The 121,896-nt window shown below is 43.6% G+C and overlaps 5 protein-coding genes across 5 annotated transcripts in view; 3 read left to right on the top strand and 2 right to left on the bottom strand.

The window, feature by feature from the left end:
• Positions 1–1,949: 1,949 nt before the first annotated feature.
• On the bottom strand, positions 1,950–62,073 carry LOC120022665 (ubiquitin-conjugating enzyme E2 E2-like). The gene is made up of 6 exons (XM_038966649.1): positions 61,927–62,073; positions 60,245–60,448; positions 56,591–56,641; positions 17,061–17,193; positions 7,016–7,163; positions 1,950–3,081 (listed from the first exon to the last, which is right to left on the bottom strand). Exons 2-6 carry the CDS (start codon positions 60,439–60,441, stop codon positions 2,984–2,986), a joined length of 627 nt encoding a protein of 208 aa, XP_038822577.1. The 5' UTR covers positions 60,442–60,448; positions 61,927–62,073; the 3' UTR covers positions 1,950–2,983.
• A 6,859-nt stretch (positions 62,074–68,932) lies between these two features.
• On the top strand, positions 68,933–74,184 carry LOC120022680 (splicing factor 3A subunit 3). Its single transcript, XM_038966663.1, has 15 exons — positions 68,933–69,137; positions 69,428–69,475; positions 69,632–69,684; positions 69,794–69,899; positions 71,033–71,105; positions 71,188–71,279; positions 71,371–71,453; positions 71,627–71,765; positions 71,851–71,987; positions 72,182–72,289; positions 72,387–72,456; positions 72,802–72,966; positions 73,130–73,240; positions 73,488–73,578; positions 73,844–74,184. Exons 1-15 carry the CDS (start codon positions 69,042–69,044, stop codon positions 73,975–73,977), a joined length of 1,506 nt encoding a protein of 501 aa, XP_038822591.1. The 5' UTR covers positions 68,933–69,041; the 3' UTR covers positions 73,978–74,184.
• Positions 74,185–77,708: 3,524 nt separating this feature from the next.
• LOC120022846 (metal regulatory transcription factor 1-like) lies at positions 77,709–95,095 on the top strand. Its single transcript, XM_038966884.1, has 11 exons — positions 77,709–77,864; positions 78,163–78,650; positions 82,837–83,075; positions 83,463–83,594; positions 84,682–84,761; positions 89,144–89,277; positions 89,503–89,577; positions 90,689–90,746; positions 90,855–91,504; positions 91,967–92,036; positions 92,295–95,095. The coding sequence occupies exons 2-11, from the start codon at positions 78,189–78,191 to the stop codon at positions 92,567–92,569; spliced, it is 2,175 nt and encodes a 724-aa protein (XP_038822812.1). The 5' UTR covers positions 77,709–77,864; positions 78,163–78,188; the 3' UTR covers positions 92,570–95,095.
• A 668-nt stretch (positions 95,096–95,763) lies between these two features.
• Positions 95,764–103,491, bottom strand: LOC120022609 (glycoprotein endo-alpha-1,2-mannosidase-like protein). Its single transcript, XM_038966582.1, has 4 exons — positions 102,984–103,491; positions 102,632–102,741; positions 98,418–98,494; positions 95,764–96,720 (listed from the first exon to the last, which is right to left on the bottom strand). Exons 1-4 carry the CDS (start codon positions 103,489–103,491, stop codon positions 96,084–96,086), a joined length of 1,332 nt encoding a protein of 443 aa, XP_038822510.1. The 3' UTR covers positions 95,764–96,083.
• A 9,170-nt stretch (positions 103,492–112,661) lies between these two features.
• Positions 112,662–121,896, top strand: part of LOC120022296 (protein lin-28 homolog A-like) — an 11,631-nt gene continuing 2,396 nt past the window's right edge. The window contains exons 1-3 of the mRNA XM_038966197.1: positions 112,662–112,671; positions 114,137–114,312; positions 119,837–120,015. Coding sequence (XP_038822125.1) covers positions 112,662–112,671; positions 114,137–114,312; positions 119,837–120,015 — 365 coding nt within the window. The remainder of the gene's footprint in view (positions 112,672–114,136; positions 114,313–119,836; positions 120,016–121,896) is intronic.

The following is a 121,896-nucleotide window of genomic DNA, read 5'->3' as shown; positions in this document are numbered from 1 at the left end:
GAAGGCAGTGGATAGATCTAGGACGATGAGAACAGAGGAGAGAGTGTCATCTTTGTCAGTGTGAAGAGCCTCCGTGACACAAAGAAAAGCAGTCTCGGTAGAGTGACCCGTCTTGAAGCCTGACTGGTTAGAGTCAAGAAGATTGTTCTGAGAGAGATAACGAGAGAGTTGATCAGAGAAGGCACGCTAAAGTGTTTTGAAAATAAAAGAAAGAAGGGATACAGGTCTATAGTTTTTGACGTCAGATGAGTCGAGTGTTGGTTTCTTGAGGAGGTGAGCGACTCGGCCATATACATTTTAGATGGGACGTAGCCAGTGGTCAGGGATGAGTTGATGAGGGAAGTGAGGAATATGAGAAGGTCTTCAGAGTCTGGAGTAGGGGATGGGGTCAAGCGGGCAGGTTGTCGGCTGGCCAGACCTCACTAGTCGCAGTATTTCATCTGGAGAGAGAGGGGAGAAAGAGGTCAAGGCGTAGGGTAGTTCTGTGTGAGTGGGAACAGAGGACTCAATAGCGAATGAGGAGCGGATGTCGTCAACCTTCTTTTCAAAGTGATTGACAAAGTGGTGGTTAGAGTTGGAGGAAAGGGAGACAGTGATCAGAGACCTGGAAGGGGGTTGCAGTGAGATTAGTAGGCGAGCAGCCTCTAGTAAAGATGAGGTCAAGCATACTGCCTGCCTTGTGAGTTGGAGGGGACTGGGAAAGGATGAGGTCAAACGAGGAAAGGAGGGGAAAGCGAGAGTTGTAAATAAATTAATCAAAGTTGGAAATAAATTACGAAGAGCGTTGAGCCATCGCCAGGAAATTAACTTATCAAGGTGTCAAGCTCATTGAGGAACTCTCCAAGGGCACCTGGTGGGCGATAGAGGACAACAATGTTAAGCTTGAGTGGACTAGTGACAGTGACAGCATGGAATTCAAATGAGGAGATGGACAGGTGATAGAGGGAGAAAAGAGAATCTCCAGTTAGGAGAAATGAGTAGACCTGTGCCACCACCGTGACGACCAGAGAGAAAACATAGTCAGATGAAGAAAGAGCAGCCTGAGTAGCAGTGTTCTCTGTGGTGATCCACAGGGCCAAAAAGTCAAGGGACTGAAGGGCAGCATAGACTGAGATGAACTCTGCGTTCTACACTGCAGATCGGCAGTTCCAAACGTTGCCAGAGACCCAGAATTCCACATGGGTTGTGCGTTCCCAGAAGGCATGGATTATTGAGTCATTGTTAGTTTTACATTAAAATTTGTGAATTTTGTCCCCTGTATAGAATTTATTACGCAAGTCTTGGTTAAAATCATTGAAACATTTTTCTAAGTGTCAGTTGGATAGGCTTTCTGCAAGGTTTTGAATATCTTACCAATCATATGATCATCCTTTTCTGGCTCAAATAGGATTCCCTCAAGATTGCTGTGAAATACAAAAGATTTCAAATAGAAATTTCCTGATATTGAACTTAAGGTGCACGTATTTGAACATATTTACATTGGTCAGTCCAAAATTGCTTTTAAATTCTGTAATGGGAAATACTGTATATGTATTTTCTGATTACCAATTAATTTACGCTTTCTATGCCTTTAGTTTTCCATGTGGATCAATTTAAAAATCGGTAAGTTCTGAAAAGCTATCCAAGGATTGTTCCATAGCGTTGTGATATTGGTTCTTGTAGAATACGTTTCATTTTCTTCCATATTGTTATAATGTTCTTAACTAGAAAGTTGTTAATGTTCTTAGCTTTATCCTTTGAAAATAAAGATGTACAAATATTATGGGGAGGAGCATGCGCATCTTCAATATGTACCCATTGTTCCTCTTTAGTGCATTTACTAATATTCATATTTGAATGACCATTGAACAGCAGTAAATATTATCGATTGTGCATTGAAATCCACCATGGTTTACCCAGTGAAGAGGACCCCCAGTGAGCACATTAGCAACAGATTAGCCGAGCTAGAATTAACATTACAACCAGTGTTTAATTGAGTATTCAATAAGTATGTATTCTCACAAGGCAAATGTACAGCAAACAACTGCCAGCTGGCTAGCACCACAGGAGGTGAGCAGCAAGACCAGCTACACACAGATCCAGACAGACTTACTTTCTGCCCCAAGAAGTTATGTCAATAACTTCTTGGGGCAGAAAAATAACATCAAATGATTAATCATAGAATAAAGTCTATTCTGCATTTGTAGACACTAATTCTGCAGACAGGCTTAAATTGAAAATGGCCTTTTAAACAACAACACTTAATAGAATGCATGGACTAGAATGCTCTAGAATAGAATACATTTTTCATCAATCACATAAAGGGTCTAGTATTAAAAAAACAAATGATAATGCATATAAAAAAAGCAATAAACAATGTAATAATACCAACAACAACAAGAATAACAGTATTAAAGCTTTTCATGACCATATCAACATTCGGTGTATTGGAAAGAAATTCCCAATATACTCTTTGTATAAAAAAAAGAAGTGATCAAGTGTCTGCATGGGACAAATAACAGTTCATGTTGTCAGAGGAGGGTTGGGTGTGCCATGTGTTCGATACCATTCACTCAGTTCCAGCCATTACTATGAGCCCGTACTCCCCAATGAAGGTGCCATCTGTGATGAGGAAGGTGGGGGTGGGGGGGATCAGGTCAGGTGGGCGTGCTTCCACAGATTTGGGGCTGAGAGTGGGGGGCAAAGTAGCTTGGTCCCAAATCTGTTTGTGCTGTATAGCCAAATACTATTGGTCTAACTTGTAAGTCGCTCTGGATAAGAGCGTCTGCTAAATGACTTAAATGTCAATGTAATTCATCATTGTCATACCAAACATACCAATAATTCATTGTTTGACATGTGATGACTATAGGAGTTGGCTATACAACACAACCAGATCTGGGGCCAGGCTAGGGGCGGAGGGGTGAGGGATCGGTGTCCTCCACAGATTTTGGGTGGTGGTGGTGGGTCTGGGAGGGGGACAGTGGAGGTCCTTGCTGTCAGACTATGTGGCGTATCTCTTGGTCCACTGTTTGGCTATCCTGTCGTGCTCTGGTCTGTTGGTTGTGTACTGGGTGGCGATGCTTCCTACCAGAGGGTCAGCTGTGAGGAGGGAGAACAACATGGATGACATTATTTTAACCACCATTAAATGACATCCCATCACATCCATTGGTTGTTTGTCTACAGTCAGAAACTGTCACCCCAACTATTCAGGTAAACGATTTGCTTCCATTAACTGTGATTTTTAAAGACTACCTTGATACCTTTAACATCCTAAATGGAAAAACCCATGAATAATTTTCCATGTCGTGAAGCCCTGTTCATCTCAAGTAGGACACTCTATAACTATATGACATACAAAGTAGCAGACACTTTTACAGACATCATGTGAATCAAGTGTTCACAGCAGGCTTGACTAGTACTACAGGAAAGGAGGGTGAAGCAAAATGACAGAGACATATTCCCTTTACAGCACATCACAGTGACACACTCTGACCAGGGGTGTATTCAGGGATGTGCAACCATAGAAATAGAATGAATATAATGGGCGTGGAAGCTCTAACCCTGGCAATCTGACTGGTAAACTCACAGGTACACTCGCAATGCCTGCCTGGTATTGTGATGCAATCGTTTCCATGGTATTATGGAATGTTCTATCAACTGATTCTAACTGATGTGGCTCATGCAATGGAATATATTTTTTGTAGTCAGTTGAGTTGACTCAACAAATCACAGCACAGATTGAAGGGTACACTTCCTGCTTTTACTTCCTGTTATGGGTACACTCCGAATGGCTGCCAGTCCACCCATTATACCATCATTGACTTGAATGGAGATGCCCTTTCCATTCATTTTACTTCTATGGGTGCTAAATTCAAAATCATTCAAATGGCAGCCCCCCTGCCGAGCTCCAGGTGCTGGTTGGGTGAGCAGCAGTGGGGCCAGGGCCCCAGCGCAGCTAGGCTGAGGTCGGGGGTGAAAATACTAGAGCTACAGAGCACCGTACAGAGTCTCCTTGTGGCACCCCAACCTAGACAGCCAGGATTTATACAATTACTGTGCCTGCAAGGGTTCATTAACTGTCATTCTGCCCTCTCCTTCTTTAATTAGCTATATCCCATAATATTCCATCGATACTCTATACCCCTACTACTGCATGAATAAGGACAGGGGAGGGGAGGAGGGGGAGTTGTGGGGGAGTGGGTGGACTTGGGGCCCACAGCGACAGCTCCAAACCCACTATGCAATGTGGGAGAGGGCCCCCCGAGGGGGGGGAGGGGAAGTAATGACCAGACTGATTATGAGAACCCCCTGTGTATACCCTCGTTATTGTTATTTTATTGTGTTACTTTTTATTAGTCTCAATTTGGTGATTTTCCCCCATTTTGTGAATTCTTGGTTGGTGAGCGGACCCCAGACCTCACAACCATAAAGGGCAATGGGTTCTATAACTGATTTAAGTATTTTTTTGCCAGATCCTAATTGGTATGTCAAAGTTTATGTTCCCTTTGATGGCATAGAAGGCCCTTCTTGCCTTGTCTCTCAGATTGTTCACCTTTTTTGGAACACCATTATTTTTTGTCTTACTGAGATTTACTGTCAGGGCCCAGGTTTGACAGTATCTGTGCAGAATATCTAGGTGCTGCTGTATGCCCTGCTTGGTTGGAGACAGAAGCACCAGATCATCAGCAAACAGTAGACATTTGACTTCAGATTCTAGTAGGGTGAGGCCGGGTGCTGCATACTGTTCTAGTGCCCTTGCCAATTCGTTGATATATATGTTGAAGAGGGTGGGGCTTAAGCTGCATCCCTGTCTCACCCCACGGCCTTGTGGAAAGAAATGTTTGTTTTTTGGCCATTTTAACTGCACACTTGTTTGTGTACATGGATTTTATAATGTCGTATGTTTTTCCCCCAACATCTCTTTCCATCAATTTGTATAGCAGATCCTCAAGCCAAATTGAGTGAAACACTTTTTTGAAGTCAACAAAGCATGAGAAGACTTTGCCTTTGTTTTGGTTTGTTTGTCAATTAGGGTGTGCAGTGTGAATACTTGGTCTGTCGTACGGTAACTTGGAAAAAAGTCAATTTGACATTTGCTCAGTACATCGTTTTCACTGAGAAAATGTACAAGTCTGCTGTTAATGATAATGCATTTTCCCCAAGGATTTTCCCAAGGTTGCTGTTGACGCATTTCCCACATTAGTTATTGGGGTCAAATTTGTCTCCACTTTTGTGGATTGGTGTTATCAGTCCTTGGTTCCAAATATTGGGGAAGATGCCAGAGCTAAGGATGATGTTAAAAGAGTTTAAGTATAGCCAATTGGAATTTGTTGTCTGTATATTTTATAATTTCATGTAGGATATCATCAACACCACATGCATTTTTGGGTTGGAGGGTTTGTATTTTGTCCTGTAGTTCATTCAATGTAATTGGAGAATCCAGTGGGTTCTGGTAGTTTTTAATAGCTTATTCTAAGATTTCTAATTGATCATGTATATGTTTATGTTTGTTTTTTGTTATAGAGCCAAAAAGATTTGAGAAGTGGTTTATCCACACATCTCCGTTTTGGGAACTCTTCGTGTGGTTGTTTGTTTGTGTTCCAGAAATGGTTAGATTATATGGATTCTTCAATTACATTGAGATGATTTCTGACGTGCTGTTCCTTCTTTTTCCGTAGTGTATTTCTGTATTGTTTTAGGCATAGACTCAGCTTTTCTGGGTCTCTATGTTTTTGGTTGGATAGGTTTCTCAATTTCTTTCTTAGGTTTTTGTATTCTTCATCAAACCATTTGTCATTGTTCTTCATTTTCTTAGGTTGTCTGCTTGGAATTTTTTTATTTGATAGGGAATCTGAAAGGTCAAGTATACTGTTTAGGCTTTCTACTGCCAAGTTTACACCTTCACTATTACAGTGAAATGTTTTGTCCAGGAATTTGTCTAAAAGGGATTGAATTTGTTGTTGCCTAATTGTTTTTAGGTAGGTTTCCACACTACTTTCCTTCCATCTATAGCATTTCTTAATATTGTGCAGTTCCTTTGGCTTTGATGCCTCATGATTGAGTATTGGTCTGTTCAGGTAGACTGTGATTTTACGGTGATCTGATATGGTGTCAGTGGGCTGACCGAATGCTCTGAGAGACTCTGGATTCAGGTCAGTGATAAAGTAGTCTACAGTACTACAGTCAAGGGATGAGCTGTAGGTGTATCTACCATAGGAGTCCTCTTGCAGCCTACCATTGGCTATGTACAGACCCAGCATGCGACAAAGCTGCAGGAGTTGTGACCCATTTTTGTTGGTTGTTTTGTCATCGTTGTCTAGGGGGGCATATTTGGGAGGGCATACCGTCACCTCCAGGTAGGTATTTGTCCCCCTGTGTGCTGAGAGTGTCAGGTTCTGGCATTTAGGTCACCACAGTCTAGTACATGTCCCTGGGCATGGAAATTGTTGATCTCCCCCTCTAGGATGGAGAAGCTGTCATCGTTAAGGTATGGGGATTCTATTGGGGGGGATATAGGTAGCACACATGAAGCCCTTTTTCTCTGATGAGATAATTTCCTTATATATTTCTCGCCAGATAAAATGTTCCTGTTTTGACGAATTTAATAGAATGGGTTAGGTCTGCTCTATACCATATTAGCATACCCACTGAGTCTCTTCCCTGTTTCACACCTGGTAGTTTGGTGGATGGGACTACCAGCTCTCTGTAACCTAGAGGGCAACCAGTGTCTGTATTTCCAATTTCTTTGATGAAGTCTTGGTTCCTGCTCTTTAGGTTAAAGGCAGATTACCTCAGACCTTGTAAATTCCAGGATGAGATAGTACTTTCTCTCTCGTGTGTCGTCTCTCTCATGTGTCGTCTCTCTCATGTGTCGTCTCTCGCACGCGCTCTCTCTCAATTTCAATTCAAGGGCTTTATTGGCATGGGAAACTTATGTTTACATTGCCAAAGCAAGTGAAATAGATAATAAACAAAAGTGAGAGACACTTCGAGTCTCTCTGTCTGATTGGTTGACTGGGGTGTCACTCACCAGGGTTGCAGTCAGTGAGAAGGGAGCAGATGGACAGCAGCACCTTGGAGATGGTGAGGGCGGGGCTCCAGTTGTCCTTCAGGATGTCCAGACAGATCACACCCTGGCTGTTGATGTTACAGTGGTAGATCCTGGTACGGAATGTCACCTTGAAAACAACAAAGTACATATATATCAATACACTCTGGGGTTTGTGCTCTTTCCAGTACTTGGGGAGCTGAGCATCTCTTTGTGCCAGTAACACAGAAGAAGCAGAGCCAAAAATAACAGGAAGAGAAGAGACCACACATCCTTAAGGATCCACCTCCGACCTCTGGGGGGGTGGGATAAGAGCGGGATTGACATAGGAGATGCACCCTTTCACTGACTCACTCACTCACTCCCTAGCTGACTCACTCTCTCTCAATCACTTCATGAGTGACTAACCATGCTGGCCTGCTTGTGGAAACTGTGCTCCAAAAAAGCTGCATAATCTCCCAGGCTATCCCAAGGTGTGGAGGGGACCTGCTAGTCTAGTCTGTGGTATTTGTGTACCCTGTTCTCAGATAGAAAGCAGCCATAGAAGTGTCTGCCTGCCTGCCTGTCTGCCTGCCTGCCTGCCTGCGCACAGCCAGGCAGTAAAAGCAACCCAGCGGGAGGCCTGTCTCTCAGATCAGCAGATATGTTTCCTTTAATCCTCAGTCAGCAGAGGGCAGAGAGAGAGAAGAAGAACGGTAGAGACAGAGAGAGTGACTGAGGGAGAGAAAGTGAGAGAGAGAAGAAGAAAGGTTAGAGATGACGACAGACAGAGAGAAGCCCCACATCCTGAGGCAATCACTAAACTGTCTCAGGGCCGACCTCCAATCAACACACCTGCATAGAGTATTTTCTCAATAAACACTGAACAGAGCTCAGAGACGATATTCATCTGCACAGATTATTTTCTCAATAACACTGAACACATAACATACTGGCATAACGCAGTGTCTATACAGAGTATTGTCAAACCAGACAGTCTTTCCTGAGACATTGTGCATTATACTGTATGTTCATTGTGCTGCACACAATTTAAACTTAGTCTTGAGTGATTCATGCCAAGATATACCAGAGAGAAAGGACTGTTGATATTGCAACTACACAACTCAAAAGCCGGTTCACCAGTATGAAAGAAATCGCAAACGGCTTGTCTGCTAAAAATGACAATCTGTTTGGATCTGCCAATTCATCATCTGTCCAGTATCCAGACTACCTGTCCCCAGAGCTTCCTATACAGTTCATCTCTTTCCGTAACGTGTTGAGGTCGGCAATTAAGGAGAACGAGAGGCTCCATTAAAGACGTTACAGAACTGCTGTATTTAAAGCGCAACTCCCATCTGCCCAGTTTCCCTGATGTTGCTACGGCTGGTTTTACCATCCCTGTAACTGTCGTTTCTGTGGAGAGATCATTTTCTCAACTAAAACTCATAAAGAACTACCTAAGAAGCATTAGGCTCTCAGTCTGATATGTGCTTTTGAACACCTGAGGAAGCTCCACTCATGTTAAAAAAATAAAACCGAACACATGGGAAACATCCTTAAATATGCACTAAAAATAAAGATGTAAACTTCCGACTTCAACTGTACATACACTTAGGTTGGAGTCATTAAAACACGTTTTTCAACCACCACAAATTTCTCATTAACAAACTATAGTTTTGTCAAGTCGGTTAGGACATCTACTTTGTGCATGACACAAGTCATTTTTCCAACAATTGTTTACAGATAGATTATTTCACTTATAATTCACTGTATCACAATTCCAGTGGGTCAGAAGTTTACATGCACTAAGTTGACTGTGCCTTTAAACAGTGTCACGACTTCCGCCGAAGTCGGTCCCTCTCCTTGTTCGGGCGGCGTTCGGCGTCACCGGCCTTCTAGCCACCGCCGATCCACTTTTCATTTTCCATTTGTTCTGTCTTTGTCTTATCACACCTGGCTTCACTCACCAATTACTTGTTTATTATTGAACTCTCTGTTCCCCATGTTGTGTTCGTGAGTGATTGTTTTATTGACCGTTCATTTGCCCATAGTTTAAGGATTCCCCTTGTTCCTGTGGATATGCCCTTCCCTGTGCACGCCCTAGATAGTCGACCATTAGGGTCAGGGCTGATTAGGGAGGCCACCGCTCCACTTGACATGGTTACGCAGGAGGGTCATAAGGAGAGAATCAGTCTCTTCCTTATTGATTCTCCTGCGTTTCCCGTGGTGCTGGGCTTACCCTGGTTGGCCTGTCATGACCCCACGATTTCGTGGCAACAGAGGGCTCTCAAGGGGTGGTCACGAGAGTGCTCAGGGAGGTGTGTGGGGGTTTCCATCGGTGCGACTACAGTGGAAAGTCCAGACCAGTTCTCCACCGTGCGCATCCCCTCAGAATATGCCGATTTGACTCTCGCCTTCTGTAAGAAGAGGGCGACTAAATTACCACCTCATTGACGGGGGGATTGTGCGATAAATCTCCTGGTAGACACAGCACTTCCCAGGAGTCACGTATCCTCTGTCACAGGAGGAGATGGTGGCTATGGAAACATATGTCTCCGAATCCCTGGGGCAGGGATACATTCGGCCCTCCACTTCACCTGCCTCCGAGTTTCTTTTTTGTGAAGAAGAAGGATGGGGGTCTGCGCCCGTGCATTGACTATCGAGGGATCAATCAGATCACTGTGAGGTACAGCTACCCGCTGCCTCTCATCGCCAGTGTGATCGAGTCAATGCAAGGGGCGCACTTCTTCACAAAATTGGATCTCAGGAGCGCTTACAACCTGGTGCGTATCCGGGAGGGGGACGAGTGGAAGACGGCATTTAGTACCACCTCAGGGCACTATGAGTACCTCGTCATGCCGTACAGGTTGATGAATGCTCCATCAGTCTTCCAGGCCTGTGTTGACGAGATTTTCCGGGACCTGCACGGGCAGGGTGTAGTGTTGTATATCGACAGCATTCTGATATACTCCGCTACATGCGCCGAGCATGTGTCACTGGTGCGTAGGGTGCTTGGTCGACTGTTGGAGCATGACCTGTACGTCAAGGCTGAGAAATGTCTGTTCTTCCAACAGTCTGTCTCCTTCCTATGGTACCGCATTTCCACGTCAGGTGTGGAGATGGAGTGACCGCATTTCAGCCGTGCGCAATTGGCTGACTCCCACCACGGTAAAGGAAGTGCAGCGGTTTCTGGGGTTTGCCAACTACTACCAGAGGTTTATCCGGGGTATTGGTCAGGTAGCAGCTCCCATTACCTCACTGCTGAAGGGGGGACCGGTGTGGCTGCAGTGGTCGGCTGAGGCGGACAGGGCTTTTGGTCACCTGAAGGCTCTGTTTACCTCAGTTGCCATCCGGATCCCTCTTTGGCATTCATAGTGGAGTTGGACACGTCCGAGGCTGGGATAGGAACCGTGCTCTCTCAGCGCTCGGGCACGCCACCAAAGCTCTGCCCCTGTGCTTTCTTTTTGAAGAAGCTCAGCCCGGCGGAGCGAAGCTATGATGTGGGGGACCGGGAGCTGTTGGCTGTTGTCAAGGATCTGAAGGCGTGGAGACATTGGCTTGAGGGGGCTAAACACCCTTTTCTCATCTGGACTGACCACCGCAATCTGGAGTACATCCGGGCGGCGAGGAGACTGAACCCTCGCCAGGCAAGGTGGGCTATGTTCTTTACCCGTTTTGTTTTCACTCTATCCTACAGACCAGGTTCCCAGAACGCTAAGGCAGACGCACTGTCCCGGATGTATGACACAGAGGAGCGGTCCATGGATCACACTCCCATACTTCCGGCCTCTTGCCTGGTGGCACCGGTCGTGTGGGAGCTGGATGCGGACATCGAGCAGGCGTTACGCACAGAGCCCATTCCCCCCAGTGTCCAGCTGGGCGCCTGTACGTTCCGTCTGCTGTCCGCGACCGTTTGATCTATTGGGCCCATACGTCACCCTTCTCTGGTCATCCTGGCATCAGTCGGACGGTGCGTTGCCTTAGTGGGAAGTACTGGTGGCCCACCTTGGCCAAGAACGTGAGGGTTTATGTTTCCTCCTGCTCGGTGTGCGCCCAGTGCAATGCTCCCAGGCACCTGCCCAGAGGGAAATTACAACCCCTACCCGTTCCACAACGGCTGTGGTCGCACCTGTTGGTGGACTTCCTGACGGATCTTCCTCCCTCACAGGGCAACACCACGATCCTGGTCGTTATGGATCGATTTTCTAAGTCCTGCCGTCTCCTCCCTTTGCCCGGTCTCCCTACGGCTCTACAGACTGCGGAGGCCCTGTTCACTCACGTCTTCTGGCACTACGGGGTGCCTGAGGACAGTTTCTGATCGGGGTCCCAGGTTCACGTCCAGGGTCTGGAGAGCGTTCATGGAACGTCTGGGGGGTCTCGGTCAGCCTCACCTCAGGTTTTCACCCTGAGAGTAACGGGCAGGTGGAGCGAGTGAACCAGGATGTTTGTAGGTTTCTACGGTCATATTGCCAGGACCGGCCGGGGGAGTGGGCGGCGTTCATCCCCTGGACAGAGATGGCCCAAAACATACTCCGCCACTAACCTCTCTCCTTTCCAGTGCGTACTGGGGTATCAGCCGGTTCTGGCACCGTGGCATCAGAGCCAGATGGAAGCCCCTGCGGTGGACAAATGGTTCAAGCACTCGGAGGAGACCTGGGATACCGCCCATGTGCACATACAATGGGCCGTGAGGCAGCAAAAAGCGAGCGCCGACCGCCACCGCAGCGAGGCCCCGGTGTTCGCACCGGGGAACCGGGTCTGGCTCTCGACCCGAAACCTGCCCCTCCGCCTGCCCTGCCGGAAGCTGGGTCCGCGGTTTGTGGGGCCATTTAACCTTTCTGGGAAGGGTGTTCCCTGGCCAACAGCCAGTGAAATTGCAGGGCGCCAAATTCAAACAACAGAAATCTCATAATTAAAATTCCTCAAACATACAAGTATTATACACTATTTTAAACTTCTTGTTAATCCAACTACAGTGTCCGATTTCAGAAAGGCTTTACGGCGAAAGCACACCATGCGATTATGTTAGGACAGCGCCTAGCCACAAAAACCATACAGACATTTTCCAGCCAAGGAGAGGTGTCACAAAAGCCAGAAATAACGTTAAAATTAATCACTAACATTTGATGATCTTCATCTGGTGGCACTCCCAGAACTCCATGTTACACAATAAATGTTTGTTTTGTTCGATAAAGTTCATCTTGTTCGCACGTTTAGTTCAGTAATCCATATGCACAAAGCGCGGGCACAACATCCAGACGAAAAGTCAAAAAAGTTCCATTAAAACCTTTTCTCAATAGGGGGGCGCTGTTTTCACTTTGTAAAAAATCGTGCCCAAATTAAACTGCCTCGTACTCTATTCTAGATCGTACAATATGCATATTATTATTACTATTGGATAGAAAACACTCTCAAGTTTATAAAACCGTTTGAATTATATCTGTGAGTAAAACAGAACTCATTTTGCAGCAAACTTCCTGACAGGAAGTGAAAAATCTGAAATCGAGGCTCTGTTCCAGGGCCTTCCTATTAATTTGCATGAAATCTATGGATATACATGCACTTCATACGCCTTCCACTAGATGTCAACAGGCAGTGGGAGGTGGAATGGGGTGTGTAGCTTGATCTGAGGTCGAACAAGAGCTTTTGGAATGACGTGTCTGGAAATTTCATTGTCTTCGAAGGCGCGAGAAGGAACCCCAGATTGCCTTCTGAAAAGCTTTCGGTATACACGGTAGATATCTCCGGCTCTGATTTTATTTGATAGATGTGATAAAAACATCATAAAGTAGTTTTTTTTTCAACCGAGTTGTATCAGTTTATTGAACGTTAATTGCGAGTTTTGGAATTTTCTTTTCTTTGCGTGAGGTGAAGTTGGGCACGTTTGCGCCACATGGCTAGCTATGGTTGCTAATTCGACAGGCAAAGAGGACATTCTAAAACCAAACAACGATTATTCTGGACCAAGGACTCCTTGTACAAGATTCTGATGGAAGCTCAGCAAAAGTAGGAACCATTTATGATGTTATTTCGTATTTGTGGAAAATGTTTAGTTCTATTTTCCGCCCTTATTGCGGGCGCTGTCTCGCTATAACGTAAGCTGTTTGTTATGGTAAAGTTATTTTTAAAAATCTAACACGGCGATTGCATTAAGAACTAGTGTATCTTTCATTTGCTGTCCAACATGTATTTTTTAGTAAAGTTTATGATGAGTTATTTGGTCAGATTAGGTGAGTGTCAGAAATATATCTGGAGATTCTGGGAAAAAGTTGCTACATTTTCACAATGTATAACCACGGTTTTCAGCTCAAAATATGCACATTTTCGAACAAAACATAAGTGTATTGTATAACCTGATGTTATAGGACTGTCATCTGATGAAGTTGGTCAAGGTTAGTGAATCATTTATATCTTTTGCTGTTTTTTTTGCGATCGCTACCTTTGCGGTGAATGAATGCGGTTGTGTGTTTGGCTATTGTGGTAAGCTAATATAATGCTATATTGTGTTTTCGCTGTAAAACACTTAAAAAATCTGAAATATTGGCTGGATTCACAAGATGTTTATCTTTCATTTGCTGTACACCATGTATTTTTCATAAATGTTTTATGATGAGTATTTAGGTATTTCACATTGCTCTCTGTAATTATTATTGCTGCTTCGGTGCTATTGGTGATTGTAGCTGCAATGTAAAACTATGATTTTATACCTCAAATATGCACATTTTCGAACAAAACAGATTTATTGTATAACATGTTATAAGACTGTCATCTGATGAAGTTGTTTCTTGGTTAGTGACTAATTATATCTCTATTTGGTCGGTTTTGTGATAGCTACCTATGCGGTAAAAAAATGGTGAAAATATGCGGTTGAGTCTTTTGTATTTCTATTAGCTAACCACAATAGCATAGTGTTTTCGATGTAAAACATTTTTATTTTTTTTAATCGGAAATGATGGCTGGATTCACAAGATGTGTATCTTTCATTTGGTGTCTTGGACTTGTGATTTCATGATATTTATATGCTAGTATTTACTTGTGGCGCTATGCTAGGCTATGCTAGTCAGCTTTTTACTGATGAGGATGCTCCCGGATCCGGGATGAGTACCAAGTAGAAGTTAAAGTTCATAGAAACATGTCAAACGATGTCTATAATCAATCCTTAGGATCTTTTTATCATAAATATTATTTCAACCGGACAACAGCGTTGACAATAGAAAAGAAAGAACCAACGACGCGCTCATGGCCACGCGCGATAAACAACACATGGCTTTCAGCTGAGCCACTTACTCTGAAATGGTCTTATTCTCTTCCCTTTCACAATAGAAGCCTGAAACAACTTCTAAAGACTGTTGACTTCTACTGGAAGCCTTAGGAAGTGCAATCTGACTCCATAGACACTGGATATTGGATAGGCATTCACTTAAACTACAAACCTCAGAATTCCCACTTCTTGGTTGGATTTCTCTCAGGTTTTCGCCTGCCATATGAGTTCTGTTATACTCACAGACATTATTTTAACAGTTTTGTTAACTAGAGTGTTTTCTATCCAAATCTACTAATTATATGCATATCCTAGCTTCTGGGCCTGAGTAACAGGCAGTTTACTCTGGGCACGCTTTTCATCCAAACTTCCCAATGCTGCCCCCTATCCCAGACAGGTTAAAGTCCTGAGGAGACTGAACGAGGTATGCTACAGGTTACAGCTTCCTCCAGATTATTGTATTAATCCCTCGTTCCATGTGTCTCTCCTCAGGATGGTGGTGGCTGGTCCCCTCCAGGAAGCTGAGGTGCGGGAGGTTCCTCCGCCCCCTCTGGACATCAATGGGGCCCCGGCGTATGCTGTTCGAGCCATCCTGGACTCGAGGCGTTGGGCAAGGGGCCTTCAGTACCTCGTGGAGAGGGAGGGGTACGGTCCGGAGGAGAGATGCTGGTTGCCGGTGGAGAACGTCCTGGACCCTTCGTTGCTGCGGGATTTCCACCATCTCCATCCGGATCGCCCTGCGCCTTGTCCTCCGGGTCGTCCCCGAGGTCGGTGTTGGCGAGCTGCTGGAGCCGCGCGTCAAGGGGGGGGGGGTACTGTCACGACTTCCGCCGAAGTTGGTCCCTCTCCTTGTTTGGGCGGCGTTCGGCAGTCGACGTCACCGGCCTTCTAGCCACCGCCGATCCACTTTTCATTTTCCATTAGTTCTGTCTTATGACACCTGGCTTCACTCACCAATTACTTGTTTATTATTTAACCCTCTGTTCCCCATGTGTTCGTGAATGATTGTTTATTGTAATTCGGTCCGTGTTTGTGGGCTATCATTGTTGCCTTGTTTATTTGTATTTTTTGAGTAAAGTACTTTTATTACTCATATCTGCTGTCCTGCGCCTGACTCCCTAAACCAGCTACACATAGGACCGCTACAAACAGCTTGGAAAATTCCAGAAAATTATGTCATGGCTTTAGAAGCTTCTGATAGGCTAATTGACAAAATTTGAGTCCATTGTTCCAGGTGTACCTTCAAACTCAGTGCCTCTTTGCTTGACATCATGGGAAAATCAAAAGAAATCAGCCAAGACCTCAGAAAAAAATATGCAGACCTCCACAAGTCTGGTTCATCATTGGGAGCAATTTCCAAATGCCTGAAGGTACCACATTCATCTGTACAAACAATAGTACGCAAGTATAAACACCATGGGACAACGCAGCCATCATACCTCTCAGGAAGGAGACGTGTTCTGTCTCCTAGAGATGAACGTACTTTGGTGCGAAAAGTGCAAATCTATCCCAGAACAGCAGCAAAGGACCTTGTGAAGATGCTGGAGGAAACAGGTGCAAAAGTATCTATATCCACAGTAAAAAGAGTCCTATAGCAACATAACCTGAAAGGCCGCTCAGCAAGGAAGAAGCCACTGCTCCAAAACCGCCATTAAAAAAGCCAGACTACGGTTTGCAACTGCACATGGGGACAAAGATCATACTTTTTGGAGAAATGTCCTCTCGTCTGATGAAACAAAAATAGAACTGTTTGGCCATAATGACCATCATTATGTTTGGAGGAAAAAGGCAGAGGCTTGCAAGCCGAAGAACACCATCACAACCGTGAAGCACGGGGGTGGCAGCATCATGTTGTGGGGGTGCTTTGCTGCAGGAGGGACTTGTGCACTTCACAAAACAGATGGCATCATGAGGACGGAAAATGATGTGGATATATTGAAGCAACATCTCAAGACATCAGTCAGGAAGTTCAAGCTTGGTCACAAATGGGTTTTCCAAATGGACAATGACCCCAAGCATACTTCCAAAGTTGTGGCAAAATGGCTTAAGGGCAACAAAGTCAAGTTATTGGAGTGGCCATCACAAAGCCCTGACCTCAATCATATAGAAAATGTGTAGGCAGAACTGAAAAAGCATGTGCAAGCAAGGAGGCCTACAAACCTGACTCAGTTGCACCAGCTCTGTCAGGAGGAATTCACCCAACTTATTGTGGGAAGCTTGTGGAAGGCTACCCAAAACGTTTGACCCAAGTTAAACAATTTAAAGGCAATGCTACCAAATACTAATTGAGTGTATGTAAACTTCTGACCCACTGGGAATGTGATGAAAGAAATAAACGCTGAAATAAATCATTCTCTCTACTATTATTCTGACATTTTACATTCTTAAAATAAAGTAGTGATCCTAACTGACCTTAGACAGGGAATTTTTACTCTGATTAAATGTCAGGAATTGTGAAAAACAGTTTAAATGTATTTGGCTATGGTGTATGTAAACTTCCGACTTCAACTGTACTTATCTATTTGTGTTTCAGAGGAGCAATTGATGCACTGTTAATGTTTGTCTCTAAAGTAGCCGGTGTCGTGCAGATGTTTAGTATTTCACGCCCTCAAAGCCTAACCCAAGGCCCAAATCAAAAATAAAACAGAATCAGTCAACATGGGCTCCTGAGCAAGCACTAGTCTAGCATACATACCTTTGTGTGTGTGTGTGTGTGTGTGTGTGTGTGTGTGTGTGTGTGTGTGTGTGTGTGTGTGTGTGTGTGTGTGAGCATGCATATGTGTTTACCTTGGGTGGTTTGAAGGGGTAGTCTGGTGTAAAGGCGATATCTAGGAAGAAGACCCCTCCCTCGTACACAGAGCCTGGTGGTCCCAGGATGGTGGATCTCCACTCATAGATGTTGTCTCCTTTTGGACCCGCACTGCAAGGGCACAGAAGAAAGAAATTCAATATACAGAACGTATTTAGAAATCAGGACATTACATTTTAATTCTGTAACTCAATTCCTGATTCAGCAGTGTGTGTTGTGAAAGATAAAGAGAGAAGAAGCTTGAATGATCTCTCTCTTATTATCAACCAAACTATTCTGTATAACTCCTTATTACCAGATACATGCCCATGGCATCTCTATGCAGTTATCTATTCACACACACACACACACACACACACACGGCAGATTGCCCTCCCTGTAGTACATGAGAACTACAGTGTAGACTAGAGAGCAGCTGGCTGCTGCCGAGTCTCATTGTTACGTTGCCTCCTCCTACACATAGTGGAGAGGACAAATAATCAAATCCTATTTTAGAAAGAGAGCGATGGGGAGAGGGGGGCAAAGCAGTAGAAAGAGAGTGAGAGGGGAGGCATTAATGCAATGCGAGTGAGTGTATCACTAAAGCCATTCATTTGAAACTGTAGTCCGTAGTAAAGAGGTAGGCCTGTGTATTTTCTGTCTTGCTCATTTTGGACACGGTGAGGAATTATGGGAAACAAGCTGAAAGAGAGAGAGAGACGAATGAGCTGGAGAGAGAAGGTGTGCCTCCAGGAGACAAGACAGCTTGGCAGTAGTAAATAGTTCTAGTCGTGGTCACGCTCTAGGCTGTTGTTGCACAACATGACTTAGTGGTTAGGAGAGATCCATGTTTGTGGGTCAAATCAACCCATTGCTATAGGTGGTTGAGACAGACGTTCCACATGGCACTCTCTCCTAGTCCTCTTTTGGTTGGCTAAATAGTGATTTTCTCCCCTCTCTTCCCACAGTAAGTATCTAAGCTACAGACCGCATCTGGATATGTTAAGAGCACCACCAGCGACACCCATGTATAACCCAGGCTTGTGGAACCCCTGTTTCCCTATCTTATAACAAAGAAGTACTGTGCTCTATCAATGTTTATGACCTGTCCTCACTCTAGCACCATAGTGGGAAGTAAAAGCATAACACACCATAAAAGTATAAATGGTGTAGAAACAGGCCTGATGATGTAATATATTACTATCACAAAGACAGTCTTTTTTTTCTGCCAGGGCTTCCTTATCCCTCACTCCTCCCTACCTTCTCCCCCTGCCCCTCTCTCCCCCATCACAGCCCCTCTCTCCCCCATCACACAGCCCCTCGCTCCCCCATCACACAGCCCCTCGCTCCCCCATCACACAGCCCCTCGCTCCCCCATCACACAGCCCCTCGCTCCCCCATCACACAGCCCCTCTCTCCCCCATAACATCACACAGCCCCTCTCCCCCCCATAACATCACACAGCCCCTCTCCCCCCCATAACATCACACAGCCCCTCTCCCCCCACCCATCCTCCCTCATCTCCGACGGCAGTTCCTGATTTTTTTTTTACTCAGGCGGCAGCTGGGCATCACACGCAAAACAACAGGAACTATCACAGACGGCTGCAGGGATTTGACAGACGCTGGTAGCAATGTGGATAGACGAGATGTCCCAGACAGTCAGAGGGAAGTATTGTATGACAAGAAGATAGATACCCTGACACCACTACCTCTCTTGTTGCGCACACACACACAGAGAGAGAGAAAGCATAAGAGGGAGAGGGAGGGGAATGTAGAAAGATAAGAGTGTCAGCGAGCGAGAGAGTGAGTGTGAGGCAGAAGAAGGCATGGTGAGCTGTATGCCAGCTGTACTCCAGTTCTCACTAACCTAGCACTTAGAAGAGACGTGTGCTCATTGGATACATGCCCATATCTAAAAGTAGCTTCAGCTATATCTTACACTAGCACACTTCGTACTATCCAGAAGGCCTAAGGACTCATAAAAATGTACATACATTTCGATTTTAATTTCTATTTCATTTCATCTTTACAATCATTTGAATGATCTTCTGATTTAACTCTTTAGTTTGTGTTAAAAAGAGAAGGGTTAATACTAAAGAGAAACAAATATCCAATCAGGATTTTATTTTGTGGTCTCTGGGTATAAAAATCTAGCTAACTCAGCCAGCCATTGAATAGGCCTTCAGAAGCTGGATAGAAGGGCTCTGCCATTCAACTGTATTAAAGCAGAATTTGAGTGACAGTAGAATGAACCAATTACATTTTGACTTGCAACGGGTAGGACTGTTTTAAAAAAAGGGGAGGGAAAGAAAGAGGTGTATTGTCTAGGCCTTCTCAATCACATGATCATCATCTGGTGAGTGACACTGTTGTTGTTAGCTAGCTCTCTAAAAATAATGACTGAAACACTGTTGTTGTTACAGCTCCCTTGCTGTTAGCTAGCTCTCTAAAAAATAATGACTGAAACACTGTTGTTGTTACAGCTCCCTTGCCGCTAGCTAGCTCTCTAAAAATAATGACTGAAACACTGTTGTTGTTACAGCTCCCTTGCTGTTAGCTAGCTCTCTAAAAATAATGACTGAAACACTGTTGTTGTTGCAGCTCCCTTGCTGTTAGCTAGCTCTCTGAAAATAATGACTGAAACACTGTTGTTGTTACAGCTCCCTTGCTGTTAGCTAGCTCTCTAAAAATAATGACTGAAACACTGTTGTTGTTGCAGCTCCCTTGCTGTTAGCTAGCTCTCTGAAAATAATGACTGAAACACTGTTGTTGTTGTTGCAGCTCCCTTGCTGTTAGCGAGCTCTCTAAAAATAATGACTGAAACACTGTTGTTGTTGTTGTTACAGCTCCCTTGCTGTTAGCTAGCTCTCCGAAAATAATGACTGAAACACTGTTGTTGTTGTTACAGCTCCCTTGCTGTTAGCGAGCTCTCTAAAAATAATGACTGAAACACTGTTGTTGTTGTTACAGCTCCCTTGCTGTTAGCTAGCGCTCTGAAAATAATGACTGAAACACTGTTGTTGTTGTTGTTACAGCTCCCTTGCTGTTAGCGAGCTCTCTAAAAATAATGACTGAAACACTGTTGTTGTTGTTACAGCTCCCTTGCTGTTAGCGAGCTCTCTAAAAATAATGACTGAAACACTGTTGTTGTTGCAGCTCCCTTGCTGTTAGCTAGCTCTCTAAAAATAATGACTGAAACACTGTTGTTGTTGTTGTTACAGCTCCCTTGCTGTTAGCGAGCTCTCTAAAAATAATGACTGAAACACTGTTGTTGTTGCAGCTCCCTTGCTGTTAGCTAGCTCTCTAAAAATAATGACTGAAACACTGTTGTTGTTGTTGTTACAGCTCCCTTGCTGTTAGCGAGCTCTCTAAAAATAATGACTGAAACACTGTTGTTGTTGTTACAGCTCCCTTGCTGTTAGCTAGCTCTCTAAAAATAATGACTGAAACACTGTTGTTGTTGCAGCTCCCTTGCTGTTAGCTAGCGCTCTGAAAATAATGACTGAAACACTGTTGTTGTTGTTGCAGCTCCCTTGCTGTTAGCGAGCTCTCTAAAAATAATGACTGAAACACTGTTGTTGTTGTTACAGCTCCCTTGCTGTTAGCGAGCTCTCTAAAAATAATGACTGAAACACTGTTGTTGTTGTTGTTACAGCTCCCTTGCTGTTAGCGAGCTCTCTAAAAATAATGACTGAAACACTGTTGTTGTTACAGCTCCCTTGCTGTTAGCTAGCTCTCTAAAAATAATGACTGAAACACTGTTGTTGTTACAGCTCCCTTGCTGTTAGCTAGCTCTCTAAAAATAATGACTGAAACACTGTTGTTGTTACAGCTCCCTTGCTGTTAGCTAGCTCTCTAAAAATAATGACTGAAACACTGTTGTTGTTGCAGCTCCCTTGCCGTTAGCTAGCTCTCTGAAAATAATGACTGAAACACTGTTGTTGTTGTTACAGCTCCCTTGCTGTTAGCTAGCTCTCTAAAAATAATGACTGAAACACTGTTGTTGTTGTTACAGCTCCCTTGCTGTTAGCTAGCTCTCTAAAAATAATGACTGAAACACTGTTGTTGTTGCAGCTCCCTTGCTGTTAGCTAGCTCTCTAAAAATAATGACTGAAACACTGTTGTTGTTGCAGCTCCCTTGCTGTTAGCTAGCTCTCTAAAAATAATGACTGAAACACTGTTGTTGTTGTTACAGCTCCCTTGCTGTTAGCTAGCTCTCTAAAAATAATGACTGAAACACTGTTGTTGTTGCAGCTCCCTTGCTGTTAGCTAGCTCTCTGAAAATAATGACTGAAACACTTACATTTAAACTTTAGATCACTGGTTAGTGGGATGAACGTGATAAAAATCAGCTGTGTCTATGTGTTTTAACAAAACTGTCTCTCCTTCAGTGCCATGGAGAGCACAGATATTACGGTCGCAGTCCTTTCAGCACCATGAGCCTGTCACCTTTGATGTGACACGGTTGTTGTCGCTATTGGTGACAGTGTGATAGTGGTGTTAGCCAATCTTGGTTTGTGTAAACAGTGTGTTTTGTTTAGCTGGTCGCATTATTTTATACGGTGTGTCCATGCTGGTTGTGTGTGTGTGTGTGTGTGTGTGTGTGTGTGTGTGTGTGTGTGTGTGTGTGTGTGTGTGTGTGTGTGTGTGGCAGCCCGAAGCACAGCCAGGCCTGTTTGAATAATTTATCATGTCATCAAAAAGCATTGCTCTTCCTTCACTAGAAATAGAATGGCCCGACTACAGAAGATGTGATGTCGGGCACATTAAGTGATGCTACATTGTTATTTTCTTGATTCCTTACTTTTTTCATCCCTCTGAAGGCCTAGGTCCTATAGTCACGGTTCGCCACTGCTATTCATGGAGTGACTTATTATATAAGTGAAGTGTTGTGTGTTTTTAGGCTCAAGGGTACTGCATGGATGGCAACAAATCACAAGGGAACAACAACTCACTAAGGAGCATATCCTGAATGCTTACCCTGCATAACTCCATGAGAGAGGATGACACACCAGCAGACACACACACACACACACACACACACAGACACACAGACACACACAGACACAGACACACACACACACAGACCGTGGGAGTACAGCAGTATTACCATGTACTTATACTCCATGGAAAGCTAATCCCTCCCATTCCAGATTATGGGCTAACTGGATTATACCTGCCTACGGATATATGATATTGTACCAGCTAGCTACCTCAGCACAGAGACACATTGCAAACCCAATCCCTACACCTGTCAGTTATCACTCTCCTCTCCACCTACTCTCCTCTCCCTTGCTCTCACCTTGTTTCACTAACACATTGATTAACCTTAATATTAACCGTGACCTTACCAGTTTCATGCCGTCCCTAGGAGAGGTGCGTCACTTGAGTGGCTGGAGTCACTGACGTGATCTTCCTGTCTGGGTTGGAGCCCCCACTTGGGTTGTGCCGTGGCGGAGATCTTTGTGGGCTATACTCGGCCTTGTCTCAGGATGGTAAGTTGGTGGTTGAAGATATCCCTCTAGTGGTGTGGGGGCTGTGCTTTGGCAAAGTGGGTGGGGTGATATCCTTCCTGTTGGGCCCTGTCCGGGGGAATCATCGGATGGAGCCTCCAGTATTTATGCTGCAGTAGTTTGTGTCGGGGGGCTAGGGTCAGTTTGTTATATCTGGAGTACTTATCCTGTCTTATCCGGTGTCCTGTGTGAATTTAAGTATGCTCTCTCTAATTCTCTGTTTCTCTCTTTCTTTCTCTCGGAGGACCTGAGCCCTAGGACCATGCCTCAGGACTACCTGGCATGATGACTCCCAGTCCATCTGGCCGTGCTGCTGCTCCAGTTTCAACTGTTCTGCCTGCGGCTATGGAACCCTGACCTGTTCACCGGACGTGCTACCTGTCCCAGACCTGTTCACCGGACGTGCTACCTGTCCCAGACCTGCTGTTTTCAACTCTCTAGAGACCGCAGGAGCGGTAGAGATACTCTTAATGATCGGCTATGAAAAGCCAACTGACATTTACTCCTGAGGTGCTGACTTGCTGCACCCTCGACAACTACTGTGATTATTATTATTTGACTATGCTGGTCATTTATGAACATTTGAACATCTTGGCTATGTTCTGTTATAATCTCCACCCGGCACAGCCAGAAGAGGACTGGCCACCCCTCATAGCCTGGTTCCTCTCTAGGTTTCTTCCTAGGTTTTGGCCTTTCTAGGGAGTTTTTCCTAGCCACCGTGCTTCTACATCTGCATTGCTTGCTGTTTGGGGTTTTAGGCTGGGTTTCTGTACAGCACTTTGAGATATCAGCTGATGTACGAAGGGCTATATAAATAAATTTGATTTGATTTGTGATTGTGGTTCAATCATCCCTGTGATCGCTATGACCTTTGACCTGGTTTAACCTATTAAAATGTCCATTCAGATTGGAATGCCATTACTCAGATTCTACATCGATCTCTGTGATGTGAATCATCATCAAAAGAGGGAACCAACAAGGTGGTTATTATTGACTGGTCAACGTGAATTGGTTACATTGTCTTTTATTGGTGTCATAAACGCCTTGATGATGCTTCAGTTAGAGCAGGTCTAGCCTGAGGACCATAAGTAACCAATCATCAACGCACACACACACAAACACACACACACACACACACACACACACACACACACACACACAGGAGCGTTATAGTGAACAATCAGCAACACCGTCATTGAGTCTCCTTCATAATAAAGCATCAGCTTGAGGTCACTGTTAAAGGCTCAGAAGATTATAAAATACCCAAATCCCTCTGACAGAAAAGCTATTTTCAGTCTTTTGTTCCTTCCAGCTAAAAGGCCTGTGTCTGCTTGTTACTGGTCTTTATGTGTCCTCATTTGGCCAGCTAATTGCTCACAATGCATAGATCCTCAGGAGCAAAATGCAGGCTGGGAAGAGGGAGAAGGGGATAGGAGTCGGGAGAGAGAGAGAGCGAGACAAGGGAGAAAGAAAGAGATCTGATGCCCTCTGACCTTTCAATGAGCGGTAAACCAATTGTGTCCCCATTGTCTTGGGCCCCATTGCCTACCAACCCATCCCTGGAGAATGTGTGTGTGTGTGCGCGCGTTCCGTGATTGGAATAAATACTGAATTGCTAACAGTCATGCATCAATGGTTTGTAATTTGGTTCATAACTTCCACTTGTATGACATCCACCAATTTAATTATTGTAAACAGATCATGTGGAAATCAAGTGACAACTTTATTAGTTACATATTGCTGACAGTATCAGCCAGACACCATATGTGAATTGATTGCCCCCCATCTATCTTCAGAGCTCGTGCTGCTAGGTGACCTAAACTGGGACATGCTTAACACCCCAGCCATCCTACAATCTACGCTTGATGCCCTCAATCTCACACAAATTATCAATGAACCTACCAGGTACCACCCCAAATCCATAAACACGGGCACCCTCATAGATATCATCCTAACCAACTTGCCCTCTAAATACACCTCCGCTGTTTTCAACCGCGATCACTGCCTCATTGCCTGCATCCGTAATGGGTCAGCGGTCAAACGACCTCCACTCCTCACTGTCAAAACGCTCCCTGAAACACTTCAGCGAGCAGGCCTTTCTATTCGACCTGGCACAGGTATCCTGGAAGGATATTGATCTCATCCCGTCAGAGGATGCCTGGTTATTTAAAAAAAATGCCTTCCTCACCATCTTAAATAAGCATGCCCCATTCAAGAAATTTAGAACCAGGAACAGATATAGCCCTTGGTTCTCTCCAGACCTGACTGCCCTTAACCAACACAAAAACATCCTATGGCGTTCTGCATTAGCATCGAACAGCCCCCGTGATATGCATCTTTTCAAGGAAGTTAGAAACCAATATACACAGGCAGTTAGAAAAGCCAAGGATAGCTTTTTCAAGCAGAAATTTGCATCCTGCAACACAAACTCAAAAAAGTTCTGGGACAGTGTAAAGTCCATGGAGAATAAGAACACCTCCTCCCAGCTGCCCACTGCACTGAGGATAGGAAACTCTGTCACCATCGATAAATCCACTATAATTGAGAATTTCAATAAGCATTTTTCTACGGCTGGCCATGCTTTCCACCTGGCTACCCCTGCCCCAGTCAACAGCACTGCACCCCCCACAGCAACTCGCCCAAGCCTTCCCCATTTATCCTTCTCCCAAATCCAGTCAGCTGATGTTCTGAAAGAGCTGCAAAATCTGGACCCCTACAAATCAACCGGGCTAGATAATCTGGACCCTCTCTTTCTAAAATTATCTGCCGAATGCAAACACTTGTTGCAACCCCTATTACTAGCCTGTTCAACATCTTTCGTATCGTCTGAGATCCCCAAAGATTGTAAAGCTGCCGAGGTCATCCCCCTCTTCAAAGGGGAGACACTCTAGACCCAAACTGCTACAGACCTATATCTATCCTACCCTGCCTTTCTAAGGTCTTCAAAAGCCAAGTTAACAAACAGATTACCGACCATTTCGAATCCCACCGTACCTTCTCCGCTATGCAATCTGGTATCAGAGCTGGTCATGGGTGCACCTCAGCCACGCTCAAGGTCCTAAACGATATTTTAACCGCCATCGATAAACAATACTGTGCAGCCGTATTCATTGACCTGGCCAAGGCTTTCGACTCCGTCAATCACCACATCCTCATCGGCAGACTCGATAGCCTTGGTTTCTTAAATGATTGCCTCGCCTGGTTCACCAACTACTTCTCTGATAGAGTTCAGTGTGTCACATAGGAGGGCCTGTTGTCCGGGCCTCTGGCAGTCTCTATGGGAGTGCCACAGGGTTCAATTCTCAGGCCGACTCTCTTCTCTGTATACATCAATGATGTCGCTCTTGCTGCTGGTGATTCTCTGATCCAGCTTTATGCAGACGACACCATTCTGTATACTTCTGGCCCTTCTTTGGACTCTGTGTTAACTAACCTCCAGACGAGCTTCAATGCCATACAACTCTCCTTCCGTGGCCTCCAACTGCTCTTAAATACAAGTAACACTAAATGGATGCTCTTCAACCAATCGCTGCCTGCACCTGCCCGCCCGTCCAGCATCACTACTCTGGACGGTTCTGACTTAGAATATGTGGACAACTACAAATACCTAGGTGTCTGGTTAGACTGTAAACTCTCCTTCCAGACTCACATCAAACATCTCCAATCCAAAGTTAAATCTAGAATTGGCTTCCTATTTTGCAACAAAGCATCCTTCACTCATGCTGCCAAACGTACCCTCGTAAAACTGACCATCCTACCGATCCTCGACTTCGGCAATGTCATTTACAAAATAGCCTCCAAAACCCTACTCAATAAATTGGATGCAGTCTATCACAGTGCCATCCGTTTTGTCACCAAAGCCCCATATACTATCCACCACTGTGACCTGTATGCTCTCGTTGGCTGGCCCTCACTTCATACTCGTCGCCATACCCACTGGCTCCAGGTCATCTACAGGTTACCTGCTAGGTAAAGTCCCCCCTTATCTCAGCTCGCTGGTCACCATAGCAGCACCCACCTGTAGCACACGCTCAAGCAGGTATATTTCACTGGTCACCCCCAAAGCCAAGTCCTCCTTTGGCCGCCTCTCCTTCCAGTTCTCTGCTGTCAATGACTGGAACGAACTACAAAAATCTCTGAAACTGGAAACACTTATCTCCCTCACTAGCTTTAAGCACCAGCTGTCAGAGCAGCTCACAGCACCTGTACATAGCCCATCTATAATTTAGCCCAAACAACTACCTCTTCCCCTATTGTATTTATTTATTTAGCTCCTTTGCACCCCATTATTTCTGTTTCTACTTTGCACATTCTTCCACTGCAAATCTACCATTCCAGTGTTTAACTTGCTATATTGTATTTACTTCGCCACCATGGCCTTTTTTTGCCTTTACCTCCCTTATCTCACCTCATTTGCTCACATTGTATATAGACTTATTTTTCTACTGTATTATTGACTGTATGTTTGTTTTACTCCATGTGTAACTCTGTGTTGTTGTGTGTGTCGAACTGCTTTGCTTTATCTTGGCCAGGTCGCAATTGTAAATGAGAACTTGTTCTCAACTTGCCTACCTGGTTAAATAAAGGTGGAAAAAATTAATTTAAAAAAAGACAGCATGAAATGCATTAGGCCTACATGCCACCCACCCACGCTAACTCAACTTACCCCCATATAAAGAGAATTATCAACTTCAATCATCAGAAGGGAATAAAATCAACTATTTTGCTTTGTGAATTATTTGGTATGACAAGATCTAGACATTTAAAAAGGTAATTTCCCATTGAGCCGACATATGCAGGGATTACTATGAATGTGGTCTTTGGAAACGTGATAACATTGCGTTTTCCCCCGCTATGCACGTTTTAAAGGCAATCGGATTGAATCTGGCCCACTTTCGGGTAACTCTCTTAGTGCAGTCACAAGCTTCATAACCATCAACCTTCTCTTATTCTCCTCCTGCTCCTCCCCTGAACGACATCAAAAGAGAGTCTGTCTGTGTCTCTCCTTTTCTGTCTCTGTCGTCTGGGTTATGTTTAAAAACTCCCTAGCTACAGCAGCCCATTATTCCTCTGAATATTTTGCTGCTCTGTAAATAAATAGACAAGAAGCTCCCAGTCCAGGTTATTACCTGCACCCCAAGCTTCCCCAGTGATCACTTGAGTGATGATAACCTCTCATGTTGCCATTACTGCACAGAACAGGTAATTCATTAACATTAACGTGTAGGTGTTAAAACACTAACAGTGAGCAATAAAACAGACTGCAGAGAGAGGAGAGTGGGAGTCAGAGGAAGACCGAGAGAAAGATTGGAGAACAGGAGATGTCAACACACACAGGAAGAGAGATCAACTGGAGCACAGCTGTCTGACCGCCTACTTAACCATAGAGAGTGAAGATGAGTTCGAGGCAGACCGGGTGAACCAGGGCCCCTAGGGTTTAGAGCTGAGCGGACGTGTGGAGACAGACACAGTGATCTGAGGAAGACATCAAATCAAACAGCTTGAATGTAGAGTATTATACACTCTCTTTATTGGCTCCACAACTACCATTGTTCTGTAAGGAGACTCCATAGCAATCCCTATCCAGCAACACGCACACAAACGGTCTCCAAGCTCTCACACTCTTTCAAATCTCATACACACTTCAAAAACCAGTGTAGCCATTGTAAAAGCTATATAGAAGTGCTCCTTCCTACGTAGCGTAACATCCAGTGAGAGCAAAGCCAGAGCCATGATTCCTGCTATTTAATTTTGAATTTTAAAACATTGTTTGATAAAATATTGAATTGGGCCTTTACTACTGTAGCCCATAGAAATGCATTGAATAACACATTCATAAATGGCAAAACAGACATTCCTTATGATTTATTTTTTGGTTTTGAAGTGTCTGTCCTTTATCATATCACACTTTCATAGAAAAATGTAACCGGTATCGGGTTACCTTCAGAGGAGTCCCGCAACACTTGTGGGTGACATAGAGCAAAACGGAAAACGCCATCATGTTCGTGAGAGTCTCCCCGTTCCATAGTGGGATCATGTTAGTTTGTATCCCAAATGGTTCGGACACTACAGGCAGATGTTGGCGCATCGGCGAGTCAGACGTTCAGACGCCCGTTCGGACACTACAGACGCCCGCTCGGACACTACAAAACATTTTTGATTGATTTTCGGGTTGTCTCCTGGTCTAACAAACAGCGCTGGAGGCGGATGCGGTGGATTGAGCCGATACAAACAAACAGATCTCTATCTTAAAATAGATATTAGTGGATTTTTGTATTATGTCAATCGACTCTAGGGGTTTTAACTGCAACCCTCAAGTAATGATGCAGCCCTCAAGTAGTGATACAGTCAGGCAAGTCAAAAGAAATGAGTGCATGAAGCAAATTAAGAATATGCAAGAACTGGCCCCTCTGGTTGTTCACAGATCCCAAGGAGAAGGATAGGGAGAGAGGGTGGCGTTTCTCTCATCTCCACACTGTGCACACACAGCAGTGTGTGTGTGTGTGTGTGTGTGTCTGTTAGTTCATGTGCTGTGTGTGGAAGGGGGAGAGCTGGCGGCACTAGACCAGGCAGCCAGACCTGCAGACTCAGCGGTTGTGAGAATTTCCAGAGGAGCTTGTTACCTCTCACTAATTAGTCTACAAGGACTTAGCTTCTGATTACCGGCCCTGTTAAATAAAGGTTCAATAAAAAATACAAATTCTAGCCAAATAAATAAACAAATACATAATAATATATGCCATTTAGCAGACGCTTTTAACCAATGCGACTTAGTCATGCGTGCATACATTTTACATATGGATGGTCCCGGGAATCGAACCCACTACCCTGGCGTTCAAAGAGCCATGTTCTACCAACAAAGCTAATGTGAAATGGCTGTTGGTCCCTGAAGTGACAGGGTTGGAAGACCCTGATCACAGATATTCCCACCTTTCCTCTGTTCTCCTGTTCTCCCTCTCAGTGCCAGCTGTGAAAGAGCAGGAGAGGAGGACAGACACCTGAAATGAAATCAAAGCCCTAGCAGGAATCTGATATCCTGTCTTTGTGAGGGGAGCAAGGCCACAGGCGTGTGTCTGCACTGACTCCGTGCCAGAATTGTAATGGAATCCTACCCTGGCCAGTGTTTGCATTGGAAGCTATTTGTCCGGGTGCCAACAGTTCACTGTGTACAGTTTACACACTCATGAGCAGCAGAGCTAGTCTGAGACTCTCAGTGCCTGGAGGGCCCGGGCCACACACATGACTTACACATGCTTATAATGCATAATGCTTCAAAACGAATTACACCTGTCAGCTTTAAGTAAAGTATTACTACTTTTATTAACAATGCCTCGGAGAGGAGGATAGAAGGAGGAGGAGACAGAGAGGAGGATAGAACGAGGAGGATAGAAGGAGGAGGAGGATAGAAGGAGACGGAGAAGAGATAGAGAGGAGGTGAAGGAGAGGATGAGTGCTTTGAAGAGTAGCCCACCACTGATTTTCACCCATCCATTAGCTGCTCTTAAAACAGCATCCTCCTCCTGAAACGGCCAGAGATAAAAGGAGAGATAAACCCTAGTAACCCTGAATGGGCCTAAAGGGGAAGTGTAGCAGCATAAAGGGCACATTAAGAATTCAACAGCCCGGTTATTGAATCATTTAATCCTATCACAGCCACGTCAGCTGGAAAGCTAAACCTAGGCAGGCATGGAGACAATGAATCAGCCATTTACATTGTGGAGGAGGACGGTCTCATGAGAATGAGCTATTGACCAGAGACTAGAGAGAATCCTGGCAGTTTCCACTGTGTGTGTCCTGGTAGGAATGTATCCTATAGGGTCAATACAGCTGCAGCTGGTGGAAAAGTGACCTCTGCCCAGACACTCTACAGCAAAACTACAGCACTTTGACAAACACGGGGCAAAACCTTGAAACATTGCTCCCCATTGATATGAGTGGTTTTATTCATGTTAGAAAGCAAAGCAGCGTAAGAGGCTGAAGCTGCCAGTGGTATCTGGGAGGAAGAGATTGGATACTGTAGGTTGGAACACAGGCTCTGAACAATAAGAAGTACATCATCATTCCCAGACGGCTGACTGGAGCACATTACAAGGTGATCTGGAGAATGCTGTGAAGTCTATTTCTACAGTACGACTGAGTAACGCTGTGAAGTTTATCATTTCCACAGTACGACTGAGTAACGCTGTGAGGTTTATCATTTCTACAGTACAAGTACGCTGGGTGTATTCAGGCCCCCTGAGCACTATTGCTAAAACCACACATCAGTTTAAGAACTCGGTTCACTAAGAAAACAGACCTGGTACTCCTTTGTATATAGTTATGTTATTAAAAACATATTTGGGGTACTTTATACCCCCTTTTCCCTCCCTAATTTCATGATATCCAATTGGTAGTTAGTCTTGTCCGTACGGCAGTTGCAGCAATGGGATTCGGGAGAGGCGAAGGTCGAGAGCCATGTGTCGTCTGAAACACGACCCTGTCAAGCCACACTGCTTCTTGACACAATGCTCGCCTAACCCGGAAGCCAGGCCCACCAATGTGTCAGAGGAAACACCGTACAGCTGGCGACCAAAGTAAGCGTGCACGCGCCCAACCGCCACGAGTCGCTAGAGCGCGATGGGACAAGGACATCCCAGCCGGCCAAACCCTCCCCTAACCCAGACAACACTGGGTCAATTGTGCGCCACCTCATGGGTCTCCCGGTCGCGGCCGGCTGCGACACAGCCCGGGATCGAACTCGGATCTGTAGTGACGCCTCTAGCACTGCTGAGTCTTAGACCGCTGCACAACTCAGGAAGCCGTAGCCATGTTATTTTTACTCATTCTTTTTTATTATTCCTTGTGTCACTATTTCTATTTTATCTTTAGCATTGTTTGATAGGACCCCAGTAAGTAAGCATTTCACTGTTAGTCTACGCCTGTTTTTTACGAAGCATGTGACAATTAGAATTCTATTTGATTTGATCCGCAGCATACCACCCTGCATCCCACTGCTGGCTTCCTTCTGAAGCTAAGCAGGGTTGGTCCTGGATGGGAGACCAGATGCTGCTGGAAGTGGTGTTGGAGGACCAGTAGGAGGCACCCTTTTCTCTGGTCTAAAAAAATATCCCAATGGCCCCAGGGCAGTGATTGGGGACATTGCCCTGTGTAGGGTGCCGTCTTTCTGAAGGGAAGTTAAACGGGTGTCCTGACTCTCTGTGGTCACTAAAGATCCCATGACACTTATCATAAGAGTAGGGGTGTTAACCCTGGTGTCCTGGCTAAATTCCCAAGCTGTCCCTCATACCATCACGGTCACCTCATCATCCCCCCCCCCCCTGTAACTATTCCCCAAGTCGTTGCTGTAAATGAGAATAAGTTCTCAGTCAACGTAACAGGTAAAATAAGGGTTAAATAAATAAAAATCTGTCTGTACTGTGCATTCCCTCCAGCTTGCTCTCTGGCCCACGAGCCATATATTATGTCTATAACATTCTCAGGTATGTACACAGTACAGGGGCATTGCTCGGCCGGGAGGCAGCAAGCCTCTGTCCACCTCCTCTCACAACTGGTTAGTTGAGTACAGCTGTAACAACAACAGGAGGCAGATAGAGAGAGATGGCTAGCCAGGACAGCTTTAGTCATCTGGCTGTGTGTTTATCGCTGTGATGACAGAGGAGATATTGGCTGTTAAAGCCAGTGAAGAAGCCAAATAGTTGACACAACAAAAATGGCTCTATAATTTTAGACTACTATTATATTAAGTGTGCCATGTTAACTTTTCTCTACCCCTATCTGTTCTTGTTTCCTCAATACACACTTATACAAGAAGACAGTATAAGCCAAACATGACTCTGTCGGTAATAAAATGATGATGTGTGTGTCCAAGGACTACCAAAGGATACTGCAGGCAGCCTGTTAATGAGGAGCTATTACTCACCCAACACAGAGACATGAGCATCTCGCATAACAACACTGGTGACCTCAGTCACATAACTCTCCCTCATCAGAGCCAGGCTTAATCAGCTGTGTCTAATGTCAGAAGAGACAAAGACAAAAAGGCAAGCAAGGAGATTGGTGAATTGGAAATAATAATGGTGAAATGAGGCTCTGCAGTGTGTGAGTGTGGGGGAAGAGGCACAGAGGGGAATGAAGAGGGCGCGAGAGATAAGATAAAGACATGTAGAGTCTCTGTGAAAAGAGAAGAGCAAAGAAGAGAAAGGCCCTCCACCCAGCTTAGGTTGTTGTGACTCTCAGTTTTGAGATTGAGGATAATTAGATCCACAGTGTGAGCTCAATCCTAGGCCTCTCAGCTTCTGTGGACCAGATGGGAGTGTAATTAATGAATTCATTAATCTCTCCCTCCCTCCCATTCAATGGGCTTTATTAGCATGGGAAACATATGTTTACATTGCCAAAGCAAGTGAAATAGATAAACAAATGTTAAATAAAACAAAATGTTAAATAAACTAACATTTTTTACAGTAAACATTACCCTCACAACAGTTCCAAAGGAATAGAGACATTTCAAATGACATTATGGCTACATACAGTGTTGTAACAATGTAGAAAAGGGAAAATAAATAAACATACAGTGAAAAGGAGGAAATGCAGCATAAATATATACAGTGCATTTGGAAAGTATTCAGACCCCTTCCCTTTTTCCACATTTTGTTACGTTACAGCCTTATTCTAAGGCTTTGGCCTGAATGCCAAGCATCACGTCTGGAGGAAACCTGGCACTATCCCTACGGTGAAACATGGTGGTGGCAGCATCATGCTGTGGGGATGTTTTTCAGCAGCAGGGCCTGGGAGACTAGTCAGGACCAAGGCAAAGATGAACAGAGCAAAGTACAGAGAGATCCTTGATGCTCCAGAGTGCTCAGGACCTCAGACTGGGGCGAAGGTTCACCTTCCAACAGGACAATGACCCTAAGCACACAGCCAAGACAATGCAGGAGTGGTTTCGGGAAAAGTCTCTGAATGTCCTTGAGTGGCCCAGCCAGAGCCCGGACTTGAACCTGATCTAACATCTGGAGAGACCTGGAAATAGCTGTGCAGCGACGCTCCCCATCTAATCTGACAGAGCTTGAGAGGATCTGCAAAGAAGAATGGGAGAAACTCCCCAAATACAGGTGTGCCAAGCTTGTAGCATCATACCCAAGAAGACTCAAGGCTGTAATCGCTGCCAAAGGAGCTTCAAAGTACTGAGTCTGAATACTTAAGTAAATGTGATATTTCAAATAAACATTTTTAAGAAATTAAGAAAAAATAAAAAAAATGTATATGCTTTGTCATTATGGGGTATTGTGTTTAGATTGAAGAGGAACAAAATAAATGTAATACATTTTAGAATAAGGCTGTAACGTAACAAAATGTGGAAAAAGTCAAGGGGTCTGAATACTTTCCGAATGGGCTGTATGGTGTCTCTAATATGGTCATTTGGCAGGAAGTGTAGCTCAGTTTCCAACTCATTTTGTGGGCAGTGTGCACATAGCCGGTCTTCTCTTGAGAGCCAGGTCTGCCTACGGCAGCCTCTCTCGATAGCAAGGCTATGCTCACGGAGTCTGTACATAGTCAAAGGTTTCCTTAATTTTGGGTCAGTCACAGTAGTCAGGTTCTCCCTGTTCAGGGCCAAATAGCATAAATACACCTCTGCTGTTTTCAACCAGGATCTCAGCGATCACTGCCTCATTGCCTGCGTCCGTGTTTGTTCAACCCATGTGTAACTCTGTTGTTTTTGTCGCTCTGCTTTGCTTTATCTTGGCCAGGTCGCAGTTGTAAATGAGAACTTGTTCTCAACTGGCCTACCTGGTTAAATAATGGTGAAAAATAAATAATTCAGGTAACTACCTCATAAAGCATGTTCAGAGAATGCCAAGAGCGTGCAAAGCTGTCATCAAGGCAAAGGGTGGCTGCTTTGAAGAATCTGAAATATATCTTGATTTGTTTAACACTTTTTTGGTTACCACATGATTTCATATGTGTTATTTCATAGTTTAAGTCCTCACTATTATTCTACAATGTAGAATATGGTAAAAATAAAGAAAAACCCTGGAATGAGAAGGTGTGTCCAAACTTTTGACTCATACTGTATAATGTTTTTGCTGTTTGTTCATGTTAGAGCCAAAAAGATTGGAGAAGTGGTTTATCCATACATCTCCTTTTTCCATAGCGTATTTCTGCATTGTTTTAGTGATTCGCCATATTGAAGGCTCAGTGTTTTATGGGTCTCTATGTTTTTGGTTGGATAGGTTTCTCAATTTCTTTAGGTTTTTGCATTCTTTATCAAACCATTTGTCATTGTTGTTCATTTTCTTAGGTTATCTGCTTGGAATTTTTAGATTTGAAAGGGAAGCTGAGAGGTCAAATATACTGTTTAGGTGTTCTACTACCAAGTTTACACCTTCACTATTACAGGGAAACGTTTTGTCCAGGAAGTTGTCTAAAGGGGATTGAATTTGTTGTTGCCCAATTGTTTTTTAGTAGGTTTCCATACTACTTTCCTTCCATTTATAGCATTTTTTAATATTACTCATGATGAGTATTGCTCTGTTTAGGTAGACTGTGCTTTTACGGTGATCTGTTGGGGCGTCAGTGGGCTGACAGTGAACGCTCTGAGAGACTCTGGGTTGAGGTCAGTGATAGAGTACTACTGCCAAGAGATTTATTTATATTTTTTAAATTTAACCTTAATATAAAAAGGCAAGTCACTTAAGAACAAATTCTTATTTTTTACAATGACGGCATAGCCCGGACAAATCTGGACGACGCTGGGGCAATTGTGCGCTGCCCTATGGGACTCCCAATCACGGCTGCATGTGATGCAGCCTGGATTTGAACCAGGTACTGAAGTGACACCTCTTGCACTGAGATGCAGTGTCTTAGACCACTGCGCCACTCGGGAGATGAGCTATAGGTGTACCTACCGTCAGAGTCCCCTCGGCGCCTACCATTGACTATGTGCATACCCAGCATGCGACAGAGCTGTAGGGGTTGTGACCCGTTTTTGTTGGTTACGCTGTCGTAGTTCTATCTAGCGGACCATATGGGGGATGGAATGGTACGCCGTCACCCCCCCCCCCCCCCCAAAAGTAAAGGCTAGACGCAAAACATCCCCTTGAACTCTAGACATAAAGCACTGATGAGATTTTCCATGAAGAGTCATAAAAAGCATTTAAAACATGTTGCTGATTTGGGGTGACATATTGCTCCCTTCGATGGAATTCTGTTAGAATTCTCTAGCAATAACATCCTACCCTCCTGGCTGAGAGAGAGCCTAATGATGTGGAACGTGGAATGCTCAGCATACCATAACAAGAGTAGTTGCACTCCAATACTTCCAAATTGACTGTTTAATTAATCTCCCTTTCTCTCTCCCTCTCTGGGTGGCTGATGGAGTCATTTTTACAATGACGTTCTTGTCTTGTTAAAAACTCCTAAGAGCTTGAACTTTTAGTCTCCTGTGGTCTCTGGGATTGCCTGTTTGGCTTGCTGCTGGTTTGTTGTTTTAGCTGTAAAAACTCAAAAAATATGAAAAAGCTGACCGTCAGCAGTCCTGGGTAGTCAATAACAGACTCCACTCATTCACTATCTGCAAAGGACACGCTCTTCATATTCAATTCTAATACTGACAGTTTTTAATTAAAAAAAGTCACTGTAAGCAGCAGACACTTGATCATGTTGATACAGTATGTGAGGGTGTTCTATTTACACATTTAGACCACTTTCTACCTGAGAGAAATTGAAATACTGTTTGGTATGTATGATTAAGGTTATTATTATTTTTTTTTTTAAACAACTAATTGACCAACATTGGTTCAATTATTTGAATTACATTTCCTTCAGCGCTTTTTTCAGTGAGCTCAATGCGCTCATTGTGTAGTTTCTCTAGAGATACACCAGATCAAGCCCGAACTGTGCGATGTTGTAGGGAGTGGAAGTTTCCAACAGGGCAGAATTCTACATAGTTTAGCGCAGAAAACGTGATAGTTAACTACAACGACCATAATCCATTGCACGTCGGTGCGTTTCTTTAATGCTAACTATGCTTGGTTAGTGTCGTTCAAACCAAAAGAGAGCACAGACAGAAGAATTCTCTATCTAGAGTGGGATAGAAAGAAGTTGCTTCGGGAGGTATCTGTACCTGAAAATACATTGATAGTTGGTATTCAGCAATCATAAAAGTATGCCTTATTTAATTTGAAGAACTACTAAAATTGTGATTTTGTCAGACAGCAGCTCTATAGAGATGAGATGAAAACTTGTAATTAAATAATAAAGTCATCAAATAAAACAATGTTATATACACACAACAACTGAAATATTTTATTAAAGTGATGTGAATAAATTCCAGAGTTGAAGCTGGAAGTTTACATACACCTTAGCCAAATACATTTAAACTCAGTTTCACAATTCCTGACATTTAATCCTAGTAAAAATTCCCTATCTTAGGTCAGATAGGATCACCAATTTATTTTAAGAATGTGAAATGTCAGAATAACAGTAGAGAATGATTTATTTCAGCTTTTATTTCTTTCATCACATTCCCAGTGGGTCAGAAGTTTACATTCACTCAATTAGTATTTGGTAGCTTTGCCTTTAATTGTTTAACTTGGGTCAAACGTTTTGGGTAGCCTTCCACAAGCTTCCCACAATAAGTTGGGTGAATTCCTCCTGACAGAGCTGGTGTAACTGAGTCAGGTTTGTAGGCCTCCTTGCTCACACATGCTTTTTCAGTTCTACCTACACATTTTCTATAGGATTGAGGTCAGGGCTTTGTGATGGCCACTCCAATACCTTGACTTTGTTGTCCTTAAGCCATTTTGCCACAACTTTGGATGTATGCTTGGGGTCATTGTCCATTTGGAAGACCCATTTGCGACCAAGCTTGAACTTCCTGACTGATGTCTTGAGATGTTGCTTCAATATATCCACATAATTTTCCTCCCTCATGATGCCATCTATTTTGTGAAGTGCACCAGTCCCTCCTGCAGCAAAACGTCTCCACAACATGATGCTGCCACCCCCGTGCTTCACGGTTGGGATGGTGTTCTTCGGCTTGCAAGCTTCCCCCTTTTTCCTCCAAACATAACGATGGTCATTATGGCCAAACAGTTATATTTTTGTTTCATCAGACCAGAGGGCATTTCTCCAAAAAGTACGATCTTTTGGTTTTGGAGCAGTGGCTTCTTCCGTGCTGAGCGGCCTTTCAGGTTATGTCGATATAGGACTCGTTTTACTGTGGATATAGATTATTTTGTACCTGTTTCCTCCAGCATCTTCACAAGTTCCTTTGCTGTTGTTTTGGGATTGATTTGCACTTTTTGCACCAAAGCATGTTCATCTCTAGGAGACAGAACGCATCTCTTTCCTGAGCGGTATGACGGCTGCGTGGTCCCATGGTGTTTATACTTGCGTACTATATTTTGTACAGATGAACGTGGTACGTTCAGGCGATTGGAAATTGCTCCCAAGGATGAACCATACTTGTGGAGGTCTTGGCTGATTTCTTTTGATTTCCCCATGATGTCAAGCAAAGAGGCACTGAGTTTGAAGGTAGGCCTTGAAATACATCCACAGTTACACCTCCAATTGACTCAAATTTTTTCAAATAGCCTATCAGAAGCTTCTAAAGCCATGACATAATTCTCTGGAATTTTCCAAGCTGTTTAAAGGCACAGTCAACTTAGATAGTCTTCCAAGAAGGCGTAGCAGTCAGGCGTCTTTTGTCTTCATCTTGTCCCGTCTATATATCTTTTTTCTTCACATATTTTTTAAATATTTTTCTTAACCAACTTCAACATACTGTCCTGCCTCACCCAATGTGGTATGGATCCACTATTTTCTTTACTTTAGAACCGGAACCCCCAACAGAGGCTAGCCAGCTAACTAGCTAGTAGTCAGCTAGCCACTGCTAGTGGTCATCAGCTAACCTTTAGCCCGGACAACTCCTGCCAGTCTGCACAACGCGATTCAACCCAGAGCTTATTGGACTTCTTTTTCTCCAAAAGACCCGGATTCCTACCGCAAGCTCTGTACCTCTTCACCTGGATCATCGCAGCTAGCTAGCTGCTATCCGATTGGCTTCTCCTGGCTAACGTCTCTGTCCCGAAACAAGCACCAATTAGCCTGGAGCTAGCCTGTGCTAGGCCCATCTCCCGGCTAGCTGAAGAGGTCCATCAGCCACTCCTTGGAATACAATACCTATTTAACCGTACGAAGGGGCTACAACAGACTTCCTCCGTTGCGACGTCCCTCTAAGGCACTTCTGCTAACGTGCTATCCCCGGCCCGCTAGCTGTCTGAATCACCGTGTCTCCAGCCCACCCAGCTACTCACTGGACCCAATGATCACTCGGCTACGCATGCCTCTCCCTAATGTCAATATGCCTTGCCCATTGCTGTTTTGGTAAGTGATTGTCTTATTTCACTGTAGAGCCTCCAGCCCTGCTCAATATGCCTCAGCTAACCCTCTTGTCCCACCTCCCACACATGTGGTGACCTCACCTGGTTTAATTGATGTCTCTAGAGACAATATCGCTCTCATCATCACTCAATGCCTAGGTTTACCTCCACTGTACTCACATCCTATCATACATTTGTCTGTATATTATGCATTGAATCTATTCTACTGCGCCCAGAAACCTGCTCCTTTTACTCTCTTTTCCGAACGCACTAGACGACCAGTTCTTATAGCCTTTAGCCATACCCTTATCCTACTCCTCCTCTGCTCTTCTGGTGAAGTAGAGGTTAATCCAGGCCCTGCAGTGCCTAGCTCCACTCCCATTCCCCAGGCGCTCTCATTTGTTGACTTCTGTAGCTGTAAAAGCCTTGGTTTCATGCATGTTAACATTAGAAGCCTCCTCCCTAAGTTTCTTTTATTCACTGCTTTAGCACACTCTGCCAACCCGGATGTTCTAGTCCTGTCAGAATCCTGGCTTAAGAAGGCCACCAAAAACTCTGAAATTTCCAACCCTAACTATAACATTTTCCGACAAGATAGAACTGCCAAAGGGGGCGGAGTTGCAATCTACTGCAGAGTTAGCCTGCAGAGTTCTGTCTTACTATCCAGGTCTGTGCCCAAACAATTTGAGCTTCTACTTTTAAAAATCTACCTTTCCAGAAACAAGTTGCCGCTTGCTATAGACCACCTTCTACCCTCAGCTGTGCCCTGGACACCATATGTGAATAGATTGCCCCCCATCTATCTTCAGAGCTTGTGCTGTTAGGTGACCTAAACTGGGACATGCTTAACTTCTTCGGGCTAGGGGGCAGTATTCGGAAGTGTGAATGAATGAGGTGCCCAAAGTTAACTGCCTGTTACTCAGGCCCAGATGCTAGGATATGCATATAATTGGTAATATTGGATAGAAAACACCCTAGTTTCCAAAACTTAAAATAATGTCTGTGAGCGTAACAGAACTGATATGGCAGGCGAAAACCCGGGGACAATCCATCCAGAATTAATTTTTTTCAGCTCACCCTTGATTACTATGTCTGTCAATGGGAATATAAAAGGAATACCTCCCAGATTGCAGTTCCTAGGGCTTCCACTAGATGTCAACAGTCTTTAGAAAGAGTGTCAGGCTTGCTTTTTGAAAAATGAGCTAGAATTTGTAGTTTTAGTAAGTGGCTCCCATTTTGGCTGTAGTGGTGTTGCGCATTCGGGTGAGTGCGCGTACTTCGTTAAATGTAATTGTTTATTTACATATTAGGGTACCTGAGGATTGATTAGGAACGTTGTTTGATATGTTTGGAAGAAGTTTATTGGTAATTTACAGGATTCATTTGTATACATTTTGAACGAGGGAAACCGGTGGATTACTGAGTCTAGTGCACCAATGAAACAGACTTTTTTGGGGTATAAATAAGGACTTTATCGAACAAAAGGACCATTTGTTATGTAGCTGGGACCCTTGTGATTGCAACCAGATTAAGATCTTCAAAGGTAAAATATTAATTTTTTCGCTATTTTTGACTTTCGCGACACCTCTGCTTGGTTAGAAAATGTATGTAATGCTTTTGTGTGCGGGGCGCTGTCCTCAGATAATCGCATGATGTGCTTTCGCCGTAAAGCCTTTTTGAAATCTGACACCGCGGCTGGATTAACAAGAAGGTAAGCTTTTAAATTATGTATGACACTTGTATTTTCATGAATGTTTAATATGACGATTTCTGTAATTTGAATTTCCCACTCTGCAATTTCACCGGATGTTGTCGAGGTGAGACGCTGGCGTCCCAATGATCCGTAAGAAGGTAACACCCCGGCCATCCTACAATCTAAACTTGATGCCCTCAATCTCACACAAATTATCAATGAACCTACCAGGTACAACCCCAAATCGTAAACACAGGCACCCTCATAGATATCATCCTAACCAAACTGCCCTCCAAATACACATCTGCTGTCTTCAACCAGGATCTCAGCGATCACTGCCTCATTGTTTGTGCCTGTAATGGGTCTGTGGTCAAACGACCACCCCTCAATACTGTCAAACGCTCCCTAAAACACTTCAGCGAGCAGGCCTTTCTAATCGACCTGGCCCAGGTATCCTGGAAGGATATTGACCTCATTCCGTCAGTATAAGATGCCTGGTTATTCTTTAAAAGTGCTTTCCTCACCATCTTAAATAAGCATGCCCCATTCAAAAGATGTAGAACCAGAAACAGATATAGCCCTTGGTTCACTCCAGACCTGACTGCTCCTGACCAGCACAAAAACATCCTGTGGCGTACTGCATTAGAATCGAATAGCCCCCGCGATATGCAACATTTTAGGGAAGTTAGGAACCAATATACAAAGGCATTTAGGAAAGCAAAGGCTAGCTTTTTCAAACAGAAATTTACATCCTGCAGCACAAACTTCAAAACGTTCTGGGACACTGTAAAGTCCATGGAGAATAAGAGAATAAGAATAAGAGCACCTCCTCCCAGCTGCTCACTGCACTGAGGATAGGAAACTCTGTCACCACCGATAAATCCACGATAATTGAGAAATACAATAAGCATTTTTCTACGGTTAGCCATGCTTTTCACCTGGCCACCCCTACCCTGGTCAACAGCCCTGCACCCCCCCACAGCAACTTGCCCAAGCCTCCCCCATTTCTCCTTCACCCAAATCCAGATAGCTGATGTTCTGAAATCGCTGCAAAATCTGGACCCCTACAAATCAGCCGGGCTAGACAATCTGGACCCTCTCTTTCTAAAATTATCAGCCGAAATTGTTGCAGCCCCTATGACTAGCCTGTTCGACATCTTTCGTATCGTCTGAGATCCCCAAAGATTGTAAAGGTGCCGAGGTCATCCCTCCTCTTCAAAGTGGAGACACTCTAGACCCAAACTGCTACAGACCTATATCTATCCTACCCTGCCTTTTAAGGTCTTTGAAAGCCAAGTTAACAAACAGATCACTGACCATTTCGAATCCCACCGTACCTTCTCCGCTATGCAATCTGGTTTCCGAGCTGGTCATGGGTGCACCTCAGCCATGCTCAAGGTCCTAAATGATATCATAACCGCCATCAATAAGAGACATTACTGTGCAGCTGTATTCATCGACCTGGCTAAGGCTTTTGACTGTCAATCACCACATTCTTATCGGCAGACTCAACAGCCTTGGTTTCTCAAATGACTGCCTCGCCTGGCTCACCAACTACTTCTCTGATAGAGTTCAGTGTGTCAAATCGGAGGGCCTGTTGTCTGGACCTATGGCAGTCTCTATGGGTGTGCCACAGGGTGCAATTCTCGGGCCAACTCTTTTCTGTATACATCAATGATGTCACTCTTGCTGCTGGTGATTCTCTGATCCAGCTCTACCCAGACGATACCATTCTGTATACTTCTGGCCCTTCTTTGGACACTGTTTTAACTAACCTCCAGACAAGCTTCAATGCCATACAACTCTCCTTCCATGGCCTCCAACTGCTCTTAAATGCAAGTAAAACTAAATGCATGCTCTTCAACCAATCGTTACCAGCACCTACCCGCCCGTCCAGCATCACTACTCCAGACGGTTCTGACTTAGAATATGTGGACATCTACAAATACCTAGGTGTCTGGTTACTGTAAATTCCCCTTCCAGACTCACATTAAGCATCTCCAATCCAAAATTAAATCTAGAATCGGCTTCCTATTTCACACTATCCTACCGATCTTTGACTTCGGTGATGTCAATTACAAAATAGCCCCCAACACTCTACTCAGCAAATTGGATGCAGTCTATCACAGTGCCATCCATTTTGTCACCAAAGCCCCATTTACTACCCACCACTGCGACCTGTATGCGCTCGTTGGCTGGCCCTCGCTTCATTTTTGTCGCCAAACCCACTGGCTCCAGGTCATCTATAAGTCTTTGCTAGGTAAAGCCCCGCCTTATCTCAGCTCACTGGTCACCATAGCAGCACCCACCAGTAGCATGCGCTCCAGCAGGTATATTTCGCTGGTCGCCCCCAATTCCAATTCCTCCTTTGGCCGCCTTTCCTTCCAGTTCTCTGCTGCCAATGACGGGAACGAATTGCATTTTTATTTATTTTTTTAATCACTGAAGCTGGAGACTCATATCTCCCTCACTAACTTTAAGCACCAGCTGTCAGAGCAGCTCACTGCACCTGTACCTGTACATAGGCCATCTGTAAATAGCCCACCCAACTACCTCATCCCCATACTGTTATTTATTATAATTTTTTTGCTCCTTTGCACCCCAGTATTTCTACTTGCACATTCAGCTTCTGCACATCTATCACTCCAGTGTTTAATTGCTAAATTGTTATTATTTTGCCACTATGGCATATTTATTGCCTTTACCTCCCTTATCTTACCTCATTTGCACACACTACACATATACTTTTTTTTTAATCTATTGTGTTATTGACTGTATGTTTGTTTATTCCATGTGTAACTCTGTGTTGTTGTTTCTGTCGCACTGCTTTGCTTTATCTTGGCCAGGTCGCAGTTGTAAATGAGAACTTGTTCTCAACTAGCCTTCCTGGTTTAATAAAGGTGAAATAAAAAATTAAATAAAAACTTAGTGCATGTAAACTTCTGACCCACTGGAATTGTGATACAGTGAATTCTAAGTGAAATAATCTGTAAACAATTGTTGGAAAAATTACTGGTGTCATGCACAAAGTAGATTAACCGACTTGCCAAAACTATAGTTTGTTAACAAGAAATTTGTGGAGTGGTTGAAAAACGAGTTTTAATGACTCCAACCTAAGTGTATGTAAACTTCCGACTTCAACTGTAAGTGATAAGCAGTAATGGGCAGTCACTACCATCATGGGACTTTTATTAAATTGTTTTATTCTGTGTTACAGCATTCAACTCACATACTGCACAGCGCATTTAATGTTTCAAAAAAATTAGATACTCAAATCAAAAACAGTGATTATACTTTTAGAATCGAACCGACCACGAAAAGCACTAAGCACTTTAATCAAAACGCTGTCCTCTCCTCCCTCTGTCCTCTCCTCCCTCTGTCCTCTCCTCCCTCTGTCCTCTCCTCCCTCTGTCCTCTCCTCCCTCTGTCCTCTCCTCCCTCTGTCCTCTCCTTAGTAGAAGCAGGGGAAGCCATGCATCAGCTCTATACAACACTAAAAGATCAGACAGTTCTCTACCCAGAACCAGCCTAGACAAAGACTGCTTAACAACCTCTTACCAGAAAACCTCCACCTCAACTCACTCAGACCCAGAAACAGGGGACCTCCACCTCGCTCTCACGCAGAAACCAAGTGACCTCCACCCCGCTCTCACGTAGAAACCAAGTGACCTCCACCTCGCTCTCACGCAGAAACCAAGTGACCTCGACCTCGCTCTCACGCAGAAACCAAGTGACCTCCATCTCGCTCTCACGCAGAAACCAAGTGACCTCCACCTCGCTCTCACGCAGAAACCAAGTGACCTCCACCTCGCTCTCACGCAGAAACCAAGTGACCTCCACCTCGCTCTCACGCAGAAACCAAGTGACCTCCACCTCGCTCTTACCCAGAAACAGGAGGAATCCATTTACCTCACTCAGTCTCAGAAACAGGGGACCTCCACCTCACCGCAACCAGACCCAGAAATGGGAGGGCTCCACAGCAGCCTCTATCCATGTTATGTATGAATCTGTGTGTCTCTGAAAAAGCACAGAAAAGGGTTAGAGACTCTGCACACTGATGTATGCTCCCTCCCTCCCCTGTGCTTTAATGACTATGTTTCCACCCTGAAGCAAAGACCTGACGTAGACGTATCTCTGAAAAAGAAAACCCAGCCATTTCCAGCCTTCTGCATCACCGTCATCTACACTAAATCTACAAGATGTATTATTATCATCTTCGATCTACACTGAGTGTACAAAACATTAGGAACACCTGCTCTTTCCAAGACAGACTGACCAGGTGAAATCTATTTATTTATTTAACCAGGTAGGCTAGTTGAGAACAAGTTCTCATATACAACTGCGACCTGGCCAAGAATAAAGCAAAGCAGTTCGACACATACAACAATACAGTTACACATGGAATAAACAAACATACAGTCAATAATACAGTAGAAGAAAATCTATATACAGTGTGTGCAAATGAGGTAAGATAAGGGAGGAAAGGCAATAAATAGGCCATAGTGGCGAAGTAATTACAATATACCAATTAAACACTGGAATGGTAGATGTGCAGAAGATGAATGTGCAAGTAGAGATACTGGGGTGCAAAGGACCAATATAAATAAATACAGTATGGGGATGAGGTAGTTGGATGGGCTATATTTACAGATGGGCTATATACAGGTGCAGTGATCTGTGAGATGCTCTGACAGCTGGTGCTTCAAGCTAGTGAGATATGAGTCTCCAGCGTCAGTGATTTTTGCATTTCGTTCCAGTCATTGGCAGCAGAGAACTGGAAGGAAAGGCGGAAAAAAGTAGGAATTGGCTTTGGGTGTGACTAGTGAGATATACCTGCTGGAGCGCATGCTACGGGTAGGTGCTGCTATGGTGACCAGTGAGCTGAGATAAGGTGGGGCTTTACCTAGCAGAGACTTGTAGATGACCTGGAGCCAGTAGGTTTGGCGATGAATATGTAGTGAGGGTCAGCCAACGAGAGCATACAGGTTGCAATGGTGGGTAGTATATGGGGCTTTGGCGACATAACGGATGGCACTGTGATAGACTGCATCCAATTTGTTGAGTAGAGTGTAGAGAGGCTATCTTGTAAATGACATGGCCGAAGTCGAGGATCGGTAGGATAGTCAGTTTTACGAGGATATGTTTGGCAGCATGAGTGAAGGAGGCTTTGTTGCGAAATAGGAAGCCAATTCTAGATTTAATTTTGGATTGGAGATGCTTAATGTGAGTCTGGAAGGAGAGTTGATAGTCTAACCAGACACCTAGGTATTTGTAGTTGTCCACATATTCTAAGTCAGAACCATCTGGAGTAGTGATGCTGGACGGGCGGGCAGGTGCGGGCAGCGATCGGTTGAAGAGCATGCATTTAGTTTTACTCGCATTTAAGAGCAGTTGGAGGCAACGAAAGGAGAGTTGTATGGCATTGAAGCTCATCTGGAGGTTAGTTAAAACAGTGTCCAAAGAAGGGCCAGATTTATACAGAATGGTGTTGTCTGCATAGAGGTGGATCAGAGAATCACCAGCAGCAAGAGCGACATCATTGATGTATACAGAAAAGAGTTGGCCCGAGAATTGAACCCTGTGGCACCCCCATAGAGACTGCCAGAGGTCCAGACAACAGGCCCTCTGATTTGACACACTGAACTCTATCAGAGAAGTAGTTGGTGAACCAGGCGAGGCAGTCATTTGAGAAACCAAGACTGTTTAGTCTGCTGATAAGAATGTGGGGATTGACAGAGTCGAAAACCTTGGCCAGGTCGATGAATGCGGCTGCACAGTAATGTCTCTTATCGATGACGGTTATGATATCGTTTAGGACCTTGAGCGTGGCTGAGGTGCTTCCATGACCAGCTCTGAAACCAGATTGCATAGCGGAGAAGGTACGGTGGGATTCGAAATGGTCGGTAATCAGTTTGTTAACTTGGCTTTCGAAGACCTTAGAAAGGCAGGGTAGGATAGATATAGATCTGTAGCAGTTTGGGTCTAGAGTGTCTCCCCCTTTGAAGAAGGGGATCATCATGGCAGCTTTCCAATTTTTTAGGAATCTCTGACGATACGAAAGACATTGACCAGGCTAGTAATAGGGGTTGCAACAATGTTGCAGCTCTTTCAGAACATCAGCTATCTGGATTTGGGTGAAGGAGAAATGGGAGAGGCTTGGGTGAGTTGCTGTGGGGGGTAGCCAGGTGGAAAGCATGGCTAGCCGTTTATTGAAATTCTCAATTACAGTAGATTTATCGGTGGTGACAGTGTTTCCTAGCCTCAGTGCAGTGGGCAGCTGGGAGGAGGTGCTCTTATTCTGCATGGACTTTAGTGTCCCAGAACTTTTTTGAGTTTGTGCTACAGAATGCAAATTTCTGTTTGAAAAAGCTAGCCTTAGCTTTCCTAACTGCCTGTGTATATTGGTTCCTAACTTCCCTGAAAAGTTGCATATCACGGGGGCTATGTGATGCTAATGCAGTGCGCCACAGGATGTTTTTGTGCTGGTCAAGGGCAGTCAGGTCTGGAGTGAACCAAGGGCTATATCTGTTCCTGGTTCTACATTTTTTGAATGGAGCATGCTTATTTAAGATGGTGAGGAAGGCATTTTTAAAGAATAACCAGGCATCCCTCTACTGACGGGATGAGGTCAATATTATTCCAGGATACCACGGCCAGGTCGATTAGAAAGGCCTGCTCGCTGAAGTGTTTTAGGGAGCATTTGACAGTGATGGTGGGCGGTCGTTTGACCGCATACCCATTACGGATGCAGGCAATGAGGCAGTGATTGCTAAGATCTTGGTTGAAAACAGCAGAGGTGTATTTGGAGGGCAGGTTGGTTAGGATGATATCTATGAGGGTGCCTGTGTTTACGGATTTGGGGTTGGACCTGGTAGGTTCATTGTACCTGGTAGGTTCAGCTATGATCTCTTATTAATGTAAATCCACTTCAATGAGTGTAAATGAAGGGGAGGAAACGGGTTAAATAATGATTTTTTTTAAGCCTTGAGACATGGGTTGTGTGTGTGCGCCAATCAGAAGGTGAATGGGCGAGACAAAAGATGTGCCTTTGAACGGGGTATGATAGTATGTGCCAGGCGCAACGGTTTGATTGTGTCAAGAACTGCAACGCTCCTGGGTTGTTCACGCTCAAGTTTCCCGTGTGTATCAAGAATGGTCCACCACCCAAAGGACATCCAGCCAACTTGACACAACTGTGGGAAGCAATGGAGTCAACATGGGCCAACATGCCTGTGGAATGCCTAGTCAACTTAGGGCTGTTCTGAGGGCAAAAGGGGGTGCAACACAATATTAGGAAGGTGTTCCTTATGTTTTGTACCTTCAGTGTATATTATCATCTACAAGATGATAACATTCCCATCTGAATGCTCATATCGGATTATGTCTGAAACCGGGAGACTGCTATAAGTCAATTACACTGCAAAGGAATTTGAGGCATGTATTAGTCAATCACACACTACCACCACCCTGAAAATCAGTGTGGAATGAGATATTTTCTCCTTCTGTAGTTCTCGGTTACGGTATGCCTCAATACTTTCTATTCCACTTCATCACTTACCACTAGTGTTCATTTAGAATTGATTACTCTGAAACAACACACAATGTTCCTGGGATTATGGATGGAGGGAGAGAGAGAGAGAGCAATCCTCCAGGGGATCCACATTGTTTCCTTCTACCAAAGGGGGATTCTTATCAAAACACTGCCAGGACCACCATGAAAGGAAATGGTAATTAACACACACACACACACACACAGGGGGTATTTACATAGACTTGCAGAGCGCTTGTCACATTCAATTAATTACTCTCTGCTCGGGTGACAAACTTGATTAAACAAGAGAAAATATCCCCATAACATCCCATAATATCATGCATGTCCTGCCTGCTTGGCTTGCTTCCTTTAACATATCAAATCTCATTTTATTTGTCACATGCGCCAAATACAACAGGTGTAGATCTTACAGTGAATTACAAGCCCTTAACCAACAATGCTTTAAGAAGTTAAGTAAAAAATAGAATATAAAAGTAACAAATAATTAACAGAAGCAGTAAAATAACAATAACGAGGCTATATACAGGGGGTACTGGTACAGAGTCAATGTGCGGGGGCACCGGTTAGTTGAGGTATGAGGTCATATGTACATGTAGGTAGAGTTAAAAGTGACTATGCATAGATAATAAAACAGAGAGTAGCAGCAGCGTAAAAGAGGGGTCTGGGTAGCCCTTTGATTAGCTGTTCAGGAGTCTTACGGATTGGGGGTAGAAGCTGTTAAGAAGCCATTTGGACGTAGACTTGGCGCTCTGGTACCACTTGCCGTGCGGTAGCAGAGAGAACAGTCTATGACTAGGGTGGCTGGAGTCTGACAAATTTTAGGTCCTTCCTCTGACACCGCCTGGTATAGAAGTCCTGGATGGCAGGAAGCTTGGCCCCAGTGATGTACTGGGCCGTACGCACTACCCTTTGTAGTGCCTTGCGGTCGGAGGCTGAGCAATTGCCATACCAGGCAGTGAGGCAACCAGTCAGGATTCTCTCGATGGTGCAGCTGTAGAACCTTTTGAGGATGAGGACCCATGCCAAATCTTTTCAGTCTCATGAGGAGGAATAGGCTTTGTCGTGCCCTCCTCACGACTGTCTTAGTGTGTTTGGACTATGATAGTTTGTTGGTGATGTGGACACCAAGGAACTTGAAGTGCTCAACCTGCTCCACTACAGCCCCGTCAATGAGAATAGGGGCGAGCTCGGTCCTCCATTTCCTGTAGTCCACAATCATCTCCTTTGTCTTGATCACGTTGAGGGAGAGGTTGTTGTTCTGGCATCACACGGCCAGGTCTCCGACCTCCTCCCTATAGGCTGTCTCATTGTTGTTGTTGATCAGGCCTACCACTGTTGTGTCATTGGCAAACTTAATGATGGTGTTGGAGTCGTACCTGGCAATGCAGTCATGAGTGAACGGAGTACAGGAGGGGACTGAGCACGCACCCCTGAGGTCCTCCGTGTTAAATCAGCGTGGCGGGTGTGTTGTTACCTACCCTTACCACCTGGGGGCGGCCCGTCAGGAAGTCCAGGATCCAGTTGCAGAGGGAGGTGTTTAGTCCCAGGGTCCTTAACTTAGTGATGAGCTTTGAGGGCACTATGGTGTTGAACGCTGAGCTGTAGTCAATGAATAGCATTCTCACGTAGGTGTTGCTTTTGTCCTGGTGGCAGTTTGGAGTGCAATAGAGATGGCATCATCTGTAGATCTGTTGGGGCAATACGCAAATTGGAGTGGTTCTCGGGTTTCTGGGATAATGGTGTTGATGTGAGCCATGACCAGCCTTTCAAAGCACTTCATGGTTACAGACGTGAGTGCCACAGGTCGGAAGTCATTTAGGAAGGTTACCTTAGTGTTCTTGCGCACAGAGACTATGGTGGTCTGCTTGAAACATGCTGGTATTACAGACTCCGTCAGGGACAGGTTGAAAATGTCAGTGAAGACACTTGCAAGTTGGTCAGTGCATACTCGGAGTACACTTCCTGGTAATCCGTCTGGCCCTGCAGCCTTGTGACTGTTGTCCTGTTTAAAGGTCTTACTCACATCGGCTACGGAGAGCGTGATCACACAGTCATCCAGAACAGCTGATGCCCTCATGCATGCTTCACTGTTACTTGCCTCGAAGTGAGCATAGAAGTAATTTAGCTTGTCTGGTAGGCTCGTGTCACTGGGCAGCTCGCGGCTGTGCTTCCCTTTGTAGTCTAATAGTTTCCAAGCCCTGACACATCCGGCGAGCATCGGTGCCGGTGTAGTACGATTCAATCTTAGTCCTGTATTGGACAAGGCTAATTGCCAAATACGTTCTTTAAAATGAGACACGTTTCGTTGAAAGTTAGAATGTTTTGTTTTCTCAAGGGGGAAATATCACGACTCCCTCTCCTCTCTTTAAAATAGGGATGACAAACAGACCGAGAGGGGGAGGAAGAGAGAGCGAGGAAGAGAGAGATAAAGTTGTGTATTATTGAAATGAGGAGGAACAGAAGTGGTTCGCTGCAGAAGGAGAAGAAAGGATGGAGAAAAAATAAAGAGAAGCTAACGAGCATCAGTGTCCACTCCTCACATGATGCCTCTCACACTTCCTGTCCTCCTTTACAGTGAGTATTAATACTGTTGTCACGTCAATTAGTAACATAGGTGAGGACAGGCAGAACACACAGCCTTTGATAAACAGATGGTGGATACTTCTAGCTGTTGCACTATAAAAGGAATGCAGTACAAACCAAGAGAGGAATTAGCCTCGTATCTTTGAATCAGTGGCGGTTCGTGACATTTGGGATGAGGACAATTCTTTTTTTTTTAGGAGCATGGCCTTATTTCTATTACAGAATATTGGATGACTGTCATTCACATTCACCCAGCTCAAATGTAACATCAATAGGTTTAGGCTACTACACGATACTCTAATTGTCCCTATACCCATGATGAGGTTGCTACAACCTAACCTATGAATGAAAGTTTACAATGTAACTAGGTGCACAAGTCGAGAAAATTGAGTAATCAAGGTAAGAGTGACACATTCAATACCGCCTTGCACACTCTTGCCTAAATCTAGCTGATCTACAATGTAATTATTAGTCCAGCAGTTGCAAACAAGAGGTTCTATTGGATAAATTCAGGTATTTTTATCCCCGTTTCATTCCGTTTAACAAACATTTTTCAACAGAATCGGTGGAATGAATACAACCCTGATCACACGCAAACACAGTTCACTATCATAGCAGCCACATACAACGAGCAAAAATGATCATGTTGTTTGTATAATTCCCTTCTCGAATCTATGCACTCTCCTCCTCTCACCTTTACCCTTCGCTTGTGGACTTCAGTGCACAACATATCAGCTGTCTGTGACCAGACGAAAAAACCTTTCCAAACCAAACCTTAATATCATACCCGCTAAACACAGCCTACATCATTGTCACCATATTAGCTAACGGCATAGTCAACATAGCTACTAGAACTAACGCGTTAGTAAACCCGCTACAATCATGCAGTACAGTGTACAGTCAGCAAGCAGTTACACCCTGCCGGGCCCCGGTGGCAATAAATTAATAAAATCAAAAGCTTACCTTGACTTGGAAAGAGTTCCAGTGTTGGATAGCCATAGCCAGCTAGCTAACATAGCATCCCTCTCTGTTTTAGCCCGGTGTTTGAATAGGCTTAACTAGCTAGATGTATTCACTAGCTAAGTGAAAGGGAATAAAATATAGTCTCTCGCTTCCGCTTTAAAATAATTAAATTTGTTCAAAACTCTTCAACTATTGTCTTTCTCTCTCCTTGAGTCAACTACTCACCACATTTTATGCACTGCAGCGCTGGCAAGCTGTAACTTATGCCTTATGCCAGTACTATATTCATTCTCTGACCCTGATTGGGTGGACAACATGTCAGTTCATGCTGCAAGAGCTCTGATAACTTCCGCAGGATGTCCTCCAACCTGTCATAATTACTGTGTAAGTCTATGGAAGAGGGTGAGAACAATGAGCCTCCAAGGTTTTGTATTGAAGTTAATGTACCCAGAGGAGGACGGAAGCTAGCTGTCCTCCAGCTACACCATGGTGCTACCCTACAGAGTGCTGTTAAGGCTACTCTGGACCTTCATTTCAAAACAGTGTGTTTTAATCAATTGTTTGGTGACGTGAATATATTTAGTATAGTTTTATCTGATAACAATAACTTCTTTAATGTTTCACCATTTCTATTTTTATGAAATTCACTTAGGGACATTGTCCTCCTCTGAGGAGCCTCCATTGCTTCTAATGTGTTGTGTAGGCTACCATAAATTATCCTTATGGTGTATTGCATCCATATACTCTAAAAAAGTATGTGGACACCTCTTAAAATGAGTGGATTCGGCTATTTCAGCCACACCAGTTGCTGACAGGTGTATAAAATCAAGCACACAGCTATGCAATCTCCATAGAAAAAGAATGGCCCGTACTGAAGAGCTCAGTGACTTTAAACATGGCACCGTCATAAGATGCCACCGTTCCAACAAGCCAGTTGGTCAAATTTCTTCCCTGCTAGAGCTGCCCCGCTCAACTATAAGTGCTGTTAAAGTGAAGTGGAAATGTGAGCAACAACGGCGCCGCCGTGAACTGGTAAGCCACACAAGCTCACAGAACGGAACCGCCGAGTGCTGAAGCGCGTAAAAATGATCCATCCTCTGTTGCAACACTCACTACCGAGTTCCAAACTGCCTCTGGAAGCAACAAGAACTGTTCGATAGAAGCTTCACGAAATGGGTTTCCATGGCCGAGCAGCCGCACACAAGCCTGAGATCACCATGCGCAATGCCAAGCGTCAGCTGGAGTGGTGTAAAGTTCGCCGCCATTGGACTCTGGAGCAGTGGAAATGCGTTCTCTGGAGTGTTGAATCACACTTCACCATCTGGCAGTCCGACGGACGAATCTGGGTTTGGCGGATGCCAGGAGAACGCTACCTGCCCGAATGCATAGTGCCAACTGTAAAGTTTGGTGCAGGAGGAATAATGGTCTGGGGCTGTTTTTCTTGGGTCGGGCTAGACCCCTTAGTTCCAGTGAAGGGAAGTCTTAACACTACAGCATACAATGACATTCTAGATGATTCTGTGCTTCCAACTTTGTGGCAACAGTTTGGGGAAGGCCTTTTCCTGTTTCAGCATGACAATGCTTCCGTGCACAATGCGAGGTCCATACAGAAATGGTTTGTCGAGATCAATGTGAAAGAACTTGACTGGGCCTGTACAGAGCCCTGACCTCAACCCCATCAAACACCTCAGATGAATTGGAACACCGACTGTGCCCGGCCTCACTAATGCTCTTGTGGCTGAATGGAAGCAAGTCCCCGCAGCAATGTTCCAACATCTAATGGAAAGCCTTCCCAGAAGAGTGGAGGCTGTTATAGCAGCAAAAGGGGGACCAACTCCTTATTAATCCCCATGATTTTGGAATGAGAAGTTCTACGAGCAGGTGTCCACATACACTACATGGCCAAAAGTATGAAAAATATTAAATCACACATTGCTTTTATCTCACAAAGTACATGTTGAAATGTTATATTGTTGTGTCGGGTTTTACAAACCAAACACTAGAAAACCCCACATGGGTTTATAGAAGACTTGGAGGGGAGCTTGGGCCTGTTTCTGTAAGAATGAACAAAACACCCGAAAGGGATTCAATACAGAAATCTACAATTCAATTGTGTGAGAGCTCTTCCTCACAGTGCACTGTACTGAAAGATACTCCAGCAGTCTGTGGCCAATTCCTCACTCATATCTCTCTCACACACACTTCTCTTAGGTGACGAAATTGCCGCTGCTTGATACCGAAGTGAATCCATTCGTCATGAAACTGCTTTCAGAATGGACATCCTTCAAATAACCCATTTTCATACAAATGTCATTTTCAATACAAATGTCTCCCCATGAAATCTATTTCCCCCCTCTCCCTTTGTCAGTGAATATAATAGCATGCTTCATTGAGATTATCCATAGCTGAGGCTGAGGGCTACACCTCACGCTAAGAGAGGTACAACAAACACACTCTAACGAGGGGGAAATAGTTTTAAAACACTCCCGTCACGGTTTTAAGTCATGAAGTTTATTTTCTCTCAATCACCCATACCTTTACCTTTCTCAGCTCATACAAACACTTCTCTCCCTCTCTTACACACACACACACACACACACACACACACACACACACACTACTTCTCCAAGGCATCAGTCTCTCCGACAACAAACGCTGACTCGCCAAAGACCCACACAATGAAAACACACAGAAACCCTTGATTGACAGGCGTGAGTTTTAGCATCGTGCCCCCCTACCACTATGACTTAGTGTAAAATAAACTATAATTGCTTAGCCATCGTGTGTGTGCATTGAAAATGGTGAAAGAGTGCCTTTCCCAGCCGCGGGAGTCGGAGCAAATACAGCAGCGAGCAAGCAACATTACTAGATTGATCCTAGTAGTGAACACACTGGCCAATCACTTCTCTTTCTACTCTTGCTGTGACTCACAACTCAGACAGCTCTGGTAGGTACACTATACACAGCACCAGTCAAAAGTTTGGACACACCTACTCATTCAAGGGTTTTTCTTTATTTTGACTATTTTCTACATTGTAGAATAATAGTGAAGACATCAAAACTATGAAATAACACATATGGAATCATGTAGTTACCAAAAAAGTTTTAAACAAATCAAAATATATTTTATATTTGAGATTCTTCAAAGTTGCCACCCTTTGCCTTGACAGCTTTGCACACTTGGCATTCTCTCAACCAGCTTCATCAGGTAGTCACCTGGAATGCATTTCAATTAACAGGTGTGTCTTGTTAACAGTTAAATAGTGGAATTTCTTTCCTTCTTAATGCGTTTGTGCCAATCAATTGTGTTGTGACAAAGTAGGGGGAGTATACAGAAGATAGCCCTATTTGGTAAAAGACCAAGTCCATATTATGGCAAGAACAGCTCAAATAAGCAAAGAGTAACGACAGTCCATCATTACTTTAAGACATTAAGGTCAATGCGGAAAATTTCATGAGCTTTTAAAGTTTCTTCAAGTGTAGTTGCAAAAACCATCAAGCACTATGATGAAACTGGCTCTCATGAGGACCGCCACAGGAAAGGAAGACCCAGAGTTACCTCTGCTGCAGAGGATAAGTTCATTAGAGTTATCAGCCTCAGAAATTGCAGCCCAAATAAATGCTTCACAGAGTTCAAGTAACAGACACATCTCAACATCAACTGTTCAGAGGTGACCTCGTGAATCAGGCCTTCATGATCGAATTGCTGCAAAGAAACCACTACTAAAGGACACCAATAAGAAGAAGAGACTTGCTTGGGCCAAGAAACACGAGCAATGGACATTTACCGGTGGAAATCTGTCCTTTGGTCTGATGAGTCCAAATTTGAGATTTTTGGTTCCAACCGCTATGTCTTTGTGAGACGCAGCGTAGGTGAACGGATGATCTCAGCATGTGTGGTTCCCACCGTGAAAAATGGAGGAGGAGGTGTGGGGGTGCTTTGCTGGTGACACTGTCTGATTTATTTAGAATTCAAGGCACACTTAACCAGCATGGTTACCACAGCATTCTGCAGCAATACGCCGTCCCATCTGGTTTGCGCTTAGTAGGACTATCATTTGTTTTTCAACAGGATAATGACCCAACACACCTCCAGGCTGTGTACGGGCTATTTTACCAAGAAAGAGAGTGATGAAGTGCTGCGTCAGATGACCTTGCCTCCACAATCACCTGACCTCAACCCAATTGAGATGGTTTGGGATGAGTTGAACTGCAGATTGAAGGAAAAGCATTCTAACAGACAGAAAAACCACATTGTAACTGCAGGCAGTACTACAATAAGGTTTCTATCTGTATACCATTCATCTGAGTGACTCAGCCAACACAGCACAGGCCCTTCACAATCCCCTTTCCTTCTATGCCATGCACAGCACAGACTGACAGAGTGCTTCAGGTGTCACAGACACATAAAACAGGCGGAACAGGCTCACACACACGCACAGACCGCCATAAAACAGGCGGAACATGCTCACACACACGCACAGACCGCCATAAAACAGGCGGAACAGGCTCACACACACGCACAGAGCGTCATAAAACAGGCGGAACAGGCTCACACACACAGACCGCCATAAAACAGGCGGAACAGGCTCACACACACGCACAGACCGCCATAAAACAGGCGGAACAGGCTCACACACACGCACAGACCGCCATAAAACAGGCGGAACATGCTCACACACACGCACAGACCGCCATAAAACAGGCAGAACAGGCTCACACACACACACAGACCGCCATAAAACAGGCGGAACAGGCTCACACACACACACAGACCGCCATAAAACAGGCTCACACACATGCACAGAGCGTCATAAAACAGACCAACAAGCTCCTACCTGCAGTTAGGTGGCGGGTCCAAGGTTATCTCAGCGAGCTCCTTCTGAATCCTGGGGAAAGAGATGGAACATACATGTGGTGGAACACAGATCATATACTGAGTGTACAAAACATTAAGAACAACTGCTCTTTCATGACAGACTGATCAGGTGAATCCAGGTGAAAGCTATGATCCCATATTGATATCACCTGTTAAATCCACTTCAGTGTAGAGGAAGGGGAGGAGACAGGTTAAAGAAGGAGTTTTAAGCCTTGAGACAATAGAGACATGGATGCTGTATGTGTGCCATTCAGAGGGTGAATGGGAAAGACAAAAGATTTAAGTGCCTTTTGAATGGGGTATGGTAGTAGGGTGCCGGTTTGTGGCAGTTCTTGACACAAACCGTAGGAAGCATTGGAGTCAACATGGGCCAGTATCCCTGTGGAGTGCTTGTGACACCCTGTAGAGTCCATGCCCCAACAAATTGAGGCTGTGTAATGCTATACACACGCAGACACACACACACACCAGACTAGCTAGTGTGTTATATAAAGTCTGCCAGTAAAATCAATCTGTAAGTGTACACACTGAATAAGTCATTGATGTCCTAATGAGCTCCTAGAATTGTGATTGAATACAGGAATACGTCTCGTCAGGCTATATCAACATAGGGACGCACTGTTGAATTCCTCACCTAGTTTCATGGGCCTGTGTAAATTGACATTGAGGTCAGACAGGCCTTGCTGTGTAAAAGAGTCATATCTGCTTTCTGGACAAATACATGAGACCGATTGAGATAAGGATTTTAATGACTCGGGGTGAACTAAACATTTTGATGTAGTCTCTCCCTCCCTGTTGGAAGTATTTATGGAAGAATACATAAATAAACAGTGGTTTAGTATAGTGAGTCGACGGGATCAGGGCAGGGGTCATGTTTCACTGCCGTACACAGCACTGCTCATTACATAAGTATGTCAATGATTTGCTCTGAGAATCCCAACAGGCAGGTGCAGTTTTTTTTTTTACAATCAGTTACTTCACCGTCCATTAAGGCTGCAATATTCCACTCACACGGAGCCAATACTGACAACGAGCTACTCTCCAAGGGGTTGGAACTGGTTCAGGGAACATAACCTAAAAACGAACAACATTTTTATAGGGACAGAACCAGAACCAGGAAAGAAAGTGATCTATACTGTTCCCGAAACAGAACGGTTATTTTAAAAGGCATGGGAAAAGGTTAATAATGTTATTTTACGTTCAGGGGTCTTATTTCCTGCCCCCCCCCCCAAAAAACGCAACAAAGCGTGTGTAGGTTACATGGCCCTCCCCCTCCAAAGCATAGGCTACTGTAGTTTACTGATGTAGAAATTCAATAATTAGGGAGAGATTTTTTTCATTAGAGAAGAATGAATTAACTTGTTCAATGTTAGTTAAGGATACTATAGTTACAACATTTCACATTGGATTTACTAACTATAAAAAGGTACGTTTTTATTTAAATTCTGGTAACACTTCACACACACAAGCTTGTTAGCTAGCTAGTTCTGGTGCAACGTTAAGCCACCTCTCTGAGGTTCAAAGACATTTCAAAGTTCCTTCATAGAAGCCGCTCCTCCTCGGTATAATTCTGTGGGCCTAATAAAGATGATGCATGTCATAACAAGATGCCCAGCACTTCAAGCCTCCTCCTCCACCCTCTCTCGCTCTCTCACCACCCACAACATTTAAGTTGCATCTCGGGCCCTACACTTGTCTGTCCAATGTATGTAACTAGTTATAGCTTGCCCGCTCCATAGCAAGCAGCACTATCTGCACTGATTGGTGAAGTAATTTAATGATGAGCTAAATGTTAAAGAAAATAGATTTCAGAGGTTTAAAAAGGAACAGAAAGGAACGATATAAACCGTTACTTTTTTGGGGTTTGAACCGGTTCAGAACTTAATTTTGCTGGTCAGAACAGTGGAACGGAACCAAATGAATAATCATAACCCTACAGATTGAGATATAATCCTGGTTCCGAATGTATTAAGTGTCTCAGATTAGGAGTGTCGATCTAAATCCTAGTCTGAGACACTTCATACATACAGCCCCTGGCCCTAAATCATCTATTCACAATGTTCACAACAACTGTTGACACTATCTGTTAGATGAGCAATACAAACAGTCAGCTGTAGCCATGGCGGAGGACAACGACAAGCAGCCTTCCAACATCAGGAGACAGGGAAGTGTCACAGCATCAGTAGAAATGACACCCCACCGCTCACCAGCACCACCGCTCAGAGCGGGAGAGAACCTCAGGTGGTCTTTTTGTTCATTTCACCTGTCATCCCTGTCGGCTCATTCCCTCTGTCCTCTCCAAATGCCACGCCACAGAGGAGTGCACACATTCACGCGCGCACACACACACACAGAGGAGTGCTGACAGGAAGGCACCACACCACACCTCACGGAGCGAGCGAGGGAAGGAAGAGTAGAACAAACGACAGCAGATCCCTTCCTCTCCTCTGTGTGCGCTTGTATTGATTATAAACTCTCTGGTTCATGATGAGGGGAGACTGTGGGTAAATCATTGTGCCCTACTATTCCTTACAGGCAGTGGGAAAATACTTCTTTCTGCAAGGGGCTGTATAACTGTAATACAATCACTGGTTAGGGAGTAAGTCGTTCCCAGGCTTGAATGCACAAGACGCTCTAATTTTATCTACAGTATTTTCTCATGAGGTGGCACATTTTACGTGGTAAGGCGGCAGGTTGTTAAGAGCAGATGGAGGGAAGAATAAACGAGGGAATGAACGAGGGAATCCAGGGGGAAATGGACCAATTACAGAACATGCAGGCCTCCCTCTCTCACGGTCACTCATCCATGGGCTCTCTCGCTGACACAATCACTTTGTTTGTTTTTCTCTAATGTCCCTCAGACCATTGCATTTCATAACCCATTGATGGTTATAATAAACCCACTGCTTCAAGGTGCATCTGAGTCAATATAATCTCCGTATTATACTGCGTATGACATTCGTGGCTCGGAATGGAACAACTTCCTAGAGTCAGTTTTGCCCTCAGCACAGCCTCAATTCTTCAGGGCATGGACTCTACAAGGTGTTGAAAATATTCTACATGGATGCTGGCCCGTGTTGACTCCAATGCTTCCCACAGTTGTGTCAAGTTAGCTGGATGTCCTTTGGGTGGTGGACTATTCTTGATACACATGGTAAACTGTTGAGCGTGAAAAACCCAGCAGCGTTACAGTTCTTGACACAAACCGGTGCGCCTGGCACCTAATACCATACTCCATTCAAAAGGCACTTAAATATTTTGTCTTGCCCATTCACCCTCTGAATGGCACACATACACAATCCATGTCTCAAATCCTTCTTTAACCTGTCTCCTCCCCTTCATCTACACTGATAGACGTGGATTTAACAAGTGACATCAATAAGGGATCATAGCTTTCACCTGGTCAGTCTGTCATGGAAAGAGCAGGTGTTCTTAATGTGTTGTACATTCAGTATATTGGATAGTCCATTGTTGAGCTTGAGCTGTATTCCAAAGAAATTCCACAAAAACCATAAATGCACTACATGCATATTGTATATGACCAAGACCGTCAAGGACACTTCATTACACAATCTACCTGAACAGAATAGAATAGAGAGAATTGCAGATCTACCTCTTGGCGCTGGTGGAGAGCTTGGCAGCAGTCTTGCTGGATATCTTGGCCTCTTTCTTCTTGGGCGTTGTCTGATCCCTCTCCTGAGCCTGCTCCTGAACCGGAGGGGCCACCTCTCTCTGCTCCACGTCCCAGCTGCCCCCACTGGTGTTGGGACTGTCGTCCTGCCTTGAGCTGGGCTGCACCTCACTGGACATCCTGGCTCTGGGGGACACACACAGACACACAGATAACCCCAAACCCTTGACTTTTCCTACACACCTGCCTAAAGCTACAGCAGTCGAAGGTGAGAATACTATTGGTTCTGTGGTTGTCCTTCAGTCATTAGCTATTCTGATAGAAGTATGGTATTAAAAACCAAACCACCAGAGCCAGCCAGCCAGCTAGAGTCAACAGAATGAAATACTGTTCTTCTTCCAGCTCTCAGGTCTTTTAAAGGTCATTATAGTAAGGCAGGCTGGTTCCATGTCCTCACGGACCAGCTCACACTACAGCCTCTATAATCAAAGCTCCTTCTACAAGGTCGCATTGAGGAAATGTAATTTCCCAACATACCATATGAGCCCTCAAGGTGAAGCAGTGTATTTTGAACATTCACAGAATGAGAAGTAGTTGTTTGGGTAAATGAGGGTTGTGTGCAGTATGTGTTTGGGGGGGGGGGGGGGGGGGGGGGCTACTGTAAAGGAGCAGATGGTTGCTGAAATGAGCATCACATTCCAGAAAGAGCATAATGACAGACAACAGATCTTCAAATCATTGCAAAGTGCAGTTATACCACACACACTTTGGTCATGAACATTCTGCAAAGACAGTAATTGGATTTTTTTTTTTTTTTCTCTCCTGATACAGAGATTGGTGATTTCTACTGAGGCAATTTAGGAGGGTTGTTAATAGGCAACATACAAAACACAAAGCATGATCTTCTAGAAAACATTGTTTCCATTCTATTTTATTGGTTCTATGAGTCATATCTCTTTGACAAGTTAAAGACTCATGATCAATTGAAAATACTGTGAGATTTAGCTATCAAAGACATGGGCACACTTTGTAACAATAATTTAACATCAATGTAACACAACCACCGGAACACCCCCCCCTCCTCCTCCCCCCTCCTCCTCCCCCCAGTGATGATATCGTTCTTCTCCCAGGCCATCGGCTCTTTAAACACTTTCAGTGTTCTCCTTTTATACCGAGCCGGTGATGATAAAATCTGCTAAAAAAAGTAACAAATCCTGTGTTGCATTGGCCTCACGGTCATTCATACACCAGCAAATACGGATGAACACATTTCTTTTGTGTGTAAATAATCCCTGTTGTCACGTAGGGCTGTCAGAATAACTGATCCACTAGGTCTACTGCTGGGGGAGCAGCCGTCATATCGCGTGCACTCCACATAATTGAGAAGGCCTAAAAACATAACACCATAACCGTAATCGGAGAGCCCTCATGTGCCCTCATAGCCTCAAGATAAACACAACACAAAACGTTCGAAGCAGCTTGAGTGAAATATTAGCTGTGAAGCTTTCCCACATCAAGAAGAGCCGTCTCCGCACAAAAGACACCGAACACCCCACAACCTCCCCCCTCCCTCCCCATGAGGATGTCGTTCTTCTCCCGGGCCATCGACTCTTTAAACGTTACTTTCAATGTGCAGTTGTTACAATGTTTCAGAAAGAGATTACCTTCCAAATAGTTGACACACGGACGGTCGATGCAAACAATCTTCTATCAACCCCTGAAGTAGGCTATATCCCGTGTGTTGAAGTAGGCTATATCCCGTGTGTTGCTCGGCCGTTCTATTCGATCTGTTTCTCCGTTTGCTTTCGTTATCCGCTCAGACTGGCTGCGAGAGAATGAGACAACCGTACCGCCTCTGAGCGCGCGCTCTCTTTTTTACACAGTGAGTGCGCGAAACCAAGTGTGTGTATTGGGCTTTTCAAATCTGGTAACAAGCATTGGTAGTAGAGGGTTAACGGTTAACCAACCTAACAATATATAATGAATAGGCTAATGTCCTTTTGATATGTTAGGGTATTTTTCCTTTATTTGCAAAGTTCAAGAAAAGTTCACAGAAAACTCTATCAGACGAGCTAGGGAAGATAGTGGATGTGGTTTCAATACAGAATTGTTTTTCTTTCAAATTAATTCATAGAAATATTGTCGATAGACCTACAGTGCATTCGGAAAGTATTCAGACCCTTCCCATTTTCCACATTTTGTTCCATTACAGCCTTATTCTAAAATTAATAAAAGAAAACATTTTCCTCATCAATCTACACACAATAGCTCATAATGACAAAGCGAAAACATGTTTTTAGATAAATTTTGCAAATGTCTAAAAAAAATCAAAAACAGAAATACCTTATTTACATAAGTATTCAGACCCTTTGCTATGAGACTTGAAATTGAGCTCAGGTGCATTCTGTTTCCATTGATCAGTTTCTACAAATTGATTGGAGTCCACCTGTGGTAAATTCAATTGATTGGACATGATTTGGAAAGGCAACCACCTATATTAGGTCCCACAGTTGACAATGCATATCAGAGCAAAAACCAAGCCATGAGGTCGAATGAATTGTCCGTAGAGCTCCGAGACAGGATTGTGTCGAGGCACAGATCTGGGGAAGGGTACCAAAACATTTCTGTAACATTGAAAGTCCAAGAACACAGTGACCGCCATCATTCTTAAATGGAAGAAGTTTGGAGCCACCAAGACTCTTCCTAGAGCTGGCCACCCGGCCAAACTGAGCAATCGGGGGAGAAGGGCCCTGGTCAGGGTGGTGACCAAGAACAAGATGGTCACTCTGACAGAGCTCCAGAGTTCCTCTGTGGAGATGGGAGAACCTTCCAGAAGGACAACCATCTCTGCAGCATTCCACAAAATCAGGCCTTTATGGTAGAGTGGCCAGACGGAAGCCACTCCTCTGTAAAAGGCACATGACAGCCAGCTTGGAGTTTGCCAAAAGGGGCCTAAAGGACTCTCAGACCATGAGAAACAAGATTCTCTGGTCTGATGAAACCAAGATTGGCCTGAATGCCAAGCGTCACGTCTGGAGGAAACCTGGCACCATCCCTACGGTGAAGCATGGTGGTGGCAGCGTCATTCTGTGGAGACGATTTTCAGTGGCAGGGACTGGGAGACTAGTCCCTGGATTCGGGAAAAGTCTTCGAATGTCCTTCAGTGGCCCAGCCAGAGACCTGATTTCAACCTGATGTGAGAAAATAGCTATGCAGCGACGCTCCCCATCCAACCTGACAGAGCTTGAGAGGATCTGCGGAGAATAATGGGAGAAACTCCCCAAATATAGATGTGCCAAGCTTCAATCTTGGTTTCACCTGACCAGAGAATCTTGTTTCTCATGGTCTGAGAGTTCATTTGGAAAACTCTAAGCGGGCGCTTATGTGCCTTTTACTGAGGAGTGGCTTCCGTCTGGCCACTCAACCATAAAAGTCTGACTAGTGCATTGTTGCAGAGATGGTTGTCCTTCTGGAAGGTTCTCCTATCTCCTCAGAGGAACTCTGGAGCTCTGTCACCATCAGGTTCTTGGTCACCTCTTTGACCGAGGCCCTTCTCCCACGATTGCTCAGTTTGGCCGGGCGGCCAGCTCAAGGAAGAGTCTTGGTGGTTTCAAACTTGGCTAGGTGTCACGATCCTCTGTGGTGGTAGAAGGAGAGGACCAAAGCGCAGCGTAGTTAGTGTTCATCTTGTATTTTGATAGACAGAGAACACTAAACGAAACTAATACAAAAACAATAAACGACGACCGTGAAGCTAAATAACAAATAGTGCTAACACTACACATATACAATCACCCACAACCCACAATACAAAACAGGCTACCTAAATATGGTTCCCAATCAGAGACAACGCAAAACACCTGCCTCTGATTGAGAACCATATCAGGCAAAACACATAGAAATAGACAAACCAGACATACAACATAGAATGCCCACTCAGATCACACCCTGACCAAACAAAACATAAAACATACAAAGCAAACTATGGTCAGGGCGTGACACTAGGTGACCAATGTATTCTGAACAAAAATATAAATGCAATATGTAAAGTGTTGATCCCATGTTTCATGAGCTGAAATAAAAGATCCCAGAAATGTTTCATATGCACATAAAGCTTATTTCTCTCCATTTTTTGCAAAAATATGTTTACATCCATATTCGTGAGCATTTCTCCCTTGCCAAGATAATCCAACCGCCTGACAGGTGTGGAAAATCAAGAAGCATTAAACAGTATGATCATTGCATCTTGTCCTGGGGACAATAAAAGGCCACTCTAAAATGTGCAGTTTGATCACACAACACAATGCCACAGATGTCTCAAGTTTTGAGTGAGCGCGCAGTTGGCATGCTGACTGCAGGAATGTCCACCAGAGCTGTTGCCAGAGAATTGAATGTTAATTTCTCTACCATAAATCGCCTCCAATGGCATTTTAGAGAATTTGGCAGTACGTCCAACCGGCCTCACAACCACAGACCACGTGTAACCACGTCAGCCCAGGACCTCCACATCCGGCTTCTTCACCTGTGTGATCATCTGAGGGGTTGGAGAAGGGTGTGCTGAGGAGTATTTATGTCTGTAATAAAGCCCTTTTGTGGGGAAAACTAATTATGGTTGGCTGGGCCCACCCATGGCTGCGCCCCTACCTAGTCATGTGAAATCCATAGATTATTTATTTATTTATATTGACTGATTTTCTTATATGAACTATAACTCAGTAAAAATCTTTGAAATTGTTGCATGTGGTGTTTATATTTTGGTTCAGTGTAGAATGATGATATCACTCAACAAAAAACTGGGGGAAAATCGGATTATCTCTCTTCCACACTCAAAAACTCACTGATGATTGCGGAACCTAAATAATGGGAACAATGTCTCCTCACGCGGTGAATAAACTGTGGAACGGTGTTGCCATGTTCGCGGTTTTCCTGAATTTGGGCTACTTTGAAAACTATGTCGCGGGTGAAATGTATTGGTTGCGGATTTTTGGGCTATTTCTAAGTTGCACCACGGCCGCCAAGGCATTTCTCTTAAAAATATATATAGTTCACTGTGACCAGCTCCTCAGTAGTGGTAAGGGCCGGAGAGGAGGAGGTGTGTGTGTGTGTGTGTGTGTGTGTGTGTGTGTGTGTGTGTGTGTGTGTGTGTGTGTGTGTGTGTGTGTGTGTGTGTGTGTGTGTGTGTGTGTGTGTGTTGATAGAGCAAAGCACAGCACTACAGTTATTGGCTGAGTCAAGTGAGAGAGGAGAGAGAGCAGCACGCGCGCACGTTGTGACAACTTTTTTTTACCAGTTGTAGGTAGGCTATTTAGATTGTCGTTATAGAGACACCTATTTCCTCATATTTTTTCCATTAAACATATTAATACTGTAGAAGTGATGCACATCAAGAAATAATAGAGACAAAGCACTGGAAAACGACTTTGGGCGCACTAGAGCGCATTACATGAATCCCTTGGAGATGGTTTAAATTGCATTCTAATGTTGACTGCTTAATTAAAGAAAACTGTATCAAGCGGTGCTTTATGCTCAGTTATTGGGTCTTGTGGGCTGCCAGAGTGGACATTGGAAATGGAAGTTGTGAAACTCCCTCGCGTGGTTCTTTTTATGGGGAAAAGTCCTCAATGAAACTGACATTAGGCTAAAAGTGAATAATTATACATTTGCCTCTGTTGGCCCTCAAGTAGCCTATTAATGTATATGTCATTGTAGGCTCCCACTTGATACAATAAATATGTTGAAATTACGATATTAATGGAGTCATTGCAAGTCAATTTGTGTCACTTGTGTAGCCTACCTGGAGCTGGCAAACCAATGTAATAAATAGCCTATTACTTGGTGTAGCCTTGTGTTATTATGAACGCGTTAGATTGACGGTAACAGTAGTCAGATTAGGCTACAGATAAAACGAATTCAAAAAAAGAAACACTGGCTGTTGACAAGCATATTCATTTCATAAATATATTATTAATATTTCATTCAGTGATTTAAATTATGACCCCATCTTCAGTAGCCTATTCCAGTAAGCTATTGGCGAAACAAGCACTTCGTATTGCGAAATCGCCTCGCTTTTCATGTTGAATAAATTAGTCTGTTCATTTGAGCTAAGCAAGCTGCTAAATCGTTCAGTTTACATCTTATCTAGGCTACTGTAGACTATCTGAAATGAGATGTAGGTCTATCAGGGGCTATAGGCTACCTATCTAAGCAAACTATGGAAAAATGTTACTAGAATCATAAACCCAGATTTTAGACTGTAGCCTATGTCTATTGAAATGACAAGTCAATCTCGCAAATGGGCCATTTATAACCGTTTGTAGTTTTAACATCTGGCACATAATAACAACACAATTATAAATTGTGTTTTATGTTCATCCAAGTGTTTCTTGCTCAGAGATTGCGAGATCCTCTGTCAAACTTTCATCACTCAAACTCTGCTGTCGGATTTATCTATAGTTATGCACATGCGCAAAGGGTTTATTTGTTTGGTCCAACATGATCCAAGCACACCAAGGCAGTCGTGATGAGGGCACGACAAAACCTATTCCCCCGCAGGAGACTGAAAATATTTGGCATGGGTCCTCAGATCCTCAAAGCATCCTGACGGGTTGCATCACTGCCTGGTACGGCAACTGCTCGGCCTCCGACCGCAAGGCACTACAGAGGGTAGTGCGTACGGCCCAGTATATATATATATTTGTAATAATGACAATTACAACAATACTGAATGAACAATGAACACTTTTATTTTAACTTAATATAATACATCAATAAAATCAATTTAGTCTCAAATAAATAATGAAACATGTTCAATTTGGTTAAAAATAATGCAAAACAAAGTGTTGGAGAAGAAAGTAAAAGTGCAATATGTGCCATGTAAAAAAGCTAACGTTTAAGTTCCTTGCTCAGAACATGAGAACATATGAAAGCTGGTGGTTCCTTTTAACACGAGTCTTCAATATTCCCAGGTAAGAAGTTTTAGGTTGAGGTTAATATAGAACTATTTCTCTATACCATGTGTATTTCATATACTTTTGACTATTGGATGTTCTAATAGGTACTTTAGTATTGCCAGCCTAATCTCGGGAGTTGATAGGCTTGAAGTCATAAACAGCGCATGCGAAGAGCTGCTGGCAAACGCAGTAAAGTGCTGTTTGAATGAATGCTTACGAGCCTGCTGCTGCCTACCACCGCTCAGTCAGACTGCTCTATCAAATCATAGACTTAATTATAATATAATAAACACACAGAAATACGAGCCTTAGGTCATTAATATGGTCAAATCCGGAAACTATCATTTTGAAAACAAAGGTTTATTCTTTCAGTGAAATACGGAACCGTTACGTATTTTATCTAACGGGTGGCATCCATAAGTCTAAATATTCCTGTTACATTGCACAACCTTCAATGTTATGTCATAATTACGTAAAATTCTAGCAAATTAGTTCGCAACGAGCCAGGCGGCCCAAACTGTTGCATATACCCTGACTGCGTGCAATGAACGCAAGAGAAGTGACACAATTTCCCTAGTTTAATATTGCCTGCTAACATGAATTTCTTTTAACTAAATATGCAGGTTTAAAAAAATATACTTCTGTGTATTGATTTTAAGAAAGGCATTGATGTTTATGGTTAGGTACATTTGTGCAACGATTGTGCTTTTTTCGCAAATACGCTTTTGTAAATCATCCCCCGTTTGACGAAGTTGGCTGTCTTTGTTAGGAAGAAATGGTCTTCACACAGTTCGCAATGAGCAAGGCGGCCCAAACTGCTGCATATACCCTGACTCTGTTGCACAGAACGCAAGAGAAGTGACACAATTTCCCTAGTTAAAAGAAATTCATGTTAGCAGGCAATATTAACTAAATATGCAGGTTTAAAAATATATACTTGTGTATTGATTTTAAGAAAGGCATTGATGTTTATGGTTAGGTACACATTGGTGCAACGACAGTGCTTTTTTCGTGAATGCGCTTGTTAAATCACCCGTTTGGCGAAGTAGGCTGTGATTCAATGATAAATTAACAGGCATCGCATCGATTATATGCAACGCAGGACAAGCTAGATTAACTAGTAATATCATCAACCATGTGTAGTTAACTAGTGATTATGTTAAGATTGATTGTTTTTTATAAGATACGTTTAATGCTAGCTAGCACCTTACCTTGGCTAATTGCTGCACTCGCATAACAGGTAGTCAGCCTGCCACGCAGTCTCCTCGTGGAGTGCAATGTAATCGGCCATGATCGGGGTCCAAAAATGCAGATTACCGATTGTTATGAAAACTTGAAATCGGCCCTAATTAATCGCCCATTCCGATTATTCAGTCAACCTCTAGTATTTGGATGTGTGAGACTTGATATCAGAAGAGTTACAGGGTGTGAAAAGTGGTGGTGTCCCATCCTTTCAGGTTGTTGGCCTGAGGTAGGACTAAATAGATTTAAATAGTGGAGTAGGGTGTTGTTATTTTTTTGTTAGTGTAGTGTTAGATTGGAGGGTATTTTTTAAATTTGATTTTGTTATTTATTCAAGCAAAGTATTATGGAGTTGTACTCCAGTCTAGTAGGTGGCGGTAATGTAACATTTATTGGCTGCCAACCGCTGTTAAACCTCATCGAAGAACAATTGGGCTAGAAATTAAAGCTTGACCTGGCAACCCTGCTGTGGAACTACTTCCTCTCAGTCCCAACATGCGCCATTGAAAATAAACGTAGCCGAAGTTTCACGGCATTCATTGTTCAAGTCCTTCTTATTTCTGTAATTTGTTGGTCAGGAAATAACAATGGAGACGATTTTAGAACAACAACGTCGCTACCATGAGGAGAAGGAAAGGCTGTTGGATGCCAAAACTAAGGAAATGATGCATAAGAAAACCACGGTATGAGTTGCATCAACGCTAATGCTATTTAATGCTAATGAAGACGTTCATTGAATTAAGCATTAAACAAAATCAGATAAGCTAACGTTATTTCTGGGAATAGTAGCTTATGTGTTATGATTTTGTTTATTTGTGGCTAACTTACCAGCTACAATTTCTGACAGCTATTGTATTCAGTTAGCTGCATTAGATATAAGGCTAGTTTGTTAGCTAGCGTTTGTTAACTGGTCCAGTTTCTGGCTTTGCCATCAACCGTTAGTTCACATTTATGGGTTTTTCTTCTCAAACAGTTACGCGAACAAATAAACTCAGACCATCGAACAAGAGCAATGTTGGATGTGAGTATTCTGTGTGATATTGAAACATCACAACAGTAAATAACAAGTTGGACCTGTATTTTCATATTCACTTGTATTGTGGCTAATAGCCTACTTGTCAAGGACATGCATGATGTGACAGTATTTTTTTGATAACAAGCTTTGTCATCCTTTCAGAGATACATGGATGTGAGCTCAACTGTCAGGGAAGCATATGAAGACAAAGATGGGTAAGTGTGTGTATATGTAATGTGTTTGTGTTTCAAGCGCTCATGCATGATCAGCCTTGTTATGCAGAGTAAATCAGAGGTGTAATATTGTTGCTTTCTCTATCCACAGAATGAGGAAGGATGAACTGAACGCCATCTCAGGACCAAATGAGTTTGCAGAGTTCTACAACAGACTAAAACAGATCAAGGAGTTCCACAGGAAGCATCCTAATGAGGTCATCTTTTTTATCAGCTCCTTCCTGTCTGGCCTAGCTGTACACTGAATAAATCATCCCAGAAGTACACAGAGGGTACAAAACATTAAGAACACCGGCTCTTTCCATGACATACACATACATTGATGTCACTTTTTAAAACCCCTTCAGTCTGTGTAGATGAAGGGGAGGAGGCAGGTTAAAGAAGGATTTTTAAGCATTGAGACATGGCTTGTGTATGTGTGCCACTCAGAGGGTGAATGGGCAAGACAAAATATTTAAGTGCCTTTGAACAGGGTATGGCAGTAGGTGCAGGGTGCACTGGTTTGTGTCAAAACTGCAACGCTACTGGGTTTTTCACGCGTAACAGTTTCCCGTTTGTATCAAGAATGGTCCACCAGCCAACTTGACACAACTGTGGGAAGCGTCGGCGTCCCTGTGGAACGCTTTTGACACCTTGGGGGGTTAATGTTTTGTACACTTTGTAGGGGGGTAGGTGTTTTTAATGTTTTGTACACTCAGTGTATATCTTCTATAAAAAAAAAAAGTAGTTCCAGACACGGAGATATGTTTTTAAAGGGGCAACCTGAAGTTAAAACAATTACACTTACCCCGCCACTGTTTTGGTAAAATGCTGAGGGATGGGGCAGGAGAAATGTAACCACTCAAATTCATAGACAGAGCTAGGACTGACCATCCATGATATCAAAGTATAGTTTGAGATGTTTTGAGGCTATACACTAGTGTTTGTGAACAAATATGTTGTTTATAAAAAATAAAAAAAATAGAGTAAAACAAACTGAATTCAGTTGGGGTATGACAGTTGAACTAAGCACATGCGGCATTTATAAGTTATTCTGCCAGAATAAATCAATGGGTTTATGTAATTCATTTGAAAGTCCACAAATAGATACACCAATTGCACATTGCCCCTTTAAATAACTATTATATAATTCAATATGTCTCAGGATTCTATATGTCATTCTACAGTCCAGGTCCACGAAGGGGGGGGGGGGGGGGGGGTAATTTGTCTTATTGCATGTTCCACAATAAATGTCTGAAACCAACTCTTGAACCGAAGTTTAGGTCAACCAACCTTCATCAGGGTTTAGCATGTCTGCTGCTCTGGCTAAATCTGTATGTTGCTGTTTCAGATCTGTGTGCCCATGTCTGTGGAGTTTGACGAGCTGGTCAAGGCTAGAGAGAACCCAACTGAAGAAACACAGAGTGAGCTTTCTACAGTATGGTGGTGGAATCATTGTCTCACACTGTGTAGGTGTTAATGTAATGATTTTTGGTCTTTCCCCAGACATGGTGGAGTTCAGTGATGAGGAAGCTTACGGACGCTACCTGGATCTTCATGACTGCTATCGGAAGTTCATCAACCTGAAAGGGGCAGAGGTAAGCTGTCCACTCTTTGAACTCTAAATACTCTTCATCCTAGTCTAATGTAAAACTATACTAAAGCCCAACCTTCTGCCCTCTGTTTCAGAAACTGGAGTACATCAGCTACCTTTCCTCATTCGACCAGCTGTTTGATGTCTCCAAGGACAGAAAGAATGCTGAATACAAAAAGTAAGCATATTTAACAATTTTCTTTATTGTACAGACCTTTTCTTTGTGATTGCACTGTAAATGCACTAAATGTATTCCTATAGAATTGTAGTACCTTATATTCATTTGTTTGAAGTTCTCCTCCGCATGTTTTTCCATCAGGTTGTTTCACACCTGTGTTCGATGTTATACAGGTACTTAGAGATGCTACTGGAGTACCTTCAGGACTACACAGAGAGAGTCAAACCTCTGCTGGACCAGAATGATCTCTACGGCAAGATCCTGGGAGAGTTTGAGAAGAAGTGGGAGATGGGGACCTTCCCTGGCTGGCCAGTGAGTGTCCAAGATGGGGAAGAGGACTACTATAGTGATGGTCTATATGGGAGTTCCAAATTTTTATTCTCTTCCTCTGTTATAGAAAGAGACGAGCAGTGCTCTGACCCACGCCGGAGCTCATCTAGACCTTTCTGCTTTCTCCTCTTGGGAGGAGTTGGCTTCCCTGGGTCTGGACAGGTTGAAGTCTGCCCTTATGGCCCTGGGCCTGAAATGTGGAGGGTAAGCAATAAGCATGCTCTTCTGTGGCTGGGAGGAGGTCTATGGACTTACATTAAACTTGGAATACTGTAATAACAGTTGTAATTAGACTAGGAGTATAGATCTACGGTGTACTGATGACTAATATTGGACTGGGTGACTGATGTAAGGTTGCTAAATGGGTGTATATGGCTAATGTGTATGTGACCCCACAGAACCCTGGAAGAGAGAGCTCAGAGGCTGTTTAGCACCAAAGGAAAATCCCTGGAATCTCTGGATCCCTCCTTGTTTGCCAAGAACCCGAAGTCCAAGGGACCCAAGAAGTATGTGATTGTCAGTTGAACATTTGCATGTTTTATGTTTTTCTGCACCTGATAGCATGTTCTAGCCGTGTTATTGACCATTCCAATCTCTCTGCAGAGACACAGAGCGTAACAAAGAAGTCGCCTTCCTGGAGTCTCAGGTTTATGAGTATGTGGAAATCTTGGGGGTAAGTAAAAGATGCCAAGGATGACTCCTTTATAGAACAAGAAGGCCTGCACACTGTTAAAGCTCCCAATTCACCGCTTTATTGACAACGCTTGCATCCGGTCACCTGACAAAATCCGTTTCTGATCGAAACGTTGTCAATAAAGTGGTGAATTGGGAGCTTTAACAGTGTGCAGGCCTTCTTGTTCTATACTAGTGTTCTTTATTAGCCCAGCACCTATGTTTTTAGTCGTATTTAATGAATGTCTTTAGTTCTGAGTCCCGGTCATACAATAGGTGTGTGTTACTCACAATAACCACACAAACATCTGTTAACACTTCCATCTGATTGTCTATGGCCCTGTAGGAGCAGAGGCAGCTGACCCATGAGAACGTGCAGAGGAAGCAGGCCCGGACAGGAGAAGAGAGAGAGGAGGAAGAGGAGGAGCAGCTCAGTGAGAGTGAGAGTGAAGATGAGGACAACGAGATAATCTACAACCCCAAGAACCTGCCTCTCGGCTGGGATGGAAAGGTTTGGAGTTGGGCCCTGACATCAGACCTGTGTACTAGCTGTGTTAAAGCTCTGCAATACTAATGAAATACAAATTGTTTTATTAATAATAGTGTTATTTATTCAGACTTCATTGTACAGCGGTTGCACGCCACCACGCTAACCTCGTTTTTAATTGTTCTAGCCCATTCCATACTGGCTGTACAAACTCCATGGCCTGAACATCAACTATAACTGTGAGATCTGTGGAAACTACACGTACAGAGGACCCAAGGCCTTCCAGAGGCACTTTGCAGTACGTTCAGATTTCTGTTCAACATTATTCGTTGAATTATTTGCGTATTATTACAATGTCATATTAGGTTATTACAGTGTTATATCAATGCCCTCCTTTCGTTTGTATATGTGCATAAGTGAAACTGCAGAGGATTCGATTTTAGAACGGGACTAATTCTGTTCTCAGCTGATAAGAGCATGTTGACCATGGTTAGTTAATATTACTGCTAGATAATATGTTGTCGCCTGTTGTCTCCTCCCCTTAGGAGTGGCGTCACGCCCATGGCATGCGCTGCCTGGGAATCCCCAACACGGCTCACTTTGCCAACGTCACCCAGATCGAGGACGCTGTCTCTCGTAAGTTGTTCTGTTACAGCCCTGATAGAGGCTGAGGCAGATGACAAGTGAAAAGAATGAGTGTTGTTATTTGGGTTGAATAGAATAGTCATGTTAGAGAGAAGTGTTACCAGACCAATAAATATTTTCCGGTGTAGTTGGACATCCAGATTGCCCTCGCAAAAAGGTTTCTGACCGCAAGGGTCTTTCCTGGTTAAATAAATAATGAAAAATGACTGGTCATTCAGTCCAAGTTCTGGATAATAATAGTGTATTTTTAACCCAGTATGGTCAAAGCTGAAGTCACAGAAGGCATCAGAGCGGTGGCAACCAGATACAGAGGAGGAGTACGAGGACTCCAGTGGAAACGTGGTCAACAAGAAGACCTACGAGGACCTGAAGAGACAGGGTCTGCTGTAGAGAGGAGACCGACAAAGACTTGGAAACCTTGAAGCGCAACGTGATGCCCAACTCTTTTCTTCTTTTTCTGGCCTTTGACCCTTGACCTTTTCATTTACACTTTTAATTTACAAGTTGTGATGTTTTTATTCATTCCTTCCTTTGACAACCATTTTGAAATGAAACAGCCATTGATTCTAATAATAAATGAGTACTATTTGCCACCATTGTTATTTCTGAGTTGTAAGTTTTTTTAGAAAGCAATTGTAATGTCTTAAGTTGTTTAAGGAGTCACCTGAACCACTGTCCATTCCCTTATGGATGATTACACATTTTTGTATATCCAAGAACCCTCCCATTGTCAGGTGATGGACAGTCCCTTTAAAGGGAGTGTACTAGAGGGGAGTCTACAGATATCTTCACACTTGCTCACCGATTCCTCTGTTTGCCTGGTAAGGAAAATAATATTAATTCATACATTTCTTAAAACGTTGAAGATGCTTTTTCAGCTTAGCAGTATTTTTGGCATTAAACAAATAAGACACTTGTGCTGTATTTGAGTGAGCTGTTAATGATTTAAATATTGTTCTTTCATGTAGCATGAAAGATACTCAAGTCAGTGCAAATTGACTTACAGTATCAGTTTGCCAATATGAGTACAGTTGAGGGAAGAAATGTCTGAATATTGCTAAAATAATGTTGGATTTGGTCTGTTTATCCATAATATACACCATCCAACAGTCATCGGAACTGGTCATATATAAACAGGGATATGGGTATGATGGTGTTTAATTGTTTACCACTAATTCACATGACCACATTACCAGTCTCCAGGCTGCACCCATTAAAAGTAATTGAGAGAGGAGATTCGCATTTCCTTAGGTGATGCGTTGAGATGGAAGTTCTGGCTCCTGGTCTTGGCTAAGTGTATCCTGAGGGGATCATAAAGCTACCACGGTGTGTTCTACGAGTACTCCTGGACCCCAGGGACAACACTAACTAGATGGATTTATAACGTGTTTAAATTGATGGAATATTCCTCTCATCAACATAACAATGCCCACGCCATCACATGACTGAGAATCTGAAACGTTCATTAATTAACACACCTGTTTGTATGGGCTATGTTTGTACTGGGACCCAGGCTACACTTTTGCAGGTTAATTCTCCACACATCTGCTGCTGGGGGAAGTAAGCTAAGAATGTTTTTGAAACAGGACTGCAGAGGTATCCTCATCACCTAATCAATATCAGTAGTCCAGTAAATATCAGTTGGTTTTATACAAAAAAATGACAGAGCTGACCTTGATTAGCATTTTGATTTGACCATTTCAATGCAGGAGTCCTTGGTCTTTCCGGTCCTCAAAGGAGATATGTTGTATTTGTTCTTGGTAAGATTACGACATCTCTGATTTGTATTAGCTGATTATCCCTGATTGTTTTAATAGCTGAGAGATTTAATAAGCTTTGATTATAACTCATTGATTATTAATTCATTATCATTTAGTGCTTTTGAATCTAACCGTTAAGAAAACTGTGGGAGACCAACTCCCAACTTCCACAAATGACCCCAAGATGACTGAAGCTCAAACCACCCAACCCACCACAACCATCAGCAAACTGTATCCTATATGCACAACCAGGTCAAAGACTGAAAACAGCCAAACCATTCACACCACCACTGTCCCTCCAGGAAGAGACTACTACAATACAGAGCGCAACAAAGAAGTCTTCCCTACATCCCAGACTGGGGGAGAATACACCAGAGCTCAAGATTACATTACAAACATCTCTACACTCAAGACTGAGAGAAACGACACAGAAGATGATATTAACGTCACCCCTCCTTTCAAGAATGAGATATTGAACTATAATGATGTCATACCAGCATCTCAGACCAATGGAAACCATACTCAAGATGAGGGCAAGGATGTTGATGACCAAGGCTCCATTGCCTCCGATATGACCCAAACTGAGAACTATAATATCACCACAGAGCCTACCACTACAGCTACTGCAAGATCCACCATATCCACAATGGGAGGCATGACTGTAAATGCTGCTTTAACTGGGAAGAAGGTACTAGACATTTCTTGCAAATGAATGCAAAATGCTGGAAATTTTGGCAGAAATGTCAACTTTTCAACATGCATTATAAATTATAATTTACTTTCCTTCACAGATGAGGTCTTGTAAAATATTTAGATGCATCGGCATAACATGCTACAAACATATGAAGGCCATGGAGGAGTTGTGTGAGGAGGGTATGGACTTCTGTGAGGTAAGAAGAGACCCATTCCTGTTGTGGCTTTCTAACAAATGTCTTTACGATGCAATGTCAACTCAATGGGCTTGGTTATCAACATGTCAGTTCATCTGAATCTTAATTGTTCAAGGATGAAGTGTTGTTTTTGTTAATTATGATGATTCTTCTACTCCTGATGGTGATGCTCACAATGATGATATTGATGATGATAAATACAACTTATACACCATCCCACAGCTCAAGAAAGCCTCAAGCCAGGTCACCTGGAATACATACGTGGCGGTGTGGAGTGCTGGATGCGCCAGAGACTGCAGACAGAGCACTAAGTGTGGTCCCTTCAGCTCGTACCAATGCCACAATGAGTGTTGTGTGGCTGGGTCTGTCTCCTGTCTCAGACTGGATGGTTCTCTCAACATGCCTGTCAACTCTGCCTGCTGTGGCCTGGGGAGTCTCTCCCTCCTGGCTCTGAGTGTAACCTCTCTACTGGGCAATCTACTCAACACTCGCTAATCTACTAACCTTCCTGTGACATTAGACTCACTTAAGAATACAGAGGGTTTAGTATGGATCGACTAAATGCATATTTCAGTTTTGTCATATCCACTGCTTGGGCATCATTAGTTCTTTCATGTTTTCTTCATCTGTGAATGCAAGCTCTCGTGAAAATAAAACAGTTTTCCAGCTTTATGTTGTTCTTAAATAACACATCCCAACCTCTAGTGGATCCAGTCATGGGTTTGAGTGTGCTGTTCTTCTGTGGGCGTTACTGCCAGAGGATACATAGGCCTACAATGAACCCGCTATGGACCAATTACTGTTCACAATGATTTTAACTCAGACAATCAGACTCATACCTCAACTATGTTATGCCTCAACCATGTTGATCATTATATTTCTAGGAATTTCATCAAGATTGTATCACTGTCAGGTTTACAAAAATAGGTATTTCAGATGGTGTGCAGTGTAGCTTTGACTTAACCTCTAAAGCCAATTAGACTAGTGTTCAGCAATAATTACTCTTCACAAGATGGCGCTATAGCACAGTTATATCCAGGAGCTATAGGGTATACATGTATCTGCCAAAACAATAGAAACGGTTGAGTAAATAAGGGATACAAAGTATGTTGAAAGCAGGTGCGATTCCTGAGTTAATTAAGCAATTAACATCCCATCTTACTTTGGGTCATGTATAAATTACTGGGCAGGCCATTATTTTGGCTACAATGGCTATGCCACCGGCCATAGGATGACAATGCCCACATCCACAGGGCACGAGTAGTCACTGAATGGTTGATGAGCATGAAAACGATGTAAACCATACGCCATGACCGTCTCAGTCATCAGATCTCAACCTCATGCCACCGTGCATTGAAATTGCTCTGGCTCGTGGTGGCCCATGTTGGTGTTTCCTTTATTTTGGCAGTTACCGGTCGTTTACTTCACGGATGAGTGAGTTGATTCTGGGCGGAAAGAGGAAGCTGGTTAAATAGGCTGCTAGGGTGACTACGATGTAGCAACACTGTAACAACGGAGGAATCGGGTTTGAAACAGAGTTAATTAACAAAGCGGAAGACATTTTATAAAGACAAACGACTTCCAGTAGTTATTTTTGACTGCATTTACGTGGTGAACTTTCAAAACTGTGAGTAGCTAGGGATTGTTATTGAAACGTGCCAACATTTCTGTGCTGCGTCTGCTGAATCAGTGCTTCTCATAGCAACAAGTAAAATAGTTTTGATGATGGCCTAAACTCGCTGAGGAATGCGAAGATTATAGTTGACTTTGTATTAGGCTACTGTAGTTTCAAACCGTTTAACCAATAGTCCGTTAATCTCATTAATCTCAACAAAATTAAATGCATTTGTAGCTGCTGTTGTGATAGCCTACTGTTACTTGATACATTTTCTAACCCTCTACTTCTCCTTTCAATGGCAACCCAGTGAGTGTGACACCTTTGTTACCATGTATGAGGATGAATGAGACCATGCTCTTTGTGGAGGAAGAAGAGGTAGACAAGACAAATCAGCAGGTTGAAGAGGACAATGTCTCCAGGAAGATGGTTACTGTCGACTGGGACCAATGGGACAAGCTACTGCTGCCCTCTACACTGGACTCCGGTGTGCACAGTCTGGACACAGTGTATGACAGAACCACTGTGATGATTGAACAAGACCCAGTGGGTTCTAGAACTGACAATAAAGAGGAGGAAGAGGACCTGATGATGTACCTACATGAGGGATGTGAGACGGAGGGTCGTGGAGGTCTGGAAGACCACTGGCAGGCCATGTCACAGGGGTACATCCACCACACCATCTCCCAGGACCAGATCCAGTTCACCATCAACCCTGGTTCCACACCCATGCCCCGGCACATCCAGGGGGCCACCATCACACTGCACTCGGAGTGCCCAGATACCCACCACAGCGAGGTAAGCCTTGATATCCAAAGACCTGAAGACTTGTGTTAGCTCCTTGAGCTAATGCCTGGGCTTTGACCCAGTGGGCTAATCCCTGGTTCAACCCCAGTCGGTCACATAAGCCTGTTTTGATATCTGAGCATGTTCTGTATTTATTTGGATATGTTGTCAGGAAAACTGACATCATTACTCATTCACATACAGGGCATTTGCAAAGTATTCAGACCCTTTGACTTTTTCCGAATGTTACGTTACAGCATTATTCTAAAATTTATTTATTTTTAAAAATCTACCCTTAATCTACACACAATATCCCATAATGACAAAGCAAATACTGTTTTTTATAAATTTTAGCAAATGTATAAAAAATAAATAACGGAAATGACATTTACATAAGTATTCCGACCCTTTACTCAGTACTTTGTTGAAGCCAAGACAGGGATTACAGTATTGAGTGTTCTTGCGTATGATGCTACAAGCTTGGCACACCTGTATTTGGGGAGTTTCTTCCATTCTTCTTTGCAGATCCTCTCAAGCTCTGTCAGGTTGGATGGGGAACGTTGCTGCACAGCTATTTTCATGTTTCTCCAGAGATGTTCGATTGTGATCAATTCCGGGCTCTGGCATTCAGATTCTTGTCCCGATGCCACTGCTGCGTTGTCTTAGCTGTGTGCTTAGGTTCGTTGTCCTGTTGGAAGGTGAACCTTCGCCGCAGTCTGAGGTCCTGAGCACTCTAGAGAAGGTTTTCATCAATTATCTCGCTGTACTTTGCTCCGTTCATCTTTCCCTCACTCCTGACTAGTCTCTTAGTCCTTGCCGGTGAAAAACATCCCCACAGTATGATGCTGCCACTACCATGCTTCACCGTAGGGATGGTGCCAGGTTTCCTCCAGACGTGACGCTTGGCATTCAGGCCAAAGAGTTCAATCTTGGTTTCATCAGACCAGAGAATCTTGTTTCTCATGGTTTGAGAGTCCTTTAGGTACCTTTTGGCAAACTCCAAGCGGGCTGTCATGTGCCTTTTACTGAGACGTGGCTTCCGTCTGTCCACTCTACCACAAAGGCCTGATTGGTAGAGTGCTGCAGAGATGGTTGTCCTTCTGGAAGGTTCTCCCATCTCCACAGAGGAACTCTGGAGCTCTGTCAGAGTGACGTTCGGGTTCTTGGTGTCACGTTCTGACCTTAGTTCCTTTTTTATGTCTTTATTTTGGTTGGTCAGGGTGTGAGTTGGGGTGGGCATTCTATGTTCTATATTCTATGTTTTGTTCTATGTGTTGTATTTCTGTGTTTGGCCTAGTATGGTTCCCAATCAGAGGCAGCTGTCAATCGTTGTCTCTTAGAATCATATTTAGGTAGCCTGTTCCCACCTGTGTTGGTGGGTAGTTGTTTCCTGTTTTGTGTTTGTTTTCACCATTCAGGACTGTTTCGGTTTTCTTTGTCATTCACTTTGTTATTTTTGTATTTTTTCGTGTTCTGTTATATTAAAGTAACATGGACACTTACCACGCTGCATTTTGGTCTGATCCTTCATATTCCTCATCTGAAGAAGAAGAAAATCGTGACAGAACTACCCCCCACAAACGGACCAAGCAGCGTGGTAACAAGGAGCAGCGCGATCTGGAGAAATGGACATGGGAGGAGATATTGGACGGCAAGGGACCCTGGGCACAGGCTGGGGAATATCGCCGCCCCAAAGAAGAAATGGAGGCAGCTAAAGCTGAGCGGCGGCGATATGAGGTAAGGCAGCGCAACAGGCACGAGAGGCAGCCCCAAACCAAATTTTTTTTTTGGGGGGGGGGGGGGCACACGGGGAGATTGGTGGAGTCAGGCGATAGACCTGAGCCAACTCCCCGTGCTTACCGGAAGAAGCGCAGTACTGGTCAGGCATCGTGTTATGCGGTCAAACGCACGGTGTCGCCAGTACGCGCTCATAGCCCGGAGCGCTATAGACCAGCCCCCCGCAAATGCCATGCGAGAATGGGCATCCAGCCAGGACGTACTGCGCCGGCTCTGTGTGCTGTGTCTCCGGGGCGCTGGGAGGGTGCAGTGCGCCCTATGCCTGCGCTCCGCTCGTGCCGGGCGAATGTGGGCATTGAGCCTAAGGGAGAGGTGCGAGTGGTATGCACCAGATCTCCAGTGCTCCCCCACAGCCCGGTTCAACCTGTGCCTGCACTCTGGAGGGTTCGGGCTAAAGTGGTCATCCAGCCTGGAGGAGTGGTGCCAAGGCTGCGCACCAGAGCTCCAGTGCGCCCCCACAGCCCGGTCCATCCGGTGCCTCCTCCACGCACCAGGCCTCCTGTAGGTCTCCCCAGCCTGGTGGGTCCTGTGGCAGCCCCACGCACCCTGCTGTCTCTCCGTCTCCTCCCTCCAGGTGCTCTCTCCAGTCCGGAGCCGCCCGCCAGTCCGGAGCTGCCAGAGCCGCCCGTCAGTCCGGAGCCGCCAGAGCCGCCCGCCTGTCCGGCGTTGCCGGAGTCTCCCTCCTATTCGGGGCCCGCTGTAAGGGTTCCCAGTCCGGGGTCGGCGGCGTGGGTCGCCACTCCAGAAGAAAATCGTGACACTTGGTCACCTCCCTGACCAAGGCCCTTCTCCCCCGATTGCTCAACTTAGCCGGGCGGCCAGCTCTAGGAAAATACTTGGTGGTTCCAAACTTCTTCCATTTAAGAATGATGGAGGCCACCATGTTCTTGGGGACCTTCAATGCTGCAGAAGTGTTTTGGTACCCTCCCCAGATCTGTGCCTTGACACAATCCTGCCTCGGAGTTCTACGGACAATTCTTTCGACCTCATGGCTTGGTTTTTGCTCTGACATGCACTGTCAACTGTGGGACCTTATATAGACAGGTGTGTGCCTTTCCAAATCATGTCCAATTAATTGAATTTACTACAGGTGAACTCAAATCAAGTTGTAACATCTCAAGGATGATCAATGGAAACAGAATGCACCTGAGCTCAATTTAGATTCTCATAGCAAAGGGTCTGAATATTTATGTAAATAAGGTATTTCTGTTTTTTGTATTTTTAAATAAATTAGCAAAATTTTCTAATAACATGTTTTTGCTTTGTCATTATGGGATATTTTGTGTAGATTGATGACTATATTTATTTATTTAATCCATTTTAGAATAAGGCTGTAACGTAACCAAATGTGGAAAAAGGGAAGGGTCTGAATACTTTCATAATGTACTGTATATTTTCTAATATCCCGGTCATGATGTCCTGAAGGATGTTACAAGGTTATAGATAGGCAGAGAGCCATTTTGTAGTCTTCTTTGAAATTACACTGAGTCGAGAGTGTAGGCCTCAACCCTTAGGGCAAACATGACATGGGGTTGGTCAGGCTTACACATGATGATCATATGATGTGTATTCTCAGTCTGTGAATAACTGAGACAGACCCATTTCAGCATTTCATATATACAGAAAAAAGGGTACCAAAAGGGTTCTTCGGCTGTCCCCATAGGAGAATACTTTTTGGTTCCAGGTAAACCCTTTTGTGGAAAGGGTCGTTCATGGATCCCAAAAGGGTTCTACCTGGAACCAAAAAGGGCTATTCAAAGGGTTCTCCTATGGGAACAGCCAAAGCACCATTTTACTTTCTATATAGCGCCGTTCTAAGAGTGTATAACATGTGGAAGGGAGTAAGATGTCCCTGAGGTCATTCATTCACATCATCATCACAGAGAAAATAAACCATGCTAGGTTAGCAGCAGCAGAACCATATTGTGTGAAGGCGACAAGCCAACTGTTATGATGAAGTCGGTGAGTGAGAGGAAGAGACAGGAGAGGAGATTGGTTTGGGGTGGTGAAATTGGGCCAGCCCAGGAGCTAGCTGTGAAGCTTCTGTTTTCCCTCATCATCATCATCAGCCTCTCTCCCATCCAGAACCACAGTGTCATTATATTCAAGGTCTCTGCAGATGTAAAGATGAGATGATTTTCTCATGCTTTACAGCCTCTTGGTTCTCTTTCTGTGAAGTTAATTAGTTCTCATTCATAAATGTGCACTTCAATCTTCTCATACAAACCAATACAGCTGATTCATTTCCAGACTTGATGTATAGTAATGTTTGTGAAGTGTTACATACCGGTACTAAAAACACTTCCTACATGTTAAACTTATGTTTATGCATATGGTGGTGTTCCATCTTGTTGACATAGTTTATATAACGACCACAACTCTCTGCCTGTCTGTTCTGCAGGTGAAGCGTTACCAGTGTCTATACGAGGACTGTACTCGTACCTACAGCACAGCAGGGAACCTTCGGACCCACCAGAAGAGACACAGAGGAGAATACACGTTTGTCTGCAACCAGTTGGGCTGTGACAAGGCCTTCCTTACCTCCTACAGTCTGAAGATCCACGTCCGCGTTCACACCAAGGAGAAGCCCTTCGAGTGTGACCAACAGGGCTGTGAGAAGGCCTACAACACACTGTACAGGTAAGGGTTAGACCAGTGTTTTCCCTACCATTGACTAGGTGGGGCAGATACCACAACCTAGCATTTTTCTCCACAGCATCTATTTAGTTCATATATTATTTACAGGCCCACTGGCACTGAAATTGTCAACTGAAGGAATCGCAGCCAAATTATTGTAGCGGATAGCCTTCCTGCCATGGGTCAAGACGTGTCACGCGATGATGTTTCATCAGTCATGAGTTGGGCACTCTCCTCACCCCCTGACCTCAAAGTTAATTTACACAGCTTAGTGGCCTTTGGTATGCTGACCCCAAGTCAAGCCACAACTCACAGTGACTATGTTGGTGTGTTGATCTGCAAACATCAGCCGTGTTTGTTTCTCTCTGTTGTGTTTGTGTTGATGTGCAGGCTGAAAGCCCACCAGAGACTGCACACAGGGAACACGTTTAACTGCGAGTCAGGCGGATGCACCAAGTACTTCACCACTCTGAGTGACCTGAGGAAACACATCAGGACACACTCCAAGGAGAGGCCCTTCAGGTGAGCTCACAATGAATGGCTGAAGTATGCAGTGGGTTGAAAGGACTAACTAATTCATGAACAAATGAATGCTTGCACAAATGAATGAATAAATGAGCATGGTTACATGCACACAATAATGTGATTATTCTAGGTAGTCAGGTTAATATGATAGTTTGATTAAAAAGTTACATCCATTGCAAGAAAAACGATTTCCCTACATGGACACCTCTGAAATCAGGCTACTGATGGGACTTTTGATAAATGCTGAAAATCGCCAATCAAAATAAATGTTCTACCACAGTGACCATGTTATTTTTGAGAAGACTATTAGATTCTGAGTTCGGACATATAAAGTTTGTATGTGAAAACTATTTCTAAGATGCATACTTTCAGTTTTTCTGAACTCACTTCACTCGCACATATCAAATAAAGCACTGGAACATCGATGAAGCTGTTTACATTCCTAATAATTCTAAAGATTGCTCAGAAAACCAGGTGTTTTAATCGGCATATGCTTACTTTGATTATGACCGATTTAAGATAAGCAGAGTAAGGTATTTACATGACTAATGTCATACTCTATCAGATATGAAGGTAAGACCCAGATGCAGACCACATCGAATAAACAGTAGTTTAATATTCCAACAGGGGCAGGCAATAGACAGGTCAAGGCAGGCAGGGGTCAGAAAACCAGAGGTGGGGCAACGGTACCGGACGGCAGGCAGGCTCAGGGTCAGGGTAAGGCAGAGTGGTCAGGCAGGCGGGCTCGGAGTCAGGACAGGCAAGGGTCAAAACTGGGAGGGTGAGAAAAGAGAGACTGGAAAAAGCAGGAGCTGAGAAACAAAACGCTGGTTGACTTGAACAAACAATACGAACTGGCAACAGACAAACAGAGAACACAGGTATAAATACACGGGATAATGGGGCAGATGGGCGACATCTGGAGGGGGCTGGAGACAAGCACAAAGACAGGTGAAACAGATCAGGGTGTGACAATACTCGGCCATAATCGGTTTAATATTGCGTTATTAGTGTGCATGTAAACGTACTCAATGAACGCACAAATGAATAAACATAACTCGACTTAGTGTTGTTTTCTCCCCAGATGTGACCATCCTGGCTGTTACAAAGCGTTCACCTCTAGTGACCATCTCCAAACACACATCCTGGGACAAATAGGTGAAGGTGAGGTGGTGATACACAGCTAACTCCTTGAGCTCAAACCCTGTCTATTTTAAAATGAGACTAGGGAGTTGAAAACCCCTTTTTTCCGGAGTTGGAGATAAAACAATCCGTTCTAGCACATCTTTCTTTCCTCCCCGCTACGTTTTATTGAGTGTTCTTAATGGGGTATGGCTTCCTCTGCTGAGTCAGATTCTCAGACAGGTGTGTGTTGAAAACATCCAAGTTCATTTCAGCCCAGTAGATAGGCCTCAGCACTGCTCAGCTCCCCAGCTTCTTATTGGCCCATTTATTCTCGCAACGCCCTGTCAGCGAATCCTGATGAGCCTATTTATCCACATCCAACAGAGTGCTGAGATCACACACACACACACACACACACACACACACACACACACACACACACACACACACACACACACACACACACACACACACACACACACACACACACACACACACACACACACAAAACAGTCCCAAAGATCCGAAGCCAGTCCATCTAGCACTCCAGACAGGCTCAAACAAACACTCATATATCTGTAGGATTTCAAAATACTTTTTGAACCCAGGTCTGATTGCTGCTGTTGTGGTGGAGCTATTAATACTGCTGCTGTTGTGGTGGAGTTGTTAATACTACTGTTGGTGTGGTGGAGCTGTTAATACTGATGCTGTTGTGGTGGAGCTATTAATACTACTGTTGGTGTGGTGGAGCTGTTAATACTACTGTTGTTGTGGTGGAGTTATTAATGCTGTTGTGGTGGAGTTATTAATGCTGTTGTGGTGGAGCTATTAGTACTGCTGTTGTTGTGGTGGAGCTATTAGTACTGCTGTTGTTGTGGTGGAGCTATTAGTACTGCTGTTGTTGTGGTGGAGCTATTAGTACTGCTGTTGTTGTGGTGGAGCTATTAGTACTGCTGTTGTTGTGGTGGAGCTATTAGTACTGCTGTTGTTGTGGTGGAGCTATTAGTACTGCTGTTGTTGTGGTGGAGCTATTAGTACTGCTGTTGTTGTGGTGGAGCTATTAGTACTGCGGTTGTTGTGGTGGAGCTATTAGTACTACTGTTGTTGTGGTGGAGCTATTAGTACTGCTGTTGTTGTGGTGGAGCTATTAGTACTGCTGTTGTTGTGGTGGAGCTATTAGTACTACTGTTGTTGTGGTGGAGCTATTAGTCCTACTGTTGTGGTGGAGCTATTAGTACTACTGTTGTTGTGGTGGAGCTATTAGTCCTACTGTTGTTGTGGTGGAGCTATTAGTACTACTGTTGTTGTGGTGGAGCTATTAGTACTGCTGTTGTGATGGAGCTATTAATGCTGTTGTGGTGGAGCTATTAGTACTACTGTTGTTGTGGTGGAGCTATTAGTACTACTGTTGTTGTGGTGGAGCTATTAGTACTACTGTTGTGGTGGAGCTATTAGTACTACTGTTGTGGTGGAGCTATTAGTACTACTGTTGTGGTGGAGCTATTAATGCTGTTGTGGTGGAGCTATTAGTACTGCTGTTGTTGTGGTGGAGCTATTAATGCTGTTGTGGTGGAGCTATTAATGCTGTTGTGGTGGAGCTATTAGTACTACTGTTGTTGTGGTGGAGCTATTAGTACTGCTGTTGTTGTGGTGGAGCTATTAGTACTGCTGTTGTTGTGGTGGAGCTATTAGTACTACTGTTGTTGTGGTGGAGCTATTAGTCCTACTGTTGTGGTGGAGCTATTAGTACTACTGTTGTTGTGGTGGAGCTATTAGTCCTACTGTTGTTGTGGTGGAGCTATTAGTACTACTGTTGTTGTGGTGGAGCTATTAGTACTGCTGTTGTGATGGAGCTATTAATGCTGTTGTGGTGGAGCTATTAGTACTACTGTTGTTGTGGTGGAGCTATTAGTACTACTGTTGTGGTGGAGCTATTAGTACTACTGTTGTGGTGGAGCTATTAGTACTACTGTTGTTGTGGTGGAGCTATTAGTCCTACTGTTGTGGTGGAGCTATTAATGCTGTTGTGGTGGAGCTATTAGTACTACTGTTGTTGTGGTGGAGCTATTAGTACTGCTGTTGTTGTGGTGGAGCTATTAATGCTGTTGTGGTGGAGCTATTAATGCTGTTGTGGTGGAGCTATTAGTACTACTGTTGTTGTGGTGGAGCTATTAATGCTGTTGTGGTGGAGCTATTAATGCTGTTGTGGTGGAGCTATTAGTACTGCTGTTGTTGTGGTGGAGCTATTAATGCTGTTGTGGTGGAGCTATTAGTACTACTGTTGTTGTGGTGGAGCTATTAGTACTGCTGTTGTTGTGGTGGAGCTATTAATGCTGTTGTGGTGGAGCTATTAATGCTGTTGTGGTGGAGCTATTAATGCTGTTGTGGTGGAGCTATTAGTACTGCTGTTGTTGTGGTGGAGCTATTAATGCTGTTGTGGTGGAGCTATTAGTACTGCTGCTGTTGTGGTGGAGCTATTAGTACTGCTGCTGTTGTGGTGGAGCTATTAGTACTGCTGTTGTGGTGGAGCTATTAGTACTACTGTTGTTGTGGTGGAGCTATTAGTACTGCTGCTGTTGTGGTGGGTCTGTTAATGCTGCTGCTGTTTTTCATTTATTATTATTTTTATTTCACCTTTATTTAACCAGGTAGGCTAGTTGAGAATAAGTTCTCATTTACAACTGCGACCTGGCCAAGATAAAGCAAAGCAGTTCGACATGTACAACAACACAGAGTTACACATGGAATAAACAAACATACAGTCAAATAATACAGTAGAAAAAGTCTATATACAGTGTGTGCAAAGGAGGTAGGATAAGGGACGTAAGGCAATAAATAGGAGCTATTAGTACTGCTGCTGTTGTGGTGGAGCTATTAATGTTGTTGTGGTGGATCTATTTGTACTGCTGCTGCTGTTGTAGTGGAGCTATTAATGCTGATGCTGTTGTGGTGGAGCTATTAATGCTGATGCTGTTGTGGTGGAGCTATTAATGCTGATGCTGTTGTGGTGGAGCTATTAATGCTGCTGCTGTTGTTGTGGTGGAGCTATTAATACTTCTGCTGTTGTTGTGGTGGATCTATTTGTACTGCTGCTGCTGTTGTAGTGGAGCTATTAATGCTGATGCTGTTGTGGTGGAGCTATTAATGCTGCTGCTGTTGTTGTGGTGGAGCTATTAATACTTCTGCTGTTGTTGTGGTGGAGCTATTAATACTTCTGCTGTTGTTGTGGTGGAGCTATTAATACTGCTGCTGTTGTGGTGGAGCTATTAATACTGCTGCTGTTGTGGTGGAGCTATTAGTCCTGCTGCTGTTGTGGTGGAGCTATTAATACTGCTGCTGTTGTGGTGGAGTTATTAATACTGCTGCTGTTGTGGTGGAGCTATTGATACTGCTGCTGTTGTGGTGGAGCTATTAATACTGCTGCTGTTGTGGTGGAGCTATTTATACTGCTGCTGTTGTGGTGGAGTTATTAATGCTGCTGCTATTGTGGTGGAGCTATTAATACTGCTGCTGTTGTGGTGGAGCTATTAATACTGCTGCTATTGTGGTGGAGTTATTAATACTGCTGCTATTGTGGTGGAGTTATTAGTCCTGCTGCTGTTGTGGTGGAGCTATTAGTCCTGCTGCTGTTGTGGTGGAGCTATTAATACTGCTGCTGTTGTGGTGGAGTTATTAATACTGCTGCTGTTGTGGTGGAGCTATTAGTCCTGCTGCTGTTGTGGTGGAGTTATTAATACTGCTGCTATTGTGGTGGAGCTATTGATACTGCTGCTGTTATGGTTTAGCCTCTAATACTGCTGCTGCAGGTTCCTCTGGGGCCCAGTTCTGCTCACTCACACACACACACTTCTCACACTCCATTGTAACTATAACACTGTAATTTGTCTTTCTAGCCTGTTCCTCTGATACCAGAGAACCCAGTAGACTCTTCCTCCCTCTGAGGAGATGAGTCTCAGATGGGGTTTAGATCTATTACATGTGATCTGTGAATGCAACTCACATTGATGTCAGAGGCTGAGGAAACATTATCTCTCCTGCTTTTTGGGTTGGCTTCCCAGCGGGAGTTTCCATATGTATCCTGCAGAACTGCTTGTGTCTGTAGCCAGGACAACACTAGTGGCTTGAATCTCCCCCCCCACCCCCCCCCCCCCCAAAAGCACAGGCCTCAAGGCACTAAAGGCTACATCAGCATAAACTCATGTTATTAATGATCATTGTCGTTATGCATGGACTTGGATATTGCTGAGCGTATTTCTTTATCCTGCCCCTTCACCCATGAGGCTAAGAGTTGTGGACTCAAATGACCTTTCTTTCTCCAAGCCAGGACTATATCTCAAATTCTTATGGGTTGTAGCAATAGGGTTGGCTGCTGTATAAGAGAGACCTATAAAAATAATATCTGTATATGTTATTTCTTCTAGGCGAGCCACCCCTCCTTCAGGTGGACACAGATGGTGATAAGTCCCTAAGCTCCTCCAACAGTCCGAGGGACAACATCAAAGGTCACGACCCTGGACCGTCAGCTGACATAATTCACAGCCACTCCCTCTCAGACGTGAGTCACCATGTGACTGAAAATGGCACTTACTAATGATGTTTTGACAATGACATATTTCATCTGTTTCTGTCTCACACGGTATGTGTCAAGACTTACTGATCAAATATCCATGCAATCAATAGATTTTCTCTGTATTTTCCTGTCTTTTTAAATCTGTTTTCAATATGCGGTGCTCTCTAATCATCTCTTATAATTAATCAATAATCATGTTTTGAAACACAGGATTTGAAACCTCGTTCCCCATGTCTCAGTGATATGAGCCTGATTTCCACTGATTCTCAGTTCAGAGAAAATAATGTAAGTCATTTTGTAACTCTTTTTTTCCACGTTTTCAATATCACACACTGTCTGAATAAACATCCATGCTATATGTCTTAAAAAAAGACATACACTCACTGTCCAGTTTATTAGGTACACCACTCCGTTCACGAAAATGGATCGCTCCTACAGACAGTGAGTCACATGGCCGTGGCTTGCTATATAAAGCAGGCAGACAGGCATCGAGGCATTCAGTTACTGTTTGATTGAACGTTAGAATGGGCAAAACAAGTGACCTAAGCGACTTCGATCGTCGGTGACAGACGCGCCGGATTCAGTATCTCAGAAATGACCGGCCTCCTGGGCTTTTCACGCACAACAGTGTCTAGGGTTTACCGAGAATGATGTGACAAACAAAAACATCCAGTCAGCGGCAGTCTTGTGGGCGAAAACAGCTCGTTGATGAGAGAGATCGAGCGGAGAATAGCAAGCTAAGAAGCGGGCCACAAACAGGCAAATAACGGCGCAGTACAACAGTGGTGTGCAGAACGGCATCTTGGAACGCACTACTCGTTGATCCTTCTATCAGCTAAAAACAAGAAGAAGCGGCTCCAGAGGGCATGCGATCACCAACATTGGACTATTGAGGAGTGGATAAACATTGTCTGGAACATGACAGTTTACTAGCGTGGCCTGTTCAGTCCTCACACCTCAGCCCAAATAGAACAGCTTTGGGATGAGATAGAACGGGCTGTTGGCAGCATGAATGTACCACCGTCCAATCTGCAGCAACTGCGTAATGCCATCGTGTCAGCATGGACCAACATCCCTGTGTAATATTTCTGACGCCTTGTAGAATGCCCCAAAGAATTCAGGCTGTTCGGGAGGAAAGGGGGGTCCGACCCGATACTAGATAGGTGTACCTAATAAACTGACTGGTGAGTGTATATAGACAGTATACAGTTAGCCCTTTGCTATTGGCTATATAGATGCTATTAGAGATTACAGTCATGTCTCAGGGCTAATTGTATACATGTATAAGTTGTGCATATTGTATGGAAAATGTAATAGATGGTAACTAAGACATGTGCTGTATATGTTTTGCCTGTTAGACTAACGTTACTCTGCTGTTGTCTTGTCCCTGTGGCAGTCTGATGCCCTGGACCTGGTGTTTGAGATGCTGTTTCAAGACAAGCCCCAGCCACAGGGTGAGTACTGTACTATGTTGTGGTGAACACCACCAGTGCTTTGTGGTCTAAATGCCTTGTCTCCTGTTAAGCCCTTAAAAACGTTTATCTGTCCCCTATCTTATCCAGATGTGTCATCGGTGGCAGTGCCCTCGTGTAGTTTGGAGAACCCATCTCTAACCGTGGTGCTTCCAGAAGCATCTCACCCTTTCATTTCTACCTGTCCTGAACCCTCTGACTCTACCCCTAGTGAACCCCGTCCTGTACCCCAGCCCACCGCTCTCCTCACCCCTGGTGAACCCTGTCCAGTTCCTGTCTCTCTCATGATCAGTGATACACCTAACCATGAGGTGAATCCAGAACAGCCATCCAATCAGAGCCTACCACAACAACCTGCAGCATCCCTCCATTCCCAACCAGGCTCCACCCAGAGTGTACTACCACAGCCAACCACCACCCTCCATTCCCAACCAGGCTCCACCCAGAGTGTACTACCACAGCCAACCACCACCCTCCATTCCCAACCAGGCTCCACCCAGAGCGTACTACTACAGCCAGCTGCCATGTCTTCCATCTATTCTCAACCAGGCCCATACCCTCCACCCCCCAGCTCCTCCCTCCAGGCCCCACTAACACCCCTCTCCCTGGGGTACTCTACTCCTCCTACGGTCCCTGCCCACAGTACCATCCAGCCCATCACCTTGTCCACTCAGAACCTCCAGTGGCTGTTGAACAGTGTCAATGACCCGAGGCTGCAGGACATGCAGACACAGCTATCCGTGAGTCATCATTAACAACTTACTAATAGGTTGTTATTATAATTATAACAAGTCAGGCCCATTATAAGTTATAAGCAGATAATACGTTTTTCTATTAGATGTTGGTCTAATAATAAAACATTCTTACATGTTTTTATCAGACAATTTTTTATGAATTGATAATTTGTTGTCATACGTTATTTGTGTCATTATTCTAGATGCTTTATTGAAACCTCCAAACCTGGAGGGTAGTAAAGCCAGCTAATTAGAATATGGAGATGGCCGCAGTCCAATCATTTGGTCTTTTAATTAAAATATGGAGAGGGTCGTCCAATCATTGGCCTGCTGGATCTCATCCAGTCCAACTGTTAAATGACCTTCAGTTGTTTTAATGAAACTTTTCCTCTGTTTAGCCATGAGGCATTGACATTCTGTTAATTATATGCTGTACATGCTCTCTTCTCTTGTTCTGTTGTATTTCAGCAACAACAAAGTGGCTCGACACTAGAGAAGCTCTATTTCACCACAGAAATACCAATGGGAGGGAACACAGGTAATTTATGGAGATTCATCTTTTGCTTCGTTATATTTACCGACATATGTCACCTCTGATGAATTTAGGTGTGGTTTTTACACGTATTCTACATGTTGATCATTTCAATGTATTTGGTCGCTATACATTAGCAGTTGCAGAGCTGTAGATGTTGTAATGCTAGCAACAAGACCGTATCTGTGAGGTACTGTACAATTTGTATGGATATATTGACTTTTAAAAAATATTATTTGACATGCCCTCTGTCTTGTCTGCTAGGGACAGCTCTGCAGCAGATAGGCCTGAGTCTGCCTGTCATCGTAATTAGACAGGGAGAGTCATGCCAGTGTCGGTGCCCCTGCAGAGACGGCAGCACAGCATCAGACACAGAGAAACAGACTGGTGCCCAGTTCCATCAGTCCCAAGACCTATCAACCCAGGACCCACCCCCTCAGCCCCAGGTCCCACCACCCCAGCCCCAGGACCCACCACCCCAGCCCCAGCACCCACCCCCTCTGTCCCAGGTCCCACCACCCCAGCCTACTCCAACATAGCAGCCTCAACCTCCACCTGTACATCCCCCATGAAAATTCAAGTCAACCTTTTTATTACTGGAGAAATCGTTCCTGTTCCTTATCCAACTGAGGTGTCTCTATGCACTGTGCTGTGTACTTAACTCTTTCTGTTGTTAATACCTAGTTCAAGATCAGGTCTCCATACCCTCCTCCATAACCTCAATCAATAGTAACCCAACCAACCCCAGACTGGTTGCTGAGGGTAGAAAGCAATCATGTGCTACATTTCAGTGTGGATCAGGTCAATTCTGGTAGTGGACTAGCGGTCTATTATGAATTGGGCTTGAACAGTGGCTGGCCGCTGAATGTAGTGTGGAAAACGGTTGACTAGAGCACAAATCCTCTGTAGCAACATTCCTTACATCCAGTCCCACTGGAAACATTAAAGGTGACATTTATTTCTGATGGCGCAGAAAGAAAAAGCCCTGTTGTTAAAACAGACTATCACTCCCCATGCAGTACTTAGCATTGCATTTTTTGCCAAATGTGTGTGGAATGCAAATTGTTATGGCATCGCGTGCGTCATGTATCCGTACCGTTTCATTCTGAACCTGCAAATGATCTCTGTGTATTCAAGGATGTCGAATAATGGGAGATGTAAGTAGCAAATGCTGCTCTAACAATACAGCGCAGTACATTTAGACACTAGCAAACTAACCTGGCAATGCAAAACTATTTGTTTTTTCTTGAACGTTTTCTTCAATGTTCACAATATAACCGTTTTTAACATGTCATTTTTGATGTAATGTCATCATCTATAACTGTTTTACTTACTGACATGTTGACCAGATGGACAGGTTAGCTGAGGTGTCTGCATCAGTCTCCCTGTGGAGCTCTGAAGAGTAACTGTTTTTTAATGTGCAAAAATCCACTTGATTGTGTCTCTTTGAATGTTCTGCATTATTGAACTAGCTTAATGGGCTTCCTGTTTTTAAGTGCTTTGGTTTGGAACTCTCTGAGTGGCAGAATTCCCTCGACGACATCCCCCCGGCCAACCCTGCTGCCTTTAGATACATTTCCTCTCTCTCTGTATCTGTCTCTGTCTCTCGTGCCTTTCTTTTTTCTAGCGTATGGATTATGCTCCTTTAGAATCTGAACTGATATACTTTGTTTCACCATTGTAGAATGAATATCAGTTTGGATTCCAGGCTAAGAGGATGCTAGTCGCAAGGAACAACAGGCTTTCTAAAACTAAATGACTTCCTTATTTACGCCCTCCTACTGTTTTGTCAGTCAATTCTATTTTCATACTTCTCTCTCTTTGATTCTCTGTCCCTTTCTCTTCTCTCTCGCTCGCTTTCTTCATCTCTCCCCTCTCAGTTCACTGCCCTTCTACGGTTGACATTCTGAGGTACGAATCAGGAAGCTATAATTGTATGAACGCATCATCTGATCTGTCACCTGGTACTAGAAAGATCGGTGATGATGAGTGTCGGGGCCGGCCGTCGCACGGTGCTGTGAAGCCTGACATTTCTAACCGCACCACGCCTGGTTGGTTAGTTGGTGTTAACGGCTAATGTGCTTGGGCAGTGTGGGGGTGGGTGTGGAGCAGGACAGAGACTCAGCACTGGACCCATGGTTTCTATTTGTCCTGAGCTGAGTGCTAAAGTAGCTAGTGTGTTGGGAAGGGACCAGGCAGCCTGCTACGGCTTAACAATGATAGAAGAGTGTGTTACAGGACAGGCTCCTTCCCAGTTGGTGGGTCTGACCCTTGCTGATTCGGTTGATTCAAAACCACCCTATTTCAAACACACCGAAGATTCCCACATAGTAACCAGACAATACGTTTATTTTTCACCATTTAAAAGTAATACAGGAAAGAATAAGTCCTCAATGTCAGAAAGTCTCAAAGCTCACCCACACTACACAAACCCCAGTGGCTATATCATTACTGTGGCGATCATCACAACAGAACTCATCTGAAAGGAATAGACTTAAGTCACTCAAAACAGGCTATTTCTTGGCACTAACATAAGTTGACGTAAACTAACCAATGAAACTTTGTACAAAAGTATTTGTGTTGTGTATTCAAATGTTTAAAAAAAACAGGTATCGGGATGAAATTCACATCAATGGAAAACTTAATTTGAGAGAAGAACAGAAGAGTTGACGAAAACAGAGACAGGTTCAATCATGAGTGTACCCCTGAATCCCCAAACCAACCCCTAGCCCCCTCCCCCTAGATGCTTTTGCAGATCTGAGAGGATTGGATAGGTGTAAGCAATATAGTGGAACCTTCATCTTGCCCTCTGATAGGCCAGGTGGAATTGTTGCTAAGTCAATGGTGTGAGCCGTCTCAGTCCCATTTGCTCCAGTAAAAAGCATACGCTACTTGTATTTATTTGGACAGTGAAGATAAAATGTGTACATTTCGCTCTATACTCCAGCATTTTGGAATTGAGATCAAATGTTTCATATGAGGTGACTACGGAATGTCATTTTCGTAGGGCATTTTCGTACGTATCTGTTTTACAGTTTAGAAATGAAAGCACTTTTGTGTATGTAGTCCCCCCATTTGAATAAAAAAATTATTATAAGTATTTGGACAAATTCACTTATAGTGTATTAAAGTAGTCAAAAGTGTATTACCCCCCCCCAAAAAAAAAATATATGCTAAGCTCTCACCATTACCAATAACAGGGGAGGTTAGCATTTTTGGGGTCGGTGTGATCTTTGTTCCTCTGTAACTTTCTCACTCATCATTTTTCAGGATATATTCATTACTATCCATAATCGTGGCAGCATCCAAATGAATGTAGAAGTGTTCAGAAACATCTTCTATTCTTATTTACAATAAAAGGGACTCCAGTACATTATTCACCATTCAGTTCTATTGGGCAAAACATAATCTGTAACACAACCAAGACAAACTGCAAATGCATCCAACAAGTGTATAGAGTCACAAGCTTGACGTAGTCATTGCGTGCTATGAATATGGGACCAAATACTAAACTTTTGAATACTTTAATATGCTATAAGTTAATTTGCCCAAATACTTATGAGAAGATAAAAAACATATTTGAATGGGGAGGGGACTAGATACATTAAGGTTTTAATTTCTAAACGGTAAAACATATGTATGAAAATACCCTCAAATAAAAGGTGACATGTTGTACTCTCACCTCATATGAAAAACATTTGATCTCAAATCCAAAATGCTGGAGTATGGGGCCAAATTGGCAAATTTTTGCTTCACTGTCAAAATAAATATGGTTTATAATCACAAGGACCCAGAATACCCAGCAATGAGGCCACTCCTACCCTTTTCTCACTACCATGCTGAACCAAACTGTGTTGGCTGTGCTATTTTCTTTCCATTTTTTTTCAGCAGGTTCCAGCAACTATGGTGGATAGTAACCACTAACCAGGACAGCTCAGTACAGCTTGGTTTGGCTCAGCTCAGTAGTGTGAAAAGCTCCTCAGTTTTACTTGCTCCAGTCACACCCAAAAGGTATTATTCCCATCGACCCAGTCCAGTCAGGACTCCTGTCCTCTACATGAGCCACTTGTCTTTCTCCTTGTTGAAGTGTTCTGCCCACTTCCTGGTGAGTTCCAGGTATAGATCTGACCGGTGGGGCTGGTAGTCCAGATACAGCCGCGTCACCGTCTTCCTGGGCACCGCCTTCTCAATCTGTGTCCCCTCATGCCACTCGTTGAACGACGTGATGGTCACGATCTCCGGCCGCACCGACAGCGCAGCCTGTAGGCTGGTCTCATAATAGCGTCCGTTGACCCTATTCCTCGTGTTGTGGTTGTTCCATGGCCTCACTGCGGTGTCGACGTATCCCGGCCCGGCGCTGGGCACAAACAGCAGGTTGTTACCGTCACAGAAGTCCTTGACCGCCTTCCAGTTCTGGTGAGAGGAGCCGAAGGAGAAGCCGTTGGAGGCGAAGTATGTATACATGCCGTCGAAGCCACCGGCCAGGATGTCGTGTTTGTGGCGTTCCTCTACGACCAGGGCGAGGAAGACGCCGTCGTAGAGCGTGCCGCGGAGGGTGTGGGCGCCGGCGGGGTGGAGCAGGTCGGCCCAGGCCTCAGGCGGGGTCAGGTAGGAGTCGTAGACATAGAACAGAGGAAGGATCCGCCCCGTGGTCGACCTGAAGCGGTAGAAGGCGCCATGGTTCCCGTACCTATGAGGTCAAGATTTTGTTTACTTTAGTTCATGTTTACTTATGCAGCTAGAAGCTGAATTGCAGTATACTTACAAATCAGACTTATTTTTATAGAGAAGTGAACAAGCAAGATGAAAAACATATCATGACTCCATAGGTAGCCAATTTTCCACTCCCAATGTGTATCACCTACATGGGTGATTTGATTTTACAGTCAGAGATTATTATATAAAAGTGTGTTGTTTTACACTTGTTACAAAGCAGGAGGTTCTGCCAACACAAGGGTTCTCAATTGAGTGAAGGGCCAGATGTCTACCGAAAATGCTATTATGTGAAATGATGCTATTATTTTCAAGAGCAAATTTGGAATGTGTGAACACTGTAGATGGAGAGATCAGCATTTATAAATGTACCCCCCCTCCCCCTCTATCTCACACTCATTCTCTCTGTGGTTTATTTTCAGGCAGATGGCTAGCACAGTTGCTTTTGCGGAAGTTGGCCTCAGTCACGATCATCACTGTTCAGTTAGCTTGACTACGATACGCTAACCCTACCGCCCGAGGGTGTCTAAAGGTTGGGACAATGTTAAGGTGGATCACTATCATGCCTCATTATATAAAACATCTCATCTTCATATTTCTGTCCTCTACTGGTCTAGCCTGGTCTCGATCTGTTGGTGCACTGTAACCGGCTCCTACAAATGTAAGATCTTAATTTGATCAGCCTGTAGCAGGAGAACTTTCCTGCAATGCAGGAAATGTTAAACTTGTAATGTATTTGAGGGTTAAAAAGGCTTCTAAAGTTTGTAATTTCCACTTGGAAATTTCAGACTTGACTTTCCCTTATGAAAAGTGTATCAACCCCTACAAAAATGTCCATGCATTTTTATCCACATAATAATTCACATACCTATTGCTGCAGGATTATTTTCCTGCTGTAGCAAACTGTCTCAAATGAAGATCCTACATATGTTTGGTCGTTGTTATAAATATGTTTGGCATGACAATGACCATAGGAGTTGACAAGACTGCACAAACAGATCTGGGACCTGCAGGCTACTACTGGTCTCTTCCAAAGCCAAACTATTTTCATACATTTTCCCACAGGTACTAATCTTTTAGTGGCACAATTGTCTCAAGCCCTCTGAGTAATACTCTAAAAATGAAAGTGAAATCAGGACAAAGGCCACTTGCGTTTCATTCCTCGACCTCCTTTAGACCCGAAGAAGACTCAGATTTCTCCAGATCAAAGTCACTGGAAATTGACATGGAAAGCAGAGCTCTGACCTTTGGCTTAAAGTACGTGATAAGAACATCTTAATCTGTGTGAGTTTGAGAGAGAGAGAGGGAAGGGGGGAGTGAGAGTGGAGGAGAAATGGAGTGGCTGGCTAGAGGAAGTGGATGTACAGAACAGTCAAAGTCCAACCTGCTTGTTAACGTGTAGCTCAGTTGGTAGAGCATGGCGCTTGCAATGCCAGGGTTGTGGGTTTGATTCCCACGGGGGACCAGTATGAAAAAGAAGTATGAAAATGTATGCAAATCGCTCTGGATAAGAGTGTCTGCTAAATGACAAAAAAAGGTAAATGATAAGAGAGTAAGAGAAGAGGAATGGAGAGATGTGTGAATTGTTTAAGACTGACCTAATTGTCAATGATGTAGTTTGAGAGAGAGAGAAGAGGACATGTTGATGCATAGGACAGTGGAAGGTCAACCTACTTGTCAATGATGTATTTGATGTTATCGTGCATGCTGAGGTCAGTCCGTCCCGTGTACGGCTGGATGTGGAACGCCACCTGTGTGAACCGAGTACAGATACTGATCATTATAAACTCTTAATAAAGAGGACAATACTGTCTGCAGTACACATTTTCATAGTCTTTGAAACATTATTATACCACTTGAATGTAAACACTGTCCTGTAAATGAAGACCTAATGAAAAGCAATGTTCACATTCATTAGTATATCAGCACATTGCCATTTTATTGTTGCATTGAAATGCAGTAAGGCATTGACTGTTCAATGCACTGGCATAGAGAAAGAATAAGTACTGTCGATACCTCGCTTTCCAACAAAGTCATTGTATTTATACACTGTTACAAAAAAGGGTTCCAAAAGGTTTCTTCAGCTGTCCCTGTAGGATAATTATTTGGTTCCAGGTAGAGCCATTTTTGGTTCAAAAAGGTTTTTTCAAATGGTTCTCCTATGGGGACAGCCAAATAACACTTTTAGGTTCTAGATAGCACCTTTTTTTAAAGAGTGTATTATACAGTATGTTCTGTATGTTGACTTTGTGTCTGTATTCTGTTTGTAGAATGTCTTCATGGCAGCATCTTCTCACTAAGTTAAATTCTGGGTATGTGTAAATGTACTTTGCGAATAAAGTGATTCTGATTATTGTTCATAACCAATGCATTTCGCCATGTTGCCCTACAACTGGCATATCCATCGGTAAATAGTACTCTCTTAGAAAGGTGTTATTTAGGACCTAAAAGGGATCTTTGGCTGTCCCCATAGGAAAACCCTTTGAATAAACCTTTTTGGTTCCAGGTAGAACCCTTTCCAGAGAGGTATCTACATGGAACACAAAAGAGTTCTACCTGGAACCAAAAAGGGTTCTCCTCTTTTTCTAAGAGTATAGAACCTGTTCCTCGGGTAATTCATGTGCAATATGTGTTTAATCAAATGTCATGGACTCCAGTGTCCTTCCAGAATAACAGATGAAATTGACCCTGTCAGACTAGAGTGTCAGAGGCCTCCGGGCTGGGATCAGCCAATCAGAGATTGCCTATAACTGACAGATCATCTATAAATCCTTCTCTGACTCCAGGGCCTCTCTCTGTGTGTGTGTGTGTGTGTGTGTGTGTGTGGGTGCGTGTGTGCACGTGTGCCTGGCGATGTGAGAGCTTGTATCCTGAGTGTAAAGACATAAGGTGATAGAATGGCACAGGGCAGGAGCTAAGTTCTTGAAAATTAAAAAAAGACTGGAGGGAGGAAGAGCGAAGCACTGAAGCAGAGGCTCTTAGCTCCCAGCGGTCATATCCAATATCCAAACTCAGGACCTCACCCTCTCTGTCATGTCTTAAGTGATCCTCCATCCTCCTTTAAGAAAAGAAAAGTGATTTGGAGATATATTCCTTCCAGTGGTACTGCAGTGAACTTTATCTGCTGGAGATACATAATAAGCATGATACTGCTCTCTACTTTAAAGCAATAATACTCTCTACCTTTTTGAAAAATATACTTTTTTATTTAACTAGGCAAGTCAGTTAAGAATAAATTATTATTTTCAATGACGGCCTAGGAACAGTGGGTTAACTGCCTGTTCAAGGGCAGAAGACAGATTGTACCTTATCAGCTCAGGGATTTGAATTTGCAACCTTTCGGTTACTAGCCCAACGCTCTAACCGCTAGGCCACTGGGGTTACCTTAATACCTTAAAGTATTACCTATGGCTGTTTTCTCTCTGTGCCTCTGTCTTTGCTGCAACTGATAGACAATGCCTACCAACCTTTCAATGAACCACACAAGGGCCTTACTTGGAGATACAGTAGATGGCATACATATACGATCTATACATCCAACCAGGATGAAATCCCTTGAGGTTTCAAAACAATTATTCAAGGGAGACCTGGATCTGATCCACATTCCACATACCACACCTTGAAGAATCAACAGGGAGTCTCTCAGCATTCAAATGACTGATTGCTGTGTGACACAGATTACTGTGAATGATCCAAATGACATGAATGGGACTGTGGCAGTAGAGCTGACATACTGCTGAGTGGTTGCTGCCCTCTCTCACTCCAGGGTTAGACTAGCCTGATCCCATATCTGTTTGGGCTGTATAGCCTACACCTACTGTCATTGTCGAGACAGCACAAACAGATTTGGGACCAGGGTTAAACTGCCTGACGACTAGGAAGTTTACCTCAGCTGATGTATAGCAAAAGGTCTACTTCAGCTCACCGACAACTGCTGATAGAACCGTCGAGCCATGAAGGAGCGTGGTGGGCTACATAGAAAGGAAAGAACACCCACTCCCTCTCTCTGACTCTCTTTCATAAAGAGTTTCTATGGCAACACTGTGTTTGGCACAGCAGCGACCAGGCTCACTCGCTCGCCGAGCTGTCAGTTTGTGTCTTTGCTGGTTTTGAAGTCAGAAAGGCTGAGTGGCAAGGTGAGCTGATGTGCTGTTCAATCTGTTCCTTTCCTCAGCTGAATAAACTGTGTGTGTGTGTGTGTGTGTGCGTGCGTGTGTGCGCGCCTGTACATGAGATGAGAAGCTGTTTTTCAGTTTGTTTGTTCACACGTTGTGCTGTGTAGTGGGAACAGATTCTCCTATTAGCATTCTGCCCTTAGGTGCAGCTACGCTTACTGTAAACTGGGAACGTCGATCGTTATTGGAACATCTAAATATTTAACACAGATGTTTGTTTTGTCATAGTTTTTTTGCAAGACGTAATAATAAGCTAGGCCTGAGGCAGTATAATGTTTACACATTAGGCTCTCTATATTCTTATTCATGATTTAAGGTGACGATCATGAAAACAAGGTCAGTGAATGGAACAGTCAGTGTGCATATTAAAGGCTATATGAGTAGAAAAGACACAGGTCGGCACAGATACACTGAGGAAGTATGCAAGGAAAGAGATCTCTCAGTCCCTCTACCTCAACCTATAATTCCTGTGTGGCAGTGATTCTACAACACTGGTTGGAACAGAACATTGCAGCGTTAGCCCTCAGGTTAGTCATACAGAGATACAAACCGTTACTGTTGTGTAAGTCCCACAAAGACCTACAGTACTTCTCATTATTCATTCAATTCCACACTACACACACTGTTGGAAGTAAAGTCTGCACTGTCTTCTGCAAATGTAAGCCTGCCATATTCTACATATGAAAGCGGATGGAAAGAAGAACCTTGGGCTATATTTAACTAACTGCATGCACTGTGTGTGTGTGTGTGTGTGTGTGTGTGTGTGTGTGTGTGTGTGTGTGTGTGTGTGTGTGTGTGTGTGTGTGTGTGTGTGTGTGTGTGTGTGTGTGTGAGAGAGAGAGAGAGAGACCATCTCGTGCCATGCACACAGACCTCAGGCTGCATGATCAGCCCCAGTTATGCCTTTGAGGCCAATGTTGTGTGTGTGTGTGCGTGCGTTCGTGCATGTGTGTACAGAACATCTCTAATTGCTTCAATAGAAAGTCAAACAGTACAACAGTGCCTTGAACGGTATCCCCTGAGTCACTCCTCCGTCAATTGGAAACGGTCTTTCTTCGGTTTTAAAATACTGAAGAAAAAAAAGTCTGCCTTCAGAGGACCTTGTGAAGCACCCAAAGACTTGGGAGGTTGTTGAAGAAATGGGTTTTCTCTGACTACATCAATAATATACAAGATGGAGGAAGAAAGTGGGCTAGAACAGATGGTTTTAGGCATAGAAAATACATTCCAAAACCAACATCACACACCCTAAAAAAGAAATGCATTGCGTTTGTCTTCAAGGGAATACAGTGAATGTATACATACACAGTGGCTGTTTTTGTATTGTGAATATTTCAAAGTCTATGTATTTAGTTCGGTACAAAGGCCAGGACTGATACTCACTTAGACTACTACAACAAAGGTCTGAGTTAACGTAGTCTCTTGTGACAGACTGTTACAGAAGAATGTAGGTCTATTTTCTGAATCTCAAGTTTAGGATCTGAGTGAACAACATAACCCTTAACACCTACCAACCAATCATCACTACCAGGCGGCCAGTCAGCCAGCCAGGGTTGAGGCCAATTCCTTTTGAATTCAGTCCATTCCAGAAGAAAACTGAAATTCCAATTGACTGAATTGGAATGGAATGGACCCCAAACCTGTGGCCAGACATGTATTTATTCAGTAAAGCACCAGAAAGTGTAAAAACATACCGGTTCTCTCACCAGTTACCTTGATGCTGTGTCTGTGGGCAGCGTCCATGACAGCAGGCACCAGGTCTTCACATGGCTCACCATGGTTGTCTGCAATGCCAGGCGGGTACCAAGACAGAACCAGTACCCCTGGGGCGAAACAGTTAGTGAGGACAGTCTCTGGTATGACTATTGACAGAAGGGTAGGTCTATAACACATCCCCTTTCATATGAAAGCTCAAAAGCATTAGGTGCACAACATTGGTGCAGATTGAATGGGGGAGTTTAAGTGAAGCTACTGTCAATATTTGAGAGCTACAGTATCATGTCCAGGACACCGCTTGATAATGATATTTCAGTTTGGATGGGTTAGTGGTGCCGAAATCCCTTACCTGCTGCAGCCGCTTCAATCTGCGACATGTGTGACTCCAGCACGGTGGGGTCTCTGGAACTGTATGGTCCTAGCTCCGGGTAGAAACTCGACGCTATGTCCTCCGGAGGAGTGTGTCTTCCTTTGGCGTGGCTGGCGGCGATCTTAGGGTCCCAGTGCGGTACTAGAACATGGTCCCAGTGAATATATTTACCGTCCATCTGTGGGTTGCCGTACCATAGGTAATAGAAGATTTGTACGTCGTAGAATATACTGTAGTCACGGTCGGATTTTGTGAAGACGACTTTGGTGTCGCTGGCTAGATGGGACTGACCAGGGGAAACTACCATGTCGTTTGAAACTGGCCGTCGCCGGTCGCCTCCTCTTTCCCCCACAAACTCTCCCATTCCCGGGGCCAGGTCTGAGAAGCCATCGCTGGGTTTCAGTGTTCTGAGGCCCATCATGGTCCCGAAGATGAAGAGGGTGAATAAGAAAAGTGCAATGAAAGCTTTCTTGCGCAGCCGTGTCATTTTGGTAGCTGTCCGTAGTGCTGAAGGAAGCCTAGTAGAACGCTCTGTGCTGAGGTGCTGAAGGAAGCCTAGCAGAATGCTCTGTGCTGAAGGAAGCCTAGCAGAACGCTCTGTGCTGAGGTGCTGAAGGAAGCCTAGCAGAACGCTCTGTGCTGAGGTGCTGAAGGAAGCCTAGCAGAATGCTCTGTGCTGAAGGAAGCCTAGCAGAACGCTCTGTGCTGAGGTGCTGAAGGAAGCCTAGCAGAACGCTCTGTGCTGAAGGAAGCCTAGCAGAACGCTCTGTGCTGAGGTGCTGAAGGAAGCCTAGCGGAACGCTCTGTGCTGAGGTGCTGAAGGAAGCCTAGCAGAACGCTCTGTGCTGAGGTGCTGAAGGAAGCCTAGCGGAAAGCTCTGTGCTGAGGTGCTGAAGGAAGCCTAGCAGAACGCTCTGTGCTGAGGTGCTGAAGGAAGCCTAGCAGAACGCTCTGTGCTGAGGTGCTGAAGGAAGCCTAGCAGAATGCTCTGTGCTGAGGTGCTGAAGGAAGCCTAGCAGAACGCTCTGTGCTGAGGTGCTGAAGGAAGCCTAGCAGAATGCTCTGTGCTGAAGGAAGCCTAGCAGAATGCTCTGTGCTGAAGGAAGCCTAGCAGAATGCTCTGTGCTGAGGTGCTGAAGGAAGCCTAGCAGAATGCTCTGTGCTGAAGGAAGCCTAGCAGAATGCTCTGTGCTGAAGGAAGCCTAGCAGAATGCTCTGTGCTGAAGGAAGCCTAGCAGAATGCTCTGTGCTGAGGTGCTGAAGGAAGCCTAGCAGAACGCTCTGTGCTGAGGTGCTGAAGCGAATGGACAGCCAATCCGTTGAGTGCTTTCGTCGAAACTATAGCGTCGTTAGATCTATGTCAGTCTCTTCCATCAACATGTGAAGTCTTCAAGTACACACACTTAGCATGAGAAAAATGTGGGAAAAGCCACTCAATCTCTACAGTGGTTTGTGCGTTTCGTCGTAGAGTTCAGTGCCAGCGTTCGTGGCTTGAGTTCGATGTCTGACTTGGAACGCAAAGAATCAAATGCATGTCCCTTCAAACATCTAAGATATAGCCTGTGAAACCATCACCATTTCCTGGTAATGTGTTTGAAACGAATCTCTCCTTTGTGTTTAGTTTTCTGCTTCTATCCACGAATAGCACATATGTCTCTAGCATTAAGGTTTAGCTTCTCCTAACGACTGACTGTCATTACCACTTCGGGGCATCGTCATATTAGGCTTTTTATGCTTTCCGACCGCGGAGAGTTCATTTGTGGATTTCACTGAGAAAAACAGAGAAAGCATGTCGCTCTGATTGTATTTCAAAAGCCAATCTCTCGAGTTTTTCCCCCCAAACTGTGCCTCCACACTTCCAGTTGCTCTTCTGGACTGTTAATTCATCACATAGTTCGCAGCACAGTTACCTTTGTCTTCTGCAAGTGCTCTCCGCTCGCGTGCTACCCCTACCCCTTGTTTATCCGCGTCTCTTATCTACCTCGATTATGCATTTGAACCTGCTCTTCCGGGAGCAAACCGTTATAATCCATCACGTTTTCAGAACGATAGAATTGGTCGACATTTAATAGTCTGCGCTAGGTCGATTTGTGGTTTTAGGCAGACTCTTTTTATATCTATCGTTTTCTCGCCACACACAGCAGGAGAAGGAGGAGGAGGCTGAGCACAGCGCTCGATGGTGCGATGCGGGGGCGAGCAGAGTGGGAGGGATTAACCCTGGTTTTAAAATCTATGGATTAACCACTGCCTTGAGAGGAAAATAGAGCGCGCGTGGAACCAATGGGTAGCCTATTGCTTTTGCCTTTGTTCTGTAGCCTATGTGGTTACTTTAACTCAGTATCTATGGAAAGAAGTAGACTACGTTGCATTCTCTTGCTATCCTTCTATTTCAAAAGATCCTCCTATTTCAAAGCCTTTCTCTCACGGACCAGTTGGCTGTTCACACTGTAGGCTATGTGGGCTATATGTTACAATATGGACACATTGACTTACATATACTATTTATTGAACAAAAGAGATTCAACTTGTACGATTTTGGCTATATGATACAGCCTATGGCGAGAGGCTATAGAACACAGTTTGTCAGTATATGACAGTGGAGAGGGAAAGCGATGACATTTGAATAAAGATAAAATAACAGAGGGCTAAGGGCCCTTGTGTGGCCCCAGTTGAGCGCCTTTTCAGATGTATTTTGTTCCCTGCCAATAAAGACAACAGCAAAACAATCTGAATCATAAATCTTTGAAATAGCCTACTTCTGCTTGATCATTATTGCTTTTCACACAGGAGATTTCCAATTCCACGAAGCACCGGTGGGCTGAGTAGGCTTATGTCGAAAACATTACAACATTTAAATATGTAGAAGCTTTGAAGTTGACGGTTGAGATGAAAGATGATGCCACCCACTACATTCTTTTGGACGGGCTAGAAGCCCTGGCAAGATTAGCTCCTGGGAGGCAGATAAATACCCACTCACACGGTGGATTAGAGCCTCAGCACCGGCAGCTGGCACTGGGAACCGGAGTGGACACCCACGGCTAGGATCTTCTCCTCGAATCAAGCCCACTGGCACAGCTCGCTTCTCTCCATAATAATCAGTTAGGCTTTTCTATTATGAAGGCCCCCTGACTGTGCTTGTGTTGGTTTTATTATAGCCTAAGGCTTCTTGTTTTTCATTGTTTTCTTCTTTTTTTAAGGCTCAAATATCATTAGCATATATAGTCAACAAAATGGTTTTTCATGATGTTATTCTATTGATGTTGTCCTCATTATGATTTGTATATGAGTGTGTCTTTAGGTTTCATGCACAAAAACATATAAACTCTATCTATTTAATTCAAACAAACCTCGATCCAGTTTAGGCCTCTGCAAATTTGTAATGGAACCAGGGTGACATCTAGTGGGATGAGAGATACATTGTTTTACAGTAATCTTGTTGATGTGAGAAATATGACTGGTGAGGATCCGAGCCACACCGTATTAATAAAAGTGACAGGTTCAGTTGCATTCAGTGATGATAGAGAGAGAGGACTGATTTAATGTAATCTCTCACTGTGTCCATGCATATACATTTGTCACCACCAGGTGGAGTCCATGTATCATTAAAACGAGTTTGAATTGTGAGACGAATTGAAAGACAGACTATAGCACCATGCACAACAAGGAATGGGTTCACAAAATGTTTACATGGGCGCTTTTCGTTATCGAATAACGATATCGATCGACACATGATCAGTTAAAATGTAAATAGAGACACCTTGAAGTGAATCACCAATCCCGTGTTCTAGCTCTGCAATTGACTTGATTCTGCATAGTGTTTTGAATGTTTGAAGCTTTATGAAAAAATGACACGTTGTGGCTTGATATATGAACGCTTCTTCTGACTAGTAGTCTTCGTTGAGCGCCAAATTTAACTTTCAGAAATCATCAACAGTTTGTTTTTAGAGCTTTCACTTTAGCGGCAAGAGCTGTCCAAGGTGCTGAAATAGTCTAGTGGTTAGAGCGTTCATAACGGTAACTGAAACGTCGCTGGTTCGAATACCCGAGCCGACAAAGTGAAAAGTATTTCGATATGCCCTTGAGCAAAGCACTTAACCCTAATTTGCTCCAGGGGCTCTGTACTGACCCTATAAAGTAACACATTTCACTCCACCTATCCAGTGTGTATGATATATACAATACCAGTCAAAAGTTTGGACACGCCGACTTATTCAATTGATTTATTTTTTACTATTTTCTACATTGCAGAACAACCCCTCCAAACTGTGCAAAGCTGTCATCAAGGCAAAGGGTGGCTACTTTGAAGGATCTTAAATATAAAATATATTTTGTTTTGTTTAACACTTTTTTGGTTACTACAGGATTCCATGTGTGTTATTTCACTATTATTGTACAATGTAGAAAATAGTAAAAATAAAGAAAAACCCTGGAATGAGTAGGTGTGTCCAAACTTTTGACTGGTACTCTATATAAATATAAATGCTACTTTAACATGTATTGTCAAATGCCAGCCAGAAATGTTCTCTGCTCTGAAACACACACACACACACACACACACACACACACACACACACACACACACACACACACACACACACACACACACACACACACACACACACACACACACACACACACACAAAAGGTAACAACACATTAACCAATCAAACACTCTTAGCTTCATGTTATTCCATGTTAAAAATGGTTAACCTGCAAACAGAATGTATAGGATATGTAGCTTATTAAATGTTTTTTCAATCACTTTGCAACAATTTTCACAAGTATGTGGTACATTTTCACAACTCTAACCACAAAAATCGAAACAAATCATCAAATTGACTCATGTTTCAAAACTCTAAGCACTTTTTCAATTGACTGAGTACTGCAAAACAATTCAAAGTCTCTTGTTCACTGCACCAAATCGGTCTTTCAGTTTACATACATATTCATACATTTTCTTGTAATTGGCTAACAATACACACATTTAACTATCACTTAATCAAACAGTTCAGAACTGCTTAACACTGTAAAATGCTATATTTTCACATCATAAATGTATCAATTGACATCAATTTAGGTTGGAAGGTAAAACCAAATCCTATATGGACGTGGCTGTAAATACTACATCATTATCATCCTACATCAGCCAGTGTGCTTCAATACAGTAGGGCAAAGTGTAAAGAGTTACCATTTTAAATTATGGTGCAGTAGTTTACAATGCACTGCTGAAATACTTGGTTTGTAAATGACAGTATATTTCACTTATTATCTGACTTTCATTGATACGCTGTAAGCTGTTGATTTTGTCAAGCAGAGCGAGAGAAGTATTACTGTAGCAGTTACAGTAACAAGTCACATTGAAAAGTTGATATTGTGAAATGTTGCATGGGGCAGAAATGGCATACATATACCAGGCTACACCAATACCTTTTTACTGTAGGCTTCTGCTTTACTGTACATGCCACAATACCCTATATCTGATGATTTCTTCTACATATGTGCTGTTTACAGTAAGGATACTGAACCTGTGAATCTCATTTTTCTCAACATGCTTCAAACTTTACATTAGATGCAAACAAATGCTGAAAAAATGTATAATATTTGCCGTAAACTTTAAAAATGGTACATACTGGTACATAGCTAAATACTTCTGTCACGCCCTGACCGTAGAGAGCTTTTTATGTCTCTATTTTGGTTTGGTCAGGGTGTGATTTGGATGGGCATTCTATGTTCATTTTCTATGTTTTGTATTTCTTTGTTGTTTGGCCGGGTGTGGTTCTCAATCAGAGGCAGCTGTCTATCGTTGTCTCTGATTGAGAACCATACTTAGGTAGCTTTTTCCCACATGGTTTTTGTGGGTAGTTAATTTCTGTTTAGTGTTTTCACCTTACAGGACTGTTTCGGTTATTCTCTTGTTTATTTTTGTTATAGTGTTCAGTTTTAATAAAACAAGCATGAACACTTACCACGCTGCGCTTTGGTCCGATGATTCTTCTTCTTCAGACGACGAATACCGTTACAACTTCATGAAAAATTGTATTAACCTTATTTTATTCCTTCTATTCAGCACATCCAACAAATTTATTTAGAAAATTGTATCATGCATTTTTTGCTATTAGATTACATGCGAGTTAAAATGACTAAATGGTGACTGTACTGGTGACTAAACAAAATGTTGTCATGGTATTTGACCCAAAAAATTGATATTGCATGAATAACTCAGGGGTGAAAGAAGTGTTTGACTCCAATGAATGCTCAATCAAAGGTTCTGAAAATAAGACAAGTGTTATCAGTTATGAAAATATACCACTTGCATCTGAAAAATGTACCACAGTGATTTAAAAAAAGCGTAGATATAAAAGCTTTTCTAACAAATGTTTTTTTTTGTGGGAGGAAGGGAGGAAGAGAGAAAAAGAGAGAGGGAGGGCTACCTGTCAGAACCTCACAGTATGATGTATGGATCAGGTATAGATGGATCAGGTTATTGATCAGTGCTGTGTCCCCTGGGGGAGGAAGGTGAGATGTGAGCTGACAGCTGAAACCATATGGAGCCATTGGGCTTTCTCCTTCAACCAACCACAAGGCCCTAACATGTTTCCCAGGTCAACTACTCCTCAATGCAGTTCTTAATATGAAAACATGGATCAGTACACCTCATGCTCCTCACAACACACGCACGCACGTGTGCGCACACACACACACACACACACACACACACACACACACACACAGACACATTAAATTAAGGAACCCAAGTCAAAAGAGAAACACTATACACTCTTGCAGCCTGGTTGTAGATAATCTTACAGATATCTTGCCTGCTGTTACAGGAATGATAGTCAACAACCATGAGAGGGGTAAGATAGATGGAACCCTCTGCCCTTTCAGTCACTATTACATATCATCTGGTAGTGTGGGTGTATGCATTTGTGCGTTTGCTAGCATGCGTGTGTGGACGTTGGGTGGGGGTTGCAGTGTGTGTGACCAGTGAGCACATGTCGAGGCATTGTAATTACTAAGCCCCTGTGTGTGACAGGGGTCACCTTAAGGCCGGCCTTCTTTGTGCTCTGACCAACAGATCCAGGGCCCTTCATCTCCATGGTGACCCAGAGAAGACTGCGGTGTAGCAGCAAGCCTGAGAGATTATTAGAGAAGAATTTGAATGAAACCAGTCATATAGTTTTAATTAGCTAACACCTCTCTCACCATCTCATTTTCTCCTCTCTTTCTCTCTGTCCCCCCATTCCTCCATCTGCCCCTATCCCTCTTTTTCTTTCTCCCTCTCACCTCTATATATCTCTATTTCTCTATTTCTCTATCTACCATTCTCCCTCTCCTTGTGTGTGTCTCTCGCTCTCTCTTTTGCTCCCTATCGCTCTCTCTCTCTTTCTCTCCAGTGAGTAATGCTCTAGGATGACTGATGGTTTTGTAAGATGGAGGATCCTATGTCCATCCCAAAATGACTCCCTCCTCCACTTCCCGTTCATCCTGGGGACGCCTTATCTCACAGGTGTTGTTGGCCCACATGTAAAGAAGAAGGGTAAGGCACGAGGGTGCAGGTGACAAGGGTCCCATATGGCCCCGCGCACCAGCTGCCCAACGGACATGCACGACCTCAAAGTGTCCTGTTCACAGTGTGCGATTGGTTTCCGTTTCCTGTATCTGACAAGGTATCCACGTTTTACTATTGATGTGCGTGACTCAGTGTCTTTGTCAGGCGCTTTACGGCAACAGGTGGATGGGCTTTCCACTTATGATGCAGCTGATTCCCACAACCCAAGTTATCTTAGTCATTTTAATTATCCGACATTGTAATTGACTTGTATCAAATGAAGTATTGTAGCCTATTGAGTTCATGTGGTGTACTCAGTGCTTAGAGAAAAGCCGGATGACACCTGCATTGTCAATGTCATGACAGCTGCCATTGAAAAGCGTTGATGGCTGAGTTAGAGCACAGATCCGGTAAAGGTGACTCATTGTCGCTAATTATTCAAATGCTTCAGCAGGGATCCTGAACTTTTGGGTTTCAGAGGCCATAAATACCGGTGTCAAGTCGGTGAAGGGACTGACAGGTTGTACATATAGCCTTGCTTTTGAAGAGCTCACCAAGAATGACTTTCTAAAATGTGTCCAAAAGATCCCAATTGTGGTGAGTTGACCATTTTATTCCTTTGTTAACCTGAAATATATGCCAAATATATGGGCAATATGAAGTAGGACTATTTTGTGTGTGTGTGTGACTTGGTGTGTTTTACACATGATTACTTGTTCTGTTACCCGCCTTTTATCCTATTGTTACCTCACGTTTAGTCTGCAGTGTCTACCAGGGGGAATTGTCTCATTGAATGGGATTGCATTGGTAGCCTGTAAACGTCTTATTTTTCTAGATTGTCTATTCATCCTCCCAATCGCAATTGAGATGGTGAGAAATAGTCAGATTTGTAGTAATGACACTTCACTCAACTTTTTGGATTTCTTTCAAGGTTATTCTATCTGGTTTTATTTTCCATTTAAACTTACCAATATTGAGAGGGCACTACAAAGTTAGAACAACGCACCAGTAATAATGTGCCGTAGCCTATGAGGACAGGCCCTCCCCCTCTCACACAAGGCAACACAACCCCTCTGTTTACGTTCACATTCATTATCTGTATCCGTCAGCGATTCTGAGGGAAGCCAACCTATTTCACCGCCTTTCACAGACCGTGCACCCCCAAGCTACAACACAAATAACAAGCAAGTTATGGTGAATTATAAGAGCAACATTCACGGGAGGGTTGTGTCGAACTAGTATCTCAAGAGATAGGTGTTTATTTATTTCCTTTGTTTACAGCGTGTAGTCGATAGTAATCCTAAACACGTATGACAGTAACAAAATATGTTAGCTCAAAATTGTTTCAAACGAAATGACAAAGGGGAATGCATGTAGCCTGCCTATCCTGGATATTTCTACAAGATCAGCTACTTTAAATAAGGTCTTCTATTTTTTCCTGCTCACTGCTATATTTATTTTCCTGATATTAACCTATTCTTTGGTTTATAGGAGTATTTTAATGTGACTTTTTTAGTGTGTTCATGTGTGAATGCAACAAACAGAACACAGCTATAGGTTGATTTATGCTGCTGGATTTAGATGTCCTTGGTTTTAACATCAAACATGATGGTGTGGAATGTGGAAGGGCAAGGTTTCATTTGAACGGTTTCCGTGAAACCATGCACCTGAGTGACTGACTATCCGCATATTCAAATGCTCCAGGCACTGTGGGGGTTGTGGCTCTCTCCTGTCCCGGAAGTGGAGGGGGTCGCACGGGGTGTGAGTCCCCCAAGGCCCCGCTGCTAACATCTAGGTGGTCCTCACCGCTGATTGGTCGCTCGGCGAATTTGGGCCCTATCACCGTGGAATGTCTAATTTATCAGCCAGAAAATTGCAATTGAGCATCACGTGGTGGTCTGGATCGAAAAGGTGGGGGTTAATATTAGAGGTATAGGAGGGTCAGAGTGGGCTCCCTTCCATATTGTGCAAGAGACCAGGAGAAGGAAAATACACTATTTTCCAAAGAGGGATTACCGAAAAACGTGCACGGATGTTGACGATGCAACCAGAGTTCATTGCCTGATTCTTCTGGAGTTGTAGGAGGCCCAGGAACCCCCCAAACCATGGCAGAAGGTACAGGCAATGGTTCCACAGGTTCTTCGAAGATCTATTGGGGGATTCGATGGAAAGATCTCTTTATGAGAAGAGACAAAAAGAGGGCGGGTTGGGTTTCCTTGTATTGTCTTTCAGATTTGGGGATTCTTTTGAGAAATGCTTCCCAGCAGTTTTACACCACTGGTTGTCAGGGCGAAAGTATCTCCAACCCTCTTTGTTTGTTTCCGTTGCTGTTCTGTTCCTCTTCTGCGCCTTTGTTAAACTGTATTCGGGAAAGTGTTATTGTGTAGAGTGGAGGAGGGTTGAAGGTGGACAGGGCAGGGCAGGGGGACTGGGGAGAGGAGGACACGGTAACCCTGGATTAAAATATACCCGGGAAAGGGATGGTCTCTTTTTCCGGACAGCAGTTTACAGGTAGATCGGTCATTAGTGTTTAGATTAGGAACATTTTCCGAAAGCAACAGCACACTTTTGCCTGAGAATGTTGTTGTAATGATTTATTCTTCGATTTGGGAGCTACAATCTCTTTTCATGGAAGAATGGTTTTCAGTGCTTGCGTTGACATTTTGGGATAAATTATGACTATAGGTGATGCATTTTGCTTTATACTTTTCATTGGTAACTGAATCTTCAAGTTTAATATTTTCTATATCTTTTTCTTCAAATATTCAAAGATATTGTGTTCTCGGTTCTCGTTGCCCCTCATGGGAAGAAAATGCAAACTTTTATTAGGCTACATTATCAGAGTCAATCTCTTACGTGCTTGGGAATGATTTAGGCATGTATCGTGTAAATCAAGTTAGAAGCTATACTATTATAATCAAGTTAGAAGCTATACTATTATAATCAAGTTAGAAGCTATACTATTATAATCAAGTTAGAAGCTATACTATTATAATCAAGGTAGAAGCTATACTATTATAATCAAGTTAGAAGCTATACTATTATAATCAAGTTAGAAGCTATACTATTATAATGGTAGATACATTTAAAACGTGTATATTTATTCAAATGATTCATTTTGACGATATTATTTCGATTAGCTTATATTTATTACGCATATTATTATTTATAAGAATGCATCATTATTATCGTATTGTTATGTATAATTAGGCTAGTATGATTAGACCTATTATTATTATCACCATTTGCTTATCGTTTCCATTTCAAAACAACTTGAAAAAGAGTCCGTCTAATATACTAGCTTTAAAAAAGTGTATTCCTATGGATAATATATCGACATTGTTTCGAATAGCAACATTGTTTACACCCATGTGTTCCTAGCTTGCTGCTCTCGAGCTCTTTACCACTACGCAACCCATTAAATGTCTTCTTCATGTCGAACCAAAGAACTGACGCTGAAAAACATCCGAGTAAGAGCCTCCCCAACTCGTTTTCCTGCCACAATTGTTGACAAGACATGCCATATTTCAAACATCTATATTTTCTAAACTGACTGAGTGATATTATTTTATCTCGAAAGGGGGCTGTGCAAAGACCGAAGAGGAAGAAGCCACGGGCTCAGAGGAGGATCTGGGTTCGTCTCGTGGAAGCGGCGTGTGTAAATGGTTCAACGTCCGGATGGGTTTCGGGTTCCTGTCGATGACCAACCGAGATGGGACTCCGCTCGAGGAGACTGTCGATGTATTCGTTCATCAGGTGAGGTCTGCTGTGGGACTAGGACTCGAAGAGTGTGGTGTTGATGTTCGTCAAGGCCTGTCTCGAGCTCCAAACAGGTCCGAATGGTTCTATTGGCGCGTTTTTGTGCGAGTGCATGTCTTATTTATCAACAATGTAAATACCCCACTTTTGTGATGTTTTCGTTAAGGTAGGACATTATTATTTACCTGCCTTGATCTTGCGTTTTTAGGCATTTGAATTGATCGATCATGCAATTATATAGGCCTATCAATCATTGTTTATAGTGCTTGAAAACCACTTTGCTGCACTCATTCAAAACGAATTTATAGTTTGTATGTTTTCATAGCTTATATGTTGGGCAAGAGGCAATAGGAATTTGTATCTCTTTTAAACATTTGACAACATTGTCTTGAAATTGTCAACTGATTCTCGTTTTAGAATTTACTAAAATAGGTAGCCCTATTTCTCAGCAGTGCATGTGGTGTTTAATGTTATTCTTACAGGCTGAAAACCTCTTATTAGGCCTACATTAGTTTATTACTCAGTTAAAACTTATTATGTAGCTAATATTACCAAATCGAAACAAGCATAATAAATAAAGTCAAGTAGCTTTAAAACTAAAAACAAGATTTTGTTTATTTTATGTTCAGATGATATGCCATCAATGCTATAACTGGAATCAGAGGCCCATCATCTTTGTAGCTTGCATGAGAAAGTTAATGTTGTTGTCAAGAAGTGACATGTAAAATAACCTCTCTAAAGTAAGATATAAGCCAGCCAAGAACAAAAGTGCTTGGTTAATTGATCAGTTGTTACATCTGATTAGGCTTCTGATTTGGTGTTGCAAGCAGGGTAATGGTAGCCTTTAGGGAAATTGATTATCATATTGCCCTAAAACTAGCTAATGAATGAAACATTTACAGACAAAAATATAACATTTTCATAATAATAGATTGTTTGTATTTGGTGTTTTAATAAACCGACCAGAAAATTAAACGAATTGAATGTGAATATTGGTTTTGAAATACAAAAGGATGGGTTCAATATTAAAAATATATTGGCACATTTTTACCTCACAATCTTTTAAAGTTTTACAAAGGCAGATAACGAATGACAATAAATGTTGGGGAATAAGTGTTATGTAAAATGTCGGAATTAGGAGTCATGTAAAACCAAGTTAGTAAAATCGGAGGGGAAATCTAGTTTGTTTCAAATGGAATGGAACGCTAAGCATCCTAAAAGACAGCCTAATGACTCCAGGATTGTTTTGTCAAATTAACCTGGAGATTATCAACATGCCCGAGAATCAATCAATCAATCAAATGTATTTATAAAGCCCTTTTTACATCAGCCGATGTCACAAAGTGCTATACAGAAACCCAGCCTAAAACCCCAAACACCAAGCAATGCAGATGTAGAAGCACGGTGGCTAGGAAAAACTCCCTAGAAAGGCAGGAACCTAGGAAGAAACCTAGAGAGGAACCAGGCTCTGAGGGGTGGCCAGTCCTCTTCTGGCTGTGCCGGGTGGAGATTATAACAGTACATGGCCAAGATGTTCAAACGTTCATAGATGACCAGCAGGGTCAAATAATAATAATCACAGTTTTTGTAGAGGGTGCAACAGGTCAGCACCTCAGGAGTAAATGTTAGTTGGCTTTTCATAGCCAATCATTCAGTTAGAGACAGCAGGTGTGGTAGAGAGAGAGAGAGTTATGAGTACCATAATGTCCGAGGCTGTCTTCTCCACCGTCCTTCCTGAGTTAAGGTAGAGGTCTGAGGGACTTCAAAGTAGAGTTTGGGCATAACATTTAAAATATACTAAACAGGGGAGATTGATTTACAATAGGGATTTGGTCCGAAAGTGCTAATATTATCAATTGGACTTAAAAAAGAGTAGACAGAGAGACAGGGGTTAGTCTAAGCAGAGATAACAAGGCTCATTCCTCTCGGTCCCCATCGGACCCTGCTTCCTGTTATAAAGTCCTTCAAACATCAGGGGAGTTGGCATCTCATGTGGCAGCCCACCCACCCCAGACTAGCCATACCCTGACTCCCACCCAGCCCCTCTGCCCGTAGCCCCAACCCATCCATTCTCCCCAGCCATCCACCACCAGCCCTCCACACTCTGTAAACCTGGGGGCTAAAGACCAAAGTCCTCTCCTCAAATTTCTCTGCTCCATGTTCCTGTAAACTGCTTAATCAAAGGAAGAAAAATGAGTGATTCACCCATAAAAAGGTTATCAAACACCCACATTACCGGTCCCCTAATCCACCTCTGCCCTCATACAGGCCTGTCGGGGCTGCTGGACAATGGCTGCTATTGTCAACGTAACAGAGAGGAAATCCTGCTGGCTGTGATCTTGTACTGTGAACTTGTACTATCTGTGAATGAAGAGTGGGTGGTGGGGAGGTTGTGTGTGTGTGTGTGTGTGTGTGTGTGTGTGTGTGTGTGTGTGTGTGTGTGTGTGTGTGTGTGTGTGTGTGTGTGTGTGTGTGGCGGGGGGTTATGAGTGTGTGTGTGTGTGTTGGGTTATTATGAGTGTGTGAGTGTGTGGATAATATTGTGTATTTGTGTGTGAGAGAGAATGAGATTGACAGAAACGGAAAGAGAAAGAGAGCGCTTGAGAGCTGTGTTCATTCACAAGAAAGCAGTCAAGGGAGGGAGAGTTGGGGTGGGGGTGATTGAAGGAGGAGAGGTCAGGGGGGTCAGGGGATAGTTCCGGCCCGTTCACCTCCTGACGGGGAAGGAATGCTGAAGGTTGTCAGGCCATCATGACCTGGATTCCTTTCCCACCATTATCACTTCAAACCCCCCAGAAGAGACCTCACAGTCTGGGTTAAGACTGATGCTATGCAAGGGCCATAAACGGACCCTCCACATCACAGCCCTCTCACCATCATCATAAAATTCTGCTCCACAACATTTTAAGATTGGCTTTAAAAAAAATTCTATGAGTATAGTATAATCTGGGAAACCAGCCCAGTATCATAGAATAGACGTAACATAGTAAATGTAATTTCGGGACACTCAAATTTGGATAATATGTTACTTTTGGTATGGTTACAGAAGGCAGAAGGTTAATTAAGGCAAAAACAGAGCATTAAATATGATTCTTTATGTAAATCCGAGACAATCCATTTAGTATGATATGTTATGTATTCATTTGTGGATGTCCAGCATACAATTCATATGCTATGTTATGAATGTGCAAAACATACAATACCTTACGAATTTGCAAAATGTATGATACGTCATGAATTCCAATTTGTTGTGGCTAACGCTAACATTTGCAAGCTGGCTAACGTTAGCTAGGTTAGGGTTTACGGTTATACGCCCCAACGTCTAGCAACCCAAAGGTTGCGTGTTCGAAATTTCATCACGGACAACCTTAGCATTTTAGCTAATTAGCAACTTTTCAACTACTTACTACTTTTTAGCTACATTGCAACTACTTAGCATGTTAGCTAACCCTTCCCCTAACCCTAAACTTAACTCTTTTAGTTATTCCTTCCCTTAACCTTAACCCTTTAACCTAACTCCTAACCTTATCCTCTAATCCAGCTAACGTTAGCCAACTAGCTAACATTAGCCACAACAAATTGGACTTCTTAGCATATCATACATTTAGCAAATTCTTAAAATGTTGTACTTTTGGAAATTCGTAATATATCATACGAATTGTAATTCGTAACATGTCATACGAAATGGCTGATGGACATCCACAAATTAATATATACCAGATGAAATTTAACATATCATACTAAAAAGAGTGTCTCGGATATACAGTGCCTTCGGAAAGTATTCAGACTCCTTGACTTTTTTCACATTTTGTTAGTTTACAGCCATTCTAAAATTTATGAAATTGTATTTTCCCCTAATCAATCTACACACAATACCCCATAATGACAAAGCAAAAACAGGTTTCAGAAATGTTTTTGTAATTTATTTAAAAAAAAACGGAAATATCACATTTACATAAGTATTCAGACCCTTTCCTCAGTACTTTGTTGAAGCACCTTTGGCAGAGATTACAGCCTTGAGTCTTCTTGGCTATGGCGATACAATCTTGGCACACCTGTATTTGGGGAGATTCTCCCATTCTTCTCTGCAGATCCTATCAAGCTCTGTCAGGTTGGATGGGGAGCATTGTTGCACAGCTATTTTCAGGTCTCTCCAGAGATGTTCCAACGGGTTCAAGTCCGGGCTCTGGCTGGGCCACTCAAGGACATTCAGAGACTTGTCGCGAAGCCACTCCTGCGTTGTCTTGGCTGTGTTCTTAGGGTCGTTGTCCTGTTGGAAGGTGAACCTTCGCCCCAGTCTGAGGTCCTGAGCGCTCTGGAGCAGGTTTTCATCAAGGATCTCTCTGTACTTTGCTTCGTTCATCTTTGCCTCAAACCTGACTAGTCTCCCAGTCCCTGCCGCTGAAAAACATGTGCGTAAAGAATAATACGAACCAGGTTGGGGAAACAGATCAGGGTTACTTTCTGTGTCTCTGGAAGGTCTTGAACAAGGCATGATTCTTCACCTTGAGCTCAATGGTATCAAATTAGTGTCACAACTACCGCTGTTCAGGCAGCTTGACAAAGCACATGAGGACGATAGAACTAGGTGGCCACGAAATCCAAGCTTCTTTTTCCAGAGCCCCTGGACTAAGGTTGACAATGGCAAGGAAATGTTTTTCTCAAGGTGGACACATACATTCTTGAAACCATTATTTATGTGCCTTTTGGGCAGCTATCCCAAGAATGCACACCTTTCCCCTCCTCCCTTCTTTTCCCAACATCCTTAGCAGTGGTCAGTCTGGGAATTGACCAGATTAAGTTATTTTGGAGAGTCTATTGGCTGTTCTGTGTGGTGGTGGAGAGGAAGGGGAGGGGGAGGTTGGAGCTTGGAATGCTGTGACTAGCTTGGGGGAGGGGGTAACGTTGTCCACGCAGACACACACACAAACACACACACATTCTGAAGTGGGAAGGGTGTAGTGAGCAAGCAGTTATTGTTGTTTTAATAGGGCTGTCAATGGGACTGGAATCTGGATTGGCTGAGGGGGTTGGCCCCTGAGAGAGCGCGAGAGTGCCTGGATGTTTCCATTGATGTATTAAAACCTATGCAGAACATTAATGTATGCATGTAGGATCCCAATTAAGGAACAGCTCTTAGCTGTAAGCACACCAGAAGACAACATGTGAAGGGGACCAGCTATATGCACAAACAATGGCAGAGTAAAATTCATTTCAAGTCTTTTTGTCTCTGCTTCCTGACCAGGCTGGGAATTGGGCTGGGGAACAAATGCGCCCTTGTAGACACAGGAAGAGCATCATATCTGGCCTTAGAACTGTTTTCCACAGTTCTTCACAGGCTTAGAACCATTTTCATATCTTCTCAACAGTTCCCTGGCCAAATAACCTTTCTCCAACTCTGACTACTCATTCCCCATTCCCTCACAGGGTAAAGCTTCCGCTCTACCCTCACCTAGAACAGTTCTCATGCTGTTCTAAACTACTCCGCGGACCACACTCATGCTCCCTCTCCCCTACACAGAGCAAGCTGCACATGGAGGGCTTCCGCAGCCTGAAGGAGGGCGAGGCGGTGGAGTTTACCTTCAAGAAGTCGTCTAAAGGCCTAGAGTCTGTCACGGTGACGGGGCCAGGGGGAGCACAGTGTGTGGGCTGTGAGAAGACACCTAAGGGACAACAGAAACGACGCTCCAAGGGGGACAGGTGAGACAGTTCAATCAATATCTTTAAATGGCACATAGCCTAACCATGCATCACTTAACATCCCCACTTACTCAAAATAATTCCATGATATGGAAAAACTGTAACACTCTGCTTATAGTATTAACTATGAAGATCGCTGCAATATTAACAACAAGTTTATCTGTGGCATGGTTGTTAACAAATAATTTGAGGGTGTTGAAAATATCTGGTGTCATCATCATGAAAGTTGGCAAGTTTACCGTTTTAGCCACAATGGTCTGACATCAAACAGATTTATTTATCCTCTTTGGTGGGAATTCAGGACCTAGTTACGCCAGCATAAACACAACTTTATTCCCTTTTCATGCATTTTTCTCTCTACTCATATTCTGACCTTAAATTTAAGCATGGGGGAAATACCAACGCCAGCGAGGTACGCGTTTGGGGTGGAGATAAAATAAATGTGGCGGAGGTGTGTCTACAGATTCTGACGAATAATTTCCCCACCTTTACATGTGAGGAAACCATGAGTAAGGTCAAGCGTACCTGCCTGTTCCAAAAATTAAATAAAAAGGCAAAGAGTCACACAAAATGTAACCTTTGTCCTCTCTAGAACGGTTTAATCATACAGTATTGCCCAGACTTTTCCTTTTTCCTTCAATTAGTAGGCTAAAGCCTAAGTTATTATTAGTCACAATCAGTAGGGATGGTAAGTAATAATCATGTATAGCTTATATCAGTGGAGGCTGGTGGGAGGAGCTATTGGAGGACCGGCTCATTGTAATGGCTGGAATGGAATGAATGGAATGGTATCAAACACATCAAACAAACGGAAATTACATGTTTGACTCAGTTCCATTGATTCCATTCCAGCCATTACAATGAGCCTGTCCTCCTATAGCTCCTCCTACCAGCCTCCTCTGGCCTATACTTAATTACCAATTTAGTGATCGTTCCCTTCCCTACATTTGTATTGTTCCTTTACATCGTTGGATTTAGCCTACCTTTATTTATTTCCTCTGTAAATGCTGTAAACATCATTGTGGTTGTGGCTAAGTGTCAAGGACAAATGCAAATTGTAGTAAAAATAAATTGGGACATGTAGGCTTATTAAAAGCCCCTAAGGTCGATGTCCGGGTCCCCGTGAAAATTCAATTAGTATAATAAATAAATCCCTATAGAAATCCGTTAGTTTAAACTAGAGATATCTGTTTTTTTGCATTGGATGCATCTCAATCCACCACATCCGCCTATGTCACGCTTCCGCATCTGCGGTGAAAGGTGACAGAGCTAGAGTGGTGTTTGTCAGACCATGAGACATCCCGAAAACCGTTCTTCTCACAAAATCGTCTATAGCGTCCGAACGGTTTGGCCTACAAACTATTATGACCCCTCCATGGAAAGATGAGACTCTCACGAACATGATGGCGTCTTGGGACTCGTCTGAAGTCGGTACAGTCGATTTGCCAACTTCTGTCTTTAGCTTCCGAACAGTTTGGGCTACACACTAATATGTCCCCTCTGTGGAAAGGTGAGACTCGAACATGAACACATACATGTCGGTTGTTTTGCTCTAGGATGCCACAGGCCTCACACGACTGGTCTGAAGGTCCCCAGGTACCAGTTGAAAAAATGAATGGAAGTATATATGGAGACTGTTTAGTGCCAAAAATATGGGGTTAAATACATGTATAAAAAAGGGTTCCTGATCTTTCATCTATCAGATATAGGACAGACACTTCAGAACCAACTTCCTTTAGATTTTTTGGGGGGACTATCTGTTGTTCCATGTAGGAAATCTGTTATTCAATAAGTGTATGGGCAAATAGCAGGACAAAAATATGTTTTCATCAAAGGGGTCTTAAAATTCAATATCAACTAGCAAAATGATCCTTGGTATGA

Source organism: Salvelinus namaycush, chromosome 27, assembly GCF_016432855.1.
Source record: "Salvelinus namaycush isolate Seneca chromosome 27, SaNama_1.0, whole genome shotgun sequence".
NCBI lineage: Eukaryota > Metazoa > Chordata > Actinopteri > Salmoniformes > Salmonidae > Salvelinus > Salvelinus namaycush.
This window is presented reverse-complemented; position numbering and strand designations above follow the sequence as displayed.

Coding starts and splice junctions, on each gene's coding strand:
- LOC120022665 (XM_038966649.1), bottom strand. CDS start 60,441: ATGTCCAGTGAGGTGCAGCCCAGCTCAAGGCAGGACGACAGTCCCAAC. Junction 17,194..56,590: donor GACCCGCCACCTAACTGCAG/GTAGGAGCTTGT, acceptor GTGCCCTTGCAG/TGCGGGTCCAAAAGGAGACA. Junction 7,164..17,060: donor ACCCCTTCAAACCACCCAAG/GTAAACACATAT, acceptor GTTGTTTTCAAG/GTGACATTCCGTACCAGGAT.
- LOC120022680 (XM_038966663.1), top strand. CDS start 69,042: ATGGAGACGATTTTAGAACAACAACGTCGCTACCATGAGGAGAAGGAA. Junction 72,290..72,386: donor AAGTCCAAGGGACCCAAGAA/GTATGTGATTGT, acceptor ATCTCTCTGCAG/AGACACAGAGCGTAACAAAG. Junction 72,457..72,801: donor AGTATGTGGAAATCTTGGGG/GTAAGTAAAAGA, acceptor ATGGCCCTGTAG/GAGCAGAGGCAGCTGACCCA.
- LOC120022846 (XM_038966884.1), top strand. CDS start 78,189: ATGAGGATGAATGAGACCATGCTCTTTGTGGAGGAAGAAGAGGTAGAC. Junction 78,651..82,836: donor CAGATACCCACCACAGCGAG/GTAAGCCTTGAT, acceptor TCTGTTCTGCAG/GTGAAGCGTTACCAGTGTCT. Junction 83,595..84,681: donor TCCAAGGAGAGGCCCTTCAG/GTGAGCTCACAA, acceptor TTTTCTCCCCAG/ATGTGACCATCCTGGCTGTT.
- LOC120022609 (XM_038966582.1), bottom strand. CDS start 103,491: ATGACACGGCTGCGCAAGAAAGCTTTCATTGCACTTTTCTTATTCACC. Junction 102,742..102,983: donor GATTGAAGCGGCTGCAGCAG/GTAAGGGATTTC, acceptor GTTTCGCCCCAG/GGGTACTGGTTCTGTCTTGG. Junction 98,495..102,631: donor CCCACAGACACAGCATCAAG/GTAACTGGTGAG, acceptor CGGTTCACACAG/GTGGCGTTCCACATCCAGCC.